Source organism: Adiantum capillus-veneris, chromosome 13 (genome assembly GCF_014529385.1).
Source record: "Adiantum capillus-veneris isolate H3 chromosome 13, ASM1452938v2, whole genome shotgun sequence".
In the NCBI taxonomy this organism is placed as follows: Eukaryota; Viridiplantae; Streptophyta; class Polypodiopsida; order Polypodiales; family Pteridaceae; genus Adiantum; species Adiantum capillus-veneris.
Window position 1 is genome coordinate 130,247,075 of NC_140943.1, and position 144,179 is coordinate 130,391,253.

At 41.6% G+C, this 144,179-nt stretch overlaps 1 protein-coding gene across 1 annotated transcript; it reads right to left on the reverse strand.

Annotated features, from left to right (window-relative positions):
* Nucleotides 1-34,334: 34,334 nt before the first annotated feature.
* Nucleotides 34,335-97,724, reverse strand: LOC147444874 (COBRA-like protein 1). The gene is made up of 7 exons (XM_086528154.1): nt 97,483-97,724; nt 46,291-46,321; nt 37,184-37,267; nt 36,386-36,869; nt 35,996-36,158; nt 35,408-35,682; nt 34,335-34,802 (listed from the first exon to the last, which is right to left on the reverse strand). Exons 1-7 carry the CDS (start codon nt 97,722-97,724, stop codon nt 34,513-34,515), a joined length of 1,569 nt encoding a protein of 522 aa, XP_086384280.1. The 3' UTR covers nt 34,335-34,512.
* Nucleotides 97,725-144,179: the final 46,455 nt, after the last annotated feature.

Below are 144,179 nucleotides of genomic sequence, written 5' to 3' on the forward strand. Positions count from 1 at the left end.
CAATAGGATTATCTCTACCTGCAATATGACAAAATTCCGGGTTAAGAGACTTAATATAAGTTATCCATCATAGCATAGCAATATCTGGAGTAGAGAAATTTGCAATCATCCCTCTGTATGGAAAGCAATCTATTTCTACCACGAGTGAAGCTCCAATAAATTATTTTTTATCAGACCTTAGAGCAGTAGCAACACCCCAAAGTTCTCGCTTAACTTGTGGGTAGACTCTTTGGCAAGCATTGAGCACTTTTGCTCCAAATCAAACCGAATACCTGTTCCCTTCTTGATCATCTTGACCTATAGCCCATCCAATACTTGTCGGACTAGTGGCAGCTCTTAAAACTACTGGCTTTCCGCATTTGTAGTCAACTTTCCTCAAGGTCGGAGCCTCGAGAAGCATCTTCTTTAATTTCCTAACTGCCTGTGTGTGAACTTCTTCCCAAAAAAATCTTTTACCTTTTCTCAACAGTTGTTAAAGCACTTCTGCAACATGAGCAAAATGTGGTAGCCAAATAAGATAGAATACACATGCACCAGAAATCGACGAACTTCAGTAACTGAAGAGCACGTTTCTTTCATCTTTCGAATAGCTTCAACTGACTTGGCCTTCTACCTTCTGGATTGCACATATGCCCCACAATTAGGACCTCTTTAGCACCAAAAGGTGATTTTTGCTCTGAAAGTGTTAACTTCTTCAAGCCTGGATAAAATAGCATCACATTCAGAAATATGTTGAGTAACAAACTTTCGGCACCCCCTCTGATCTTTTACCTCATCTTTTGAGCCTTCCTCACAGCCTTTAATTGGTAGATCATCAATAAAGGGCATAGTAACATGAGGGATAAAGTCCCTTAATACCTTATTCATGCCGTTCATCATATGAGCTACAAAATTAGTAGCACCCTCTGGTAGAGTGCACATCCTTACCAACCTGAGAGGTGTATGCATCACAATAATATCCATGATCTCCAAAGCTAACTGAAATTGATCATATCAAGAGTAAAGATTACCCATATAGTAAATTGATCTACCTGCAAAGGCTTCAACAAATTCATCCACAATTGGGCCAGTACCAACATTGCGGATTGTTACCTTGTTAACCGGCTCCATATCCTGTATGAATCTTAAAGTACCATTTTTCTTTGGAACAGTGAAGCATCAATTATTGTATGGCGCACATGATGTCCTCCCACATCATAGGGACGAGTCCCATGCCACGTCAGTAGCGGCCGCGCCATTGAAGGGAGGGACGAGCTATTAATAGAAGGGCTTTTATTGCATGCGAGGAGGGGATTGTGAGGAAGGAAGCTCTCTCTCTTGAGCTTGGGTAATGAAGGTGCTCTCTCTCTCTCTCTCTCTCTCTCTCTCTCTCTCTCTCTTGCACGAGAAGGTACTCTCTCTCTCTCTCTCTCTCTCTCTCTCTCTCTCTCTCTCTCTCTCTCTCTCTCTCTCTCTCTCTCTCTCTCTCTCTCTCTAACCCTAGCGCAGACTAGAGCAGACCAACATCGTCTACCTCAGCCCCCCCTGGGCGAAGGGCTGCCCTGGGGGAGGCGTTAAGCTTTAGCCTAGCCCCCCTTAACAGCCCACGCAGCTCTGTGCGAAGCTCTGCCCCAGCCCTGCGAGGACGGCCTCAGTCCGGGTTCCGGACTCAGCCCTGCGAAGTACAACAGGCCGCGGTGCCCTTCGGCAGGGAGAGATTCCAAGCATTGTGCACCCTTGCAGGGGCGAGCACACCCGCAACACGAGCTTCCACTCTACACTGTTTTTTTTCGACAGGGGAGGCGTCTGCAGGTCCCGATACACTCAAAAAAAAAAGAAACCTTTTCAAAGGTTGTTGTAGCCTTGGGCATTAGAGAGGTTTTTCCGGCATTGGTTTTTGGTTTTCGGCTTCAGCCCTGCGAAGTACAGCAGGTCGTGGTGCCCTCCATAAGATACTCGACACAGTTAAATCTGCAGGTCACGACACAGTTCAAGCCTTCTCACAGTTCTGAAGTTCATAACTTTTTCAAAGGTTGAAGCCTTGAGCATTCTCAAAGGGTTTTCCCTCTAGAATTTGCGAGTCAGTGGTTGGTTCGCTTTTATCCCCTCAAGCACAGGGATGGCTACTCCAAAGACCCCCGCCAAAACAAGACCGAGTTTTGCAACAGTGCTGGCAGCCCCTAGCAAACTTGATCGCATCACGCAGTTGCAAGCAACTCTTGATCGAGTCTTGGAGGAAAACTTTGAACTCAAATCTCGCCTGTGCAAATTAGAAGAACAATTCAAGTCTATGGCTGACCTCACCACCGACAAGGTAAAGGAGGTTGAGGCAAAGGTTAGCCAAGTTCACTCAACAACCATTGCCCAAGTAAAGACGTGTGTAACAAAGGAAATCTCCGAACAAAAATCTCAAGAAGATAATGCTCTCAAGGTACGCATCGGTGGGCTCCCCTTGCAGTGGTTCACTGTTGAGGACACCCTTGAAGAGGCAATCATCAAACTTAACAACATTATTGAGCCAATCAACATCAAGTCAGAGAATGTCGCTTGGATCAATGATACACATCGTCATGTGCGTCCCGAGCATTGTGTTCTTACCTTCAAGAACAAAGAGGAGCGGGTGAAGTTTCTACGTCAGTCCCGCCTTCTCAAAGAAACCAAGCTTTGGATTGCAGAAGAATTGACCATGAATCAACTCAAGAGTAAAGCGAGTGAGCTTAAGAAGGTGCATGAAGCGCGTAAGCAAGGAAAATGGGCAATCTATCGAGGTGGCAAAGCGATCATCCAGGAATTCCGAAATCCCAAACCATCTCTCCCCCCAGCCGACCCTTAGGTTTTTGTTTGTTTTCTCCTACCCTACCCTCTTGATGGACCCTCAGTCCTTAACTGATATGTATCAGCACACACTGAGAATGAATCGTTGTAATGTTGTGTTCTTGGTCCCATAGGTCATATATGACCTCCGTGGATGATAATCCAATCTCTCTCTCTCTCTCTCTCTCTCTCTCTCTCTCTCTCTCTCTCTCTCTCTCTCTCTCTCTCTCTCTCTCTCTCTCTCTCTCTCTCTCTCTCTCTCTCTCGCTTGGAGAACGAAGGTGCCATCTCTCTCTCTCTCTCGAGCTTGCACGCGAAGTGCTTTCTCTCTCTCATGCTCAATCGACCAAAACAAGACAAGAGTTCTAAGCAATCTCTCTTTCTCTCTCGGGATTAGAGAAACAAAGCAAAGCCTCGAAAAAGGGAAGAATTAAGCAAAGAGTTGAGGGCATAATCAAAAGGGTTAAAGTTCAGCAAGCGAGGTTCAGCAACACAAGGAAAGTTTTGCGTCCATTTACCATGTTTAGTCTTTTGTTCATCAACACCAATCATCGGTGGACATCTTGATTTATTGCAGGCTAAACTAATTTGGACTAATTTTTTTGTAAATGGGGGCTTAAACTCTTAATTTGTAGTTAATTAAGTTGACAGTGTTGTTAACAGCACCGCCTTGGCTAACATGCGTCAAATTTTGTTGGCATCATAAAAATCAATTAATTTAGCACTTTGATCCTATTTCAAAGAGGTTGCTCGATAATTTTGCGGTGTAGTGCATCTTTTCTTCCTCTCTTCTCCCATAGCTAGCAGCCCGGGTGCTGACTCGGCTCACATTGCGAACACATATCCCCCGAAACCGAGAAGCACAGAGGAAGCTAACCAAGCCTCTCTATGTACATGCACTTGTACCTGTAGTCAAAGAAGACATTGCCCTCAAACTCCCACTCTATGTGTCTGTATGAGGCCACTCCAAAAGAGGCTACACACTCTTGAATGAGCCATGGGCTCTCATAGATGGAAGAGATTGCAACAACGGTACTTGTAAAACTGGCTATGGAAGCTCTGCAACACAAACTACCAAAGGAGGGCTGAAAAATTCAGCTTCTGAACCATAGCTCGAATGAGGTTTTTGATGGTACGAATGGCTCCAAAAGAGGGGTAAAACCCTAGGACACGTGGTGGAAACGCTCTCGGAATGCTGAATTTGCCGATGCCAAAGTCGAAACTCTGTTTGCACTATTAAAAGTGCACGCGCACGTGGAACTGATTTTGGGAATGAAACCGCTCTGATACCAGATGAAGGAGAGGAGGCAGGAGCACAACGGAAGCGGAAGAGGAATATGCATGCACACTCACACACACTCCACCATAGCCACATAGTTGCAGGGGAAGAGCGGACACAGACTGAGTGCTCCCTTGCTTTCTTCTCTATCTTAAGCAATAAGACACAATACACATTGTACTTAGTGTTAGTGGTTCACAAAAGTGTATAGCTGTACACTTAGGGTTAGTAGGAGTTAGTGATGGGCAGTCGGCCACATGACCATTAAACCTAACACTTTATGTACATGGGATCAAGAAGAATCTTTTGTCTGTATTTGCACCTGCTAGACTTGGACTTGTAGTCAACTTTGTGGATGACAAATGTACAATACATGATCTCAGTTTTGGTGATGAAATTGTTGCATCTGGAACTTTATGCCATGGGATGTATAAGCTCACTTTGTATGACAAGTGTGGCAAAATTTTGCAAATGCACTTGTGGATTATAAGGCTATATCAGATGAAAAACTTGCGGCATGCACATTTTGGTCATCTGAATTTTTCCACATTGCCGCGTTTGCAGAAATCTGATATGGTTACTTCTTTGCCACCTCTTTGTAAGGTCTCTGACCCGACCAAAAAGGGCACCCTTGTACCATGAAAAGAACATAATGGACAAAAGTTACTATTTTTTAGCAGTTTTCCAAATTCTGTTAGTGCCATGATGTTTAGAATGTTTTAAAGCTTCGAAATGTGAATTAAAATGATTTTTGTAAAAAAATTCCAAAAATAGTAAGTTTTTGGTCACCCAACCCGTCTAGTTTTGACCGTCTCGAAAACTGCACCCGTACCCCGAATTTGAAAAAAAGGCAGGTACTCGGACCAGTACGCCTTAGTTAGAGCTTGGTATAGCAATTTTTGGCACCAAATTCTGACTCATATGACCCGTTTTAGCCTAAAATCAATTTTTCCAAAAATTGAGCGGGGAGGCACCAGAGCCCGAGGCTGTGTGGGAGCAGGCTCCAGGACACTCCGGGTCAACTTTAGCAGCTAGGGGGCGCCTTTTGTCCTTGTGGGAGTCTTGGGAGAGTTTCCAAGCTTGCAACTAAGTGTGAGAGCCAATTAACCAAGCCAACTGGACACTTGGTGGGTAGGCAACTAGACTTGCCAATGCATTAACTGAGTGCTCACTCAGATGCTTATAGCAACCTAGATCGATTTTCAGCCTTGAGGAGCCTATTTAAAGGTGTGATCACACATACACACACACACACATGCTTACACACACACACACACACACACACACACACACACACACACACACACACACACACACACACACACACACACACACACACACACACACACACACACACACACACACACACCTTGGGGAGGTGCTGCAGGTGCACACAGTTTTTGAAGGAGAAGCAAGGAGGGAAGTGCTGCCGAATTCTCGTCTTGAGAACTCATTTGGATCAGAAAATTGAGAGGATTTTCAGCCCCTAATCACGGTAATCATGATTTAATTTATGCTCATCTGTAAACATCTTCATCATTCTCTTAAAATTCTCGTCTACTATGCTTAATCCTAGCTATAATTCCCAATAGCTGCTCTCTAATTTTACATAGCTATACTCCATTACATAATCATCATCCAATTAGCTAATTTATGCAGCAATTCATCACTCTTAATCAATGATTAATACATGATGAGGAGAGATTTCTCTCTCTAGGCAGCATAATAATTAATTGTCAAGCAAGTAATGATGTAGATTTGATGAAATTCATTCTTTTCTCACAAAATATTGGTGTAACGAAGTTAGATTCAAATTTCTCATACATTAAAATGTGATTAAGGCAAAATTAATCCATCATTAAGCCACTAAGAAGAGAATTTTCTCTCACCTATGCATGCGGTAATTCTACATCTTTCTAATTGCACTAGAAAAGTGATTGAGCTTGCTTAATTCATCTCTCTTGAGTATAAAATGGCCCCGGTTAAGAGAACTCGCTTCGGTGGTGCCCACGACCGCGAGGCGGGAACGAGCAATGTGAATGGAAAATGAAAAGCTCCCATGGACGAACAAGTACTGGCCATCTCACGGGCCATTGACGAAGAAATGGAAGAGGTAGGTCACAATTTTATTCAAGTTGTTTAATTAAACATTGCACACGTTTAGCTAGGAAACAACATACCCCCAAACATGTTGGAGAAATCCGACGGAGACCTTGGCATTTGAATTCATTTGTACATTAAAGTCTAAAGTAGGAAAGAAATGATTGATGGATATACTGATTGCAATAGGAAAGAATGTCTGCTAGGGAAAATTTAGCTCGACATGTTCATTCTATTTCCAATGTTGAATTAGTCCTGAACCCCCTCTGATCACAGGGGGCAAAGTTCCTGGTTAAGGGCTCTTGAATCCACGTCTGCTGGTTAAGCGGTGGGAATGTCCATGTCGTGCTTTCTATGCGGTGGACATACCTAGTTGTATGGGCAGCTAGGAGACAACGGAAGGAGTAAACTCTCGCTGGAGGGGGGATGTTGTACCTCTAGAACATTGGAATTTTAATGAATAAGTTTGAGTAAAATTTTTACTATAGTTACTGTTTTGGTGCCGCTTTGCAATACTGATTGAAGGGCTGTCTTAACGAACATTGTGATTCGAAATCTAATCAAGGAATGTTTATGTTGAACAATCATTGTGGTAGTAATTAGGACACACAAGGAAGTGTTAGTGTGGGGGTGGCAAGTGGGGGCTTAGCTCAGGTTGCCAATGCCTATGAGAAGGGTGGTCCCAATTGTTCGGGAACTCTCTGTCCCCATAGTGTTTAAATAGATACTAGTAATACTCATTGCCTTTAGAGCGGCGAAGTCTCAAGTGTACGTGCCTTTGAAACATGGGGAAAAAGGAGCTCGAGATTCCTCTTCTCTTGGAAGGTGGGTCTTAGAATCGCTAGATAGGTTAAGTACGCTTCCCCTGCCAGGTGGAGCTAGATCTCATTGCTAGTAGGCTCAAACTTGCCTCACTTTGTGATGAGAGATCATCCGCTAGTTGAACCCTGAAGCACTTTTTTTGCTTCCGCTATAGATCTAGTGGCCACCAAGTTCACCATCAGATCCGCCACTTGATACGGCGGGGTGGGGACCTCACACTTGATATCAGAGCTATAGGTTTACGAACTGGAAAATGATTTTGTTTGAAAATTTTGAAAAAATAAGGGATAGTAGGATAGCTGGTACTCAAAGCTTGAGCATGATGTTTCCCAGAATAATGACATTGGATTTTTCTAGTGGATTGTCTCCTGAGTGATGTTAAAGAGTTTTACTCGTTGAGCCTGTTGGGATTCAGTGGGTTCCACATGATGTTTTTTGAGAAGTCGTTGGTGCGACTAGTGCTGCGGGCAGGTAGCCTGTTGATGCACATAAAGTTATAAGTATGGATCAAAGCTCTCGCGTAAAGTTTTTACCATTATTTATCGGACAATTTTGGATGTATTCAATGGAATTTAAACTAATGGTGGAATGGTTAAATCCTTTGTGATAGATGTACAGATTAAGTAGGCTGGTTAAGCCCAAAAGTTAAATTTCTTCTTGAGTATGGAAAAGCCTAGGTTCATTTGAGAAGAGTGCTATAGTAATGAGTTTTATACCATTGGATAGGCTCTGCCTGCTGCTCTTTAGTCGGCAACGCAAGAGAAGAAGCTCCTCCTTAAACAAGCCCAGCCTCCACTCTTTAAGGGCGAGGGGGGAAATGTGGAGAGAGATGCAGAAGTGTGGATGGAAGCAATGGACGATTACTTCGAAGCTGCGGGAACCCAACCCGTGAATCAGACCATGCTTGCGATGTTCCGCTTTTGTGGCGATGCCAAGATATGGTGGAAGCAACATTGCAGGGATTTGGATATTAAGGGATCTTCCCAATCCTAGGAAGACATCAAAGCTGCAATAATGGGACGTTATTTACCACCTGCCTATAAAACCTTGAAGATGAATGATTTCTTTTCACTTCGGCAGCTGACTTCATCTGTCGAAGAGTATTATGCAAAGTTTGTCACTCTTCGGAGATATGCTCCTAAGATGACATTGGAACAACAAGTAGCACGGTTCTGTCAAGGACTCATCGACCCCTTGAACAACTGACTAGAAGCTCTCAGGCCAGCAACTCTGCAAGATGCCTTGCTAAGGGCCAAATCATTAGCTAAAGAGATTCAGAGGACTACCCAAGATAGTCAATACTATTTGTCAAAGAGGGCCAGGACAGACAACTGGAGTAACAGACCAATCAACCCTGCATATGACCATCGTCTTGTAGTAGCTACTACGGCAACTACCGAGTTTCCCAATATAAAATGTTTTGAATGCCAGGAGTATGGACATTACAAAAGCCAATGTCCAAAAAGGATTTCCCAAACATCCGGTGCTAATAATGTACCTTTGAACGTCAACAGGCGAGGTCAACCAAACGGAAGAGGAGGCCGAGGAAGAGGAAACATAGGACAAGGAAACGGAGCTTTCGCTAATGCCGCAGTGAGACAACCAACTGTGGGTGACGAAGCTGATGAGAGAGCATCTCTGTATGCTCTGCTAGTGAGAAATAATTCAAGCAAGAGGATCTCATCAAAGTTCAGCAGAATAAGACGCATAAAGTTGAAGACTATTCTATTATCAAAGGATATCTTTACTTTAGACAAAGGATATATGTACCTAAGTAGTTAGCATAAAATTTACCCAGATGTATTCTAGAGATGAGGACATCTCAAATTCTTCATGTTGGGGAGGTTGTAAGGTCTCTGACCCGACCAAAAAGGGCACCCTTGTACCATGAAATGAACATAATGGAAAAAAGTTACTATTATTTAGCAGTTTTTCGAATTCTGTCAGTGCCATGATGTTTAGAATGTTTTAAAGCTTAGAAATGTGAATTAAAATAATTTTTGTAAAAAATTTCCAAAAATAGTAAGTTTTTGGTCACCCAACCTGTCTAGTTTTGACCTCGAAAAACTGCACCCGTACCCCGAATTTGAAAAAAATGCATTTTTCAGACCCGGAGGGCTGCTAAATATGGCAGGTACTCGGACCAGTACGCCTTAGTTAGAGCTTGGTATAGCAATTTCCGGCATCAAATTCCGACTCGTATGACCCGTTTTAGCCTAAAATCAAATTTTCCAAAAATTGAGCAAGGAGGCACCGGAGCCCGAGGCTGTGTGGAAGCTGGCTCCAGGACACTCCGGGTCAACTTTAGCAGCTAGGGGGCGCCTTTTGTCCTTGTGGGAGTCTTGGGAGAGTTTCCAAGCTTGCAACTAAGTGTGAGAGCCAGTTAACCAAGCCAACTGGACACTTGGTGGGTAGGCAACTAGACTTGCCAATGCATTAACTGAGTGCTCACTCAGATGCTTATAGCAACCTAGATCGATTTTCAGCCTTGAGGAGCCTATTTAAAGGTGTGCTCACACACACACACACACACACACACACACACACACATGCTTACACACACACACACACACACACACCTACACACACCTTGGGGAGGTACTGCAGGCACACACAGTTTTTGAAGGAGAAGCAAGGAGGGAAGTGTTGCCGAATTCTCGTCTTGAGAACTCATTTGGATCAGAAAATCGAGAGGATTTTCAGCCCCTAATCACGGTAATCATGATTTAATTTATGCTCATTTGTAAACCTCTTCATCATTCTCTTAAAATTCTCGTCTACTATGCCTAATCCTAGCTATAATTCCCAATAGCTGCTCTCTAATTTTACATAGCTATACTCCATTACATAATCATCATCCAATTAGCTAATTTATGCAGCCATTCATCACTCTTAATCAATGATTAATACATGATTAGGAGAGATTTCTCTCTCTAGGCAACATAGTAATTAATTGTCAAGCCAGTAATGATGTAGATTTGATGAAATTCATTCTTTTCTCACACAATATTGGTGTAACGAAGTTAGATTCAAATTTCTCATACATTAAAATGTGATTAAGGCAAAATCAATCCATCATTAAGCCACTAAGAAGAGAATTTTCTCTCACCTATGCACGCGGTAATTCTGCATCTTTCTAATTGCACTAGGAAAGTGATTGAGCTTGCTTAATTCATCTCTCTTGTAATTTAATTAGTAAAATTTTGAAATTCTTAATCATCTAAGCCAAGTGATTAACTTTAGAGCCGGTTCCCATAGGACAAGTAAAGTGTTACCCATAAAATTACTAGCTCTCGAAGGAAAAATCTAACCCTCTTGCATAAGGAGGATTGTTCAATGATTCTAATCTATCATTTGGATTTTTATGATGCTCTCGGACTTTAGCTCTTTTCTTCAAGTTTATCATTTAAAGTAGTGAGTATAAAATGGCCCCGGTTAAGAGTAGCTTATGCTATGGTGTCACAAACACAACACAAAAAATTGGATGATAAGTCTATTAAATGCATTTTTGTTGGTTACAGTCTTGAAAGAAAAGGTTATAGATTATACCATTTGCAAACAAAACGTAACTTGGTTTCATGAGATATTGTGTTTGTGGAAGATTCTATTCAGCCTTTGTTGTCTTGTACTAGAGATAGTTATGTAAGCTCACAGGACAATTATGACACTTTGTTGCCTCTTTTTAATGGGTGAAAAGTTGAATGTAAATTCCAATGAAGTAAATGTACAGTCTATGGGGGTTTCTAAAAATGCTGTCGCTCAGCCTATTATTGATGCAATTGTACATGATGTACTTGATGTGGAAAGGTCTAAGAATGAACGGGCTAGAGGTATACAAAAATGGCTAGTGCATACTTTGTGTGATAGTAAATTGGATGCACCTATGTCTAATCGTATCGTTCAAGCTCTAGAATGCATTTTATGTGTCAGATTGTTATGCTTTGGTTGTTTCTAGTTTATGTGATGTGGAAGAACCTCTATTTTTTAATGAAGCACACAATGTAATAAATTGGATGGCTGCCATGCAATCAAAATATGATGCACTTATAGAAAATGACACATGGACTTTATGTGATTTGCCTCCTGGAAAAAAGGTCATTGGTTCAAAGTTGAAATGTAATCTAGATGGTGAGATTGATTGCTCTAAGTATTGACTTGTTGCAAAACATTATGCACAATAGAAATGCATAGATTATGAAGAGACTTTTTCTAGCTCCCACTTATCGTATGACTACTGTGCAATTTTTATGTGCATTGGCAGTTCATTTTGGATGGGATGTACATCAATCAAATAGTGTTACTACTTTCTTGAATGGTGATATGTGACGCAACCTCGCGTTTTTGTCAAGAAAGGACAAGAAGATAAAGTGTGCAAATGCAAGAGAGATTTGTATGGTTGAAGTGATCTCCTCGTGCTTGGTATGCGAAAGATGAAACTCATTTGGTTACGCAAGGCTTTTGTAATGTTCCAATAGAAATCACTTTGTATGTCAAGCGTGAGGGTGATGTATTTCTCATCGTTGTTCTATATGTGGATGATTTTTTTTTATTGGCCTGAATGAGACACATGAAAACATCTTGGGATCCATTTAGATGAGACAACTCTAATTCCTCTTGATTCCCTTTATTGCAAAGATATGGTGTTCCCCAACTCATTAGCATCTATGTACATGCTCTTTTCCCTGTAGGTGAAGTAGATTCTCCTTTCACGAAAATTCATGTTGGAAGCCATGCAGTTAAACCATGGTGCCCCAACGATTAACATTCTCATGTTTGAGAGGGGTCAAGATAGCTTTGGACATGAAGCCTCAATTTTCCAATTAAGGGAGTAATTGAGAGGTATTGTCCCTTGATAGCTCCATCAAATTTCAATTTATCTCCCATCTTGTGGGCTTGTATGCCTAGCTTGGTGGTCAACTCTGTGGATATGAAGTTGTGAGTTGAAACAGGGTCAAACAGCATCATGCTCTTGCATTTTTCCCCAAGCATAGGAAAGGAGAAATCCTTGGCAATGAGCATCCTCTTTTGGAGCTTCAAACATAGAGGCTCTAGGAGTCTCATTGCGGGCAATTCTCTTGGGGCAAGGACGATAACCATGGCCTTCCTCCCCACACTTAAAACATTTGTGGTCCTTAAGAAAAGATTCTAGCTCTTTAGGAGAGAGTTTATATTTACCTTTGTAAACCCCCTTCTCCTTGGACCGATTGTTGTTATTGTTGGAATAGCCTTGATAAGAATTTTGGGCATTGGTTTTCCCCTTGGCATCACTTTTGTCTTTATTTTCCATGGTCTTGCCATTGTCTAGCCCCTTGTTGGAAATTGATGTGCGAAGAAACCATGGTGTGGTGGATTACTTTGGTGATAGAACCAGGCCGTTGAGAGTTGATATACTCGGCCATCTCTTTGGGTAATCCCAAACAGAATTGTTGTTTTTTCTTGGCAAAGTCTATCTTTTGAAAGATAGTAGCCTTGAGATGTAAATCCGAACACTTGTCCACATATTAGTGGATAGACTCATGAGAGAGAAGCTTTAAATTTCACCATTTGGTAAGCACTTTGTCCTTTGCATCACTTGCAAGAAATTTCTTCATGATAAAAACTCGTAGAGTTTTCCATGTCTTTGGGGCTTTTCCGTTTCCACGAAGGCTAGCCCACCATTGACGAGCCGATTTTTGGAAGTGCATAGCTACATGGCGTAGCTTCGAGGACTCCGTGAAGCCTTCGTCTCCAAAGGCCGCATCAAATTGTTGGATGAAGGCCAATACTTTGTCGGTAGCACCAAAGGTGCCATCATAGGTGAGAAAAGAGATACTCTTTCCTCCCTCTTTAAACTTCTTTAGCTCTTGTGACCTTTGCCATGCAAGGTAAGATTTGTGATGTCCTCCCCTCTAGTATTCTCTAGGAGAATAACTATTGCTTTTGTTAGAAGAGGAGGAAGGTGAAGAAGAAGGAGAAGAGGGTGACCTCTTTCTTGCCCTTTTCTTCCTTTACTTCCTCTCTTCATTTTTGAAGTGACGAGGAGAAGGACTATCTATGGATTAACCATTTCCTCTTGGGAGGAGTTGGTGATCGTTTAGTCCGCCTTCTTCATGGAGCCACATATTTGGAGGAATTTAGGGATTCAATACTTTCTTGATCTTTGGATTCCTTGTCTCGTATGGGAGAGAGTCTTATTTTGGGGGTCTCATCAAGAGGCCTCCTAAGCTCTCTCTCCTCTTGGAGAGGAAAGAAAATCCGATAAGCCCGAAGTTTTTGAGTAACTTCGACTTGCAAAGCGGGGTTGCCCATAGCTTGTTGCAACCTAGTGACAGATAATTAACAAACATGGGGGCATCATCATTAGCACCTTCATGTGCAAAATCAAAGTTATCAATGTTCATTCTACTTTCTTGGTTATTGTCAGCCATGTCAATTAAACTTATGTGTTTACTTAGTTTATGCTTTGGCAATTCAAAACCTTAGTTGCTACTCCTCTTAGACTTTGACAATAGGCACTTAAGTATCTACACCCACGGCTCGAATTGGTTAATTATAGAGAGTAGTGGAGTGAGTCTAACATTGCAAAGTTGCCGAGGGATAGCTCCTTTTGGACTTTTTATGGCTCAATAATGGTAAAGCCATAGGCAAGTCTAAAAAGACTGCATTATTAAGACCAAACCTCCCGAAGTGTGCACCATATCCCACATAGTGGGCTCAAAAAAACCGATAATAGATCCCATTCCCACTTACCATAATATAATTAACAAAAAAACCATTCATAGGCTACTTAAGGACCTCTCTTATTAATCAAGAAAAGAGAAACCAAATTCTTTGATACCAATGTAATGGAAATGGCCTATGAACTTTGAGAGTAGAGGAATTAGGAAATTAGATAAAGAACTTTTGTGAGATTACTTTTGTAAGCATAGCGGGTGAACTTAATTGATGGTAGCAACATAAACATGGTACTTAATTAACTTGGCATAAACAATACTTTTGCAAGAGAGAGATTTTAGAGAACATGAAAACAATTGAGGACTGGATTCATATGGAGCTATTCCCCCCTCCAATAGGCATTTGTATTATAGTTTCTCCCATCAAGATAGACTTGGTACAATATAATCTTTGTGTTCCTTGTGACCTTGGTGATGCAATGAATATGGAAAGCTTCATACATCACAAGCATAACATAAACTTTGTAGAAAGCATTAACTATCCCAAGCCTCAGTCCCAATGCCTCAAAAACCTTCGAAGGTGGAGAGAGCTAGCGGGGATTGAGGATAAGGAAGAGGAAGAAGAAACATTCCATAGGAGAAAGAAATAGTTCCTCACTTATCATCACTCTTCTTGCTAGCATACATAATAGCATAGTAATGAAGATGGAGAAGATGGCAAGCTTAAGCATTGAAGCACGTCTCTTGGTTGGATTTGCATTCCATAGCCAAGAGTGTTGGTGTAGGCTCTTACTTCTCATAATCTTGGAGAAGGAGGTGGAGTTCAAGTGAGAATGAATCCACAAAATGTGTGTGTGTGTGTGTGTGTGTCTGTGTGTGTGTGTATGTGTGTGTGTGTGTGTGTGTGTGGTGTATATCCCCTAGCACACCCCTTGCTTGCTTGGGGCGAGTTGTAACTTTTCCACAGGCTGCAAGTACATGGGTAGTCTTTTGACAAGTGTCCTCCTTACCCCTTAGAGAGAGAGAGAGAGAGCTTGAAAATATCTAGATATTTTTTGGATGAAACTAGAAGCTCATTGGACCCCTCTTTAGCCCAACCAATAACATTCAAGCACACCATGTGGTTAAGCATAGGGAGAGTCTGACATGTGTCCCATGTGCCCTTTGAAAAAGAGGTGTCCTTTGGGTGAGTGGAAAGTTAAGTCAAAGATTCCCCTAACTTTGGGACTTTCATGCATAGGATGCTTCTCAAGCACCTTCCTCATTAAGTTTGTAGGATCTCTTTTTGACTCAAGCACCTTACCCCCCATGTATGAGAAGCTTCTCAAGCACCTTCCTCATTAAGATTGTAGGGTCTCTTTTTTACTCAAGCACCTTACCCCCCATGTATGGGAAGCTTCTCAAGCACCTTCCTCATTACGTTTGTAGGGTCTCTTTTTGACTCAAGCACCTTACTCCCCATTAAGTATGACAAGCACCTCAAGTACCTTAGTCATCACGCATGACAAGCACGTCAAGCACCTTAGTCATCAAGCACGCACCTTAAGTCATCAAGCACGACAAGCACCTCAAGCTTAGGCCAGGTTCCGACCCCAAGCTCAACCCTAGCTTGCCTAAGGTCAAAGGACTTTTAACACTAACCATTGAAAGTCTTTAATGAAGTTAACCCTAAGGTCTTTTAAGCTCCATTAGATGTACATTGCTCTTTGATAGACTACCTCCTTTTGGACCCTTATTGAGATGTAACCATCTCTCCTTTTGGTCCCCTGCTGAAGTAAGTTTAGAAGCACTTATTGCACATTGCTCTTTGATAGACCATATCCTTTTGGACCCCTATTGAGATGCAACCATCTCTCTTTTTTAGTCCCATGTTGAGATAGGTCTAGAAGCACATGTCTTTATTCTAACTCTTGTTCCCGTTTATTCTCCCACATTAAATGATCAATTTGATATGAGAAAATCATTTGGTAAAGTTAGATATTATATTTTATGACATGTTGAGTCTTGACATGAAGACGATAGTCTTTGTCAAGACCCCTATTAAAACCCCATATCTTTTGAAATTCATCTAGACCTTCTAGTTTTAATCTGATTTCCCGATATTCGATCAAAAGGTACTGTGTGAGAGAGAGGCTAGACATGTGACATGCATCCCATGCTAACCAATTCTTATCTTCTTCATTGGAGTCCAAAAATTCTTTGGAGAAAGAAGCTTGAAATACAGCCCAAGATGGAGGACGAGTATCTATTGGAAATAATCCACCACTTATAGGCCTTGCCTTTAAGAGATAGACTTGTTTCCACATCCGTCTTTATATCCGGGGTGTGTCTCAATCTCTATGAATATCACTCCATTTGTGTAAGAACGTATTGACCGCATCCTTGTTGCGATCACGCTCTTCCCTAATGAAACTCAGGAATGGTGATATTTTTAAGTAATGCATTGCTACCTTCTATATCTTCTGAAGCACTTGTCTCTTGGACTCCTTATGTCGTGCGAGCTTGGTTTCCTTGAACTGTGTCACTTATGGCTCCTTGAGCCGTCTGTGAATTCATAAGTTTCACAAGTAACTCTGTAAGATTTGTAACAGTTGCATTGAGTGTAGAGAGGTTGCATTCAAGTACGCTTTGTTGATTTTCCAAAGTCTTGAAAGCAGCCATAGCTACAAGGCTATGATCTCCTATATCATCATCGTCATGCATATTAGTGTCAGCAGCACCCATGGTGTCCTGATTTTGATCTACGTGCTCAAAATCAAAAGTGTGTGTAGGTGGGATATCCTCATTGGCCATGGTAAAGACACACTAATGTAAAGAGAGAGAAAAAAAACGTCAACTTATACCTTGTAAAGCTTAAAGTCTTTGTGTGTTTTATGCTCCACAATTTGCATTGCATGCAAACCTCTCCTTGCGGAAATTGTAGTGCTTCACGTGTCGTTCATCATAAGAACACCTTTGTTGATTCTTCAAAAAAACTCATTGTTTTTGTGAAGGTTTTTGTTTACTTTGAAGCTACCTCCTTGAGGAAAAAGTAATTTTTGGTGGAAAACTTGCCTTCCTCCAAGAACGGAAAAGGAAGGGTGAAACTACTTCATTGAAGTTTGAAGCTTTCCCTTTTCTTCTAGCTTTCTTTTCAACACAAGTATGCTATTTTTCCTTATTATACACAACAAGGCTCAATAGCTTGATGGTAAAGTGTTGGCCTCTTACCCTCATAGGGTGGGTTCAACCCGCCATCATGCAAGGGTTAAGCAAGTCTTTCTACGCACGTAGCCAACAGCGCCAACGGAAGCCTCGGTGCCGTAGAGTTGTCGGTCGAGTTTGCCTTGGTCGCCCACCTTAGTCGCCCGCTATGGAGGGCGTAGGTGGAGAGGCCGCGGCTGTCACTGTCTGTCTGTCTTCGTGCGCTGTGCACAGAAAACTATGCTTGTCTTCTTTTTGCTGCACAACAGAGACGTCACTGCCTACAGATCGTGGAAGAGAAGTAGCACATCGCAAGCAGAGAGAAGCAGCACGTCGCATGCATATGCAATCCACTTTTTGTCTTTCCCAAAAATATCGCGGATACCAGTGAAAGTGCAGTTGTAATGCTGTGCTAGTCTCCACCCAATCGTGCTATCTTATAGCCTCCCCCTAGCATACACATTGTCCGACCGTGCCGATGGCCTTGCTCGTAGGACCCATGTTCTTACAACGAGGTCTTGTTGATCTTCAGCCGGTTCTTATGGCTGATTCCTCTACACTGCTGCTACAGGTGCGGCTAGGTATGGTCAGACCCTACCCGCTAGTCTCCACCCAGCTGTGCTATCTTATAGCCTCCCCCTAGCGTACACATTGTCCGGCCGTGTCGGTGGCCTTGCCCATAGGATCCATGTCCTTACAGAGCAGGTCTTGTTGATCTTTAGCTGATTCATGTGGCTGATTCCTCTAGATTGCTGCTACATGTGCGGCTAGGTGTGGTCAGGCCCTACCCAATTCCTCTTCCTTGGTAGTTCTGGCTTGTATATGCAGTTTCTTATCTTTAAGGCAGGCTACTTCAACTACTACCTCATATGTAGCAGGAAACCTTCCCTTCACCTTCTCTTTAAGAATTGGCCATAAACCAGCCACAAACCGGTCTTTCTTTAGGAAATTGGGTGTCCCTTTGCCCTCCCTCAGCGATACAACCCATCATCCCTATAGTTCCACAAACTTCGATACGTATGCTGCATATTCAGCCATACTTCCTTGCTTCAACCTCATCAACAATTACCACAATTTTTTTGATGTGGTTCCTTCTTCAAAGCGCTTTAGAAATGCTTCTCTTAGGAGGTCCGACCTTTCCTTGGTGGCTTGCACCAAGGCGTTGTGCCATGATCTTGCTTCCACTTTCATTAATAGTGGAAAAGACGTGAAGCATCGTCATCCCTTCCAGAGACGACACATGTTGTTTCAAGATTATCTGAGAAATCTGAAGCATCTTTCCCCACCTTACCCATGAAGGTTGGGAAGGAAATGTTTGCCATTGCAAAACAAGATTTTTTCAAACTTTTTTTCTTAAAGTCAAGTAGCTTAGCGGCTTTTTACAAGGTTGGGTGGATAGATCAAAACAAGATGAAAATTGAAACATTAAAGGAGTGATGGTAATCTAACACGGGGAGGATGATGGGATTTGGGGAGCTAAGGATCTCTCCTAGCACCGGAGCAACAAACACGAACACGATCTTCTGCTGATAGAAGATTTTCCTATCTACATATATATGTATGTGCATGTGTTGCAAAAACATAAACGAAAAAGTGGTTGGTGTGTTATCTATGATGCAAAGAGTGTAGAGTACTCAATTATACCCTTATCATACCCGTGTTGACAAGTTGGCACATCCACACGAGGTCATCGTCCTTCATAGGCTCCACCTTCCCTTCATTGCTCAGCATGTATGGAGTGATGGTGACGTGTTTGACCACTCCTAGCCTTTTAGCTAGCAGCAATTGCAAGTAGTTACCATAATTGGCTTGTTACATGAATTCCACACCATTTTATTGTAGCTTATCTTTGGCCCACTGGGTTTCACCCGTGGTAGACAGTTTCTTGAGGATGAGTTGTATGGGAAGAGAAGGAAGGTTCTCTACCCGCCTTTCAAAACAGTGAGGACAATAGCCAAACCACTCCTCTCGAGGGCATGGGAACCTCCTTATCACCTCTGCTTCAGGGTTGTAGAAGTGAACTGGCACCACTCACATGCACGCTGCAAATCGATAGGCGATCTTCCACCACTTTACTTTGGATGACCTTCTTCTGGCAGCCTAGGCATGATTCTGCTTTCGAGAGAGCCAAACTCGAAGCCCTCGCATGGCCACGTGTTTCTTCTTCCTTGGGGGTCATGTGATTTAGGATTGGCCTAGCCCTCCTTTTCCCTTGGCACGATCAACCACAGAGGCTACACTTCTATTTTCAGATTCCTTAGGGAAGAGAGGCTTTACTAGCCTCTTTCCTTCTTTAATATGGATGGTTTCTTGGTGGTGGACGTCAATGTAAACGATTTCCGCTTCTCCTTTACTTCTGTTGATGGCACTCATTGATAGAGTGCGCTGGGTGACAGCAATGAGAGCAGCCTGCTGCGCTCCCTCGGGTGGCTATTGATTCACGGCTATATTGAGAGATGCAAGATGGAGAACTTACTTCCTAGATTTTGACGATGGTGTATTCCAGCAGCAGCACTTTAATGAAGGCTCTTAGTGCTTCTTCAATTTCTTCCTCTTCCATTCTCCAATTGGAGAATTCGTGCAGCCACTCGTCCATGGTCAATGACGTGCATCGCTTTCAGCATTGTAAATTGAAGGATTTCAATAAGCACTCCTCAGTGGGGGCACCAAATGACAAGCACAAGTGCAAAACAGACCCCTTACGGCCTCTACGCCAGGCTCGTGCATGCACAACTTATCACGAGAGTGAACATGGGGGCACCACCTAGCTTTGAGCGGCTAGGATATGGGCAACAGTGATTCAATTAATACTAACACAACACATCGTAGAGAGAGAGAGAGAGAGAGAGAGAGAGATGGAGACGTGGACGGAGGAGATAAAAACCATTCAGAATGTAAGGGAAAACTTGATTCAAGCTGGTATTTATAAAATCCCTCGTTTCGACAAGATGGAGACCGTGGTGAGAGAGAGAGAGAGAGAGAGAGAGAGAGAGAGAGAGAGAGAGAGAGAGAGAGAGAGAGAGAGAGAGAGAGAGAGAGAGAGAGAGAGAGAGAGAGAGATGGATACGTGGACGGAGGAGATAAAAACCATTCAGAATGTAAGGGAAAACTTGATTCAAGCTGGTATTTACAAAATCCCTCGCTTCGACAAGATGGAGACCGTGGAGAGAGAGAGAGAGAGAGAGAGAGAGAGAGAGAGAGAGAGAGAGAGAGAGAGAGAGAGAGAGAGAGAGAGAGAGAGAGAGAGAGAGAGAGAGAGAGAGAGAGAGAGAGCCTATAGTGCGTTCTCTAGGGAAATTTCATGTGTGCGGAGATCCTACTCTTGTGCATAGTGACCCCTGAGTCAATGTATGTGCATGACTTCTCCTTCAAGTGCTGGCCCCCTCGATAGTGACCTCTTAGTGCTCTTTTATAGGTGCATGCTGCTTAGTTTAGTACAAACTAATTAGGTTTAGGGACGTAAGGCGGAGAGACAAAGCAAGTAGCCGCATCCTAGTGCTTTGTTTTGGGAGAAAAAAGAAAATGATATTCTCATAGGTGGGCCTTGGTGACCATCACCTAGAGAGAGGTGGAATATACAAATGGTTTTTTACAAAGTTGGGCTTTGGAAGATAAAAAATGAATTACCCCAGGGATGTTTACTGAGGAAATGCATCGGTGATGAGATGCCGGCAAATCACAGGCTTTACTGGTGCGTTGGTGTAGCGCGCTCGTCAATTTCGGTGCGGTTGGGGCATGCCTTCGGTGTCTTTCTTTGAATTGTTGTCACCATCGTGTGTTTTCGGTGTCTTTCTTCTTCATATGTAGATGCGTCGATGCAATCCTGTTTGTTTTTTTCTGCTTCCTTCCTTCTTGTGCATGTCGTGTGTGCGCGTTGTTGGTGCATATGTGATTGTGTGCTTGTGCTTATGCGTGCAGTGTATGTATGTGTGTGTACATGTACGTGTTTTTGAGTGTGTGTGTGTGTGTATGGAAAGAGAGAGAGAGAGAGAGAGAGAGAGAGAGAGAGAGAGAGAGAGAGAGAGAGAGAGAGAGAGAGAGAGAGAGAGAGAGAGAGAGAGAGAGCTGAGTTTATTTTTAACAAGAGAGAGAGATGGAGAGAGAAGTGTATATGTGTGTGTGCGTGTAAGTGTTTGTGAGTGTGTGTGTGTGTGTGTGTATGGGAAGAGAGAGAGAGAGAGAGAGAGAGAGAGAGAGAGAGAGAGAGAGAGAGAGAGAGAGAGAGAGAGAGAGAGAGAGAGAGAGAGAGGGATGAAGATGAACAAGAGGGAGAGATGGAGAGAGAGCTAGAGATGGTGAGAGGTGTGTGTGTGTGTGTGTGTGTGGAAGAGAGAGAGAGAGAGAGAGAGAGAGAGAGAGAGAGAGAGAGAGAGAGTTGGTTGCTTTTGATAATGGAGGAGAGAGAAAGGGAGATGGTGCCAAGCAAGATGGAGAGAGAGAGGAGGGTTGTGCCAAGTGTGGCGGTCCCCTCTATGAGCGCAAGGACAAGGGGGGGGTGTGGCAGCAACTTGCAGCAATAAAAAAACGTTTTTTTATTCATATTAAAGCTCCCCCTCTTGGGGCTAGTTCCCACGGCTGAGGCTTTTGAAAGCCGGCTATCACTACCATCCCGCTTACATTTCAGATTATAACCCCAATTTATACCAATGGCCTTCTTTTCAGGAGGCCTGAGGTAAAGACCAAGTATTGTTCTTCACAACTGCATCATATTCATCTTGCATAGCAACAATCCAATTCTCCAAATTATATCCTTCATGAAATGTAAGAGGTTCAACCTTGTCACACATACTTGGCACAACCAAAGCATAACAATATGATACACAAGAAACTTTGATGAGAACCCCAATGAGGAAGACTAGGCAAAGGTGCATCCAATTTATGTCACACAAAGTAGGCACAAAAGATTTTGGCATAGCTCTAGCTTCCTCATTTCCATCCCATCCTCCATCAAGTGCATCATTTTTATCTTCATCAAAAATAGGTTGAACTATTACATCACTTGAAACTTGCACATGCTGAATTTCGCTTCATTTGGACTTGTGTATTCCCACCATTGAAAAGAGGCAGCAAGGTATCAAAAATGTAAGGTGAGCTTACACCTATCTCTTTAGTACATGAAAACAAGGGCTAAATTTCATCTTCCACAAAAACATCTTCTTAAGAAGTTAAGAAACGTTTTGATTGCGGATGATATAACATGTAACCTTTTCTTTCAGCATTGTAACCAACAAAGATGCATTTGAAAGCCTTATGATTCAATTTTCTACGTTGTTGTTGGGGCTCTATAGAATAATCCAAGCAACTAGATACATGCAATTACCAATAGATTGTTTTTTATCATGCCATGTCTCATATGGAGTCATAGACTGCAAATCTTTGATGGGAGGCTTTCTAAGTATGAAGGCATCACACATGATAGCCTCTAGCCAAAAAGCATGTGGCAAAGCTTGTATTTTGACCATAGTATTGTGCCATCTCTATAAGGGACCCATTTTTCCTCTTAGCAGCACCAATTTGATGTGGTGTATAAGGCATTGCACATTGGTGTTTTATCCCATGACCAGCTAGAAATGCATCAAATTATTTTGATATATGCTCCCCTCCTTGATCAAAGAAAAGGGTGCCCACAATACAACCAAATACATTTTTAGTCAACAAGAAAAACGGTTTGAAGCACATAAACACTTTAGACTTTGTATTAAGCGGATATACCCATGTATGCCATGAGTAATCATCAATGAAAGTCACACAACAAACATCATTGTGAACAAGTTGCAGCTTGCAAGTAGCCCGCACTAAACCATCTTTCAAAACTTAGGATGATGTATTTTTTTCCAAAATACAACCTTCACAAACATGCTTAGATGGTGTCACCAAAGGGGGCAATGAGAAGACCATATTGATTTTTTGCAAATGCATCAAACCAAAAAATTCAAACATCCAAAAAATGCATGCTATAGTTTAGCATCTGAAACAAATTTACAATTTGTAATTGCATTTACAAGGTTTTCCACACTTCTTGTAAGATTAAGCTTATAGTACACAAGACAAGGTTCTTGATGCCACAATAGTATCACCTGAAGTAAGATTGTGAGCATTTCAGCTATCATCCACAAATTTTATAATAAGACCAAGTCTTGCTAATGCAAAAACAATTAATCAATTCTTCTTGATTCTAGACACAAAATGCATATCAGAGAGTATGTACTACGTACAATCTTTTTGACTCCCTGAATTGGATGATAAGAGCCATTGTTGTCAAAATATATATCCTCGTCAAAATCCACATCTACAAGGCCTCTGAACTCGCTTGGATTATTTTCCAATTTAACATAGTAGCGGTCTATTCCGATCCATCCTTATAGATTTTTGCCTTAAGCACATTTTCAAATTGAAACTTCAAGTACAACAATTTTACGTCAGATGCAGGTTGAGAAGGACCCGCCCCCATGGAAGCTCTTTCCTTAGGGTTCAACTTGTTGGCGTCCTCAATCATTAGACTGTGCTGTACGATCTTTCTGACGAGGTGTGAAAAAAGCTTTCCTCTATAATGGGTTCTAAAGGATGCGGTGGTCTTTGATTCACGCTACCTTCAGTTGAGTGATTGCTCGCTTGGTCTATGATGCTAGGATTCCTATTGTGGTATAATCTTTCTGATCGCAAATTCATGAAGAGTTAATATTGCAAAATCCAAATCGGGCTACCTCATCAGCTATCCTAAATTCCCCGTTTTGATCTTCCTTGTTGGGTACTATTCTCTAGTACCTACAATCTGTCAAAAATGCTTGATAGCTGTGAGTTTATAGCCGTTCCTGTTAGTTCTAGCTTTCAATCGACAAAATTTAACAACATTTTTCAATAGCACACAATTTTTCTCACAACATCAACAATTTAGGTCCAATTTTAATTTTGAAAATACCACCAGGTTCCTGTGGACAATGCAACAAAACTTTAGGAGGAGGGCTAAGACACCTAGGGGCACTATCCTACCAAGTATGGTTGCAATCCGACAAGGTATCAAAATCACAATTCATCGTGAAAAAGGTCCTAAAAACTGCAGCAAATTAGTCCAAAAAGGTCTCCCTATGGTCTAAGAACACTCTCCTATGATCAAAACGACTAAAAATAGTGATTTAAGCATTCAAATCTGCAATTAAGGCTCACAAACGTGTTGTCATGCACCACAACAAAATTAGCAATTCCTACACTTGAATGAAAGAGCATGGAAAGAGGAACAAAATGTAAGTTTCAAAACTGAAATTGGATTACCCAATCATTAGTTGCGATGACTACAATTTGGAGCTTCGTAGTTGCTTGAGCATATGTACAACAAAGCTCTTTCTTCTTCTCAAGATAAGCCTCCTTTCACATTAAAGTCATTGACCTTTATACCTAAGGCTTTCTAATTGGCTAGTGCCTGGCTCACATGGGCTTTTACACTTATCATTACAGAATTACATCTCAAAAAAATGACCTGCTACTCTGGAATTAGGATCTACACAGAGTATCACTACACTAGCTCGGACAAATAATAGAGTACAAATGTGGTGTCCGGCTATGTGTCCGGCCAGGTGGACACCTATTCGGTCCATCCACTAACATTCCCCTCTTCCTAGCTCATGTCATCCCTTGATACGACCATGTGCAACCTTGTTGTTAGGTTTGTTGGCAACTTTGTCTTCAAAGTTGGTCTTTATCTTACGAAGACCTTTGTCGTTGATGATGCTCCCCCCTTCCTTGAGTGAGTCATATCTGTTGTGTTCTTGTTGATGCGTGTGTGTTTTTTTCAATTGTCGAGGAAACTTTACATTATTTTGTTCATTCTTCTTTTTGTTGCCACTTTTGGCTGTGAAGATTTCTTTTGATTTGCCTATCTTTGTTGAAACTGAGCTTCGTGGGCTATTTACTTTACGATGGAATTTCTTTCAAGCTTCACTAAAATGTGAGTTGTTTGCAATAGGTCACCAATATTGAAGCACTATGTGAGCTGCTTCTGATTGTTGTTGATGACTCTCTTGCGAAATTTGTCATTGTTTTTCATTGTAGGCCATTCTTTGACTTGCCATTGTTTGTGATGAGGCTTTGTTGTTGTCCTTGAATGTAAGCTTTTCTCTTGATAAGTATGTTGGGATCTACAGTTGTAGCTCCAAGTTGTTGATGATTGATTTGAGTAGCCATTTCCTTATTGTTGATGTAGAAGGAATATATATAAGAAGATAATGAGGAGGGTTTCTAGATTAGGGTCTTAAAACCTGGATAAACAAAGGGAAAAAACCCGGTGAAAAAAAAGTGCCTTTGATATACGCTCTTATTGGAGTTGAGCACTTGGACTTGAAGTGCCTCTCATGCAAGGTGAGTGCTTGGGTGAAACAAAGGAAGAGTGCCTTATGCAAGTGCCAATTATGGGACACTCTATATGCTTATGATGATAAATTTTCAAACAAAAGCATGCAGTGTAAAAGAGGGAGTTGATGGGTGCTTCAAGGAATAAATGTAGCACATGTGATATCAAAGGACTTCTCAATAGCTTTTATGTTTCCAAAAAGGGTTTTTGATGTTGAAGTTTCTCCACTCATACCTCACTATGTTCAATGTGTGAGTGTATTTTGGATTTCCTCCTTCACTTCCCAGACTTGAAATACATAGACTTCGACTCTTACGGTCACCTATACCAGCATGAGAGACACAACATAAATATGCTCAACTCTTCTAGCTTGAGTAGTATCTAGAATAACTAAGACTTTTGGACCACAGAGAATATTAGTTGAAGCTTTGGGACTAACGCCTCGCTCATTTGGTGGCTTAGGTACCAGACTCTGACTTTTATGCCATATATTTTTAATGGAGACTTAGATTTACTTGCTCAAGCCCAAAAACCCAATTCCATACGTTCTTGGAAATTTAGGCCTCTTTAATTGTGTTGGTTTATGGTTGCCACCATTTTGTCGAGTACGTTGGCATACTTCGACTCCTCTTGAGTTTCTCATCGTATGTAGACACTGCTTTGTGAAACAAGTTTGTTGGTTGTTGTAGGGATTGATGGAGCCTTTGCTTTATCTTCCATGTGAAGCGGTTGTCAATTTGTGTGGGTTTTTTGTGTTTGAGTTTCCACTAGCGATTTTGGAATCCACCTTATCTTTGGTCTGTGTGTGACCATCTTCTGCACTTACTCCTTTTGCTTCATGACTTGATGGACACTAGGCTTTGGTATGCAGATTGGGTAATTTATGTTGTAGAAACTTGCTTTTGTAGTTGAAGACGAGGTATCCATTTGAAGGTTGTAGCAGCCTTGGTTGCAATTGTCATAATAGCTAATGTCTAATTCTTCTAAATGATTTTCTCATGTTAAAGTGATCATTTAACATGGGAAAGTGCCAGGGGAGAAAAAGCTAGATTATTGGTTAAGCTGGCAAACCAGCCACAGTAAGGATCCAAAGGAGGGAAAATCGGGATCCAAAGGGGGGGCCATCTGCAAAAGATCAAGGTGCAACAATGGGCTTTAAAGACCCTACGGTTCAGCCCATTAAGACTTCCAAAATGCTAAGGTTCCAAAATTCAAAGGTTGTGTCAGAGGTCCAAAGCTTAGGAAAATTGGATGCTTGTGTGTGTACCAAAAAAGTCTGCACAACTTCTACAAAGGAAGGGGTGAGCCTAGAAAGTAGGGGATGAGAGAGAAACACACACACACACACTCATAAGCTTCCTTTACACAAAGGGAAAGAAGGGACACATGTCAGCTCCCTAGCCCAGATGCCCACAAGCTGTACTCAAATCCTATTGGATGGCCTTGGAGGTGGACCAATGAGAATTAGGCTAGAGTAAATCTAGTTTAATTAATTTAAAAATACTTAATAAACGAACCAATAAGATTTAAGCTCTCTAGAAGACTATTGGAGAGTCTCCCAAGGGGTCCAATGAGCATTCAACATCCCAATGGCTTGCTTGATTCCTATTGGCCAAGAGACAAAGGGGTCCAATGAGAGTATAGTAGCATTAATTAATTACCTAAAGCTCTCACGAAAGGGGAAAGGGGGACACATGTTAGAAGGCTATCACTTATACTCTTGAAATTCCATTGGCTAAGCCTGGAGAGGTCCAATAGGGTGTGAGCATGAGCAAATAGCAAGAGAGGGTCGAGAGAGAGAGAGAGAGAGAGAGAGAGAGAGAGAGAGAGAGAGAGAGAGAGAGAGAGAGAGAGAGAGAGAGAGAGAGAGAGAGAGGGGGGGGGTGGGGGGGTGGGGGGGTGATTTTCTCAAGGCATTATTGCATACACACTCACACTAGTCCATGTGTGAAGCAAGAAGACTCTCTCTCTGTCTCTCCTTCTCAAGCTTTAATGGAAAACTTATCACCTACTCCAAGCTTGTGAGAAGGTAGGCCTACACCAACAACTCTTGGCTTTGTGATACAAATCCAACCAAGAGCCAAGCTTCAATGCATGATCATCTCCTCTATCAAGCTAATTACTAAGCTATGCTATGCTAATATGAGTGAGTATGTGAGGAGATGTACATGTTTCTCCCAAGACTACTCCTTCTTCCTCTCAATCTACTCTCATACCCCACTAGCTCTCACCATCTTTGAAGGTGTGTGAGATATTGGGTCTAAGATTGTGAGGGAATTGATGTTGTGTTTAATAAGTGTTTTGCTTAGTGCTTTAAGTTTCCATCTTCATTGCACTAGCTAGTATTGAAGGTACACAAAGAATTGTATTCTAAAATTTCTCTCTTGATGGGAGAAACCATAATACAAAGCCTTTTGGAGGGGGGACCAGCTCCATGTAAATCTGGTCCTCAACTGTTGTCAATAGCTTAATTACTCTCTTTGGAAGTATTGTTCATGCTATCTAACTAGGTGTTATGCTTTTTGTTGCTCTCTCCACCCAAGCACTCTTGTTATTCTCATTAGGAATCTATTCTAATGACATGATGACTATGTTTATGCTATTTTCCACTACACACAAGTTACTAGTCCATTAACGTTACAACAATTGGCTTCTATTGGATGTTGGATGTTGGTTGTCTTTGCTTTCTTTTGGGTGGAAGCTTGTGCATTCTTATCAATCTTCGTTGGTCCAGATTGAGCTACAACTTTGGGTAACCATATATGAATGTTACCTTCATAAAATCATTGTGCTTTGAGTAGCTTCACTAGAATAATCCATTGCTACACCTATTTGCATTGTGTATCTTGGTTGAGGTCTGATTTTGGCACCCATACCTGTCGCATTTCTTGTTGCTTTGAATGTCTCTTTTGATGTCTTTTGCGGTCATTCGTCCTCCTACTCAAGTTGTTTGTCTTTCGTTGATAGCTTGGCTTGTTCTTTATAGGTGAGTATGTCCATGCTATTACCTTAGGCTTTTTGGCCCAAGCACTTGTTTCCTTGGAAGTAGCCCTTAGCAGTGATTGACTCATTTGATGCGGCCCACACGATGACCTTTGGTTGTTGAAGTTGGGACTGTGCTTGATGTATCCAGACTAGGTCTTTGACTTTGATGTGCTCTTTGGATACTAACACTTGGTTATTTCTCTTCGGCTTCTTTCTGATGCTTTTTAGTGATGGAAACTTTGGTTGATAAACTTTTTGATTCAATTTCCATTGCATTATCAATGGTGTGGCTTTTGATGTAGAGGCTATGCGGGAAGTTTGATGGAGGCTCGTTGAAGGTAAAGTCGTCTTGCGAGGTTGATCTTATTCAATATTTACCTTAGCTTTACCTTTTTCCACGATGGTCCGCATGGATTTGAGAAGTTTGGTGAACTCTTTCTGTTGTTGTTGTTGTCAAAGCTTTTAATTGTTGTCAAAAGAAGATATTTCTCTAGCTTTCTTTCAGGCCTAGAGTCTCTTTGATGTGATGGAAGTTGATTCTTTGGATAGTATCTTTGTACTCCCCAGTATTCAACTGTTTCCTTCCTTGTCTTTGTAGTAATCACCCATCTTGATTACTAGTACTGGTTTTGCTTGTGGTTTCTTAGGCAAAGTTGCATTCATGTTTTCATCTGCAAGTTCTAGCAAGTTTGTGGTCTCTTGGAAAGACGTCTCTCGCTCTCTCCTCTTGTCTTGGAAAAAATGACAGTTGAATCCTCTCCGATATGTGCTCTGGCATAGTTTTTGGTTGAAAGTAAGTCGAGATTGGAGTATCCTTGTATTTGTATCATTTTGAGTCAATTGGATCAACAAGTTTGTACTTATGTCCATACTTATCTACCATCAAAACTTGCACTCCGTGGATATATGTATACGTGAATGCAGAAAGAGTCTTATCGGTGGTCAATTCTCTAGCATTGGGTTCTACATACTTGTAGAAGATATTTGAATCTCCATTTGTGAATCTAGATATAAGCCCTCATGAGCATAATCCGTAAGCCCCTTCATGGATCCATTGGCTTTGTTGAATCTCATGTTCGGTTTGTTGATCAAAGGCTAGGATTCATCTCCTCTATGTATTCTCCTAATCTCATTGTTAAAGGCATTGCAGTGTTTCTTATGTTTTTCATGTCTCTGAGTGGAGTAGAAAACCCTAGTGGTGGATGATTAATAATGGTTAGGCTCAGTAAAAACTCTCAAGATATTTATAGGCAAGCTCACTTTGGCTTAGTGCAACTTATCCCATCCTGCCCTTGATCAGGTCTCTCAAAAGTCGAATCTTTGTGATCCTTGGTCTCTGGAATTTGGTCTTGGGGTACCCTGAAATTTTAGAATTAGGAAATCTGAATTAGAAAACTTGTGGATATGTTTCCTTGTGTATGCACTATTGATCTGGAAAGTTTTAGGTCAAGGTGTCACTATGGGGTCATGGATTGCGATCCATGTTTGGAGCCCAAATTGACTTTTCTTGGTACCATCAGAATCAACATGCTAGTAGGTCCTATGACATCCAAAATTTTTGAAAATGGACCTCTGGATTGAAAATTAGGTCAATTCTTGTACTTTGTCAGAATGCTTGACAATGCAGGGCTTTTTACTTGGTTTTTAATATCCAAATTCAATTTTGAAAAGACCACTAGACTCCTTGTGATGTGCTCTAGCTAGGGTACATGTTTGGTCTCAGTTTGTGAGACATGGGAACATGGATTATGATCCATGTATCCTTGTGTCAGATGGTGATGAAACTTGACACACAACTTAGCATTGGTCTCCTGATCCTTGCTATATGGTTTTTGTGTAATTTGAACTTGTTTAGGTCAGGCAAAGTCAATCCACGAAAACGTTTTAGGATTTTCACCTTGAGCTATTTTTTACCCTTTTTACCCACTTTTTGAACCTTTTTTGTTATGGAATTGATATTTTACTATTTATTGCATCTGACAGGTGGAAAAGGTTTGATCGAGCTAGGCTATTGCAAAAGGATATTATATCTCATGAATATTTGATTATTCAAGTCCTCTTTATGAGCTTTGGCCATTTATGCCTGACCGGCCAGTTTGTACTCACTTTGACCGTTCAAGAAATCTATAAATCAACGTGCAAGAGGGAAATGATCACTCTTGCATGGGGGCAGATTGTACCCAATGCTTGTGTGTTTATTCTCTCCTCCCCTCCCTCCTCGCTCGACGTGTCGGCATAGCACTCTGCTCTAAGAGGTGCGTCTGCACGTGCTCGCTTACTCTGTCTTGCCCTCTACCTCTCTCAGGTCAGATTTGCTATGGCATTTACACATACACGATTGTGCAGGTATGGAGATCTATTGATTTATTGTCTGTAGCGTGTTATTTTATGTATTTTTCAGGGACGCCACGACTTTCATTTGTAGCAGTGGCATAAGAGCTAAGGCTATATTCTTGGATTTTCCACAATCATGACTATGGATATTGTCATGAGACCAAAGATAAGTCATGCATACCTGCCACTTAATTCTTCTTGTTTAAAAATTACATGTATGTGATTAATTATTATTAGTCTGTCAAGTTCACATGTGTGTTTGGATTATTTAGGAATCATAGTATTGTCATGGTGCTGTGACTTGGAGTGTAATGATAGATTATAATAACAATTTACTTAGAGAGAAAGAGTTAGGCTATTGTATTGCCTGCAATTGTTAGATCTAGCAATTGTTAGATCTAGCAATTGTTAGATCTAGGACACTGGAAAGAATAAGAATAACAAGACCAAACTAACCTTAGGAAGTGACCCCCAAGAGCACTAGAAGAAGAGTTACGTCATAGGAAAATTTTCGAGAGATCTCAAAGATCTAGCCGAAGCGGCTTTGATCTTGTAAGAGGCTAGACTCCAAATCTACTACACTAGGATGATGTATGAGAAGAAGAGCAAAGAGAAAAATAAAATTATGAGGAGCCCTGCCATGTATGTTCAACGAGTCCCCAACCCAAGACCTCCCCCTCGAGGATGCTCCATCGCAACTCACAACTGCAGAAACCACCCTAGGACATATACATTGTAAAAGAAAAAAATTAAAAAATCCTTTGCTAATATAGGCAGCGATGCGCAAAATGGCAGTCAAGCAGGGATGAACGAATAGCAGTGGTGATTAGAGCTTGCCAACTGCAATCTTCTGCTTCAAAAACTTGTTGAGGACGTCATGGCCTCACACCAACGACCTCAGAACAATGACCCTGCAAAACGCGGCCACCAACCATCTCACTCTCATCCACCACTCTTCGACGAGTTCACTGGGTCTGCATGCTCTCACAGCTCTTAAGGAGTCGAGTGTGCAACGTTGGCCATTCATCTTGGCATGCAGAGGGCGGCTCTGACTAATAACAAAGGACCGCACATCATTGACCTCAGAATGGCGCCTCCATGCAATAACGCGGCTGCCAACCAAATTTTTATCTCTCCCTCTCTCTCACTTTCGCGGCCAATAGCGCCCATATTTCTGTCTTCTGCCAACCCACACACCCACACAAGCGGCGGTCGATTTTTTTTCCTCATCAGTCCACCTAAATCTCTCTCACTTTCTCTGTCTAATTAGCCTTTCAGTGCCGCTTTCTACCATCCACGCCCTCCACCAGTGGCTAGTACATGCAACGGCTCTATCTTTCGCTATCCCTTCCTATAGCCAATCGACACACAGCTTTAGCTATGGAAAATTCTACCACATGCTACAGTGCAGCGATGTCATGGCTAGATAGTTCTGTGCCTCCCTCTAGCTGTGGTGCATAGTGCATGCGTAGACCGCTAACTGCCGTCTACTTCTCTGCTTCCAAAAACTTCCTTGAGGTTCCCAGTGTCAACCATATCAGGATGATCACTATCCTCACATTTTATCTCTTCTGAAAGTTCAAGAGCCTCCACTACAGCTATGGGAAGCTTTGGATCGGAAACCTCCTGGTTTGCAGCCAAATCTTCATGAGCCTCAGACATCTCAATATTTGTAGACTCTTCTTGCACACCTGAGTCGGATTGCGCTGGAATGCATTGCGTTTCTTCATGCACCGGCACTTCTAGCTCCTCAAGAGCTTCAACCATGGGCACTTCTGGTGCTGCGCATATTGCCTCGAAAGATTCACCTTCGTCTTGCATGGATGCTTCTGATAGAGCACCTATTCTCTCAAGAGATTCCCCTCCCAGCTAGCCTTGCAATCCACCTTTCTTTGTATCCTCTTCCACAAGCTCTTCCTTTGCCTTTTCAGATATTCCAATATGAAGAGCGCCATCGTCTGGTTCCTTCACAGATTCCTGTACACACGGAACAACATTCACACTAGTCAAGTCATTCCTCTTTAAACCCTCAACATCCTTCATAGGGCTATCACTTGTATTTACTATAATGTCCACTATTGGCATGAGCTGCATTCAAAATATCATCTGAAACTAATGCGCTAGGAGCATCTTTATCACCTTCGGGCGGGATAACCACATCAGTACCGCTAGCAACCTCTGCACCACTGGATTCTTGTGTAGAGATAGCACTCTCATCAGCTACATTCTCATTCCCATCTGGTTTAGACAGTGCACCACCAACAGCAGGTCGTCTGTGCTTCCAATTTCTTGGGCAGGCAGTTGAAGAGGTTTTATTTTCACTTTTCTTCATTTTATTTTTGTACCCAGACATTGGATTAGATACACAAGGATTAAGGACTGTATGGATTTGTTCCCATACACATTTTACAGACGGTTATTATCACCTTTCGTTTCATTTCGCTATCTCTCTTCCCCCTCCCACTACGACTCCTTCCGCGGCGGACATTGCGGACGCTCTTTGGTCGACCACTACAATACTTTCTCAGAAACACACCCGATGACGGACATTCACGAGAATAGACAATGATGATGACAATTTTAGTGTGACACTTGTAGGGTTTAATTTGAGTCTCACACTTTACTTCATTTTATTTTAGTATCCAAACATTGGATTAGATTCACACTGATTGTATCAGTTTTGACTCAAAATGTAATTTTGGCCTTCGAAGGCGTTTAATGTAACATTTTATTTCATTTCATTTCTCGCCTTTCTACTGCATCTGAAACCTCCACAATAGTGTCCCCCCCCCCCCCCCCCCCCCCCCCCCCCGACACTACTTACAGAAGCGGACATCCACATAACTCTTCCATGACTAATGCAATACTTTTTGCGACGACGCCCAATGCCGGGCATCCACGGGACTTGACGATGACGATGATGATGATTTTAGTTTGGACATTCTTAGACTTTTTGTTTTAGTCTTTGACCTTACGTCATTTTCTTTAATACCTAGGCATTGGATTAGATAACTGCACTAGGACGATCTAAATCGTCTTTGTAAATCAAATCCCACTCGGGATTATCATGTTGTAGCATCCAGTGTGCATAGCTCACACAAGTAGAAGCCCGAGGCATTCGATATGACACCCACCTATAACCAATAAACATGATTATTTTTATGTAGTAACACACAACACGACGTATTGAACACCCTTATCGACGGTTGTGTAGGTAAATCCTCATATTTAGAAATGGCCCTCACTGTTCTCTACATACACCACCATAATGAGGCTATCTGTCTAATATCCACTACTCGTCCTAAGTTTCCATTATTCTATCTAATCTTTGTTTTCACATTATCAACTAATATCATAGGTAAATCTTTGCTTTTATCATGTAGAAATTTATCTCAAATGATAAGAAATACACTGCAAGAAAATCTAACTCAAACAATGTAAGAACCGAAGAGCTTTACGGTATGGATTTTGTAATGATCATTCTCTTTCTCCTTGCATGTCTCTAGTTTTTACTTCTTTTGGTGGGTACAAGAGAAATATTCACCATCATTTTTACACTATCTTTTGAAGCTATTAGGAGATATTGAATGCATTTATGGATAAGACACTTTCACCAACCTATCTACAAACGAGGTCTTATTTTTTTCCTTTCTAAAACCCTCTTTTCTCTTCTCTCTCTCTCTCTCTCTCTCTCTCTCTCTCTCTCTCTCTCTCTCTCTCTCTCTTTTGTTGCTTGAGGTGCTTTGTTGTTATTGTGGTTGTCATAGTATATCAAAATATTTCACCTCCATGTTGCTTGTCGATGGAATATTGCTAGCATAACTTTTAGGCAACCAGAGAAGGTGAAGGCTTCATGCTACCAATCTTTCACAAGAGGACTAGTTTCCCATACACTGTGAATGTCCTGATTGTACAAAACCACCTTGACTGATTTCCAACGTATGCGTGACCAACGTACCTTGGCGTGTTATTACCTGTAATGTTGCTCTACATGTTAGTTTTTAGACAGGTTTGAGTAATTATCTGCCCTTTAACATGAAGATAGCAGCAATGAGGAGTCCGAAAACAAGACGTGTCGATGTCCCAACCGTCGATGATGCACTTGGAAGAGCTGGGTAAGAGTTTGGTAATGGCAATACACACTCATGACCATTGAAGTATATCTTATGAGGAAATGGCCAGCCATTGCTGAAAGTGAACATCTCTGGGTCCTTGTGAAATAGCATTTCCGTCTGCACATTCCCACCCTCCCCTGCATTCATTAGTACGTCATTGTACCATGGTATGCCCCATAACAGTACCACATCACCTGCATATGGCATTCTCACTTATGTAACATGAACAAGGTAACTCAAGCTTCAACAAGCTTATAAAAATGAAGGCTATTCCTAGAGAGAGAGAGAGAGAGAGAGAGAGAGAGAGAGAGATGAGGCAACAGCGTCATTAGGTATTGGAGCGCCGGAGCTGGATATTGGAAATTCTTTGGTGGAGTTTTCCGCCTCCTTGTTGAGGTCTGGGTACCCTGTTTCTGCTTCAGCTCTTTGCTACCTTTTTCCATTACTCCTCTGCTCCTAGCTTTTGATGTATCACCCATCTTTTGTAACTCTGCATAGATGGCAGTGTTTCTCCAATGGTTTGTAGTCATTGGATATTTCAAAGGTTTTTTCACTGCCGTATTGTTCTGCCTTCGGGCCTGTAATTTGATGACGTAATACAAAGGGTTCCAAGCCCTCCTTTTCTTGCACACGCGCGCCGCGCGCGCGCACACACACACACACACACACAGGGAGAAGAAGAAGAAGAAGAGAATTTTAACGTCGTAGGAAACTATCTCAAGAGACCTTACAGATCTATCCGACCAGAGAGAGAGAGAGAGAGAGAGAGAGAGAGAGAGAGAGAGAGAGAGGCACTTACTTGGGGTATCATAAGGAGTAAGTAATTTGTGATTAAAACTGAAAACTTGTGACAAGTTGCGGACATTGGGATGCTGTGCTACAACATTCCAATTGGAGTAGTTTTGAGCATAATTTCTGTTCAAAACAGTAAGCTTCACTCGCCAGTATGAAACATAATTTTGCTTGACATGCCAGTGAATGCGAATTGGGCACATGTCATCGGTACATTCTAGCACTGGTACGACGGGCTCCATGAGGTTTTGGGTCTCCATGATTACTTGTTTGATAGAACTCCTGCCATGTTCACAATATACATAGCTTATCGATCAATAGTGGTATAGATTGATAAAGATAGTGAGTGATGACAATAAGATTTATTCATTTATTCAACTATTATTCTAAAATCATTTTTCAATAGAATGAATGCAACCCAATTCAGCAAATGCACATATTATAGTGGGTTGGGTCAAATGCAACCAAATGCCTTTTTCGCCTGTTCTGTGTGCAACCAAAAGGTTTGGAAACATATGCTCACATTCTTGAAATTTGACAACAAAAGCCAATTTGAAAAGCTCTTCAATCATGAAACGATCAAGAATCTGCATACCCATTGACGCATCCATCGTTGCTCCTGGGGCTTTCACTACAAGCACATGCGCATGTTCCACAAGGTGTAATTACTTCGCTGTAGAATGATGAGAGAGAGACACAGCAGCTTGGCTCATCCGTTGCAATAAATTTTGAGTATGTGCAGGTAATCTTCCATGTCACTGTAGGTAAGGTTACAAATTCAGCCTTGCACAAGGACTTTCACAACAAAAGAATGGATGCATGTTCCGCTCATACAAACGTACACATCCCAGGCATACTTTGATGAGCATACTGTTGCAAGAGTGCATACAACCGTAAGCACAGAATGCACCATGGTGAGCACATGCATGACAAAAATAATGTGCACAGGGTAAAATTTGCCTTGTAGGGCCAAAGTTGCACTCACACATAGCTTGGGTATGCCTTCGGCCATCCGTGTCTGGGATCAGAGTGGGACGCGCCGTTGCAGGCAGTCCACACGAGTAGCCTGGCCCAGGCGCCTCTAAACTGAAGTTAACAGGAAAATTGATGGAGGATTTGCTATTCCCTGTCAAGCCAACTTTCATCTGAAAAGAGGCCAGTGCATGCGATGGGTCTTGTTCTAATGGGGCAATAACTCCACCCTTACAACAATTGGCAACCATGCCAACAGGGTTATTGGGATCGAAGGTTGCTGATGTCTGGCCCGGGAAGAGGTCCACCACCTTGGGAGCACGCTCACAATTATGCGGTTTGTCTTGAAGTACAATAAGGGAACAATCACCTTGCATCTCTGCCTCTGCCCCACCCATGGTCCATATTATTTCTTCCCCTCTCCAATGCCATCCCAATCTCCATCCTGGTGGCTCGATATGCCGGTATTTCTGATAGTTATGGATTGTCACACTTGCCTACAACATTAAAGAGCAGTCCTGCCAAATTAGCACATTTTAAAAAGCATTCTTATCGAAATGAGCACAAAACAAACATTGTTCTCATGCTAAGGACAGTAATTTTGCACACGCACACCAACATAGCAATAATATGTGTCCACTACCTGGGGGTTGTCACTGACAAATACGAAACTAGAAAAGTGTGTGTTATATTCATGAAAAATCTACAGATATCCGGTTTTCTAATTTGGCCTTGAACACATGTGACATGGAGTGTCTAAATATAGCATACATTAGCTCAAGCAAGGTATGTCCTTAGCAAAGGTGATTACCATGTACCCATCATCCGTCCAAGTCATTATGTCCCATACGATGGTGATGTTGCCATTCGGGTCCAGAGGATCATAAGCATCTGGCTAGAAAAGGAAATAGAAGTTAAGAAAACCAAAAAAGTTTCTGACTCTGACACAGACTCTCTCCAAGTAATAAAGACCGTCACATTGCCATAACCATGTGACTATACAAGGCTCTGCTCTAAACAAGGGTTTTGATTACAACTACACATGTTTCCTCTTCTCATGGGTTCACAAGTTCTAATATCAAAAGAAAATTTGCACACTAAACCCATCACTTTTAGGGATGTTGATGGGCACATTCAGGAGTTAATTCAAGCAGAAAATGATATGTCATTTTCACCCCTTCAAGAACCTCTCTCTCTCTCTCTCTCTCTCTCTCTCTCTCTACCTGAGGAAGGAAAGAAGCAGAAAAGGAGGAAACCCAAAGCTGCGTAGAAGCCGCTGACAACGTGGGCCATGGTAAAATGGAAGCTTCTGATTAGCAGGCGAGGAGGGCACCTGAAGAGATTTGCTGCGATTTGCAGAAACGACTGGCTTAGTAACAAGAGCTCCTGCGCAGGCGAATGGACAAGTGTAAAAGAGGACAAGCAGCATTTGAATTTTGTGCTAGAAATCTCCGTCAAATTCAAGGGGGGAACCCCAAAAAGGAAAACAAAGTTTTTATGTTCCTAAACAATATTTTTTTTTAAAGGGGGGATCCTACCTACTACTGGGAGCTTCGTAATCTTATCAGCCCGAATCTAGGGCATCATCCGATAGACCCTCAAGCAAAACTGCCATGTTCGTGCAAAAGTGCAACTTGAACGCTGGTGCCCACAAGCTGAAGCATACGTCTTGACCACCTAAGCATCTCGCAGTTGCTGCCCTCATCGCCAACTTTAATTTACAGAAAAAATTATGTCCTCGGCTCTGCATGCAACAGGCTGCGTCGGCGCTCACCCCCCCCCCCCCCCGCCCCCCCGCCCCCCACACAAAAAACAAAAAAAACCAACCCAAACACACCTTGCTGACTCGCCACCATGCGCTCCCTCTCCCTTTCCTTTTTCCTTCCAAAGTAAACCCTTCGCTTTTCCACTTCAAATAAATCCACGATTTTTGGAATTTCTAGGATTGGGTACCCCATAATGGTTCCTTAGTGAATAATATTGCGTTCGCATGACAATCCACGGTTGCAATATTGCAGAGAATGAACACCCATGGACCATTTCCGACCGTCAAAGTTGGGGGCCCATGACAATGAAGGTTGCAGAACTCAACATGTCAGCGCCCATAATAATAGGGTTATGAGACTCTTCCGTGCCACGTAATGGTTGGCAGATGGTGGAGGTGATTACGGTTGCTAAGGTGGCATAGATTGAATAGGTGCAGTGGGCACATTACGGCAGCAACCAAATGAACGGCATAGAATAATTAACCCCGACCATGGACCTTGACAATTTTCATAAAATTTTGAGTTATTTACTAGACTCTCGTACGATGATACGTTTCGTGCACAAGAAGAGCAACGTTTGGTGTTGAGCTGAGCAAGGTTCTCGAGGAGTATAGAAAGTGAAAAAGAAGAAGTTATTTACTAGACTCTCGACGACGATGATACGTTTTGTGCACAAGAAGAGCAATGTTTGGTGTTGAATTGAGTAGGGTTCTTGGGGAGTATAGAAAGTGAAAGGGAAGAAGTTATTACTAGACTCTTGAACGATGATACGCTTCGCGCACAAGAAGAGCAACGTTTGGTGTTGAGCTGAACAGGGTTCTCGTGGAGTAGCTATACTATCTATTAAGCAGATAGACATTCAGGGGCCACGTGGCACAGTTTACCTCATCCGATAGTGTGGCTCTGTAGCTGATCCGGTAACACTGAGAACAGTGCGAGCGCAGTTAGAGAGAGAGAGAGAGAGAGAGAGAGAGAGAGAGAGAGAGAGAGAAACGTGCAGGTATAGCTGCTCTCTCTCTAGGTACTACAATCACCCGCAGCCTCCGCTCAAACATGCGTATCCAGGGTCCTAGCCAGCGTTGGTGACAGAGAGAGAGAGAGAGGGAGGGCTGGCTAGGCGACTGAGAGAGAGAGAGAGAGAGAGAGAGAGAGAGAGAGAGAGAGAGAGAGAGAGAGAGAGAGAGAGAGAGAGAGGGTCCTAGCCAACGTTGGCGACATAGAGAGAGAGAGAGAGCAGCTCTTAACCTGGCTCTCGACGTCCTCACCAACCCTGGCATTGAGGCCTTCTCAGCACTGCACCCGCTTTGGGGTCTTCTGGGATTGGTTCGCAATTCACTGATCTTGATAAAGGTTTGAGATCAAGCTGGCTTTTGCTTCTTACACTCATCGCCCAAAATTATTGCCGCGGCCGTATCTTGGAGGAGCTTCACATTTGTGACAATGCAAGCGAGGACTATCACGTAGCGGACGGTGCAAAGACTACATTGAATATGGAGGCATCCTTATTTCCAACAACCCTTTGTTATCTCCACATTAGGGGCTACTACTTCCTGCGGACGCGACCTCTTGCTCTTGCCAAGTGGGGGGAAAGCCCTTTGCTGACCATGCTTGACCACCTTGAGGTAGGCGGCCCACTGTATCACATGGTGATCACAGAGAGAGAGAGAGAGAGAGAGAGAGAGAGAGAGAGAGAGAGAGAGAGAGAGAGAGAGAGAGAGACTGCCATCGTCGAGCCGCCAATTCCCCTCCCCCCTTCATGGCGAAAACACTGCAACCTTGCTTTGGTCAACGTTGTGATTGTGATCAAGCTTAACCTTAGACAAGACCCCACATTAATGTAACACTCTCTCTCTCTCTCTCTCTCTCACTCTCTCTCTCTATAACCAACTAAATAACTAACGAAGGGTTGACATTGACAATTTCTTTTGACAGGCAATTTTCCAAGCCCCCTTTTGTATCCTTTATGTAATTCAATCAGCTTACATAATTTGCCATATATAGTGTAAGTTTAATTTGTCATATATTGCAATTTCGAGATTCTAGCATGTTAAATCACATTTGAAGCACCTACTCTGAGAGACAAAATAGCCTTTGCGGGAAAAAATAGGTGTTAATTTTAGGCCCTGGACCCCGTTTTCTCAAGGTTCTTGGACATCATCTTCGAAAAAATGCACACGAAGTCTTGACATGGTTGCATCTAAAAAAGCTAAAGAACAACCTAATAGGCTTTGTGAGTAGAGTAGGTTTCAAAGGGTGCTTTTGAATTGGACAAGAGCAGACCGAGGAAGAGGTCGAAGGAAGGCCTCTCAAGAAATCTCAATTGCACAAGTGGAAAAGGCCTAGAGTGTGGGATGCATTGATTGCAAGATATGCCCAACATGGGCAGAGAGTCGGACAGACAAGGAGCTATGTACCCCCTCAACCCTTCTAAAATTTGGCGCTCAAAACCACGTTGAATTCTGCCATGCAACAACCTTCACAACGAGTAAGGGTATGGTCACACGAGGCTTAGTTATTAGTTATTAATAACTATGCCAACTATGCAAAGACAAAGCATTAAATGAATAACTAAGCCTCTTCCATGGTCACGCGAAGCTTAGTTATTTATTCATCCTCCCAACTATGCCTTGAACTTGACAACTATGCCAAAATTGGCATAGTTACAAAGTGTAGGCTTAGTAACTCATTTAATGCTCCCTTCTGCGTGTGACCAAGAATGAGGCTTAGTTATTTGTTCAAATAACTGATAACTAAGCCTCGCGTGACCATTGCCTAAGATGGTGCCCAACTGCAGAGATTAACATAAAGAACTTGCCATCTATTCCGTCGACCCAGCTTTAAAAGATCTACATAACAAACCCTTTTGTGCCCAAGCAGAGCGTAGACATCACTCGTGATGAGAAAATTCAACCTACACGAACAGATCCCTTCAGCATGGAAACTCCACGGCCAATGAGCTCTCGAGTCCCTGCTGCTACATTTCAGCTTTTTTCACTTTCCCTTTCGAATGTGGTGGTTGCATTCTAGGATCTCTACTTCTCATGCCTCATTGCGGGATATGCCCACCAACTTGGGCAGGGCCAAGGAGCGCCTCTCCACCATTTTCAGCAGATGCGACGTCGTGCTTGGCACTACCTTGGTCGAGATGTACGCCAAATGTGGTTCACTTCATAAAGCACCAAAAGTGCTTGAGGAGCTTATTGTTCGGGATGTCGTCTCTTGGAATGCACTGATTGCAAGATATGTCCAACTTGGGCAGGACCAAGGAGCTTTGGGCATTTTTAGCGGATGCGAAGTGAGCGTATCTATCCAAATGCAATCGCATACGTTGTAGGCTGTTTTTAGGTCATGCAGAGAGAGGGCATCTCTCATGATGCAATGTTGTCTCAAGGAGTGCACTGATTGCAGGATATGTCCAACTTGGGCAGGGCTAAGGAGCTCTGGGCGTTTTTTAGCGGATGCGAAGCGAGGGTGTTTATCCAAATGCAATCACATACGTCGTAGGCTGTTTTTAGCTGATGCAAAGAGAGGGCATCTCTCAGGACGCAATCTTGTCTCAAGGAATGCATTTATTGCAAGATATGCCCCAACTTGGGCAAGGCCGGGCATTTTTCAGCGGCTGTTAAGTGAGGGTGTCTATCGAAATGCATACGCTCTAGGTTGTTTTGAGCTAATGCAGAGAGAGGGCATCTCTCATGATGCAATGTTATCTCAAGGAGTGCATCGATGCAACAAGGTTAGGTAAGGAAGAGAAAGATCTTTTTTTAACGTTTGTAGAGAGAGGGCATCTCTCCAAATGCGATCAGGTACACTTGCACCTTGAAGGCATGTGGCATTACACAAGATGGTAATATGGACAAAGAATTCGGGATGATATTGTTACTCAGTAGTTTTTGAAACAAAATATCGTGCTTGGCACTACCTTGGTCATCATGCTTTGCACTACCTTGGTTGACATGTATGCCTAATGTGGTGCACTTCATAAAGCACAGAACATACTTTAGGAGCTTCCTGTCCAAGATGTCGTCTATTGACATGCACTAATTGTGGGATATGCCTCAAGGAGTGCATTGATTATAGGATATGCCCAACTTGGGTAGGGCCAAGGAGCTCTGGGGATTTTTCACTTCTCTCTCTCTCTCTCATTGAAGGTAGAGAGAGAAAAGAAAATCCGTATGAAATGTTTGCAAGCATAAATGAAAATGCACAATAACTTGCACGATATCTTCTCCCTCCCCATCTCTCTCTCTTGCACCCAACATGGAGTGAAGCAATTGACATCATGTAATCAAGTATCATTAAATTAGTTTAATTCGTGTCATAGTAAGAACGAGCGAGACCTGCCGGTAGGCGGGTCGCGCAAGCTAGTAGAAAGTGAAAGACAACAAGAGAGCGGGTAGTATTTTGTCAACGTCAATTATCTTGGCATTTTCACACAACTTTTGACTCACACAATTTTCGACCACATTGGAGGGGCATGTTTGTGCTTGTTGAAATTATATGTTATTTTCTAGATTAACTCTAGTTTTCTTTTCTTTTCTTTTTTTTTGTGTAAAAATTATATTGAAAAATATGTGCACATTGCACAGTGTGTGACATCTCAAAAATTTGCATGAAGTTGTAAGATTAAAGAAAAAGAGAGATGTCAATAAAGCTTTTGTACGAGCACTTATAGTGCATGAAGCCTTCTATGTGCATGTCATAAATACACGTTGATTGTTGATTTCCACATTGTGTTGATTTTTGGTTGTGTGTGAGTGTGAGTGTGAGTGTGTGAGTTGGTGGCATATTTTGCATTATTAGGTGTGTGCTTATACATTGGGTCCCTTGATTGTCATTGATTGGTGCCTATGTGCACTCATTTTCAAGTTTCAATGGGACCAGTTTTGACTATATTTGGAACCTTTGTTCATAGTCACGCTTCAAGTGCTTAATCACTCATCGATTGGCTACTTGTCTTGCCGGGCTTGATCTTTGGATATGCCCGTTCTGTTTGAGATTTTTTTGCATGTTTTGAAAATCTCAGCTAGTCTTTTATCTTTTTATATCTTTCCATTCCCTATTATTCTTAGACTTTGGTTTTCTAATTTAACAAACTCACATATCCAATATCATTTTTTTTTTTCACATCGACACACAACGTCTCTCTCTCTCTCTCTCTCTCTCTCTCTCTCTCTCCATCCATCCATCCATCCATTTTCTCTATAGCATACCTTTTGCGTGTGTGTGTGCGTGTGTAAAGTTTGTTATACCGTTTTCTTCCTTTTTTCGATTTTTGTCTCGACAATCAAAGGAAAAAAAGAAGAGAGACATAGAAAACAACAAAAAATTCCTAAACAAAGCAGAGTTAAGAGAGGATCCCTAAGGTTTAGTTCTCCCCTCTCTTCCTCTATTTCTTGTTTTCTCTTCCTTTTCCTCCCTCTCATGCTCCCATTTGTCTATGCAAGGTATTAAAATTGAATTGAAAAGGCAAGAAAGTATTTGTGTAACCATTGTAGCGTTCCTAGCACACACAATTTGAAGAGAATAATGTCTCAATGTGGTGACCTCTACTTGAACAGGGCCTTCAAGCGACCATCCAAAGTGTATGGGAATCAACACTTATGCATGGTACTCACAACACAACCAAACACAAGCTAATCTTCAAGACATAGAAGGCTATGGGAGAAACCTACCAAACACAATCTCATCTTCAAGACACAGAAGGCTATCGGAGAAACCTACCATAGCACACACTCAATCTTAAACTACAATCAACACAATCCCTCTACCAATGCAAGTGCACACACTCACGAATCAAGCATCGAATGCACACATATGTGCAGGTGCATGCGTGCACACACACACACACACACACACACACACACACACACACACACACACACACACACACACACACACACACACACACACACACACAAGTTAGTGTGTACATGCATACAAGGAGTGTTAGATTATCTAGTACTTTCATGTAATCGTGCAACAAAAATAGTAAATGAAAGGAAGGTTTTCCATTAAGAGGATACTTTAGAGGAGAGCCATAGGTAGTCTAGGGCTTATTTCATTGCATCATTTACGCATTAAAACATCAAATCATGAAACATAACTTGAAGAGAAAAACACATTAGTTGCCCCCCCTCCAAAAGGACTTTGTATTATAATTATGTTAATGAGAGCTCTGATTACAATACAAGTTTGTGCTCTTCTGGAGATTCCTCGAACCCATGAAAATTGTGAGCTTCATGATTCAAACATGGTGTAACCCTCCTTCCTAAGTACTAAAGACCCAAGTGGAGAAAAGAATTGTGGTGATGGAGGTAGATGAAGGTAGATAGAAGTATTTTTTAAGCAAAGAGATAATCTTTTATAGTGTGCTTACCCTATGAGCTATGCTAAAAACTTACCCTACGAGCAAACTTTTAGCATATCTAGAATAATAGAGAAGAAGGCAAAGATGAGCTATCATCATGATCCATGTACCAACACTGTCAAAATCTTGCAAAAATTGACCAACAGCTAAATCTCAGTTAGCGGATATTACCATGCAAGTTTGGGGAGAAATGGACTCAAATAAACCCTAAAACCCTAGAGAATTAGAAAGTCACGCTACAAATGGTCATTTTGATTGAGACAATAAAAATTTGAACTAAACTCCAAAATAATGTGACCAATAGCTTAGGGGTCTAATCAAGAACCTTCCCCCCAAGTTTGGTATGATTTGGCTCTAGAACATGGATCTTGATCCATCTACCTGAGGGGAAATTTTGGCAGATTCAAAGTCCATGTTATCTGCAAACACTAATGTCTTCGATGTATCAAGGAATTACTGTAAGATTGTTTCAATTTCAGTATTTGTGCAATTTCAAAGCATTCAGGAAAGTTACAAATGAATATGAAGTTATGCTATGCTTAGTGGTGCAAAAAGGAGCCCTACAATACTTACCAACTAGGCAAATTTTGCAAGCTCACTTAGGGGGTCAAATGGGCTCCATGTGCAATGAAATTGGATAGGTAGCTAGCCTTGGGCATAAACCTCAACCTCAAAGCATCAGATCAACAAAAGTCAACACATTCTAGTTATAGGGATCAATCCAACTTGGGCCTAGAAAACAATATGGCAAAATTATCTCCAAAGTTTCATCCACATATGTGACCAAATTTGGATCGCGGCTCAAGGCACACAATAGAGAGTGTGTTGCTTAGTGTGCAATGGAAAGATAGATAGCCCTAGAGTGATGGGTGTATATACTATGCACGGGGGGAAAAACCTCATAAAGAGGGAAAAATGCCCCGGTGGTCCTATTGTGTTCACACACATCACTACCACATGTATATGGTAGCAAAGCCCCCCTAGAGTGATGCGGTGAACAAGAGCTGGCACATGAGTAAAGGGAAGTGACATGCCCTGAGGACATGATCCGTTCACAAAGGGGAGTAAGCCCAAAGCTTTGCGGAAAGCTTCAAGCTTCTCACGAGACAATGCCTTTGTGAAAAGATCTGCAAGGTTGTCCTGTGTTGGCACATAAGCCAAGCAGATCTCTCCTGCTGAGAGCCTCTCCCTGACATAGTGGTAATGCACCTCAATGTGCTTTGTGCGAGACTAAAAAACTGGGTTCCTTGCAACTGCCAATGCGCTCTGATTTTCAGTGTAGATAGTGTTGGCAGTCTCCTGTCCAACACCCAAATCAGCCATAAGGCGTCTGAGCCATACACACTCAACCGTAGCTCTGAAGACTGCCCGGTACTCATCCTCACAACTCGAAGTGGCCACAGTACGTTGCTTCTTGCTCAACCATGATATACATGAACTGCCAAGCATGAAACAAAAACCACTTGTGGACACTCGCGTGTCAAAACAACTAGCCCAATCTGAGTCCGAAAAAGCATGTAAGTCTCGCAGCAATGATCCCCCCTTGGGATAAAACAAGCCAAGATGTAAAGTGCCACTAACGTAGCGGAAAATCCTCTTGACAGCCTGTCAATGCTTAGACCCTGGGCTATGCATAAATCTGTTGACTTGTGAGACTACAAACTGAACATCTGCCAGCATCATGTAGACTCAACTTCAAACCCGTTTCCATGGGAGTGGCAATAGGTTTGCAATCCTCAAGTCCGAACTTACATAGCAATGACTCTATGTAACTTTTTTGACACAAGGCAATACCACCATCACACTGCTTAAACTGTATACCCAAGTAATGATGCAACAGCCCCAAATCTTTCATCTTGAAAGTAGCATTCAAATTAGCCTTAAATTCAGCAATATGTCTCTCATTTGGTCCATTGCTTAGAAAATCATCGACATAAAGAACCACAATGAGAAGTACATCACCCTCATGATTTACATACAGTGTGCTTTCTGTTGGACTGTTTTACAAAAGCCTCGTTTGATCAAATGAGTGTCAGCTTTCTCATACCAAGCACGAGGAGATTGCTTCAACCCATACAAAGCCTTCTTACATTTGCACACTTTGTCCCCTTGTCCTTTTATGACAAAACCGCGAGGCTGCATTACATAAACTTCCTCAAATATGTCACCATTCAAAAAAGCAGTAAGAATGTCTGATTGATGTACATCCCAACCAAAATGAGTTGCCAATGCACATAGAAAACGCGCAGTAGTCATACAACAAGTGGGAGCAAAGGTCTCTTCATAATCTATGCCTTTTTGCTATGCATAACCCTTTGCAACAAGTCGAGCCTTATGGCAATCGATCTCACCATCCGGCTTGCGCTTCAACTTGTAAACCCACTTCGTACCAATGGCCTTTTTGCCAGGAGGCAAATCACATAAAGTCCATGTGTCATTTTCTATAAGTGCATCATATTCTGATTACATGGCAGCCATGCAATTTTCTGAATTATGTGCTTCATCAAAAGACAAAGGCTCCTCAACATCATGTAAGCTAGACACAGCCAAAGCATAACAATCTGATGCATAAGATGCATGGCAAGAGCCTGAACGAGTACGACTAGACAAAGGTGCTTCCAATTTAATGTCACGCAAAGTGTGCACCAGCCATTTTGGCAAACCTCTAGCCTGCTCATTTTTAGCCCTTTCCTCATCAAGTACATCATGTACATCTACATCAGTAATAGGCTGATTTGTAACATTTTCAGAAACCCCCATAGGCTGTACATTTTCCTCATTGGAACTTACATTCGTATTTCCACCACTGAAAAGAGGCAACAAAGTGTCATAAATGTCTTGTGAGCTTACATTACTGTCTCTATTACATGACAGCAAGGGCTGAACAAAATCTTCCACAAACACTACATCCTGTGAAACTAGAATACGTTTTGTTTGCGGATGATACAACTTGTAACCTTTGCTTTCAGCACTATAACCAACAAAAATACAGTTGACAGCCTTATCATCCAATTTTCTGCGCTGTGTTTGTGGCACCAAAGCATATACCAAACATCCAAAAACACGCATGTGCTCAATAGAAGGCTTTCTATCATGACATGCTTAATATGGATTAATAGACTGCAAAGCTTTCGTAGGACACCTGTTTAGTACATAAGTGGCACACATGATGGCCTCAAGCCAAAAAGAATGTGGCAAAGCTTGACTTTTGACCATACATCGTGCCATTTCCATAAGTGACATGTTTTTCCTCTTAGCAACACCATTTTGCTGAGGTGTGTAAGGCACTCTACATTGGTGTTTTATCCCACGACTAGCCAGAAATGCATTGAATTCATGAGACATATACTCCCCCCCTCGATCGGAACGGAGGGTGCCCATAGTACATTTCGACATTTTCAGCCATAGCCAAAAATTGTTTGAAGCACATAAAAACTTGGGACTTTGCTTTAAGCGGAAATACCCATGCATGCCTGGAGTAATCATCAATGAAACGAAGTAAAGCTAATTGCCCAAGGACGGAGTTTGCATGGGCCCACAAACATCACTATGCACAAACTGCAACCTGCATGTGGCCCGAACTGAACCATCCTTTGGAAACTTAAAACGCTGCATCTTACCCAAAATACAGCCTTCACAAACATGTTTTACAAGTGCTTCAAGAGGCGGCAAAGAAGCAACCATATCAGATTTCTGCAAACGTAGCAAACTGGAAAAATTCAGATGGCCGAAACGTGCATGCCAAAGTTTTGCATCTGAAATAGCCCTTGAATCTGCAACAGCATTTGCAAGAAAATTTCCACACTTGTCATGCAAAGTGAGCTTATACAGCCCACAGCACAAAAGGCCAGATGCAACAATTTCATCACCAAAACTGAGATCATGAACTATATATCTGTCATCCAGAAATTTGACTACAAGTCCAAGTCTAGCAAGTGTGGATACAGATAAGAGATTCTTCTTGATCCCAGGTACATAAAGTGCATCAACAAGTGTGAAAGAACTGCCATTTGCAGCAATAAGCACAATCTTTCCAACTCCGTGAACCGGATAAGAGGCATTGTTGGCGCAAGTGACTGAATTCCCATGAGGGACAGACTCGAGAGAGGTGAACAATTCACGATGTGAGGTAATGTGCTTTGTAGCACCACTGTCGAAATACCACACATGTGAATCTGGAGCAACTCACAAGTATGCATCATGGACAGCAGGATTCTAAGTGTACTCTACACTAAAAGCCAATTATGCATCAACATCAGCATCACAGTCTCCTTTCACAGAAGACTCAACAATGGCTGCATTTGTAGTGGAACCAACATTTGCAGTGGAACCACCCTCTTTCTTCTTAGCCTCTTTGGCCTTCAACTTAGGACACTGCTTGATCAAGTGATCATTTGCTTTACAATAATGGCAACACATCTTTATCTTGCCCTTATCACCAGAGTTTCGAGACAAATTGTTGCTAGCAGAAGCATTAGGAACAGAATTTTTGCCACTTGCAGCAGAACCATACAATGTGGCTGCATTGCTATTACCACCCTTTCTTTGAGAAGCAATAAAAGCCTACAACTGCACGCTACCTAGTCCTCTTTTTCCTAGGAAGTGACTCTTGCAACAACAATGTGCATAATGCATAAAACTTGACAACTTCAGGATTTCCTTGGGTCATAAGTCTTCAAGTACTAGCAAAAGTTTGGTGAGAATCTGGTAAGGCATCAAGAACAGTATGCACAAGGGAACTGTCTGAAATGACTTCACCTGTAGAAATAAGTTGCTCATTGATATCTTTGGCACCAACAAGGAAAGTGTCCATATCATCTTACTCATGCATAATCTTCGACTCCAGCTCTTTACGCAGCAAAGCAATTTTAGCCTCATTGAGACTTGCATAAAGACCAGCCAAAATATCCCAAGCCTGTTTTGCAAATTTTGCTGAACGGATGTGAGAAACAATGGTGCACTTCACAGAGAACGCAATCAATGCATGAGACTGTGCATCCTTTACATCCCAACGAGCTTGTTCTACCGTAGGAAAAACAACTCTAATAGCAACAATCCTTGCAGCAAGACTTGCAACATCCTCAACATCGCCTACATCCTCGGAACCAGGACGTACATCAATATCCTGCACAATATTTCAGACGCCCTTTGACACAAGAACGTGTTGCATCATATAAGCCCACATAGGGTAATTGTCCCCATCCAACCTATCCTCAATAGCAAACATCTTGAACACATATGTGGGTTGATGTCAGCCATGGTAAATGTTGCACCTGATGTGAAAACTGCCCGAAAATAGGAGAAACGGAGAGGGAACAACACGTGCTATATAGCACAAACCGTAGAAGACTGTAAGGCACCTGTTATGCAGAAATCGGCACTGACAGAAATTCTGCAAAAAATGATGAAATTGCATGTGCAGACCTACTTGTAGTGGAAACGGAGGCCGAAATGAGCCCGAATCAGAAATCTGAGCAGAATGAACTCTCCAAGTCTCCCAAAATATTTGTCGACCTGCGAATGCTCGCCAAACCTCACTGTAAACGGAGAAAGTGAGCAGGCGTGTGCTGGAGTAGCTGGCGACTAAGCCCAAGAGGACGTAACCTGCTCTGATACCAATTGTTGGAATTAGGTTTGCAGAGAAACGCACATAGCTTGGAGAAGATGAAGGAAGCTCAAGGCACACAATAGAGAGTGTGTTACTTAGTGTGCAATGGAAAGATAGATAGCCCTAGAGTGATAGGCGTATATACTATGCACGGGGAGAAAAACCTCCTAAAGAGGGAAAAAATGCCCCGAGGGTCCTAGTGTGCTCACACACATCACTACCACATGTATATGGTAACAGTAAACATATCCAAATCTCCACATAGTAGTAGTGATGGCAATGAGATTGGCAGAAAGGAGAATAATGTGACGTGACTTGGGGAATTACATTCTTGAAAACATGGTCGAGGCAAATTTGAAGGGAAGTGACAGAAAAAAAACATTTATGAATGTTGATCTAGTGCTAGCCAGAATAGCTTATCAAGCACTGGGCATGATAGATGAGTTGTCAGGGGCAGAATCCCAGCTAAATTTACTAACAAGGAAAAGCACTCAATGAAGTCAGTGGGCAGCTCATCCACAACACCCACCAAGTGAAGAACAAGAGGACAGAGCTCCAGGGACAAAACATCGGGCGGATAGTGAGGCCACAAAATCAGACTTTGAACTAAGCGAAGAAATCAGCGATATAAAGCACGAGATTCCTTTTGAATACCAATCTACTAAAGAGGAGAAATATGTTATTATCCCTTTGGTCCAAAAGAAACACAAACTGCTCAACGGATTCCAAATACTCAGGCTCAAAGGTCAATGGAGGAAGCGCAAGGACTCCGGGAGGAATGGCTGGCCAAGCTAGCTGTGGAGAAGAAGAAAGTTAAAGAAACTCCCCCTAAAGATGAAAAAGATGATGATATATAGCTTGACAAAATGCTCAAGAAAATCAAAGAGGAGAGTCTTGAAAAGCTCAAACAACAAAAACACCAAAAAGCTTTCGAAGAAGCTCAACTGGCAGGGGCTTATAGGAAAAAGATCTATGAGCTTTTAAAGCGCAAGGCCGACCAAAGAGAAAAGGAAGACTCAAAGAGACAAAAGAAGACGGATTTAGAATCTCCATTGGACTCACCACAAAGTCAACAATTGATGCACAGAGATTCTCCTAAAGACACATATACCACAACCCAACAAGAGGAGAAAAGATCTGAGACTAAACAGCAACAAGTCTCGCTCAAACCTACAATTCCTCCTCCTACTGACAAAGACCAGGATGAAGAAGAAGTGAAAGATCAAGAATACAAGAGGGGATTTAAAGTAAAGAGAGATGAAGCTCATGCTTAGCCTAAAGATTCTGACATACACAATCAGATCAAAGAAAGCCAGAAGCAGAACAAAAGCAACCTGAAAAACAACCCAAGAAAGGTCAGGAAAAAAGAGAATAGATGCCTGAGAGCTCACTGCAACCAACAACTCAAGTGCGTAGGGAGGTACCACCTCTCTTAAGAGTTGAAGCTGAGGCCGCAAACAAACTCATCAAAGAGTTTGATTTAAAAGATCATATGGAAATGATCAGATTACAATTTAGATGCCAAAGAGTGGTTTCAAACCTGTGGGAACTGGATGCAAGAGACACCAAGGTGGAGGCCAATGCGGCCATCAGAGAGATTCAACGGTTCCGCCAACAAATTAAGTGCTTACAAGAAGACAAGGAGCATCTCAAACCCGGGGGATTCACTCTATATACAAAATGGGACGCCACCTACGAGTAGACAACTTTGATAAAACCCCTATATACGACTTATATTAGGGAATATGATCCCCCTTTCTACGCTTATACGACAATCAATGAAGAAAACTATCATACCCTTATCTTGCATATAAAATTTAAGTCTCACATTATCTAATTGAGTAAAACTAGTCAAAGAGTGTGTAGCATAGTGATTGGCAATGTACTAAGAAATCACTTCTGTTGATAACTAGATACACCCGCAATGTGTCTTAGTTTGAGTTTCAAATTATGTGCCTAATCAGCCTCCGCTCTGGCTACTCATCCAATTCTGACCCATCCAAATTTTGTGTAAATCAACCCTTGACCTGCTCCAAATCAGTCCTTATCTATGACCGGCTTGATGCAAAATTTGATGTGTGACCTGATAAAAAACCCCCTAAATTCATCCGAGTTTCAGTGCACATTGGTGACCAATCGTTACAAGTAATCAACCCGGGTCAGTCCCCCCCCCCCCCCCCCCCCCCCCCCCCAATATGATACCCCTCTCCCTTATTTTTAAGCTTGAAAGATAAATTATTGGGGGCCTACCCCTAACTTATATTCTTATGTAACTTGTAAGAAAAAACCCCTTCCTTGCACTTACGTGGTGCGGTAAGTTTTCCATGGGGAATCCCCCGAGATCTCAAAGCTTCCCTAGAATGAGAAAAATAAGATGTGACCAGGATTTTTCAAGACCTAGAAAAGCATATCGAGGCCAACAATGTGCTCAATTGGAGCATCAAGCTCTTAAGGAGACCTTAGCGGGAGAGCAAAAAAAATATTCCAAGTCATGTGAATCCTAGGATGTGATCAAGCATACCCTGTCAACTCTCTTGACACTCCAAAAGTTACCCACCCCCGCTTCAACATCTCAAGCTCCAACGACCACTATAGAGGAAATAAAAGCATTGAAGGCGGAGTTGTCCTAGGAAAAGCTACACAGAAATATGTTGATGGCTAGATCAATAGCAACAAACACACAAAGGGAGCAGGAAATCAAAGAGCTCCAAGAACAATTAGCAAAAGCCAAAGCAGAATTGACCAGCCAGGTAGAGAGGAATGCTAAGGAATAACAAGCTAAAGATATGGCAATCAGTGCCCTACAATCAAAGGCTATTGTACTTGCCCAATCAACACGACAGATAGTTGAACTTGAGAGCATAGATGTACCCCCCCGTGGATTTACCAAGCACATCAGCTAGAGGAGGTCTACATGAATTTGAAGAGAGCAGAGAGAATCCCGTGATGGGCTAAAGAAGTGGATAAAGGACATGCTAGCTGAGTCCGACAAAGAATATATGCTTTATGAGATCAAAGTACTAGAATCAATGGCCCTTCTGATGATCAAGCCAGATGAATTAGTGAAGAAAAATGAATACGAGAAGATACCGCTTCCATTGATGAAACAAGAGGCCATATTGTGGAAAAAGAAGCTCTTACCAACATTGTAACCAAATGCAAAGGGAGACTACAAGGATGTGCCAATTATCATAGACCTAGTGCTTCTTATCCTAGAGAGTCATCCCTTGTGGAGAAAGAAGTGGTTCAAGAAAAGACCACAAGATGGGACCATCTACAAAAATGCACCACAACACCTTAGGATCGACCCAACCCATTGTCCATCCTTAGACAACGATCCTGCGAGAGATATTACACATGAAGGAACAAGAGGCCCTAATTACCTAGTACTTTCAAAGACAATCAATAACTACAAGCCAATGGAATTATACATGGTCCAAACCATGAAAGCAGTGATTGATCAAATGAGGGATGTGACTGACCTCACATGCCAAATGCTAATGAAGTAGGAAAATTAGTCCCAGTGGCCTTTACACCAAGATGATGCCAGTAATCTCATCAATAGGGATGGAAATCTTGGGGGACACCACCTAGCTTGGAATGCGACTAGGAGGCACGGTAAGGGGTCTCCACGTGACACACACACACACACACACACACACACACACACACACACACACACACACACACACACACACACACACACAAAGGTGCTAGAATGCTTGTGATTGTGCTCATCAAACAAAGCCAGGAAAGTGGCACATGCCATCCACATAATAATGGTGATCGGGAACACATACACAAGGGAAATGTGAGAGAAGGAGAGAGAGGGAGAGAAAGAGATCCTTGACAATCACACTACGACTCATGAGCCATAAAACATTGGATGCATGTGTATAAGTTAGAAAGAGAGTAGCTACTATTTTTACAAGAGAGAGGGCTCTGTTGTCAAGTCTTCATTCTCATTGATGTGCACATGGGAATGCTCCATCACCGAAAGATTCGAATGAGTTGGCTGCATGGTGCACGACACCATGTAGAACCCACGAACCGGCGTACTCCACATCTCTTCGTAAATGGTAGTGGCAAGCTATGTGGCGCGTCATGCGGCTAGTGCTATTAAAGTAGATTTATGAGGCATCGTGATAGGAAGTGCAGTGGTGTGCACTAATTGCGATTCATACTAAGCATTCAAGGTGCAACATAGAGAGAGAGAGAGAGAGAGAGAGAGAGAGAGAGAGAGAGAGAGAGAGAGAGAGAGAGAGAGAGAGAGAGAGAGAGAGAGAGAGAGAGCCATTCCGCAAGTGTGGCATAGTGGATGCGTAATGCTAATGATAATTGGTGTGATGGTAGCTACCATATCCTCCTCTGTGTCTCCTTTCATGATGGTGACACCTCCTTATATAGGGAAGGAGGGTAGGATTTTTTAGTTTTCTTATTACGAGTGGCCTACACCATGTGACTATGGGTCGGCCATGTCTGCTACATAATGCAGGTGATAGGAGAAGTCTACAGAGAGAGAATTGGAGAGAGGTAGAGAGTGGGAGAGGAATAGGGTAGAGGATAGGGAATTACACACTGGGTAGTCGCAACCATCTTATTTGGGAGAGAGAGAGAGAGAGAGAGAGAGAGAGAGAGAGAGAGAGAGAGAGAGAGAGAGAGAGAGAGAGAGAGAGAGAGAGAGAGAGAGAGAGAGAGAGAGAGAGAGAGAGAGAGAGAATTGGGAATTACAAGGGGTTGATCGAAGGTGGCCGTCGTAGGAGAAGGTGAAACTGCTAGACTTGCTAGTAGAAACTGCTAAACTAGCAAAGACTGCATTAAATGTAGTCTTAGCTCTTGCAAGCATGCACCAGATTCCTACTCTAGGGGGTTATACAAAGATTTTGTTTTGTTTCAAAATACATAAGAGAGTTTACGATGGGTGGAATAAAATTTAATCACAAGATCTGGCATGTCGCGAGAAAGCTTGATGCAAAATGGTCACATTCGCTACCTGATTGTCATTCTCCAAGTTTGATGCCCGCTTAGACATGCTTGGCTCCGTTGTGTCCTTTGGGACTCCTTGGACACAATTTTTATGTCGCCTTTTGTGTTGCTGCTAAATTCATGGGTTTTGGTTGCTGCCGTCCTTCTCGACGACGCTCTTGTATGCATGAAATTCCGTGCGAGTACACGAGACATGGTGGCTGATTTTTTTTTTCAGCTCATGGGCTGCTCCAAGAAGTGTCCAGAGGTAAATAAAAGGGTGAAAACGTGCATGTGTGTGTACAATGTGTGCATAAAAGTGTCTGCGAGTATGTGGGTGCTGAAAAATCGCGTTTGCAACTTGTATTCTATCTTCCAGGAGTTGTTGATTAATTGTCGCAAGTTGGATGTGCTTTTGTCGGCGGTACACCACTCTTTAGTTTTTCTAAAATCTGATGTGCGTATTGAGTGTACTTGTCGAAGTCTTCCAAGTCTTTTGTGCCTGACGTGGAGGCTTCTTCCTGTTGTTCATTTTTATCTTTAGCTACTTCCTCTAGTGTTTCCTCTATAGTGGGTTGGATAGTTGGTCCAGTGTCTGTTTCAACTGCCTTTGGTGGTTGCTCTAGCACCTTTTGAACTTCTTCTATTTGGTGAGATTCCACTGCTACTTCTACTTTCGCTGTTGACTGGCTCACATGATGTATCTCTTGTGCTATCTTTTGTTCGAGTGTTTGTTCTTGAGCTGGATGCTCAGACTCTTAATTCTTTTTAGTTGGGTTTTCTTCATGTGGTAGCATCTCATTGATTGGCGAGGGGGACCTTGTGGTTTCTTGATAATCCAAAGGAATTGAAGGAGCAATGGCGGCTCCTACTAGCCCTTACTCCCGTCCTTTTGCTTCCTTGTCATAGAGTTGTTCAAGGTATGAGTAGGGATCTTGGCTAGAATGGTACGTAGGATTCTTTCGCTTTGTTCATAGTTCAGATGGTTTTGGTTTCTAGAATTCCTCAAATTCCCCTACCAAGTCCCTTTCCCTTTCAAAGGCTTTCTTTTCTCTTTCGAGGCGGGCAATTGGCTCTTTGATGATTATCAGTTTCCACACTTTTCTTCTTTTGATAGTACTAGGTTCTTCTAGCCTTTTTTTTCCCTTGGCCTTCCTCTTCTTTTCTTCTTTAGTCGCTGAGGGTTTGGGTGAACCTTTTGAAGCTTTATCCCCGTTAGATTCACTTCTTTACTCCTCATCACTTGCTTCACTTTCTTCTTCTGAAGGTAAGACATCTATCCTTGTCAATCATCTTAGTTTGGGTGCTGCTTTCTGTTCTTCTGAATTTTCCTCCTCATTCTTGACTCCAGTAATGAGCCATGTGTTCCGGTCAGGAGTAGGTGGTAAGTTATCTGTCATCCCCACCATCGCATGACAGGCTATCCTTGTGAGGACTTCTGGTGCTCCCAAATACTTGATGCATGCACTCTTTTTTGTGCCCTTGAGTGCATTAAGGACATATTGGGTGTGGTCAAGCAATGTGGGTAACTTGGCGTTGGGGGTCTCCATCGTTGCATAGCTCCAATGGCCAATAAAATTATCAATCCTGAGGGATGAGCTACCCGGCTAGGGCATGGAAACACTCACACAATTAGTGAGCTAATCATGGAAACACGAATGGTGACTCTATGAGGTGAGCTTCTCCACCTATGAAGGAGCTAAGCCACAATGATGGGCAATCTCCACATCCACTTCCCTTCACCTCCAATCAACCCAATCACACACACTAACGATTGCAAGATGCACACAACACCAATCCTATCATGCAACACACTAATCGCAAGCACACAAACATAGATCTATCGAGCACCACACTCCAATCAAACCTAGATACACACACAAGCAAAAGAGGGAAATCACACAAGATAAAGAGGGATTAACCACTAATTAGTTACGATCTAGATAATCAAAGCATCATTAGTAATCACAAGAAGCATGAGAGAGGCGTAGTGAAAGAGAATTAAGCAGTGATTAGTGTTAACCAAGTCACATCAGCAAGGAGAAGCTCAAGGACTCCACAGCCACACACCTCAAGAGATCTCACCAAAGAGTGCTCTCAACAAATGAGCTTGTGAGCCACACTTCCTTATATACTGATAGCCGTTTTTCGGCTCTCATAAAATAATTTTAAGAAGCCACTTCACCCCACAAAAACACCCTAGCATAATGACTAGGCTTGCTTTTTCATTATAAATAGTGTGCGTGCATTTAGATTTTTATCATATTTTTTTATATATCAAATCATTGAGCGAGTCATTGGGCTAGGAGACCAAAAAATAAATTTAGAATATTACGGTCCTCTTTACATGTAAATATTTTTTATCAAATAAAGGACCTAAGTATAAAGGGTTTTTTTTCAAAAAATTTATATTTATATAAATACATATTCCTAGGTGTGCGTTATCAGACCTAAGTGTGCATTTTTCTAAATCTCTTTGCATCCTTTCATGGCATGAAATATTTCTATGTTAGTGTGTACATACCCCATAATATTTATTTTTACAAAATAAACCCATACATTTCATCCCGCACCCTCGTGGAAGTCGAAATTTGTTTCTACATTGTCACTCACTTTCACTAGATATTTTCTCACTTGCATATTTTACTCTTTCACGCAGAAGCAAAATAAAATACTCCTATCATGATATTCCTTCATGGGTCCTGCACATATTTTTTCCATACACCATGTGCTCATAAAGACAAGGGCTAGGAAAAATCCAAGCACTAGGTCTATCATGTGCAATTGTTTTTTATTCTTCAAAATTCATCATCCATGCATGTGGCAAGGGCCACTTGGATTCCTTAGGTCATGGCATGGCTCATGGGGGGCTCACCTTTGGATGTATAAGGAGAATTCAACCAAAAAGGGTCCCACATAAGCACCTTTGCAGTCTCACAATACACAGCTTTTTGGGTGAATTTTGGCACCCTTCTATCATCCGAATCAGCAAAAGTTGTCAACATACAAAATGAAGCTCGGGACCTGAATTATTTTACATAAAAATTTCAGCATTTTTGAAGATAAGCACGAATTTTGGTGAATTGTTTTGTGCGACCCAGTCTGCCCACTCTATGCACACAAGGATCCTCTTACTCTTCTCTCACATTTTCACACTCCCACCCACATACACACTCATCCATTTCCTTCCCACTCCCAAACCTGCAACTCCCATGTCCTAATTCACCCTCTTGACCATTGCCACTTCTCTCACACCTCCATAGCCTTCATCCTCCATTTCTACACCCCTAGGTGCTCCCCTTTCTCTCTACATATATGTCCATATTACCATACTCTCTTCAGCTTTGTAAAGAACTTCAAAAAATCAGCAAAAATCCAAGGTTAACTCTGCAAATGAAGGCTTTTATCATGAATTTTTCAAAGTTTGAAGATAACATAGCTTCATCGACACGCGCTACTTCGCCATGCTGACCTTCTTCTATCGATGCTGTAAAGAGGTGAATGTCAACTTCTCCAAAGCTTCAACCTTGCTTTACAAGCTTATCCCTTTTCTAACTTTTCTCATCATATATCTCACCATTTGGTGAATGATTTCGTAAATATTTTGTAGTGATAATTACTAACTACTAACCACTAACCTTATTGTAAAATGCACCCTCTACTAGAGTAGGCACTCCCAAATTATTCACTCAATCCTATCTCCTTTCATCCTCGATAATTCTCTTCCCTTGAGCCCACATCCATGTGACTCAAAGGATAAGAGAGGCCCACCCTCATTTGAAAAAATAAAAATTTGCATAATCTTTGATTTCTTCAAATAAACTTGATTAGGTCTAATCCTAGTCGGGGCTTCTAAAACCTATAAATAGAGCCCTTCTCTCCCTTGTAAATCATCACATGATCACACTACACCACACCATTCTCAACACATAACACATCACTCTTCAAGCCTAGTTGTGTAGAGTGAGTGCATTGTGAGTGCTCTATTCCATCAGTACACATAGGTGCATGGAGAAGCTTGAAGTTAGTTATGCCATCTAGAGGAGTGGAGTGATGCGATACTCTTCATCACACTTGTAGCCTACTTGTCAGGACACGGGTCCTACGGGTAGGGCCCTACCCTAAGGGGGGTTCACGGACCCTGGCCACGGGCCAGCTAGTAGTGTGGACAGGGGATCCTAGGGCTAAGAGCCTATAAGTATGGGCGGTTGGGAGGTGGATCCAGGTCTCTAGCTCCTAGGGTTTTTACACTGGTATCAGAGCTGGAGGAGGGGAGAGCTATGGAGGAGGGAGGAAGGCGTTGCATGGAGGCATGGTGCTCTTTAGCAGTCTCTCTCTCTCTCTCTCTCTCTCTCTATGTGGAGGTCCATGGGCAAACTCCATGAGGAGACCCTGCTACAAGGCGGGCATGGCCCCTTGAGTAGCGGAACCAAGAGTCGGCTAACTGCGCGGGAGTAAGCCCTTGCATGAGGGCGTGTGAAGATGACCATCACAAAAATGGTATCCCTTTCTCTCGTTGTGTGCGCAGCAAGGTGTGGAGTACTTCTCGTCACAGGTGCGCTGCAAGATGAGCTATGCCACGGGTAGCAGGGGCGCATCCTTCTCTGTGCAGACGGACGATGCCGTCTTTACCCCTGAGCCATGATTTCTTTTCCGATTGGGTCGCCCATGGTGACCTTTGGACAGTCAATATTTTTTTTTTTAATGAAGGGGTGCCCATGGTCGGCCCCCCCATCATCTTCTTGGGTGGTTGGACGAGGCTAGCAAAGTACACGGTTGCAGAATTTTTTCAGCACAGCCAGTTCCAAAACTTTCAGCCGTTAAGAAGCTGACCAACAACAATTTTACCGCATGCACGGAAGGCACCATATGCAACACAATTTTGACAAGGCTATGCACCAACATGCATGCAAGGTATGGATGGCGAGGTGCGTCAAGAGGAACAAACGGTCTTGTAAAGGCTATAATTGCCAAGGGCCGTTTCCTCACGAATGCAGCAAGGGAAATGACTTTGTCGGCGCGAGGGTAGCATACAAGCATAAGGCAACGACATCTGACATTGAGGTTTCCTCGGTGTTTCCTTTGATTAGTATAACGGTAAAACTAGGTGGCAGGAGCACTTACTGAGGTAAGCAGTAGCTTTCAATTTTCCCTTTACTTTCGAATTGGTTATGTCAGCATCTGCATTTTGTTAGGTATGTGAATACCAATTTATGCCATGATGGCCGCCCAAGGGGTAGGTTGGACTTTATCAAGCAAGGCTTGATTGTCAGTCCAACATGGCTAATATTAACTTTAGTCATTACATTTCTTGGCATGGAAGATTAGCTAATAGGCCTGATCATTCATGTACAAAATTGCATGCATACGCCTTCAGCATATGGGACGTATTTATCATTGGAAAAAATTGTTTTATGCATGCCATGTTGCATCCATTATTGGCATAAGACCCATGCTCCCCTTGCCAACTTGAATCAAGCATGGCTTGAGTATGACATGGTAATGATGTTTCTAATAGCAAGGCTGTCTATTGCTTATGAAGCCTATTCTTCAGATAGAGGAAGTATCACCTCTATTGCATATCTCTACATGCATCACAGAATATCACCTCTATTGCATATCTCTACATGCATCACAGAAAGTGCATCTTTTGCACTCCAAGCACAAGCATGGCTACATTAAATTTTGTTGCCTACATTTGTTGGTAAAATCCCAACGATAAGCTTGAAAACTCGAATCCATCACGACTTGACTCCCAACCACCTGGCTCTGAAGCACGGCTTCTCAACGGTTTCCTTTGATGCAAAAGCATAGCACATTTGCGATGCTTTAGAATCTCAAGGAGATGATTGGCACAACCTATTGCTCGACTTGATGAAGGATGCAAAGTACTTGGCATGGCTGACTGATGGTCACTGCTTCTAGAAGTCGACAAAGGATGCTTGCCACACAACACTAACCAATTCAAAGGATGCTTGCCACACAATGGGGAAGGAATAGGCAAGGTGTTTGTAGATGGATTCAATTTTGCAGGTTATGGTCTTATGTACTAGACGCGTCTATAGGACATACGAGGGCGTCTATGCAGATATGGCTATGGGCCGTTTTGGAATGATTTTTTCTCCCAACTTTCATGACAACTGGTTGCAGCAACAACGACCAGGTTAGCCAAGTTTAAGTTTTTCCTGTTTACACTTTACTTGGCAATTACTATCATTGTGCAAAGCAAAGTGCTTTGGCAATTTTATAGGAAGCACGGCTTCAGCGAACTGGAAAAATAGGGGATATCAGCTCATAGAATCCCTATCAGTTCAAATTGTGCAAGATACTTACAGTTTTGGTCCTCACGGTTGAGGCCATCACTCTGCGCAAGGGCTTACCATTCTTTATGCAAGGCATGCTAGTGACGTGAATTCAATTCTGCCGCTTCATGCATTACGTTTCCGCTAACACACTCGCAACTCTGTCAAGGACAGAGTCCGTTGGGTAAGACCCGGCGGGTGATTCTTACATCACCACATAGGCATTAAGGATCACAGTTTGATCTGCATTGAGGATCACAATTGATCTCTCCCAGTTATACTTTCAAGGAAATAACTCTGCAATCTACCACACGCGGTAGTGGACGGACACACTTTTCAAGTTGTTTCCAATCATTCTACACACGATTGACTATGTTGGTTACCGTTATCTGCTAGTTGAGCAGTTTCTACAAAGAGTCTTCCCAAGGGGTTTGACTACGTAGATTCTAATCCATCAGCTTGGATTGCAAAGGCAACACCCAGAGTTCCCAATCCAATGTTGTTTGTTTTTTCAGGTAGGGGACGTGCTCCTCTCCATTTGAATACGGGTAAGTGAACATTACGTTCAAATCTCCAGGTATGCATCTATTGATTTGGTGTTATTCCATTTTTAGTATGCTTTCCTTGGTTTTTCAAGACGTATAAGTACGCTTGAATGTTACAGAGCCATGCCAAGGGCATGTTGGCACAAAGTATTTTGGGCCAAGTGTCCAATCTATTTTTCTGCCTTATGCTGTTACGAACCTACTTGTAGGGTTCAATTTGGCACATGTTGTCACATGGGATACAACATGGTCTAGGAACTCTAGGAGTTCGGTTTATCCAGTGTGGATCATGATAAAGAGGGTCCCTCTCACTCGCGTCGCAGAGTGTTTGTAGTTACCTCCACACACAAGTACATCTTGTACTTGACGAATGTTCTTTTTTAGACATTCTTACATGAGACATATTCCATATGTGGAGGATATGAGTCTCTGGGACTGACACTGGCGCCCAATTCTTAATGATGTGTCGCGACAAAGTCCCTAGGTGCTGGTTGCATCCGTTCATTAAACCAATCGAAGCACACAGTATCAGGTACAATTTCAGTGGCCAGAAATTGTCGGGTACTAAGTACAGACTTGTTGTGATTACAAGTGCTGTGAAACCACCTTAATGGAGGGTTGTTTCTACATATAGCAAAGTCTGCTACGTTCATGAGAATGTCTCATGGTTGGTACCTAGGTGTGACCGGGTTGTCACATTCTATTATGGTCCAACTTTTGCTGCAAATTATGCTACGTTCATGAGAAGGTCTCATGGTTGGTTCCTAGGTGTGACCGGGTTGTCACATTCTATTATGGTCCAACTTTTGTTGCAAGATTTTCACGTAAGTATAGTGGAAAGTCTCGTCATGGAATTGCGGTTCGGATATCTTTGTGTTAAATGCATGCACACTAGGTGTTATGGGCCCTAGTGTTTAACACAAATTTATTCGGAGCGGCATGCAAATTCATGGACTTTATTGTTTCTGCAATTTTTTGCAATGTCAGTGCAATTTCTCTTGCAGATTTTGTATGAGTTTACACCCTTCCATACAAGGTGATGGCTACGTATGGGCGTTTGTGATTGGATGCTTGAAACTCCAATCTGCTTTCAACCTAGTTGGTTGTCTCCATTCCATATCCAGTATATGGCTGGATACTCAATGATTGAGTTATAGTTTGTCGTCAGTCATGGGCGACTGTCTGTAAGTGGTTGGGGGAAAGCACCTCACTCTTACTGCTGCTACTCATCCGTGTAGGATGGGCAGCTTACAAGCATTCTATTTAGTACTAAAGGATATGCAAAGTGCATACGTTAGTAAAGCACGCTAAAGGATATGCTAAGTGCATACGTTAGCAAGAAGTGAAACAACTAGATTGGTTACCTTTTTGGTTTGGAGTTTGCTTCATATGATGAAAGGCATATTACGGCTAGTTCTAGTCTCTGCCTGTTATTCTCAAGTTATCAACCTTAATCATCAGTTTGGATGAGGTTGACTATTGGCAAGAAACCACCGCAAGTCAAGGACTTGGTTGCTGCTGATGAGTATGTCAGCATAGTACTTTCATGGAAAGATGAGCCGAGGTTATATTGCACATTCCAGTACCTTCAGAAAGTCTGAAACCTGGGTATGCATTTAAACACCTCGACGTTGTGATAACTCATTTAGAATTCTCAAGTGAGTTCTAAATGGAGCCTTCACGCTCTTTTGATTATGGGTCGGTTAACCAAGATGGTTGTACAAGGACAACAATGTAGAACATCAAGATGTTATTCTTGATTTCATTGAACCTCCCAATGAACCGGGTTCCGATTCAACAAACCGTTGGATCCATGAGGGATGCCACGGTGGAAAACATTAGTGTTCTTAGGCAGACACCACCACTTGTGTTTTCGAGGACGAAAACTCTTCCAAAGGGGGCAGTAATGTCAGGACACGGGTCCTACGGGCAGGGCCCTACCCTAAGGGGGGGTCACGGACCCCAGCCACGGTCCAGCTAGCAGTGTGGACAGGGGATCCTAGGGCTAAGAGCCTATAAGTATGGGCGGTTGGGAGGTGGATCAAGGTCTCTAGCTCCTAGGTTTTTTACACTATGTGTGGATAGGGGATCCTAGGGCTAAGAGCCTATAAGTATGGGCGGTTGGGAGGTGGATCCAGGTCTCTAGCTCCTAGGGTTTTTACACTGCTAGCTGGCCCGTGGCCGGGGTCCGTGACCCCCCCTTAGGGTAGAGCCCTGCCCGTAGGACCCGTGTCCTGACACTACTCTTGTGCATAAATAAGATTTATAGTTTTGGGTGCAATTGTATGCTGCAACTACGACTCTTCTCTCCAAAATTGACTTGATAAGTTGGCTCATTAGGTGGTTGAAGGTATATTGTCCTTGAAGTCTGTTGTGCCATTTCATGCTTGTTGGTTTGAGGGCTTGCTGAATTGTTTGCCTAAAAACTCAATTGTAACAGGGTGCTCGGTGAGAGGGCTCCCGTGACCCTAAGACAATTTGTGTATTGGCAACAAGGTCAAGTTTTGTGTTGTCTCTCTATTTCTCATCAAGCTTTGTGTGCATCTAGTCTTTAAGGCTAAGACTGAGTTGCTCAAGTTGATTCGTGCTCTTTACCTCTCTTTGGCGTGGTGAATGTTTGTGTTTGGTGTGTGTGGCTATCTTGCATTCCCCTCTCTTTGTGCGTTTGAGTACAAGGAGATATCACGTGCGTCCTAGTTCGCATCTACAACTAGGTGGTGCCCCTTTTCTTGTTTGGTTTCTGGCTGTGGGTTGTTGTTGTCTCTCATTGTGCTTGCCCCAGTCCCAATTGAGCAGCACGGGAGCCTCGAGGCCACTCTTCTTGTTGCCCGCCCCGGACCGCCTCAATTTTGGTGCCCCCACTGAGGAGGGCTTGTGTATTTTTGTGTAGGATCAACCTTTAGCATAGTCAAATAGGTTGCATGAATCACGAGAATTTGTATGATCCTTTTATTCCCATTACAAGGCAAAAGGTGCACATAATTGTTAGTACTAAGTTGCAATTTCAACGAGTAATTCGCAGGATTTTAGGTTCTCTTATGTTGGCCGAGATAAACGCTTCAGTGAATCCTTTTATTTTGCCAATCATTAGATACGACCTTAGTTTGGACGTGTATATTTTTGTTTTGTTTTAAGAATTAGGGCATGCAAAGACCATGGACAATGGCCCAGGAATATAGGTTTTCCCCTTCCATTTCACTCCGCACATTAGAGTAAACATCGCAATTAGTAGAAAAATCCATTTTCAACAACGTATGGTGTTCATGTTTGGTGCCCAAAGAGTAGGAGAAATTCTCGTGTCACGAAACCCTATCATCCTACCTCTTATTGATTATCATAGGTCATTTGATGTGAATATTTTTATTTTGTTGTAGAATAGATTGCAATTTAGAAAATATTATTGTGTAAATCTTTTAAAGAAAGAAAAAAAAATGTGCGTCACTTTAAAATCAATTCAATGGAGAGCCAACGCCAAATGTTTGGATATCCTCTTTTCTTTGGAGAGCCTGGAGAGGATGTATAATTATTTTTAGCGAATTTCAAGATGTCTTTCCGTATCAAGAGGATAGTAAACAAATTAAGAACGTGTAGAAATGTTTGAGGTGGTCCTTAGGAAAGATGCTAGCACTTGGTTTGACTCTTTGCCTGAGGAAGTTAAGGAGAATTACACAGAAGTTTTGAATCGTTTCAAGAAATACTTCTTTGATCCCCAAAACACTCAAAAACTATGGCAAGACATTGTTTCTCATAAGCAAAAAGACTTAGATGACTACTACTTGTACAAGCAAGAGTTTCTACGTCTTTGGGCTCTATGGATACAAAATGTTCCTAACCTTGGTGATGGTGCAGAATTTATAAAGAAGGAGAGGTTCATATCCGGACTCTTTCCTGACCTTAAGGTAAAAGTTGAGGCCGGTGCACCTGCTACCTTTGATGCAGCTGAAACTAGGGTTGCTGAAAGGTCTTAGACCCAAAGGTAAGGCCCAAGCATCAACATCTAGGGAGCTTCCTAAGGTAACGGTAGAAGTGATTGAGAAGTTAAATGAATCTTTAAGCAGCCTGTCAATTCACCTTGCACAAGCTGTAGGTCCAAAGGGACAAGCAAAGAAGTCTGAAGAGCAAGATCCACGACCTAGGAGAGTCTTGCAATGTTGGAATTGCGGAGAGTATGGACATGGGATGTATAATTGTCCTTGGCCCTGTGGGGAGCCAGGGATACCTAACTTGAATTACCCAGTGATGAATGCAGGTGAAGGAACTGGTCAACAACCAAGGCTTCTACAAAGACCAAATGGACCAAGACTACCTCCACAAGGGGTAGAAGGAGTTCCACCTTTGCGAGATCCAAATGTGCATGTGGTAGAGGTGACAAACTCAAATGAGGTTGACATGGAAGCAAATGGCATTAAGTGTGGCCGAGGAAAAGGTAAAGAGAAAGAAGGTGTGACATCACAGAGTGACCATGGATGAGGCATGAAGGCAAAGGAGACCAAGGAAGTTAAGAGGACTCAACGTCGTATCAATCTCCAAGACTTCCCTCTTGGCATGGTATGGCTCCATACAACCTGTTCGAAGACATGTGAGGTAAGGGTCCTGATATCTCATGGCCTCAGTTTCTTGCATTATGCTCACAAGTTAGGAGGGATTTAACAAAGGCAGTTAGCACTAGGAGAAAGGTAAAAGAGAGTGTTCCTGTTGTAAAAATTGCACATGTTGAAATGAAAGAGGATATTACACTTGTGCTAGATTGTTACATCAAAGGAAGATTGGTTAGGAAAGGTCTAGTGGATGGGGGTGCACAAATTTGCATCATGACAGAGGGACTCATGCAAAGACTAGGCATACACATCCATGAGACACCTGAAATCAAAGTGAAGATGGCAAACAATAGCAAAGCTAGGTGTGTAGGCATTTGTAAAAATGTTTTTGTAGAGGCCTTTGGCATTAAGAAGGCAGTGGATTTCTATGTCATGTCTACCAAAGGAAATGGTTACCCATTTATCCTAGGAAGACCATGGCTAATGAAAATGAGAGCTTTGCAGGATTGGGAGAGTGGAAAGCTAATTTGCAGGAATGACAATCATAAGAAGGTTGTCTTTGACATGAAGGAGCAATGCCAAGAGGAGCTCCATGAAGAATCATCTCAAAGTGAGACGGAAGAAGATTGGACCGATAACACTTCAGAAGAAGAAAGTAGTGGCAGCATTACTGAAGAGGACTCTTCCATTGAGGTCATGGGGGTAAGGTTTAAGCCAAACAACCAGGAGACCTCTTGTCGAGGTTTGGAAGAGGTAGGTACTCAAGAGAACCAAAATGTGCAAGATGAAGGAATGTTAGAAGGTATGTTTTCTACAACACTTACAAAGGACGAAAGAGAGGAGTTCAAATGTGTGGTAAGGAAATTTCTTAGGCTTTTTGCTAAAGACTACACCGATGTGCATGGAGTAGATGTTCTTCGTCACAAGATTGAGTTGAAGCCAGAGGCCACACCTAAGGCTCAAAAGCTACGAAGGCTAGGAGTCATCAAGGAGCAGGCTCTACTCAAGGAGGTAAGAAAGCTTCTAGCAGCACGTTTCATTTATCCAGTGGAGAATTCAGAGTGGGTCTCTCCTGTTTTTGTCACTCCTAAGAAAAACGGCAAGTGGAGGGTGTGTGTGGATTACCGTCCACTTAATGAGGCAACAAAAAGAGATCACTTTCCCCTCCCATTTCAGGATGAGATACTGAATGAGGTAGTTGGTCATGAGAAGTACACTGTGTGTGGTGGCTACTCAGGCTACTTTCAAATAGGGATTGCTTTGGAGGACCAATTAAAAACAACCTTCATCACTCCTTGGGGTCGTTATGCTTTTAGAGTTATGCCATTTGGCCTGACAAATGCTCCTGCAACTTTCCAACGTTTCATGAACATGGTGTTTCAAGAATTCTTTGGAAAGTCAATCAGGGTGTTCATTGATAATTTCTGCATTTATAGCTCAAAATCATTGCATCTACAAAAGGTAGACGAACGTTTAAAAAAACTTTACGACATGGGAGGTCAACTCAACCCCGACAAGTGCCACATAGGTGAGGATGAAGTGATCTTGCTTGGTCACAAGGTTTCCTATAAAGGTATTGAGGTGGATCCAGCAAAGGCAAAAGCTCTCATTGAGCTACCATCACCAAAGAGTCTTAAGGAGGTCATCTCATTCATTCAAAAGGTGAAGTATATGTCACACTTCATTCACTTAGCCTCGGAGTTACTTCACCCTTTGCAAAAGTTGACACCACAAGTAGAATTTTCATGGTCTGATGATCTTGAAGAGTATTTTTGTAATATTAAAGTCATTCTGCCAGAGCTACCAACACTCATGCCTCCTTGTTGGGAGTACACATTCTTTGTTAGCTCTAGTGTTGGGAAGGAAACGATTGGTGCAGTTTTATTACAACAAGATCCCCACAGTACCAAGATGCGACCCATCTACTTTGCTAGTAGGGTCATGAATGCTTTGGAGAGAGGCTACACAGAAGCAGAACTCATGATGCTTTCTCTCATGTTTGCGGTGAGAAAGTTTAGATCCTACCTGCTACCAAAACCTTTTGTAATTCTCACTGCAGAAAATTTGTTCCCTTGGGTGTCATCTCAAATGAATCTTAGTACTAGGATCTCAAAGTGGATTATGGAGTTGCAAGAGTTCCAATACTCTTTCAAGGTAGAAGATAGTGTGCGTGCACAATTGGCAGGGATTCTCACTTATAAGGTACATGAGAAGGAAATAAAGGTGCCTGAAGTAAAGACCCTACCATTGCCACCACCTAAAAGTATTCCTAATGCTTTTACCTTGTTCTTTGATGGAGCTTTTCGAAGAGCCACAGGAAAAGCAGGGGGAGGTCTAGTATTGCTCAACCCAAGTGGAGAGGTGGTCATGAAAGAGAAGGTCAATCTACTAGGTTCAACTAGCAACAATGAAGCAGAATACGACACACTACTTCATGGTTTGAAGATGTGCATTGGCCATGGTATACAATGTCTCATGGTAAAAGGGGATGCACTTCTCATTGTGAAGCAAATTCTAGGTATTTGGTCTTGTAAGAATGAAAGGCTAAGGCAAAAGGTTCATGCCATCCGTAAACTCTTCAATCAATTTGAAGAAGTACAATTGTATCATATTCCTAGGAAACAAAATGAAGATGCTGATTTGCTTGACCAAAAAGAAGTTGCATGTGTTGAGAGTGAAGTGCAGGTCAGAATGGCAGCAACAGTGATAAAGCAACCAAGGTACCAGGGGATGGAGTCATTGGCTCCCATTGTGAGCTACATTTTAGAGGGCGATTTTCCAAAGGGCTTCACAAAGGCTCAAAAGCGGAGGCTCATTAAGAAGGCGAGTTCATATTTGTTTTTGGAAGGTGCCCTCTACCAACGGGGAAAAGATCAAGTTTGTAGGAGAATACCGACAACCAAGGAGATTCCAGCCATTCTTGAAAGTTTGCATGAGGAAGCGTGTGGTGGTCATTTTGCACAGGAACTCACTGCAAAAAAGATTTTTCTTGCTGGATATGTTTGGCCAAGCTTGCACATTGATGTTCAACATTGGTGTAAAAGCTGCCACAATTGTCATATTAATGGAAACAAGCGTATGTTACATGGTCCACGTCAGTTAGTCCTTGCAAATGGTCCATTTGAAAAATGGGGCATTGATGCTATGGGTCCATTGCCCAGGACTAAAAATGGAAAATTGTATATCTTGGTGGCTATAGACTACATGACTAGGTGGGTAGAAGCTCAAAGTATGGCAAGAGTGAATGAGAGGACAATTAGCAAGTTTGTGTACACTCACATTTGTTGTAGATTTGTCACACCTTTGGAGATCGTTTCTGATAATGGTCCAGGATTTAGGAAGGGCTTGCTCACAGAACTTTGTAATGAGCTTCACATTCTACATCGGCATAGCACACCCTACTATCCTCAGTCAAATGGTTTGGTAGAGAAGGCTAATGGCATCATTGTAGGAATCATCCGAAAGATGGTAACGAACAAGACAAAGCTATAGGATGACTTCTTGGATGGAGCGTTGTGGGCCTATCGGACTACCTACAAGGAAGCGACAGAGTTCACACCCTTCCACCTAGTCTATGGTCAAGAAGCTTTGCAACCCATCGAGCTCAAATTTCCAACAATGCGACTTTATGGAAAGGTGGCACAAGGAGAAGAAGCAGCATGGGAAGATCGTCTTCTCACCCTAGCAGAACTAGAATGGAAATAGGAGGCGGCTTATGAGTGCTATAAAAGAAAGGCTATGCAAATAAAGGACAAGCTCGACAAAATGGTGAAAGACAAAGGGATCAAGGAAGGAGATTTGGTGCTAAGGTAGGATAATCGCCTTGACAATCTCTTTGATGTGAAGTTCAATACTAGATGGCAGGGTCCCTACATTGTAAAGAAGGCCTACTGTTCATGCTACTAACAACTCATGGATTTGGATGGCAAGGAGCACCCCAAGAAGGTGAATGGGTATCGATTAAATCCTTACTTGAGTCGAATTCTACCAGAGGATCTACAAGAGCATGGAACAGCTACAATACCATGTAAGTCTTTCATCTTAGTACTACAAGATGAAGATTCAACTAAGCCACCAAATATCACGAAGGATCGAAAAACACTCTCATTGGAAGATATGCTTTTGATGGTACATGAATGTACCATCATCTAGGGGAGGCCTAAATGATAGCCGTTTTTCGGCTCTCATAAAATAATTTTAAGAAGCCACTTCACCCCACAAAAACACCCTAGCACAGTGACTAGGCTCGCTTTTTCATTATAAATAGTGTGCGTGCGTTTAGATTTTTATCATATTTTTTTATATGTCAAATCATTGAGCGAGTCATTGGGCTAGGAGACCAAAAAATAAATTTATAATATTACGGTCCTCTTTACATGTAAATATTTTTTATCAGATAAAGGACCTAAGTATAAAGGGTTTTTTCAAAAAAATTGTATTTATATAAATACATATTCCTAGGTGTGCGTTATCAGACCTAAGTGTGCATTTTTCTAAATCTCTTTCGATCCTTTCATGGCATGAAATATTTCTATGTTAGTGTGTACATACCCCATAATATTTATTTTTACAAAATAAACCCATACATTTCATCCCACACCCTCGTGGAAGTTGAAATTTGTTTCTACACTTTCACTAGATATTTTCTCACTTGCATATTTTACTCTTTCAGCCAAAATCAAAATAAAATACTCCTATCATGATATTCCTTCATGGGTCCTGCACATATTTTTTCCATACACCATGTGCTCATAAAGACAAGGGCTAGGAAAAATCCAAGCACTAGGTCTATCATGTGCAATTGTTTTTTATTCTTCAAAATTCATCATCCATGCATGTGGCAAGGGCCACTTGGATTCCTTAGGTCATGGCATGGCTCATGGGGGGCTCACCTTTGGATGTATAAGGAGAATTAAAAAAAAAAGGGTCCCACATAAGCACCTTTGCAGTCCCACAATACATAGCTTATGGGGCAAATTTTGGCACCCTTCTATCATCCGAATCAGCAAAAGTTGTCAACATACAAAATGAAGCACATGAGCTGATTTATTTTACATAAATATTTCAGTATTTTTGGAGATAAACACGAATTTTGGTGAATTGTTTTGTGTGACCCAGTCTGCCCACTCTATGCACACAAGGAGCCTCTTACTCTTCTCTCACATTTTCACACTCCCACCCACATACACACTCATCCATTTCCTTCCCACTCCCAAACCTGCAAATCCCATGTCCTAATTCACCCTCTTCACCATTGCCACTTCTCTCACACCTCCATAGCCTTCATCCTCCATTTCTACACCCCTAGGTGCTCCCCTTTCTCTCTACATATATGTCCATATTACCATACTCTCTTCAGCTTTGTAAAGAACTTAAAAAAATCAGCAAAAATCCAAGGTTAACCTCTGCAAATGAAGCCTTTTATCATGAATTTTCCAAGGTTTGAAGATAACATAGCTTCATCGACACGCGCTACTTCGCCATGCTGACCGCTTCTTCTACCGGTGCTGTAAAGAGGTGAATGTCAACTTCTCCAAAGCTTCAACCTTGCTTTACAAGCTTATCCCTTCTCTAAATTTTCTCATCATACATCTCACCATTTGGTGAATGATTTTGTAAATATTTGTAGTGATAATTACTAACTACTAATCACTAACCTTATTGTAAAATGCACCCTCTACTAGAGTAGGCACCCCCAAATTATTCACTCAATCCTCCCTCCTTTCATCCTCAATAATTCTCTTCCCTTGATCCCACATCCATGTGACTCAAAGGATAAGAGAGGCCCACCCTCATTTGAAAAAATAAAAATTTGCATAATCTTTGATTTCTTCAAATAAACTTGATTAGGTCTAATCCTAATCGGGGCTTCTAAAACCTATAAATAGAGCCCTTCTCTCCTTTGTAAATCATCACATGATCACACTACACCACACCATTCTCAACACATAACACACCACTCGTCAAGCCTAGTTGTGTAGAGTGAGTGCATTGTGAGTGCTCTATTCCATCAGTACACATAGGTGCATGAAGAAGCTTTAAGTTAGTTATGCCATCTAGAGGAGTGGAGTGATGCGATACTCTTCATCACACTTGTAGCCTACTATTGTGGATAAATAAGATTCATAGTTTTGGGTGCAATTGTATGCTGCAACTACGACTCTTCTCTCCAAAATTGACTTGATAAGTTGGCTCATTAGGTGGTTGAAGGTATATTGTCCTTGAAGTTTGTTGTGCCATTTCATGCTTGTTGGTTTGAGGGCTTGTTGAATTGTTTGCCTAAAAAGTCAATTGTAACAGGGTGCTCGGTGAGAGGGCTCCCGTGACCCTAAGACAATTTGTGTATTGGCAACAAGGTCAAGTTTTGTGTTGTCTCTCTATTTCTCATCAAGCTTTGTGTGCATCTAGTCTTTAAGGCTAAGACTGAGTTGCTCAAGTTGATTCGTGCTCTTTATCTCTCTCTGGCGTGGTGAATGTTTGTGGTTGGTGTGTGTGGCTATCTTGCATTCCCCTCTCTTTGTGCGTTTGAGTACAAGGAGATATCACATGCGTCCTAGTTCACATCTACAACTAGGTGGTGCCCCTTTTCTTGTTTGGTTTCTGGCTATGGGTTGTTGTTGTCTCTGATTGTGCTTGCACTAGCCCCAATTGAGCAGCACGGGAGCCTCGAAGGGTGTTTAGAGACCGCTGTTCTTGTTGCCCGCCCCGGACCGCCTCAATACCTAGGGTAAAAATATGCAATGTCCGGGCATCCAAGGCCTTTAGGGCTCCACCACTTACTGAATCTGCAACATAGGCACACTAACTTTATAGCTTGGAATTCCCATTGATCCCGTAACAGATTAAAATATTACAATGGCTTGAAATAAATTGGGGATTTACAATACGTGACCATTTTGGGAAAATGTGAACTCCAATCTTTACTACTTCTTTCTGTTGATGTTCGATGTGCATCCATACGTCTTCGGTCTTTAGCAGCTTCTGTTAACTGACATTGACTCAGTTAACCTTCCCCCCTTCCAATTTTAGTGCCCGTTCTTGGGCACTATTAAAAAGTTTCCGTAGTGGAGGCAAGGGAAGCTTTTGATTGGTGGTTGATGGGATGATTGTCTTCATTTGTCATTGAATTTGTTGATGAGGTTAAATTTGTTGCAGCATCTTCACTCGTCCAAATATGTCTGATGTGAGAGATGATGTTGCATTTGTCTATTGTAATAGCACAATAAGGAGGCTACCTTTTATTTATGAAAAGTATGTACAAGGGAAGTAGAATGATGAGGCTCTAAATTATGGTCTAATACCTGGATGAACAATCGAAAAAAACCCAGTGGGAAAAAAGTGCCTTTGGGATACGTGCATTATTGGAGTACTTATTAGCATGGGAAATATTAATAAAGTACTCAAGGGATTAGTTGCTGATAGATATAGAATTAAAAAGGTAGCAAATATGAAAGGTTAGCATGATGGAGCATTGGTTTGCCTGTTGTAGTCCACTGAAGGTGCATAGGTGGAAGCAAAAAAGAGTGTCTAATGCATATGTCCAATCATGGGACATCCTATTTTTGCATACATAGAAATGCATGGAAAACAATATGCTGTGCAAGAAGGATTTTGAGGGGTTCTTCAGAAAGATGGTGTAGCTATAAAAGCATATGACATGGCTTTGGAAGCTAGCACCCCTTTAAGAATGGTTTTCGTCGTCGAGGATATGTGCTCTCATCTTACTGTGCACTGTGCACGAGTGTTGGACTCTACGACACTCCACCAATTGGAAGTTAATAGACTTTGACTCTTATGCTCATCTCATCCAGCATGAGTGACATGGAATAGATATGCTCAACTCTTTCAGATTGAGAATAAGCCTAATAACTATGACTCTTAGCACAGAGTTTGATATGACTTGAAGCTTTGGGACTAATACTTTGCTCATTTTATGGCTTAGCATCCCAACTCTGACTATACCAAAGAGTATGTTTTGCACCCTGGTGACTTGACTATTTACATTCTTGTGCTTACTACAAACATTTCTTTAGGTAAAAGTAAGCTTGAATCCTCAAAAAGGGGATTAGTGAAGGACCAAGTTGGCATTGAAGGTTTCATTTGCCATACCTGTTTTATATTCTCCAAATCTGCATTCTCGTTGGTTGGGTCGTCCTTATTTGACTGTGAAGATTCCATTATCCATTTGATTCTCCAATTGGGCATGTTGATAGGAGTCTTTGATGTTGTTGTAGGCCTTTGTTCACTATCGGCATTTGGCTTTTGACTCAGTTCACTGGAAGACTTAGGAATCCAAACCTCTTGATGACCTTTGTATCTCCTTTGTTGACTTTGTTGAGCTCTAGGTCTAGTTGAGCTCTTGAGATCTTCATGCAGGTCTTGTGTAGTTACAGTTGGCTTGTGGTTGACTATTAGCCAAATCTTTGTATAACCTGTGTAAAATCCTTGTCCAAGAGGAACATTCTTTGAGATCCATCTTTGTTATGTATCCTCTTGAGAGTCGTGGTAGAATTTAGAATCTTTCAATGTTGGTCTATTTTATACTTGTTGCTTAGGTATCCTAGGATATTGTCGAGGTTGATACCTTGTGGGCCTTCTTTCTTGGGAGGTACTTGACATTATTTCATATGCTCTAACCTATGGTTTTTGTACCCATATCTGTCAGTTACCTCTATAGTACTCCTGTTCTTTCAAGCTCCTTTGTGATGCTATCCATCCAATGTGTTTGTCTTTCTGTGTTCATTTTCCATCCTTAATCCAAACTCGATCATTGACTTTGACTAAACTGCTCGAAACAAACACTTGCTTGACTATCTTTTGCTTTCTTGAGTACTTTGACTGAAATATTTTTGATTTTCTGGGTGTCTCCTTAGAGGTTCTAGTTGGGTCAGCACTTGGCTTGAAAGTTTGACTTGCTAGAAGTATCTGATCCACGGGGGTTCTTTGATGTAGAGGCATATGCTGTCACACCTTTTGTGCTAATCGGTGGAAGGTCTACTTTAGCTTTACCTTTGTCTGCAAGATTTGTCTTTGATTCTTGTGACTTCTGCAACTTTGGATCTAGCATTAACGGTACCTATAAATGCTGTTGGCTACCTCTTGGAAAAGAGAGTATTATCATTGTATCTTTTTTGTAGGCCTTGTGTTGTTCTAACCACTGGTGTCCAAGGATTACATCTGCAAGCATTTCTTTTGAAGGCTTCACCTGAATCTTTACTTGCTCTTCATGTTGTTGGATGCTAAGGGTAGCAACCATCTCTTTTTGACTTGTATGCAAACCCTACATTGTTTTGCTATCATGTTTTCATGAATTAATCTCTAGAATGCTCTGACTGTTGTCTGTAGCCATATTACACTTTGCTTCTTTATCTAGTAGAGCATTGCATCTGACACTTGCTCTTTTTGTATTTCTATGAACTATAGCTATTCTCTGTTACCATATACATGTGGTAGTGATGTGTGTGAACACACTAGGACCGCCGGGGCATTTTTTCCCTCTTTAGGAGGTTTTTTCCCCCGAGCATTGTATATACGCCCATCACTCTAGGGCTATCCATCTTTCCATTGCACACTAAGTAATACACTCTCTATTGTGTGCCTTGAGCTTTCTTCGTCTTCTCCAAGTTGTGTGTGTCTCTCTGCAACCCTAATTCCAACAATTGGTATCAGAGCAGGTTGCATCTTCCCGGGTTTAGTCGTCAGCTGCTCCAGTACACGCCTGCTCACTTTCTCCGATTTCAGTGAGCTTTGGCGAGCATTCGCAGGTCAACAAATATGTTGGGAGGAATCGTAGAGCTCGGTCTGCTCAGATTTCTGATTCGGGCTCATTTCGGCCTCCTTTTCCACTATAGGAAGTACTGCACAAGCTATTTTTTCATTTTGTGCAAAATTTCTGTCAATGCCATTTTTTGCATAACAGGTGCCTTATAGTCTTCTAGGTTTGTGCTATATAGCACGTGTTGTTCCCGCTCCGTTTCTCCTATTTGCGGGCAGTTTTCACATCAGGTGCAGCATTTACCATGGCTGACAACAACAACACAAATGTGTTCAAGATGTTTGCTGCTGAGGACAGGTTGGATGGGGACAATTACCCTATGTGGGATTATATGATGCAACACGTTCTTGTGTCAAACGGCGTCTGGAATATTGTGCAGGGTATTGATGTACGTCTTGGTTCTGAGGATGTAGGCGATGTTGAGGATGTTGCACGTCTTGCTGCAAGGATTTCTCTTGCTAGAGTTGTTTTGCCTACGGCAGAACAAGCTGGTTGGGATGTTAAGGATGCGTAGGCTCATGCATTGATTGCATTGTCTGTAAAGTGCACCATTGTTCCTCACATCCGTTCAGCAAAATCTGCAAAACAGGCTTGGGATATTTTGGCTGGCCTTGTTGCAAGTCGCAATGAGGCTAAAATTGCTTTGTTGCGTAAAGAGTTGGAGTCAAATATTATGCATGAGGAAGATGATATGGACACTTTCCTTGCTAGTGTCAAGAATATTTATGAGCAACTCATTTCTGCAGGTGGTCATTCCAGACAGTTTCCTAGTGTAGACTGTTCTTGATGCCTTACCAGATTCTTACCAGACTTTTGCTAGTACTTGGAGACTTATGACCCAAGGAAATCCAAAAGTTTTCAAGTTTGATGCATTATGCACATTGCTGTTGCAAGGGTCACTTCCCAGAAAAAACAGGACTAGGCAGTGTGCAGTTGAACAGGCTTTTATTGCTTCTCAAAGAAAGGGTGGTAATAGCAATGCATCCACTTCTTATGGTTCTGCTTCCGCGAGTGGAAAAATTATGTTCCTAATGCTTCTGCTGGCAGCAATTCGTCTGGAAATTTTGGTAATAAGGGCAAAAAGAAGATGTGTTGCCATTATTGTAAAGCTAATGATCACTTGATCAAGTCGTGTCCTAAGTTGAAGGCCAAAGAGGCTAAGAAGAAAGAGGGTGGTTCCACTGCAAATGCTGGTTCCACTACAAACGTAGCCATTGTTGTGCCCTCGGTGAAAGGAGACTGTGTTGTTGATGTTGATGCAGAATGGGCTTTTAGCACAGAGTGCACTTACAATCCTGATGTCCATGATGCATGCTTGTGAGTTGCTGCAGATTCACATGTGTGGTATTTCGATAGTGGTGCTAAAAAGTACATTACCTCACATCGTGAATTGTTTCCCTTTCTCGAGTCTGTCCCTCATGGGAATTCAGTCACTTGTGTCAACAATGCCTCTTATCCGGTTCAGGGAGTTGGAAAGATTGTGCTTATTGCTGCAAATGGCAGTTCCTTTACACTTGTTGATGCACTTTATGTACTGGGATCAAGAAGAATCTCTTGTCTGTATATGCACTTGCTAGACTTGGACTTCTAGTCAAATTTGTGGATGAGAGATGTACAGTTCATGATCTCAGTTTTGGTGATGAAATTGTTGCATCTGGCCTTTTGTGTCATGGGCTGAAAAGCTCACTTTCTATGACAAGTGTGGAAAAAATTTTGCAAATGCTGTTGGAGATTCAAGGGCTATTTCAGATGCAAAACTTTGGCATGCACGTTTTGGTCATCTAAATTTTGCCAGTTTGCTGCGTTTGGAAAAATCTGATATGGTCGCTTCTTTGCCGCCTCTTGAAGCACCTGTCAAACATGTTTGTGAAGGCTATATTCGAGGTAAAATGCAGCGTTCTAAGTTTCCAAAGGATGGTTTAGTTAGGGCCACATGTAGGTTGCAGCTTGTGCATAGTGATGTTTGTGGGCCCATGCAAACTCCGTCCTTGGGCAATTACCTGTACTTCGTGACTTTCATTGATGATTACTCCAAGCATGCATGGGTATTTCCGCTTAAAGCGAAGTCCGAAGTTTTTATGTGCTTCAAAAAATTTCTGGCTATGGCTGAAAATGTCTCGAAATGTACTATGGGCAACCTCCGTTTCCATTGAGGGGGGGAGTATATGTCTCATGAATTTAATGCATTTCTGGCTAGTTGTGGGATAAAACACCAATGTACAGTGCCTTATACGCCTCAGCAAAATGGTGTTGCTGAGAAGAAAAACAGGTCACTGACGGAAATGGCACGATGTAAAGTCAAGCTTTGCCGCATTCTTTTTGGCTTGAGGCCATCATGTGTGCCACTTATGTACTTAACAGGTGTCCTACAAAAGCTTTGCAATCTATTACTCCATATGAAGCATGGCATGATAGAAAGCCTTCTATTGAGCACATGCCTGGTTTTTGTTGTTTGACATATGCTGCGGTGCCACAAAAATAGCGCAAAAAATTAAATGTTAAGGCTGTCAAATGTATTTTTGTTGGTTATAGTGCTGAAAGCAAAGGTTACAGGTTGTATCATCCACAAGCAAAACGTATTCTGGTTTCACGGGATGTAGTGTTTGTGGAAGATTCTGTTCAGCCCTTGTTGTCATGTACTAGAGACAGTAATGTCAGCTCACAGGACATTTATGACACTTTGTTGCCTCTTTTTCAGTGGTGGAAATACGAATGTAAGTTCCATTGAGGCAAATGTACAGCCTATGGATATTTTTGAAAATGTTATAGATCAGCCTATTACTGATGCAGATGTACATGATGTACTTGATGAGGAAAGGGCTGAAAATGAGCAGGCTAGAGGTATGCCAAAATGGCTGGTGCACACTTTGCGTGATAGTAAATTGGATGCACCTTTGTCTAGCCTTACTCGTTCAGGCTCTCTCCATGCATCTTATGCATCAGATTGTTATGCTTTGGCTGTGCCTAGCTTACATGATGTTGAGGAGCCTCTGTCTTTTGATGAAGCAAAAAATTCAGAAAATTGGATGGCTGTCATATAATCAGAATACGATGCACTTATAGAAAAGGACACATGGACTTTATGTGATTTGCCTCCTGGCAAAAAGGCCATTGGTACGTAGTGGGTTTACAAGTTGAAACGCAAGCCGGATGGTGAGATCGATCGCCATAAGGCTCGACTTGTTCCAAAGGGTTATGCACAACAAAAAGGCATAGATTATGAAGAGACTTTTGCTCCCACTTTTCGTATGACTACTGTGCGTTTTCTATGTGCATTGGCAGCTCATTTTGGTTGGGATGTACATCAATTAGACATTGTTACTGCTTTCTTGAATGGTGACATATTTGAGGAAGTTTATGTAATGCAGCCTCGCGGTTTTGTCATAAAACGACAAGAGGACAAAGTGTGGAAATGTAAGAAGGCTTTGTATGGGTTGAAGCAATCTCCTTGTGCTTGGTATGAGAAAGCTGACACTCATTTGGTCAAATGAGGCTTTCATAACAGTCCAACAAAAAGCACATTGTATGTAAAGCGTGAGGGTGAAGTACTTCTCACTGTCATTCTTTATGTAGATGATTTGCTGATCACTGGACCAAATGAGAGACATATTGCTGAATTTAAGGCTGATTTGAATGCTACTTTCAAGATGGAAGATTTGGGGCTGTTGCATCATTATTTGGGTATACAGTTTAAGCAGTGTGATGGTGGTATTGCCTTGTGTCAGAAAAGTTACATAGAGACATTGCTATGTAAGTTTGGACTTGAGGATTGCAAACCTATTGCCACTCCCATGGAAAAAGGTTTGAAGTTGAGTCTACATGATGCTGGCGATCCTGTTGATGTCACTCTTTACCAAACTGTTGCTGGCTGCCTCATTTATGTATGCAACACGAGGCCAGATATTCAGTTTGCAGTCTCACAGGTCAGCATATTTATGCAGAGCCCAGGGTCTAAGCATTGGCAGGCTGTCAAGAGGATTTTCTGCTACCTTAGTGGCACTTTACATCTTGGCTTGTTTTATCCCAAGGGGGGATCATTTCCGCCAGACTTACATGCTTTTTCGGACTCAGATTGGGCTGGTTGTTTTGACAAGCGAGTGTCCACAAGTGGTTTTTGTTTCATGCTTGGCAATTCATGTATATCATGGTTGAGCAAGAAGCAACCTACTGTGGCCACTTTGAGTTGTGAGGCTGAGTACAGAGCAGTCTTCACAGCTACGATTGAGTGTGTATGGCTCAGACGCCTTATGGTTGATTTGGGTGTTGGACGGGACACTGCCAACACTATCTATGTCATAATAATCAATATCTAATTCTCCTAAATGATTTTCTCATATTAAACTGATCATTTAATGTGGGGAAGTGCCAAGGGAGAAAAAGCTAGAATATTGGTTAAGTTAGCAGACCGGCCACAGTAGGGATCCAAAGGAGGGAAAATAGGGATCCAAAGGGGGGGCCATCTGCAAAAGAGCCATGTGAAACAATGGGCTAAAAAGACCCTAAGGTTCAGCCCATTAAGACTTCCAAAATGCTAAGGTTCCAAAATTCAAAGGTTGTGTCCAAAGGTCAACCTTAGGGAAAATTGGATGCTTAGTGTGTGCCCAAAAAGTCTTTCTGCATCCCTACATGGGAGGGGGCGAGCCCCAAAGCTAGGGGATGAGAGAGAAAACCACACACACACACACAGGCTCCCTTTACACAAAGGGAATGAGGGACACATGTCAGCTCCCTAGGCCAGATGCCCACAAGGTGTGCCCAATTCCTATTGGAAGACCCTTGAAGTGGACCAATGAGAATTAAGCTAGAGTAAATCTAGTTTAATTAATTTAAAAACATTTAATAAAAGAAACCAATAAGAATTAAGTGTCCTAGAAGACTATTGGGCAGTCTCCCAAGGGGTCCAATGAGCATTCAGAAGCCCCATGGCTTGCCTGATTCCTATTGGCCAGGAGGCAAAGGGGTCCAATGAGAGTTTAGTTTAATTATTTAATTATCTAAAGCTCTCACAAAAGGGGAAAGGGGGACACATGTCAGAAGGCTATCACTTATGCTGCTTAATTCCTATTGGCTTGACCTGGGGAGGTCCAATGAGGAAAAAGCCAGCCTAACTTAGCAGCTAGGGCTCGCCCAAGAGAGAGGGGGGGCTGATTTTTGCTTGGCATTCACTCTCACACTCTCACACTTGACCATGTGTGAAGGGAAAAATACTCTATCTCCTCCCAAGCTTTAATGGAGAGCTCATCACCTACTCCAAGCTTGTGAGATAGAAGCCTACATCAACACTCTCTTGGCATGTGGATGCAAATCCAACCAAGAGCCAAGCTTCAATGCATGCTCATCTTCTCTACCAAGCTAATTACTAAGCTAAGCTATGCTAATATGAGTGATTATGTGAGGAGATGTACTTCTTTCTCGTAAGATACTTCTTTTTCCTCTCAATCTACTCTCATACCTTGCTAGCTCTCACCATCTTCGAAGGTGTGTGAGGTCTTGGGTCTGAGAACGGGGATAATTCAAGTTGTGTTTGATTAAGTGTTTTGCTTGGTGTATGAAGCTTCCATCTTCATTGCACTAGCTAGTCTTGAAGGAACACAAAGAATTGTATTGTACAATGTCTCTCTTGATGGGAGAAACCATAATACAAAGCCTTTTGGAGGGGGGACCGGCTCCATGCAAATCCGGTCCTCAACTGTTGTCAATAGCTTAATTGCTCTCTCTTTTGAAAGTATTGTCGATGCTATCTAACTAGGTGTTATGCTTTTTGTTGCTCTCTCCACCCAAGCACTCTTGTAATTCTCATTAGGAATCTATTCTAATGAAATGCCCACTATGTTCATGCTAAATTCCGCTACACATAAGATTTTAGGCCATTAAATGTTACATTGGTATCAGAGCTCAAGGTTTCTCTTTTCTTGCTCAAGAAGGGAGGTCCTTAAGCTAGCTACAAATGGTTGGTATTATTAATTGCCTGTGAGTAAGTAGAATAGGGATTTTTCAGCCTTTCAGTGCGCCTGCCTTTGTGCAGTTAACGGGGCATCACCGTCGAGAGCTATGGTCTTAATAGTGGAGTCCTACGGGGCTTGCCTACGGCTTAACCACTATTGAGCTATTAGAAGCTTGACAGGAGCCGGTGCTGTTTTGGTGTCGAAAGACCTTCTCTTCTATTCCTTGCAATTAATGGTATTCGAGCTGCGGGTACAGTAGCTTGAGTGCTTTTTCTAAAGGGGTAAAGAGGAGTAGCAACTAGGGCTTGAAGTGCCAAAGTACACCTAAAAAGTTTACACCTAAAAGTTGTTAGAATGGCTGACAATATTAAAGAGAGTGAAATTAATGTTGATAACTTTGATTTTGCTCATGAGCAAGCTACTAATGATGCTTCAATGCTTGTTAATTATCTTGTTTCTAGGCTTCAACAAGCCATGGGCAATCCATCTCTCCAAAGTGAAGTGCAACGGCAGCTCCGTGCTCACGGGATTCTCCAAGCTCATCACCATGACGAGAGAACACCTAGGAAGCCTCCTTGTGAGACTACCAAAAGAGGTCTCTCTCCGATTCGGGAAGAAGAAGAGAATCCATATGAAGGGCTCAAGAACTTACTTCTTGATGATGCATCTCCTTCCCAAAGGAGAACTCAAGAGCCTCCACCAAAGGAACGAGAAAGAAGCGAGTCTCCCGCCACCTCGGCGGAGATGGCTCCACGAAGACGGCGGGCTAAACGCTCTCCATCACCACCAAAGCGGAGAAGACCATCACACTCTTCTCCACGCCATAATTCAAAGAGGGATGATAAAAAGCAAGAGAAGAAAAAGGCGAGAAAGAGGACACCCTCTTCTCCATCTTCTTTATCCTCTTCCTCTTATGAAAGCTATGGTGAAGACGACAAAGATCAAGACAAGAAAAAGGCGAGAAAGAGGTCACCCTCTTCTCCACCTTCTTCAAATTCTTCATCTTCTGAAGAAAGTGATGGTGCAACTTTTGAACCATCAAAAAGAAGAGGCCATAGAAAATCCTATGCCGCATGGAAGAGGTCGTCCAAGCTGAAGAAATTCAAAGAGGGAGGGAAGAGCATCTCTTTCCTTACCTATGATGGCACCTTCGGTGCTACAGACAAAGTTTTGGCCTTTATCCAGCAATTCGATGCGGCGTTTGGAGATGAGGGCTTCACGGAGTCCTCTAAGCTACGCCATGTAGCTATGCACTTTCAAAAGTCCGCCAGACAATGGTGGTCTAGCCTACGAGCCAACGGTGAAGCTCCACGAACATGGAAGGCTTTAAGAGCTTCCATTATGAAGCAGTTTTTGGCCACCGATGCCAAAGACAAAGTACTCACCGAATGGCGAAGCTTAAAGCTCTCTCCCAATGAATCCATCCACAAATATGTAGACAAGTTTTGGGACCTACAACTCAAAGCCACTGTCTTCAAAAAGTTGGATTTTGGAGAGCAAAAGCAACAATTTTGTGCGGGCTTAACCGAAGAAATGGCGGAGTATGTCAACTCCCAAAGGCCACGTACCATATCGGCGGTAATACACCATACTATGGTGGCCTCGCGAATCAATTTCCAAACGGGGGGTAAAAGAAATAATAAGCCCCCGGAAAACAAAGGTACCAATGAGCCTAAGGGGAAGGACAATGTCCAAAAGTCTCCTAAGGGCAATTCTAACAAAGCTAAAGAGAAGGGAGTTTACAAAGGAAAGAATAAACTCTCTCCTGAAGAGCTTGAGCGTTATCGTAAAGATAACCGGTGTTTCAAGTGCGGCGAACAAGGGCATGCGTACCGCGCTTGTCCCCAAAAGAACAACCGCCAAGATCCTCCTAGAGCTTCTTTGGTTGAAATCCAAGAGGAGGAGATTCACCAAACTCACCACAAAGGATCTCCTCTATGCCATGCTTGGGGAAAGGTAAGAGAACATGATGCTTTTATTCTCTTTGACCCTGGTTCTACTCACAATTTCATATCTATGGAGTTAGCCACCAAGCTAGGCATACAATCCTACGAGATGGGAGATATCCTACCCGCAGACAGTGCCTTCAAGGGGCAAGAAGCTTCAGTCACTCCCTTAATCGGGAAATTGAGGCTTCATGTCCAAGGCTATGTGGACAAAGAGGATTTCTTTATCTCTCCTCTCAAGCATGAGGATGTAATCCTAGGGGCACCATGGTTTGACCGTTTGGCTGCCCATGTTAAATTTCCTGAAAGGAGAATCTCCTTTAAGTTCAGGGAAAAGGACATGTATATAGATGCTAGGGAGATGGGTAACACCATCCCCATTGTACATACACCAGCTTTCAACAAGTCAATAAAGAGCTCTATTTCCGTGTACATGATTTTTGTTAAAGATTCTCAAAATGAACCTAATGCTTTAGCAAAAGAAAATAAAAGCAACCAAAAGGAATTAGAGTTATCCAATTTTCTCAAGGGGTTTCAAGATGTCTTTATTGACGACATCCCTTGTGAGCTACCTCCTAAACGAGGTAATGACGACCATGCAATTGAACTTCTTCCAGGAAGTTCACCGCCTAACAAACCTCCTTATAGAGTTTCTCAAGCTCAACAAGAGGAGATTATGCGGCAAGTGCATGAGTTAATTGAGAAGGGCATGGTTAGGCCTAGCTCATCTCCATTTTGCTCACCTGTGCTATTAGTGCAAAAGAAAGACGGCACATATCGTATGTGTGTCGACTATAGAGCACTAAATAGGATCACTATCAAGAATAGGTTTCCCGTTCCACGGGTAGAAGACCTATTTGATAAGCTACAAGGATCGACCTACTTCAGTAGGATTGACCTAAAAAGTGGCTATCACCAAATAAGGATAGTTGATCAAGACATTGTAAAGACCGCATTTCGTACTACATTTGGTCTTTACGAATACATTGTCATGCCTTTTGGCTTGACTAATGCACCAGCCACATTTAATCGCTTGATGGAGAAGCTGTTCAGACCTCATCGAACCTTCACTGGAGTGTTCTTTGATGATATTATCATCTACTCTAATTCATTAGAGGAACACAAGCAACATCTCCAGGTAATATTTCAAGTTTTAAGAGAGAATAAACTTTATGTTAATCGAAAGAAAAGTGAATTTTTCTTGCAAGAGATTCAATATTTAGGTCACATTATCTCTCAAGATGGAATCCAAATGGATCCATCCAAGTTAGAGGTAATAAAAGGATGGCCTAAACCAAGGAATCTTCATGAACTAAGAAGCTTTATAGGTATGTGTGCATACTATAGACGCTTCATAGAAAAGTTCTCACAAATTGCGGGACCATTACATGACCTAACAAAGAAAAATGTTAGGTATACGTGGTCTGCTAAGGAGAACAATGCTTTCGAAAAGCTTAAAGAAAAGCTTATCTCTCAACCTGTGCTTACACTACCGGATCTCTCAAAACCATTTGAGGTCCAATGTGATGCTTGTGGTGATTGCCTTGGGGCTGTTTTGCTCCAAGAAGGGCACGCCATAGGCTATGAGAGTCGAAGGCTCGACCTTGTTGAGCAAGCTCTAGGCATATACGAAAAAGAACTCCTTGCAGTTCTACATGCCTTAGACTCATGGAAGCACTATTTATTGGGGACTCCTTTTATTCTGCGAACGGATCACCAAAGTCTTAAGTACTTCATGACGCAGACCAAGCTCTCCGACAAACAAATGAGGTGGGCAAATTTCCTTTCGCAATTTCATTTTCATATTGCTCACATTGCTGGCAAGCATAATCAAGTGGCCGATGCACTCTCAAGACGACCGAGAGTGAATGCGGTTTCCATAGCAACTCACAATGATCTATCTTTAATGATAGATGAGTATGCTATTGATCCCGATTTTAGAGATGTGATTTCAGCCCTTACCTTAGGGAAGAAAGAAGAACCATTTACTTTACAAGATGGCTATCTTCTCTATGGCAATAGACTATGCGTTACTAACTCACTACGTGAGAAAGTAATGTATGAATCTCATGCTCCCCCATATGCGGGGCATAGAGGGATTCAGTCTACCCTAAAGGGAATTGAAACATATTTCTATTGGCCTACCATGAAAGTGAACATACATGAGTATGTTTCCAAATGTGTGGTATGTCAAAAGACAAAATTTGATAGAGGGAAGCAACTTGGATTGCTTCAACCCTTGCCAATCCCTAATTCACCGTGGGAGAGCATATCCATGGATTTTATCTTTGGATTGCCTAAGTCTATCCATGGGAATACGGGAATATGGACGATAGTAGACAGGTTCAGTAAACAAGCTCATTTTATACCTGTCAAAAAGACTATCAAAGCCCATCAAATGGCAACCCTCTTCATTTCACAAATTTTCAAGTACCATGGCTTGCCAATGTCCATAGTGTCGGATAGAGATCCTAGAATGACCAATAATTTCTGGAAGGGTCTCTTTGAGAATTTAGGAACAAGGCTAAACTTCTCTTCGGCCTATCATCCACAAACTGATGGCCAAAGTGAAATAGCTAACCTAACTATTCTCGATCTACTAAAAGCCTATGTAACGGAAGTAGATCAAAGATCCCAATGGGAGAAGTACTTACCCTTAGTAGAGTATGCTTACAATAACACTGTACATACTTCTACAGGAAAAGCACCTTTCGAGGTAATTGAGGGAAGATCAAAAAGTCCCTTGCTACTTAAGGTACATGGGAAGATCTTCGCTGCAGATGAGTATAGCCGAGACCTACAAGAATCTTTCCAAAAGATTAAGGAGGCTATCTCTATCTCACAGCAAAGGCAAAAGGCTGCTGCTGACAAGCACAGAAGAGCCCAAGCCTTTAAAGAAAACGATTGGGTCTTGTTAAAGTTTCCTAAGGCTCGATTAAGGCACACGACGGGCAAGAATCCTACGGGCCACCAAAAGTACTATGCTAAACTAGCAAAAAGGTACTATGGTCCCTTCCAAATTCTTAGGCCAATCAATGAGATGGCCTATCAACTTAAGTTGCCCAATCATTGGCTCATACACAATGCTTTTCATGTGAGCCTCTTAAAGCCTTACAAAGGAGAGCCACCTCAAGAACCAACTATTGAAGACCCACCGGAGATCGAGGACCACGAGGAGGTGCTGCAGCCCGAGTCCATTCTCCGACATGAAGACAAGGTATTAAGAGGCGGTAAGACTATCCGACGATATCTTATTAAGTTTAAGAATTATCCTTTTGAAGATGCTAGATGGATGCAAGGCATACAATTAAAGGATAACCTAAACCTTGTCAATGCTTACAATGCTTCCCAAGAGTAAGCAAATGTACAAAATGTTAAAAATGAACAAAAATTTTTGTCTTATAAGACTTTCTTTTTCTTTATTTGTGCACAAAAATGAAGTAGTATGCATGCTTAGATCAAGTTTGCGGAGACGACGTCTCCCGAACACCAAGTAGAGCTTGTCACTCTACTATGGAAGACTGATAGGACTAATGTGCAGACATGCTTGCGGCAGCCTCAGGCTCTCAAGCGCCAAATGGACTAGTCATCCATTATGGAATGATGTCGTAGGGTAACATAGGGATCCTCTACCCGCTAAGAAAAGGACTCATGCATATGCTTTATCTTCTCTACACCATAGTCGAGGACGACTATGATTTCAAGAGAGAGGTAATGTCATAATAATCAATATCTAATTCTCCTAAATGATTTTCTCATATTAAACTGATCATTTAATGTGGGGAAGTGCCAAGGGAGAAAAAGCTAGAATATTGGTTAAGTTAGCAGACCGGCCACAGTAGGGATCCAAAGGAGGGAAAATAGGGATCCAAAGGGGGGGCCATCTGCAAAAGAGCCATGTGAAACAATGGGATAAAAAGACCCTAAGGTTCAGCCCATTAAGACTTCCAAAATGCTAAGGTTCCAAAATTCAAAGGTTGTGTCCAAAGGTCAACCTTAGGGAAAATTGGATGCTTAGTGTGTGCCCAAAAAGTCTTTCTGTATCCCTACATGGGAGGGGGCGAGCCCCAAAGCTAGGGGATGAGAGAGAAAACCACACACACACACACAGGCTCCCTTTACACAAAGGGAATGAGGGACACATGTCAGCTCCCTAGGCCAGATGCCCACAAGGTGTGCCCAATTCCTATTGGAAGACCCTTGAAGTGGACCAATGAGAATTAAGCTAGAGTAAATCTAGTTTAATTAATTTAAAAACATTTAATAAAAGAAACCAATAAGAATTAAGTGTCCTAGAAGACTATTGGGCAGTCTCCCAAGGGGTCCAATGAGCATTCAGAAGCCCCATGACTTGCCTGATTCCTATTGGCCAGGAGGCAAAGGGGTCCAATGAGAGTTTAGTTTAATTATTTAATTATCTAAAGCTCTCACAAAAGGGGAAAGGGGGACACATGTCAGAAGGCTATCACTTATGCTGCTTAATTCCTATTGGCTTGACCTGGGGAGGTCCAATGAGGAAAAAGCCAGCCTAACTTAGCAGCTAGGGCTCGCCCAAGAGAGAGGGGGGGCTGATTTTTGCTTGGCATTCACTCTCACACTCTCACACTTGACCATGTGTGAAGGGAAAAATACTCTATCTCCTCCCAAGCTTTAATGGAGAGCTCATCACCTACTCCAAGCTTGTGAGATAGAAGCCTACATCAACACTCTCTTGGCATGTGGATGCAAATCCAACCAAGAGCCAAGCTTCAATGCATGCTCATCTTCTCTACCAAGCTAATTACTAAGCTAAGCTATGCTAATATGAGTGATTATGTGAGGAGATGTACTTCTTTCTCGTAAGATACTTCTTTTTCCTCTCAATCTACTCTCATACCCTGCTAGCTCTCACCATCTTCGAAGGTGTGTGAGGTCTTGGGTCTGAGAACGGGGATAATTCAAGTTGTGTTTGATTAAGTGTTTTGCTTGGTGTATGAAGCTTCCATCTTCATTGCACTAGCTAGTCTTGAAGGAACACAAAGAATTGTATTGTACAATGTCTCTCTTGATGGGAGAAACCATAATACAAAGCCTTTTGGAGGGGGGACCGGCTCCATGCAAATCCGGTCCTCAACTGTTGTCAATAGCTTAATTGCTCTCTCTTTTGAAAGTATTGTCGATGCTATCTAACTAGGTGTTATGCTTTTTGTTGCTCTCTCCACCCAAGCACTCTTGTAATTCTCATTAGGAATCTATTCTAATGAAATGCCCACTATGTTCATGCTAAATTCCGCTACACATAAGATTTTAGGCCATTAAATGTTACAATCTACACTGGCAGTCATAGCGCATTGGGAGTTGCGAGGAACCCAGTTTTTCATGCTCGCACAAAGCACATTGAGGTGCATTACCACTATGTCAGGGCGAGGCTCTCAGCAAGAGAGATAAGCTTGGCTTATGTGCCAACACAGGACAACCTTGCAGATATTTTCACAACGGCATTCTCTCGTGAGAATCTTGAAGCTTTCCGCAAAGCTTTGGGCTTACTCCCCTTTGTGGATTGATCATATCCTCAGGGCATGTCACTTCCCTTTACTCATGTTCCAGTTCTCGTTCACCGCATCACTCCAGGGGGGATTTGTTACCATATACATGTGGTAGTGATGTGTGTGAACACACTAGGACCGCCAGGGCATTTTTTCCCTCTTTAGGAGGTTTTCTCCCCCCGAGCATTGTATATACACCCATCACTCTAGGGCTATCCATCTTTCCATTGCACACTAAGTAATACACTCTCTATTGTGTGCCTTGAGCTTCCTTCGTCTTCTCCAAGCTGTGTGTGTCTCTCTGCAACCCTAATTCCAACATTCTCATTGTTGCTGGTTCTTTTGAAGATCTCTGTCTTGCTTTTTCCATGGTCTCATCTTGATCTAATTGTGTCTTTATGGAGGATGGTTTGAGTCCCTATTTTCCAATCTGAATTAAATCAACTGATTTACATGGCAATGTCTGTTTGATCTTTGGAATTCCTATTGCTTCTTGGTTGTCTGCAACCTTGTTCTTCTTTACTTTTGGACTTGGTGGCATTCCCTACTCAATAGCTTTTGTGGTTGCTTTTTGTTCTATTTGATCTGCACTTTTTATTGCCTGATTTGCTTTAAGCTCTTCTAAAGTTTTGATTGATGGAGATGAATCATCTTCAATAAGGTCTGCTTTGATATAACTCTCCAATTTAACTGTGCTTGAGGACCTTGTGTTGTCGTCCGCGTGTGACCATTGTTGGTCTTCATTCTTGGTTGTATGTGATGACACCATCATGTTTGAATTCTGTATCTCTAGGACGTCTTGGGCCATTGGCATTCCCCTTATGATGTCGTCTGGAATATCCTTCGTTGTGAACACATGGAGTTGGGTGATGATGATCTATAAACTTACTTAAATGGTGGTGGAGATGATTCCCTAGCATTCTGCTCGTTTGTCTTTAGATATCCTCACAAATTCAAGAGCATCTTCCAGCTGTGGTTGGCAACATCTTTTCCAAGTGCAAAAAGACATGAGGTTATTGTCTAACTGAAAATCTAGCTTTACGTCTCTTGACAACTTTTCTTTGTTTTCACCCACAATGTTGCACTTGATCATCTCAGGATTTGTGTCTGAATTGACTTCTTTTGCTGTGGCAACATCCTTTGGTTGAACTTTATCTAGATTTTGTTTGCTTTGACCACTTGCTTCAATTGATGTTGACTCCATTGGCTGTAATATTGCACTTTTTGTTTGCAATTGTTGAGCATTGTCCACCTACATCTGAGTAACCTTTGATCTTCAAAGATCCATTGTACTGTTTGGCAGAATCGGTTTCTTCGGAGGAGATTTCAGTGGTGACATTTGTGTATCCTTCTGGACTTTAGCTTTCATTGATTTTGACTTTTAGTCACCTTTTCTGGCAACTTGAGGCTTTGCATCATCTTCAGATAGTCCTTGACTTCAATCGGGCCATCCGTATGGGTTTGTACAAGGTCATGAACCTGTTGGTATTCGTTACCATGTGCATCTTGATATGCATATGTGAGCTTGGTCACATGTAACTATTTGAACACTATTGGATTTGTCGACTTTTGACTTTGACTTAAGGAGATCAACTGAAACTTTTGTCCCTGGTGATCTTCATAGGAGCATTTGTCTGCAGATTCTGAGGGAACCTGGGTCAACTGGAAACTTCCAACAACCATATGATCTTTCAATGGTTTTTGCCTTGAAAGAGTCTGTTGAGTAGAGGCTCTAGGGCTTCTAACTGCTATTGCGGTCCCTGGTACATAAGCTGAGCTTGATCAATTTACAACTCCCCCCTTCCTAGGGTGATCACTATAGCGTGCTTCATTGTAAGAGTTCAAAACTGTTTGGCTTTGATTTAATCTCACCTTTTGGGAATGTGAAGGTACACTTTGGGTAGCACTGTTGATGTTTGGCATTCGTAAACCTTCTGCATAGTTTCCTATTTATCTCCATGAAACATGACAAATTATTCCCCAATTCAAGCTATAGATAGCATTATCTTTGCCCTGATAGTGTCTATCAAATGGGTCTCCTATGTCAGGACCCAAGGTATCATAGATGCTAGAACCTTGTTTATATCTACAACTATTTTGGTCAAAGTATATGCTCGTTTGGTTACAACATCGAAGCTTGATTTTTGATGGAGGAGAGTTTGGCTCTGAACATATTTCTGGGTTCACTAGGGTAATATCCTTTAACTCTAGAGAGGATGGGCTATAATAGATTCTTTCCTCCGAAATGAACTATCCTTTCTAATCTATCAATGGACACACTTCTATGAGCTGGTAGGTGGGCCGTTCAAACACTGGTTGATCCTTTTTGTACAGGTCCCCTTTTTGGTCGACATAGTGTGCATATGAATTATATGTACCATATAAAGCTGACAACATTCTGTTTGATGTGTCTCTTAGATTGATGAATGATTGCACACTTGTGGCAGTGGATGCAAATCATTTTCAAACCTAACAGTCTTTCCAACATTTGGTGATATCTGGACACCTTGACCAAATTCATGCAAGAATTTGTTGTTCAAAGAATCAATTTTAAGCTTTTTGAGTGCCTGTGCATCTTTATGCAGATTTTGAACTTGTAGTGCTTCTAATGGTAATGTAGAATCATCCGATTGCATTAAAAGTGACAAGTTAGATACACTTACATCGAGATTCGCATTTCCAATTTTTTATGTACCTTGCTTGGCAGTTGATGTGTCCTTGTTGTCTAGATTTCTTGGATAATCTTCAGAAAAATGTCCACCTTTTCGTCCACAATCTGAGCAATACACCATGACTGGTGGTATTTCATTTGGTTCTGTCATGTCAAGCTCTAGTTGATAAGCTTCTGTTTCTATGCTTGCAAAGTTGTCGGCATTTTCTTTTAAAACACTAAGCATCAAGTTGTAGATTGCTCCATCTTGACCTTTGTATTGTCTTTGATATGGTTCTCCAATTAGATTGGCTTCTATTGACTGATTTGTTGGATCTTGCAATTCTGGCTCTCTATTATAGATCTGACCACTGTAATCCATGTACAATGACCCTGATTGCATATGCACCAACTGTATGTTTTGTTGGCTTGTGCAGATTTCTAGATAACCACTTGGGTTGACTTTCTGAACTTCTATCTGCACTTCATCTTTAGCTTGCAATACTTGGCTCCACTGAAGTCTGTGAACATCTGGGAGTTCTCCGAATCTGGATTTACTATGATCACTAAGATCATGGCTCCTGTGTTGCTTTTGGTGCTCATCAAATATCTATGGCCTTCTGAATCTGCATATAAGATTTGATCTCCATTGTAGCCATATAGCTGTAAAATCTAGTCTGTTGCACTTATACCTGTGTTCCCACTGCTACTCGTTTGCTCTGCTGTACTTGAACTCTCAGCTCCATTTGAGTCCATGTTGGCTTGTTCAGTAAAAATTGCCTCCTAGCAGATTTTGGTATTGATTAGTAGAATTCCTGCTGCTCGTACTAGCCTACTTTGCAATCGCATTTGAGTTGTGTCCCTGTTCGTCCGATTAGAAGCTCAATTTGCAATGCAATTGCTTTCACTTGCCAATTTCTAGCATGCAAAATTTTGAAATTTGCTTGCCCCTGAAACGGCTTTGAGTTGGTCGGTTTCAATTGTTCTTGTACTGATATGGTTCGCTTTTGCACGGTTTGTGATTCTCCCGACTTTGCTTTTTTCTTTTCGGCCTCTTTCGCCGACCCTTTTTATTTTATTATTTTTTTGTGAAATTTCGAATTTTCTAATCTTTTGGGTATTTTTATGATTCTTAATTAGTTTTTTGAGAAAGTTTTATTTTTTTGTGAACTTTTTAATTTTTTTGTGAATTTTATAATTTTTATGAAAAATTTTAAAGGTTTTATGATTTTTTTGATTTATTGGGTTTTTCCAATAGATTTATGATTTTTAAAGGATTTTTTATGAGCTTTTAAGAAATTTTTTATTTTTTGTGATTTATCTGTGAATTTTTTGATTTTTTATGGGTTTTCTATGAGGTTTTTATTTTTTATAAATTTTTTGGTGAGTTTTTTATAAATTTGAATTTTTAGACCTTTTTATATATTTTTTAATGGATTTTATGCTTTTTAAAGATTTTTTGTGATTTTTTTAATTATTAATTTTTAAATTTAATTTTTTTAAATACTTTATTTATTTAAATTGACTAAGAAACAAAAAAAACAATTACTTGACTTACTTCGCGGCTTCCCGTTGACCAGTGATGACGGTGGTGTGAAGGCGGGGAGGTCGTGGGTGTCAGCACTGAACGCGGGCCTGGCGCGTCCTGCAGGTCGCAAACGAGAGAGAGAGTTTGTGGGAGTGTGTGGGTCGTGGCACGCATAATAGAGAGAGACAAGGCGCGTAGACGAGTTGACGTGGCGGGGTTGACTGCGCTGACAACGAGAGAGAGAGAGAGAGAGAGAGAGAGAGAGAGAGAGAGAGAGAGAGAGAGAGAGAGAGAGAGAGAGAGAGAGAGAGAGAGAGAGAGAAGCGTGACTTGCGGGGCAGCTGGGTGCTGACAGCGAGGGAGGGATACGGCCTGATGGCACGCACTACACGACAAAGGGAGAGAGGGAAAACGCCAAGTAGGCGGGCATGAGCATAAGAGAGAAAACGAGGCTGGCGGAAGGGAGGGCGGGAGTGTGTGTGTGTGTGTGTGTGTTGAAAAGGACAAAGAGGGAGAGAGAGGGTGGGTAAGGGGGTACGGGACCAGAGAGAGAAAGTTAGAGAGAGAGGGTGGGGAAGAAAGAGAGTGTAAATAATCGCTTGGGAGAGGGTGGGGGAGGAGAGAGAACATAAATAGTCGTTTGAAGAGGGGGGAAGAGAGAGAGTTAGGGAGGAAACATAATGTTAATTATGTTGGTGAGGGGGAGGAGAGAGAGAGAGGGAGTGTGTGTGGGTGGTGTTAACGCGCCACGAAGCGCGAGAGAGTGCGGTGGCAAAGAAGAAGAACGAAAATAATATTTTGACGTCTTAGGAAACTATCCCAAGAGATCGTAAAGATCTATCCAACGAGAAGAGTTCATGCGCCGAAAGGCAGGCTTGGGTATCGAAAAAAAAAAAAATTTAGTCTGAAAATTAGTCGAAACGCTAAAAATCACCCAAAAATCCAAAAAATTCTTGAAAAATTCAAGAAATCCTAAAAAATCATCGACAATCACAATAAAAAACTTTCAATATGCATAAGCACACCAAAAATAGCAGTTTTTATCGAAAACACCAAATTCGACAAAATCATCGACCCGACCCTCCAAAATAGCGAAAAGCTCAAAACTCGACCAAGGAGGGCACAAATGCGCTCAAAATGAATCTATAAACACACTCACAAAACAACTCATAAAGATCACACGATATCAATTTTTTACGGAATTAAGTAAAAATTCATGCAAAAATTTGCCAAAATTTTTAAAAAATTATCCAAAAATATCATTTTTTAAAAAAAAATTCTCCACATAGGGGATTAGTACAACCAAATAAAATCACAAAAAGCACATCAATTCAATTGCCAAATAATTTGATCAAAAAAATCCAAACTAGGTAATTAAATCGATAAAATTAGCGACAGAATTAGGTCAAAATTTGACGCATTTGGAGTGTGTAAATCCTTGTTTTGAACTCAAAAATGCAACAATTAACCATTACACACACCAAACATGCAATCAAAAATGGAATTAATCATGCACATTAAACACTTTTGAGGCGCACACACACACACACACACACACACACACTAATAATCGGCAGTTTTTACCAATCTTTAGGTGCGCCCACAAAAGGATTAATCTTGTCGAAATTGCAATGTGATTTCACAAATCTCTAGTTGGACATGACCACAACGCAAATCAATCATCACAATTGAAAAATCATTAAGCACACATTGATTTTTAGGTGCACAAACAAGGGCAAAATAGTGTACACCTAAAATTAGACATACACACACTCAATTAAAATGCACACACACTTGCAATTGACCATTCAAGCATGCAATTAGATCAATTAGGCACACAATTAGCAATGTACAATCACCAATTAGCAATTGAACTTGTCAATTTCATACGTCGCCAAATCTGGAAAATTTCAGCATTACGACGGCATGAAAACGAACAATCCAAAATTTACATAGCATCATAGCATCAACATTGCATTGCAACAACATGGCATTGACATTACATTGCATCATTGTGGAGTCAGTACACAATTCTACACATGTTCAGATTCTAGGGAGATTGAGAATACCACCTTGATTACCTTTCCAATGAAGATCGATTGAATAGTTGAAAGCTCTAATACTTGGTAGAAATTTATGTGTAAGTTAACAAAAATTAGTGAAATTAGCAAGGGGTTAGTGTGAAATTAGAGTGTGTAAACACACAATTGGCAAGATACGATGACAAATTAGGGAATAATGAACACATTTCTTCATGCACACACATCCAAAATCCACAAAAACATAAACACACAAGTGAAATTAGTGAGGAAACACATCCGATTATGCCACAACTATAGTAGCGTAGGCCATTGTCCGGTGGCGGCGCCAAATGTTGGGAGTCTCCATCGTTTCATAGCTCCAATGACCAACAAAATTATCAATCCTGAGGGATGAACTACCCGCCTAGGGCATGGAAACACTCACACGATTAGTGAGCTAATCATGGAAACACGAATGGTGACTCTATGAGGTGAGCTTCTCGGCCTATGGAGGAGATAAGCCACAATGATGGGCAATCTCCACATCCACTTCCCTTCACCTCCAATCAACCCAATCACACACACTAACGATTGCAAGATGCACACAACACTAATCCTATCATGCAGCACACTAATCGCAAGCACACACACATAGATCTATCGAGCACCACACTCCAATCAAACCTACATGCACACACAAGCAAATGAGGGCAATCACACAAGATTAGAGAGGGATTAACCACTAATTAGTTATGATCGAGCTAATCAAAGCATCATTAACAATCACAAGAAGAATGAGAGAGGCATAGTGAAAGAGAATTAAGCATTGATTAGTGTTAACCAAGTCACATGAGCAAGGAGAAGCTCAAGGACTCCAGAGCCACACACCTCAAGAGCTCTCACCAAAGAGTGCTCTCAACAAATGAGCTTGTGAGCCCTAATTTCTTTTACACACTTCCTTATATACCTAGGGTAAAAATCTGCAATGTTCGGGCACCCAAGGCCTTTAGGGCTCCACCACTTACCGAATCTGCAACCTAGGCACAATAACTTTACAGCTTGGAACTCCCATTGAGCCCGTAACATATTGAAGTATTACAATGGTTTGAAATAAATCGGGAATGTACAATACGTGACCATTTTGGGAAAATGTGGAAATGTGTAACTCCAATCTTTACTGCTTCTTTCTGTTGATCTTCGATGTGCATCCGTACGTCTTCGGTCTTTAGCAGCTTCTGTTAACTGACATTGACTTAGTTAACAGTCTTCAAAACTGTTTAGGCCACTGTATAGTTTGGAATTGTGTATCTACTTGGATTCTTTGCAGTGAAATAGAAATGTTGAGACAAAAGACGCGCCGAGTCTTATGCTGGTTTATGGACCATATCAACAAATGTTGTTGCTGGTGTATTTTTGGAGAAAACACCTATCCTTTTCTTTTACCTTGACCTTAAGTGTTCACATGTTGTGGGTAGCTTGAGAGATTTTGCAATAATCTCCTTGGTACTCTGTACTTCTACTGCTTGTCCTACCTGATCCGTCAATCTGGTTTTTCCATCCTCTTGAATGGAGATTTTGAGTTCATAAGCTCTTTGAAAATCCACTTCACATGGCAAGAATTTGTACTAATCTAGTAATCCAAGATGCCTATGTGCTTTAGCTAATTCAAGCTCCTTTGCTACATCATATATTTCTCTTGGCATGACCTGCATTTCCACTGCCTTCCCTTCTGGTGTCTTGAAGGTTCCATGGAAGATTGCCACATGATGTTTCTCAATCATCTCTTCTCCTGCATAGGTCTTCTTTGTGACCCCTGTGGACTCTTCTTGCAGCTGGTAGGGGGGAAGCTCTTGTAATCTCTGCTTCATGGACTTCTTCTCTTGTTGCGGTTGGTGAGCTTTGCACTAATCCTAGGTGAAAGAATACAAGAATTTGCGATTAGGTACAATTCAAAATTGAAATACGAAATTTTGTCCCACTTGAATTGAGAGCGACCATTCTAAAGTTGAAAGCCAAAATATTATCACCAAAAGCTACAGGAACAAATGTGTGAACTTTTCAAAACACTTGGTCAAAAATTTTCTTATTGGGCTACAGTCGCGATTAATAGGCTACTTCACCAATTAGGCCCCATTTTTGGGGTTTGCCTATGCACTTGGGTGGAAGACATTGAATAATGATAGGCTTTCACTTTTAGAAACATTTGGATGCAAAAAGACCAGATTTTGATTAGTTTTTGGCTTAAATGTCTCTAAAAATGAAAAATGGATGATGCACGATTTTGGAATGTCCATTTGGCTTGAAAAAAGACTAGATTTTGATCAGTTTTTGGCTTGAAGGTCTCTCAAAATGAAAAAGGGATGATACACAATATTGGAATATTCATTTGGCTTGAAAGTTGATTTGTCAGCTAGTGAGAAAACGTAGGAGTAGGTGATGACTAAAATTTGCCAAGTTCTATCATTTTTGACTCAGGAGCTATTAATCACGATTAATAACTTTTGTTGACTTTTTTGGCACTTTGAAGCTATGTTGTGTTTGGTCATGAATAAGTGGTTTTTGAGCACTAAGTGGGTTTTTGGCTTGAACTCAACATGTGAAAGAGGGGTAAATTGAAAAAGTGCAAACAAATATCAAATATAGCCTTGAACCTATTAATTGTGATTAATAGCATGTAATGAAAAAGTTAGCCAAATGCAATTTTGATGATCCACAAGTTGTCCTATAGTCTGAGCAAGCAATATGTGGCTCTTATTTGGGATTCTTTTGATCTGCTAGCACCTCTTGGCACTTACCCCTCATGTCTCATGTGAGATGGTGTACTATGGTGGTTGTTAGAAGTCACATAGTGCATGCACCAGAAAGTCTCTCGGAGCTCTCTCTAAAGTGGGCAAGTGGAAATGAGACTATTTTTAGCCTACCTTGACTATACATACCCAGGCTTCCCGACTTTTTTCCTCCCAAAATTTCCAATTAGTCTTACTATATCACAAAGTATACTTTCCTTACGAAATTTTTTGAATTTGGAATCCGACTGCTCCTGTTCCGAAGGTTTTGCAGAATCAGGTGTTGTGGACCCAAATTAGGCTTTCCATCACAATCCTCAGAATCATACAAGATTTGGCACGGTTATTTGTGTCTACTTCTCGATCAGCATGGTCACTTCAATTTCTCCATCTAGGTTTGTTTAACATTTATTTATTATTTTTTACCTTCTTATTAAGGAAATTAAAGAAAATTTAAAATCTCACTCTAAAAAATAGAATTTTAAACCCAAAAATACTAAAACACGCCTAATTTTAGTACTCGGCCATAGTTTTGTGGATTATTCCATTTTGATCATATTTTTGGCCAAAAACACATAAAAAGAGTAAAAAATGCAAAAACTTCTTGGCTTTTCGGACATGTATTTACAATATATATACACCTAGGGGTTATCATATCATGTTGTCCCCATTCACTTAGTTATTAGGGAATTTTCATTTGATTTTTCTAGAAAAAATCACACATTAACACTCAATTACTTCAAACATTGCCCTTTTCTCCATCAAATTCATATGCTTGGGTCCTCATTCAAAATGACTCCCCCCCCCCCCCCCCCCCCCCTTCTTCCCGAGTCCTTTAGGATGATAGAGTATAGCTCTAGGTGTGCAATGCATGGGTGATAAAATATATACGCATGGCCGAGATTGGCCCTATCATGCTATTGATGTCAATGCATGTAAAAATACTATACGGTGCAAGAGGTGGGTCTTGAGTAGTGTACACAAGGGTTGTCGATAGCAAAAAAGTATGTTTTTTAATTTTTGTGAAGAGTAAATCCTATAGCAGTTGAGCTCGTTCTTTGATAGTGCTATACGTACTGGTCGTAGCCATTATGTTGGAAGTGGTTGACTTTGCTGGTAGTGGTGGTGAAGTCTTGGGTACCCATTGATGGATCACTTCCCTTGGATGTGCCTTGAAATGTCTTTTATGGAGAGTTGTTGGTTTAGTCTTAGCTTTAGATTCCTACTTAGGTTTTGATACCCATTTGGTTGTCTGTAAGTGCGACTTTTGTGTTGCTGATGTGGATAGGATGGTGCCATGGTAGGTTTCTTCTTAGTGTGCAACAACTTTTTAGGCACCAAGATTTTTGTAGGATTGGTAGCGATTGGGTCTTGGGTACCCAAATTTTCCAAGTTCCTTGCATGTCGGTGTTGTGTGGATGAATTTGATGTTGCAGACATAAGACTTGGGTTGGTGGGCTACAAAGTGTGGAGGGCAACTTTCCATTGTTCACTGCTATGAGAAAACAACACTCGTAATTTGTGCCCTTGAGGGTTAATTCAAGAAGTCTGTCATCCCAGTCTGGGACTTTTTTGTAAGTGTGCATCCATGGAACTCCCCGTACATATCATCATTCATATGCTCATCTTCTGGAATGTGAATGAAGGTATGCGGGCACATAAAATAATGCACAAATATGTTGATATTGATAAGTCCCAAATGTTGGTGTTAACTCTTTATGGTAGCCTTTGACTTGTGCTCTGCAATGTTCAAGTGGTTGGATTCTTTTTTTTTTGTATGCTGTGTAGTTGATTGCACTAAGTTGTGCACCTGTATCAGGTAGTGCATTGATTTGAAATCCATCCTTCAGGATTACAGTTATACGCATGTCCAATCCATTTGGCCATTCATCATCGATCTCTATCTCATCACCTGCTAGGGGTTGAATTTGGAGGGTATTGAGGGGTAGAACTTGAGGAATTTGTTTCCTTGTTGCTTTCTCTTTCAAGACCCAATGTGCTTTTCCTCTTAGGATTCCTCAATCACCTAATGACATTTAAGCTTACGCTCCTTAGTTGCATGCATTCTTTGCAAAAGGTCATTAGTGAAAGGTATATGGTATTTACGAAGTCGACATCCACTAATCCAATTTTCCATTATTTCCCCATCTTATGTGACGGTACTACTCGGAGAAATATCTTCAATGACAATAGGATCGTGTCCCTTTTTCTTGAACTTGGATATATGTTGTTTTAAGGAGTAAACTAGAACCAAGTCCCCTTGTTTGAAATTTTTTGTCAGCAAATGTGAGTCAAAAAACTGGTTCTTTTTTTGTCTTTATGCATATATATGGGCAATGGCCACTAATCTGTATTCATCGAGCCATTCCAAGTCCTCGAGTCGTTCTGACAACTCGTGCCCTTTTCATTCCACTTTGTGTGTAACTCTGAGAGTGGGTAATAAAATTTCCATGGATAGGATTGCATCTAATCCATAGACCAAATTAAAAGAAGTTGTGTTCAAGGTTGTCTTGATCTTGTTATGTGGTCAGGTTGTCCATTTGCTTGAGGATGATAGGGTGTTGATTTATTATGTATCACCATGAACTCGCTTAGAAAATGTTTGATCACTTCATTGAGGAAATGCAAACCTCTATCACTTATAATCTCAATAGGAAGTCCATACCTAGTGAATATGCATTCCTATAGAAATACAGCACTGGTTCTAGCATCGTTCTTCCTGGTGGCTTGTGCCTAAGCCCATTTTGTTAAGTAATCCATGGACACAATGATATATTGCGTCTGAGTTTTGTATGCCGATGGTTGTATTGGACCCACAAAGTCTATACCCCACTTAGCAAATGCACATGCTCCCATCATAGGTCACAATGGCATACTATCAATTTGTGTCGGCAGCTTTGCTCGCTGACATGAATCACATCATCGAACAAAGTTTTTGGCATTGACAAACAATGTTGGCCACCAGACGCCTGCTATCAATATAGCCTTGGCCATGGTTTCATGAGAGAAATGGCCTTCTACAAGACCCACATGCACTTGTTCCAAGATAGGAAGGTATTCATCCTCATTGGCACACAGTCTAAGTTGTTGGTCCTTTCCTTGTCGATAGAGCTGATTTTCAATCATTGTATTGGTGGCTGCTTCAGTCTCTATTTCTCTTTGTCGTCGTTTACTCATATCTTTTGGGAATGTTCTTTTAGTCATGTATTCCACCAGATATCTACTCCACTCTGGTGTCATCGAAATATGCAATAATGTGGCATGAGGTATGGTGGATTTTTCTTTACATTGAGAGCAATTATTCACGTAATCATGAATATCTTTCTTCATGGTAGGCCAATAAACCCCTAGCCAAGTCAATTGTTGTAGGGTTTGGTCTTTTGCAAAATGGAGTCCTACCACCATAATATGATATTGATTCAAATAAGTTTCTTGTTCCTCCGGGTTGATGCACAAAAGAAAAAATCCATCCTTGTTCTTCCGATATAGTCTTCCAGCCAAAAATTGATATAGGGCGGATTTCTCTATCAATCATGGTGTAATAGGAAGCGGTATTTGGAAATCTACTTCTGTTATGGTCATTAGGGATACAAGATCTTCCAGCCATTTAGGAATCATTTCCATAGATTACAAGGTAAGCATCTGGTAAATCATCATCTACCCCCTTTGGTGCTTCCTCTAAGGTGATCCTTGATAGTTTTGGTGCATGTGCCCTTTTTGACTACCACTGTGAAGTCAAATTTGAGTAGGATGATGAACCACCTCACAATTCTTCCTGTATTTTGTGGCTTGTTCACAAAATAGAGTGGGCTGCAAGCAGATATTGGTGGTACAAAATGTGGTATCTTTGACACAACAAACCTTTGGTGAACTTGTTATTGAAAAAAAATGAAGTATTACATAATCAAGTTCCTTTTATTTTATATATTTTATATGTACACTCACAAAGTGGTGGTCTTTAACTTTATGGCAACAAGAAAACTGTCCGGTGGGGTCATTGGAGACGTGGGGTGCTTTTTTGGAGGGGGAGGGTGGGGAAGTGCAGGGAGCAGGCAAAAATCATCCCTCTCTCTCTCTCTCTCTCTCTCTCTCTCTCTCTCTCTCTCTCTCTCTCTCTCTCTCTCTCTCTCTCTCTCTCTCTCTCTCTCTCTCTCTCTCTCTCTCTCTCTCTCTCTCTCTCTCTCTCTACGTGGATCTCACTCCCACGGATTGTATGCCAATGGAAATCTACAATAGAAACAATGTGCTCCTTGTCCTGGCTGTGCTAGCCATGGTTTGAGCAGCCAAAACCATAGCCATAGTATCCTCTCTCTCTCTCTCTCTCTCTCTCTCTCTCTCTCTCTCTCTCTGAATGCGAGCTGCGCACAGTTTTGCAACACCAATGGAGATACCAATTTCAGAGAACTTCCAGTATTTTGATGCCTACGAGCCAACAACTAAACACAAAATGGATACTACTCCAAGCATGAGCATTTGAGTCACTTCATCTGTCACAAACCTTGCTTACATGAGAGATTATTGGGCTACAAAGAAGCGTCAACAAAGAAGCAAGGAAAGGGTTCCCAACATCATTGGGAGGGCTTCAACATGCAAGTCAAGGAAGAATATCTTCTCAGCAATGGCCTGATGTTGGCGCAACCAAACACAAGGTCTTTTGGATAGCGAGAAAAAGGAGCTCTTCCAGGAACTACCTACTCCAACATAATACATTTTCAAAGCTCCAAGTCATCGATGTTGAATTTGGTCTTCCGTATGGCATGTGCAATACACTTACACAGCTCAAGGTCCCTCGTTCTGTAAACAAACTTTTCGTCAAGAACACCTCTTTGAGCATGGTTTTAAATACTACATGTGGCTCAATAGTGAATCGGTCCAATATTGCAACACTATTAGTTGTTCATCGTAGGAACATTGCAGTGGCAACTTCTTGACTACACATGAAAGATGAGGATGAAGTGTTACCATTGTTTGTCTAAAGATCTCTTCATCGCAGGACCCATGTAAATTCTATAACAAGGGATATAGTCTATGCCTTCTAGTCTTCGGAGATCAGGGTCTTTTCTAGTAAAAAGGACACTTTTAAATTTAGAGTTGAAGAGAAGAGTGTTGTGAAACATCCGGTTCATGTTCTAGATGACTCTCAGGTACATCATATCATTTTTTATTAATCTTGCCTCTGAATTTGGTATTATGCAGCCACGTACATAGTTTCAAGGGGAGCAATTCTACCTCTTATGGGAATATGCTTTGAGGCCAAGGAAGGTAGTAATCATTCCAAAGCTTTAGAGAGGTCTAGGTATTGTTTGTTACATACCATACCCAATTGATATTTTAAAAAGAACTCACAATTCCAAAAGTTTCTCACCTGGGTACTTGTCAAAAGCTAGAGCCAAATGATGAGGAACTTTGGTACTTCATCAAATGATTCTTCAAAACTTAGAGCTGTATAGTACCCATAGCATCAATTTTGGTATTTTAGGATGGCTTGGTTACTATCGGCATAGTACCAAGTCCATGGGACTGGTATGATGATGTCTCTTTGTAGTAATATTTGTTTGGTTATCTTAACTTTAGAGTGCCAAAAGTTCTCAACTTGGCACTTTACAATGTTGTTGCTATTATTTTCACAATACCAAGTCATTGGGACTTTGGGACTTTGGTACTTCATCAAATGGTTCTTCAAAACATAGAGTTGAACAACACTCAAAGCACCGGTCTTGGTAGTGTAGGATGGCTTGGGTACTATCTCTAAGTACCAAGTCCATGGGACTGGTATTATCATGTCTCTTTGTAGTATTCTTAGTTTGATTATCTTAACTTTAGAGTGCCAAGAGTTCCCAACTTAGCATTTTACAATGTTGTTGCTAGTATTTGCATAATACCAAGTCATTGAGACTTTGGAACTTTGGTACTTCATCGAATGATTCTTTGAAACTTAGAGCTAAACATCACCCAAAGTACCAGTCTTGGTAGTGTAGGATGGCTTGGGTACTATCTCTCAGTACCAAGTCAATGGGACCGGTGTTATCATGTCTCTTTGTAGTATTTTTTGTTTGGTTATCTTAGCTTTGGAGTGGCGAGAGTTCCCAACTTGGCACTTTATAATGATGCTAGTATTTGCACAGTACCAAGTCATTGATACTTTGGAACTTTGGTACATCAAATGATTCTTCAAAACTTAGAGCTGACCAGCACACAAAGCACCACTCTTAGTACTTTCGGATGGCTTGGGTACTATCTCTCAGTAAAAAGTCCATGGGACGGCTATTATCATGTCTCTTTGTAGTGTTTTTTATTTACTAATCTTAACTTTAGAGTACCCAGAGTTTCCTGGTACTTCACAATGTTGGTGTAGTATTTGCACAGTACCAAGTCATTGAGACTTTAGAGTACCCAGAGTTTCCAACATGGTACTTCACAATGTTGGTGTAGTATTTGCACAGTACCAAGTCATTGAGACTTTGGGACTTTGGTAGTTCATCAAATGATTCTTCAGAGTTGACCAACACCTAAAGCACCAATCTTGTTACTTTATGATGGCTTGGGTACTATCTCTCAGTACCAAGTCCATGGGACTGCTATTATCATGTCTCTTTGTAGTGTTTTTTGTTTGGTAATCTTAACTTTAGAGTACCCAGAGTTCCCAACCTGGTACTTCACAATGTTGTGTGTAGTATTTTCACAGTACCAAGTCATTGAGACTTTGGAACTTTGGTAGTTCATCAAATGATTCTTCAGAGCTAATCAGCACACCCAAACCACCAATCTTGGTACTTTAGGATGGCTTGGGTACTATCTCTTAGTACTAAGTCCATGTGACTGCTATTATCATGTATCTTTGTAGTATTATCTATTTGGTAATCTTAACTTTAGAGTACCCAAAGTACCCAACCTGGTACTTCACAATATTGTGTGTAGTATTTGCACAATACAAAGTCACTGAGACTTTGGGACTTTGGTAGTTCATCAAATGATTCTTCACAACTGACCAGCACCCAAAGCACCAATCTTGGTACTTTAGGATGGCTTGGGTACTATCTCTCAGTACCAAGTCCATGGGAATTCTATTATAATCTCTCTTTGTAGTGGTTTTTGTTTGGTAATCTCAACTTTAGAGTACCCAGAGTTCCCAACCTGATATCTCACAGCTGTGTGTAGTATTTGCACAGTACCAAGTCATTGAGACTTTGGAAATTTGGTAGTTCATCAAATAATTTTTTAGAGCTGACTAGCACCCAAAGCACCAATCCTTGGTACTTTAGGATGGCTTGGGTACTATCTCTTAGTAAGAAGTCCATGGGGACTACTATTATCATGTATCTTTGTAGTCTTCTTTGTTTGGTAATCTTAACTTTAGAGTACCCAGAGTTCCCAACGTGATACTTCACAATGCTGTGTGTAGTATTTGCATAGTACTAAGTCAATGAGGCTTTGGAATTTCGATAATTCATCAAAAGATTCTTTGACACTTAGAGATGTACAATACCCAAACCACCAATCCTGGTACTCTACAATCTGCGTAGTACCAAGTCCCTGGGACTAGTACCCAGAATTCCAAACCTGACACTTTACAATGTTGTGGGTAGTATTTGCACATTACCAGGTCATTAATACTTTGGTACTTCATCCAATGACAAACTTCAGGCTAATTAGTACCCAAAGCACTCATTTTGGAACTTTACAATGGCTTGGGTATTATATGCACGTTACCAAGTCTCTAAGGCTGGTACTATGCTGAATTCTCGGTTTCAAAGTTGGTACTTTACTATCAACTTCTGGGTCTGGTTATTGTAACTTTTGAAGCTTGCATATCTGTGTCATCTTCAAGGATTCTAGCCTACATTGTTTTCGTATCTCAGGTGAAAATATACAAGAGATTCAAATGAACGCACCCCACGATCGAGCTATCTCTTAAGTATTTTGAGGCCTTGAAGCCATTCTTTGTTCGAAAGCTAAAAGAACGGTATACTTTTTGCTGTGTGTATCATGTACAAATGTTATTCCTCAAGGAGGCTTTCAATCACATGTGGAAAAATAAGTTTGGGCATCATGGAAAAGCTCATACCTACAGATGTTCTCAGTATTGTAGCAATAATGATGCAAATTTGTGCTCTGCAAATGAGGTAGTTTGGCAGCACACAAGTAGTTTGTGGGAATCCATCTTGTGTCCAAAACCAATTGACAACAAGTTCCATGTAAATAAATGCTTGGTCGGGGAATGTTCTCAATGTGGCATAACCATGTTTCCCTTCCGCCTAGATGAGATTTCCAAGAATTGCAAGGAGGTGTCTGTAAAGCTGTTCATGGACGTCAGTAGTGGACATGTGGCTGAAGATGGCAGTGAAAAGAAAAGAAAGGACTTGGTTCTACAAAGAATGTCGGGTGCTTCTTTCCATGGCCTTTTTGCAAAGCATCTAAAATATTTCATCAAGCACAACTTCATCTTTCGGTGGTAGGCACACCAGTTTAAAGAAAGCATGCTTAGATCTCCTAATAATGTCACTGTATTTGTAATTGACTTTGCAGAGAATTATTTCAAATTACATAATGAAATACAATTGATGCATTGGTGGTCAACACAAGTAACAATCCTTGTGCATATTACATATGTTAGAAATTTGGGAGGTGTCGTACAGAAAACACTACATTTCTACATATCTAATGATAAGCAGCATGATACTTTGTTTGTGCAGCATTGCTTTATGCTTCATGATAGGTGGTTGAAAGATCAAGGTCACCATTTGCGATATCATTGGGTGTGGTCAGATGGTGCAGCATTGCAATTCAAGGCATGATGACCTTTTTACTTTGTTGCCATCTACCATCAATTGACAAGCTTGCACATGATGTGGACCTTCTCCACATCGAGGCATGGAAAAGGGGAGCACAATGGAGTTGGTTATGTCATCAAGAGAACACTAACGCATGAGGAGCTGAAACTAGACAGGGCACGGATGAAGGGTGCGACTGATGTTGTTGTTAATTTTCTAAAGGAAAAATTTGGAGACACAACTGGGTCACACAGATCTAACACACAGAGAGTGTTTTGGCTGGTTTCAAAGGAGGAATTGCAACGAGATAACTAGTGGAATTTTAACAAATCCAAGGCTCACGTGCGACCCATTCTGTAGATGGTTATTCACCTGAGGACCCATGCGCTCTACGTCTTCGTACACTCTCATGCTTTTGTGATGCATGTTTAAGTGGTCAATGGAGGAGATACAAGAGCAAGCAATACATTGAAGGATGGAAATACATACCCATTGTATTGGTGCAAGAGGTGGACAATGAGGATAGTGAGGAAGAGGAGGGAGCCAGGGAGGATGATAGCAACATGACAATTGTAGCAATGAGATTGGGCATCAACTTGCCAATGTACAAGGGCAACCCACAGACAATGTGTGAAATGTTGTTTTTTGGGGAAAACTTTGCAATGAAGGCAGCTAAACGTGGCGAGGACTTTTATCTTTTGAAATGCACCATAGCCATGTACCAGGCACACAAATCACAAAGGGATAAGTGGCACAACAAGATTTTTAGAGGTGGACTTGTGGTTGAAGGCTTGTACTATGGCGAAAAGGACGGGAAATGTGATAGATACAGCCTTCTTGATCATACACCACCAGTCATGATCTATTCCCACCTTGTAAGAGCCATACGAAACTCATTCTCCCTCCATTATAGCTATGGCTTTGTCTTCTTCCCGCCCAAGAAGTTCTAAAGGTTTCTGTACAAAGTCCCCAACTAACCTCACCATTAGTGCGCTAAGAAGACCATGTAGTAGCATAAGCACTATCTTAATCTCAAACTCTCTCACTACAGATAATAGGTGGCAAGAGCAGAGGATAAGCAAAGGTTCTTGGGTTCTTATGCAGCCAAGAAGGAGAAAAAGCTCAAAAGCAACAAATATGTTTCATTCTGCATGGAAAGCAAGAGTTCTGGATTTCAAAGTCGAGGTTGGTAAGAAGACTGTGAAAGAGGTCTTTGTTCAACATGTTTTCACTCACTTAGATGTGATTGCTAATGGCAGTGATGTCTCCATGGTGCATAATCCATGGTGCAACTGTGAGTTAATTATTTAGCACTCCTCTATACATGTTATCTTACATTTCAAATGTGAATCTGTTTTTTTCTTCTCTTATTACAGATATTTAAATAGTTTATAGAGATGTTTGTATTAATTTCTATTCTTTTACATTCACAGATGTCTATCCTTCCTCATATGAGGAATGGGAGCCACTGGAGTGCATTATAGGTCTCATCGTTGTGACCCATGCTCATATTGGGGTCTTGCAATATGCGGGCAAAACTAGCAAAAGCCTTGCAGACGAGGGTATTTTCTTCTATGACCATTTCTACCAACTCAATCAAAGGAATCAGAGAGGAGTGTTGGTGAAGGTTTCACTACCAACCAAGTGGAACTCCATGGATTGGCCCATTCTTGACACAACAATGAGTGAGGCATTGAGGAGTAGGCTCTATAGGGATGTTCAGAGGTCTCGCCGAAACTCTATACCCACTAAATTGGTGAAACTTGCAAATTTATGTCATGTTGGTCTCTTTGTTGAGTTATTTCATACCTGCAATGTACATGTTGCTAAAACTATGCTGCTCTGCAAATCTTTTGATTCCCTCTTGTGTGATAAGCTTCTTGATCGAGGGTGGTATGTGAAAGAAACAGATGGCATATGTTGCGAGATTTCTCTTGACGCTTTCATTGTCAAGTATATGCTTGCGACACAGACATTGATAATCTTCTTTGGGTACAAGAGTTCTCACATTTTTGAAGGTTGTTATGTGCCTATGGATCAAGAAGCAGAAAATTTGGCAAACAATGTTGTCATAGACGTGGAAGTGGTGGACAAAGACCTAAATCTTATGAAAATAATTACAATAAGGCAGTAATGCAATCTTTTGCAACTTTGACATGACATAGTGGAGGAGACTACCGACATTGACTCCGTAAACTTTTATTTCTTGCTGGGCGGACAAAGAGTAATGCAACGAAGGGAGAAGCATTTTCTGTGTGGAGATCTTTTTGGACGTATTCAAATTGTACCCATGTAATCTAGCCTGAATGGCTTCTACAAAATGTTACTTTTTTTACTAGTTTAATCTTAATATCAAGTGTTTGCTCAAGGGTCTCTCTCTCTCTCTCTCTCTCTCTCTCTCTCTCTCTCTCTCTCTCTCTCTCTCTCTCTCTCTCTCTCTCTCTCTCTCTCTCTCTCTCTCTCTCTCTCTCTCTCTCTCTCTCTCTCTCTGAGTATTTGAAACACATAGACAGGTAGACAATATCAATTTATTGTATAAAAAATGAATTACTAATTACATTTGTTAGTATAAATTCTGATGTGCTCAATGGACTTAAGTACATTCCTTGCAAGTATGGGACCAAAATGTCCTCTAGGTAAAAATCGTGAAGATGCCCTTCAAATGAAGGTGGGGAAATAGTAGTGCTAGCTGGATTAAGTAAACCCTTATGTGGTGTGTCATCAATCAACAAAGCATTGAGAGCATCAAAGGCACATTGATCTATTCAAAGGGCTTGTAGAAAAGTGGTACATTAGCTTTAGTTGGGTGGAAATGTCCCGCAATGGTATTGCAATTTCTTTGACTATACACAAAATAAAAATCCGATCTTTGAATTTTAGCCAAACTGCAAACAATGGAAACAAGCGGATTCAAGTTTTGGGCCTGCATTGAAGACCAGATAGCAACCCTAAACCGTGGAATCAAAAAATTTAAAAATTCCTTTGTGCCTAGTTAAATTACTACTCGAAGATTTTCCAAGCGAAAACTACGTAAATCGAAGATCTCTGTATGTACACTGTACGACTGTCGTAACAGCAACAATCCATTGAGATCCAAAATAACTAGTCTTTGCAATCATTGTGTGCATACATATAAGTAGTTAGAAACAAAAAAGAGTATATTATTTAAGTACAATGGATATTATCAGAACAACCATATCTACTTGAAGCAAGAGTCCATACTGGTCATTTCTAATGTTGACATTCTGTTGTTGAGTGTCGATGTTCCCTTTTGTATTGCCAAGGGTATCCACCTCTTGTGGTTGTGCAGTACAGGACTCTTGTGTTTCCATGGCCGAATGGTTAACTTATTATGTTGTCTGTTCCTGGCTTTGGTTTGCAATGTTGGCGTTCCTGGCTTTGGTTTGCAATGTTGGCCTCCTCCTCTACATGGTCTACACACTCTGTATCTTCTCTTGTCTCTGAAGAACTCTTCACATCAGAAATTTTTCAATGTATAATTTTCCACAACATTATACAAAATTAGGTTAACTTGTGGTCAATACTTCAATTAATAATAGCACCAAGTTGGTCCGAACAAAGCACAGAATTACCTTGGACATAAATGGATTCAAAGCAAAAAAAACTCTGTAGTATGTACTCTGTATGGAGAAGACATCTCCAACCACAGGAATTTAGATCTGTTTGATTAGGCACTTTGACAAATTTAAAGGTTTCCCTATAGAGTTCATGATTTCCATAAAGCCTTCCATAGACATGAAGTAATTTTTTTACACATCTATGAACAGTGAGAGTTATTTGTTATTAACAATATTGAGGTCATCATCCATAGCCCAAATAAAAACACAAGGTTATACCAACACGCACACTCTTATCTCTGAATGTGCTCCTCGTATGATTCAAGATCCTCCTTTTCCTTTGAAGGCGAACATACTTAGGCCACTTGAAAAATTTGTGCAGGTCCTTCTTTGGAGACAATGCTCCTCCTATGCAAACTGTTTTGGCATGTTCTCAAACAAAGGATTATGCACCTTCTCTGGGGTCTTTTTCTTTTTCGCTGTTGCAGGTACCAAAAACTTTGTCCCCATCTTCAGGTCCATGGCGAACACTTATAGGGAGACTCCAGCCGATGGATGAGCACTTAACCCCTCTTGGTCTTACATATGCTTGTACCATCACGACTAAGAGTCTCTCTCTCTCTCTCTCTCTCTCTCTCTCTCTCTCTCTCTCTCTCTCTCTCTCTCTCTCTCTCTCTCTCTCTCTCTCTCTCTCTCTCTCTCTCTCTCTCTCTCTCTCTCTCTCTCTCTCTCTCTCTTAGAGTAAAAAAGAGACTCTCTGAAAGAGCACGCGCCGGCGCGCGCTCTTTCAGAGAGTCTCTTTTTGACTGAGAGAGAGAGAGAGAGAGAGAGAGAGAGAGAGAGAGAGAGAGAGAGAGAGAGAGGGAGAGAGGGAGAGAGGGAGAGAGAGAGAGAGAGGAGAAGTGAGGGTTTTTCTACTGATGCTATCAGAATGTTGGCGATGGAGATGAGTGGGGGCAGAACGAGTAAACGTCAAAGTGGAGCAGAAAAGTTTATGATGATTATAATTCTCAAGTAACAAAGCCAGCGGCTTCAGTGCAACTAGCTGGTTGCACTTTTAGCAGAGTGTGTGACACTAGTGCAAGTCATGGTCTGATGAACCTTTGATAACTTATTTGAAAATTTCACGAGGCAAGCATTTCAAAAAAATCTGCAGACAAACAAAAACATCTCTCATGACCAATTCATCGCAGAATATGGTGTCCGCAAGAGTCGGGTAATGTGACGTAGCTCCAAGGAGATGTAGCAGCATTGCAGCGGAAGTGAAGTAATAAATCATGCACGTGCAATTAGGAAGCGAGAGCTAATTGACCATCCGATATTGGGAAGAAGCAAGAGGCATGAGCAGCACTATGATATGATTCCTGCAGACACCAATATTTCAGTTGAGTACAAGCAGTAATACTAGCACCAACGTACAACATTCAAAGAGAATAATAATTTATTGCTTATTAGATATGATGTTGATGAGTGCACTACAAAATTGCAAAAATCTCTCTTCTAAAAGATCTTCTTGCAAACAATCGGCCACAGAGCGTATGATAAGGCCTATGATAGAATTGAATGGGACAAGCCCTAATGTGCCTCCAAAAGTTTGTTGATCATACCAATTCAATTGTGAGGAATGATGTACATGCAATGGAGAATTATAGGGCTTGTCTCAATGTCTTGCAAGTGGCTCAATTATTAACCATGCTAAAAGTCTGGTTTGATGGGGCTTTCTGCTTTGTCTAAGCTAGTTTTCACTAGAAGACTTAAACTGCTGCATTGGGGGAAAAATATGCCCATGCTACCTGTTGATTGGGGTTTTAGGTCGAGCCATTATTTGATATTTTAGAGTTTAGCTTCTTTTTGATATGGCATATCCGTACGACAAGCTAGTCATCAGCATTGATGGAGTCATGCTATAAATATCGACTTTCTAGCAAGACAATTTGAATGATTGGAAGATCCAGACCAATTAAAATTGTGAGTGGTGCTACTAATAGTGAGGCCAAAAAAACCTAAAGGAAAAGGGAACATGGCCGGTCAAGGAAATAAAACCATGTAATTGTGAGCTAAACAAGCCTATAAAATAGGAAAAATTTCTCACATCCAGACTTTTGTGCGTGTGTGTGTGTGTGTGCGCGCGCACCCACCCATACCCAGGCACATAACTAATAAGGTCGTAGACCCATTAGGTATGGGCCTATTTCCTTATTAGATATTGCAAAGTGAAACAGGATCTACTCTGGCACTTGGCCAGTTATTTAAGAAAATTTCTTTTGTTATACTAGTAACCAGTTCATTCCGCAGGTCTGGATACTAAAATAGTTAATAGGAGTTTTGGTTATGACTTGAAAAGTACTAGTGTTCCAAGGATCCTCTATCCTATTGATGTGTCATATCTGTGAGACAGGCTAGTCATCAGCATTGATGGAGTCATGCTGTAAACATCCACTTTCTAGCAAGACAATTTGAATGATTGTAAGATCCAAACCAATTAAAATTGTGAATGGAGGTCTGAATACTAAAATAGTTAATAGGAGTTTTAGATATGATTGAAAAGTAATGGTGCTCCAAGGATCCTCTATCCTCTTGACTAAAAAAGAGAGAGTGTGAGAGGATCTTGCAAGGAAGTGTTCACCAAAACCTTGTGTAGGAACCAACAGAAAAAAGAACATTGAATATCTTAACTTTTTTTTTTTTAATCGAGTTTTACACTAAAATCCTCCAAATTTAGCCAGTTTCCTTCAATGCCACCCTCAAAACTAGCCTGGGATTTTTTCTTTTGGCCCTTAAAAATACGCTTAAGGCATGGTTTTTAGTGAAGTTTTTGCCAATGATAGTGATATTGTTTTTCATTTTAGAGAGAGAGAGAGAGAGAGATCTAAGTATCTTCTCTCACTAAGCATTGTTCTTTCTGATGGATACCACCTTATCTTGAGCAGACACAAGCTCAAAATAGACTAATTTGTTGCAAACAAATTAGTATGCAAAGTCACTACAGTGATCTTCCCTCTTGTTGAAACTATCTTTTCAGATTTGAAGAAGGCTCTAGTACCACCTTTTAGGGTATGGCATGCCTTTGATCTTCATAGATTGGAACCGAATTCGCCTCTTATAATTGGTGGCAGCATGAATATTCCACATGACCAAAGATGTAAAGCATATTCGGCGATGATGTGCCCATTGTGTGGTGGATGTTATGGCCTTCCTGACATCTGCCATATTTTTTCAAACAATAATTCAAAATGGAAAGGAGCAGCATCTTCAATCTTTGTGAAAGAATTTTTTCGGTTGAAGCTTTGAAGTTGTCACATTGTATGGTAAAATTTGTCTTTGAACGTTTACCATGTGTCACATTGTCCAGAGAGCACTTGATGATAAAATTTACTATATTGCGTACAAACACTTGCTCGGGTTTGTCTTTGCTCGGAAAAACTCGCTCAATGTGTGGTAAGACTCCTTGTCACTCTTCGTGTTCTCATGGAGGAAAGTCGGTTGAAAGGCAAGCAATTGTACTGTTGTTTTATGGACTTTAAGAAAGCCTTTGATATGATTCCACGTAACAATTTGTGGAGAAGGATGGAAGAACTCCAAGTGCCAAGTGAGTTTATGCTTGCAATTTCTCGAATCTATGAGAAGGTGATTTGTCAATTGCGCATGGGAAGAGAAATTTCAGAAATTATTTTAAGCAGTATTGGGGTTAAACAAGGATTTCCGTTGTCACCAACTCTCTTTGGTCTATGCATCGATCAATTGTAACAAATGGTACTTGACTTTATGCAAGAAGAAGGCATTGAAGAGGTCACTATTTGCAATGATGTAATCATGCTTTTGTTGTATGCGGATGATGTAGTGCTTCTAGCACACACTTTAGAAGATGCAAAAAAGCTTATGGTTGTCCTTGAGAACTTTTGCGTGCATAGTGGGCTGTTTGTGAACGAATCCAAGACAAAGGTTATGCTTGTGAAAACCAACCATAAGGAGAAGTCATGCATTGTGTACAACAATGAGACACTTGGAGTTTTTGAGAGCTTTAAGTACCTTGGCCTTGAGGTTCCATCCAATCACAAGTGGCATGAATGTGTTGTGCGTCGTTTGGAAGCGGAAAAGAGAACATATTATGCATTTGAGAACATGTGTAATGCAGGAAACATCAAGTGTTGGGTTCTCAAGAAGTATCTTTTTGATCCATTGGTGACACCAATTCTTCTTTATGGAGTTGAAGTGTGGGGCGGGAGCATCTCAAAGTCTACTTGGAAAGAGTTTGAGAATGTCCAAAAGCGTTTTCTCACAAACTTTCTCCAAGTGAAGACACAAACACCATATATGCTCCTACTTCTTGAGTCGGGATGTCTTCCAATTGAGGTTATGGGAATGGAAAGGGTTGTGGAGTACATGATAACGATGTGTCAAAACCCCTCACATCGACTTCCTACAATTGCATGGGAAGCAAGCAAAAAAGTTCAAAAGATGCATAAAAGCAAGATCTTGAGCACGGGATGGATGCAAGACATAAAGAAGTGGTTTGGGAGATGGGATGCATTACACTTGGTACATGATGCTTCAATTGACTCCCAAGTGAATGAAGCTTTTCTACAATGCCAATGTATTACGGCTTGGGAGAAATCCAGTGGGTCACGCTTCATATATTACACCACCCATATTGCCCCCAACTACAAAACCATGTTCTTCGTTAAAAGAGGAAACCGTACTCACAGCTACATGCTTGAGCCTATCCCCTTGTCGACGATATGCACTATCGCAACCATTCGGCTTATCTCTCATTTCCTTTAATGCGAGATAGGGCGTTGGGACAATGGAGAAGAGTCAAATTGACTGTGTACATTATGCTCACTGCAAGTTCGAGAGTCTGAGTAGCACACACTACTAGAGTACTCAGCTTTTGTTCACATCCGAACTTGTTCTCTCACATTTTCAACCATAACTTAGACCTACACACCTTCCTCTCCCAACCAAAGTGTGGACTCTCCATTGCGACTCTCATCACCATAATTTTGGAGCATCGAGAGTCACTCATCAGCCATACACATACTACATCACATGTAACTTTGGTCCCATAGGTCATATTTGACCTCCGAGGATGATAATAAAATCTCTCTCTCTCTCTCTCTCTCTCTCTCTCTCTCTCTCTCTCTCTCTCTCTCTCTCTCTCATCATGAATCCAAGTGTGCATTTGTTACCATAAATAGTACACGTATTTTTCGGTTGTAAAAAACTACTTATTGTGATTGTACCATCCATTTATTGCATGTCGGCGTGCTTAAAAGCGCTAACGATAAAGTCTATTATTGTATGAAAAGGGGAGAGAGAGAGAGAGAAAGAGAGAGAGAGAGAGAGAGAGAGTAACTTAGTAAAGGGGAGAAGAGAAATCATATTGGAGAAGCAAATACAGATATCGAGAGGAAGATACATGCTAGAGAGAGAGAGAGAGAGAGAGAAAGAGAGTTAAAAAGGCCTCTGCCTCCTAGAAGGTGCATTAATCAAAAGCGTGAATGTAAGGTCTCTGACCCCGATCAAAAGAGCACCATTGTACCATGAAATGAACATAATGGAATAAGTTACTATTTTTAGCAGTTTTCCAAATTCTTTCAGTGCCATGATGTTCAGAATTTTTTAAAGCTTTGAAATGTGAATTAAAATAATTTTTGTAAAAAAATTCCAAAAATAGAAAGTTTTTGGTCGCCCGACCCGTCTAGTTTTGACCGTCTCGAAAAACTGCACCCGTACCCCGAATTTGAAAAAAATGCATTTCGAACCCCGGGGCTTCTAAATATGGTAGGTACTCGGTCCAGTACGTCTTAGTTCGAGCTCCGTATAGCAATTTACGGCGTCAAAATCCGACTCGTATGACCCGTTTTAGCTTAAAATCAATTTTTCCAAAAATTGAGCGGGGAGGCACCGGGGGCTCGGGACTATGTGGGAACAGGTTTCAAGCCACTCCAGACCAGCTTTAGCAACTAAGGGGCGCCCTCTTGCCTTGTGGGAGTCTTTGGGAAGTTTCCAAGCTTGCAACTAAGTGTGAGAACCAGTTAACTAAACCAATTGGACACTTGGTGGCACTACAAGAGGTTGTGTGCTCTTGTGACGCTGTTAGCGACGAAAATACACTGGGTTTTTATAACCCCGGCATCGCTAAAACCGTCGCTAATAGCGTCGCTACGAGAGCGTTGCTATATGAGACGCTATAGGCGTCGCTATAAGCGTCGCTATATAGAGACGCTCATAGCGACGCTCATAGCGACGTTTACACAGAAGTCTATAGCGACGCTCCATAGCCATAAATAGCGACGGTTATAGCGACGCCCGAGAGAAATGTTTTTTGGTGACAGGGCATTGAATGCCCTGCCACCCATCAACCATATTGTACTTGATTCACTTTTTTAAAAAAGTGCAAGGGTAGATAATAGACCCAAAATAGTCACCCACAAGACGCATTGTTTGCAAAATTGACAAGCGTAAAATTGACAATTGTACACATCATAGGCAAAATGAATTGATTGGCAAATGTAATAATGACAATTGTACAACATCATAGGCATAAAGAATTGATTGGCAAAATGAACTGCGGTGACAAATGTAATAATATACATGGTTCAAAAAGACGTATAAAATCCGTCTCATGATACATAAGCTATGAGAAACCCTAAACTAATGCTATCTAGCTACGGCTAAACTGATGTCGTCTAGTCAGACGTCTCATCGCGTCCAAGCGGCGTATCTGTCGGATTCTGCAAAAAAAGACAATAAGACAGCTTTCAGTAAGTATAAACATATAACGACATTTATAAAACAATACAAAAAATAGAAAAGAGTAAACCCTAATACTAACCATGCCGCCGCGAGAACTGAGAATGTCCATCAGGGCGTTTAAGCCCTTCCTGCCTGCGTACTCGCGCTCGTACGGTGTGGGATTACGTCCTATCATCGACCACTGTCAAAACATACAAAGATTTCATTATGTTAGAATTAAAAAACTCATAAACCCTAAACTATCGAACATAAAGAGCAATGCGAAAACACTTACAAAATCGGCCTCAAATGATGCCCATCCACCGCTCCCCAAGTGGTGCGAGCTCCCTGCCTCTACTCGCGCTCTGGCTGCATCCTTTTGTTGCTTCCACTTGTCGGGATTCTCGCGCGCTGCTTTCTTCGCATTCTTCCAATCTTCTTTGGCCAGCCAATCTGGCCTGTTCCACCCATGCTTGATTGCTTTTTGCACTTCGGAACGCTTGTGTTTGCAGTGTTCGCGCATTCGAATCTTCATCAGGTCTTCATTGAAGCGCTGATCCCGTGTTGGAACGGGAAACTCATCATGAAGTATGCTGATGACTCTGGCTTTTAAATCACTTGGTACTTCACTCCATTTGTTTAGTATGTAGTGTCTAAACAGCTGAGAGCAAAGACCACGCATGCGTGAGATCACCTTCTTGCCGTCATCATCCATGATGATGCCGCCGCTGAAGTCGACGGAGTAAGGCAAGCCCTTTGGCCGGTGACGCGTGAACCTGGGTGTCCCGGCAGGGGTCTCTAGCGGCGTGTCGATGGGGGTACGGACGTCAGGTGTCTCCACCGGCGTCTGGGCCCCGAAGCGAGGAGTGTCGAGTGGGGTGGCTCCTGGCGGAGTAGGTAGAGGTGTGTAGCCTCTTGTAGTGTGGGTAGGAAACTAGACTTGCCATGCAAGGACTAAGTGCTCACTCACATGCTTATAGCAGCACAAATCGATTTTCAGCCTGTAGGAGCCTATTAAAAGGCCTACACACACACACACACATACATGCTCACAGACACACCCAGTACACACACACCTCGGGGAGGTGCTGCCGGTACACACACCTTTTGAAGAAGAAGCAAGGAGGGAGGTGCTGTCAAATTCTCACCTCAAGAAGCTCGTTTAGATCAGAGAATTGAGAAGATTATCAGCACTTAATCACGGTAACCACGGTTTAATTAATGCCTTCTGTAAATTCTTTTCATTACCATCTAAATTCCTCGTCTATTATGCTTATTCCTAGTCATAATTCTCTATAATTACTCTCTAATTTCTCCTTAACCATATTCTATTATGCAATCATCATCCCATAGCTGAATTATCAGCCATTCATCACTCTTAATTAATGATTAAGTGCATGATTATTAGAATTTTCTCTCTCTAGGTAGCATAGTAATTAATCGGTAAGCCGGCAATTGTGTAGATTGATGAGAATCACTCTTTCTGTCACTCATCAATATTGTAGCTAGATTAAATTCATTTCTCTTATGCATTAAGATGTAATTAAGGGAAAATTAATCTGTCATCAAGTCTCTAAGAGTTGACTTTTCTTACACCTATGCATAAGGTGAATCTGCACCATCTATTTGCTAGGAAAGAGATTAATCATACTTAATTCATCTCTCTGGTAATTCCGTTAGTGAAATCCTATTATTCTTAATCATGTAAGCCGAGTAATTATCTTTAGAGCCGGTTCCCATAGGATTATGTGTCATCCATAATGATTGCTATATGAAAAATCTAGACCTCTCCTATAGGAGGGATTAATTGATGTTGCTAATCTATCTATTGGTTTGTTATGACACTTGCGAACCTTAGCTTTTTCTCCAAGCTAATTATTTAAAGTAATGAGTAAAATGGCTCCGGTTAAGAGAACTCGCTTCGGTGGTGCCCACGACCGCGAGGTAGGAACAAGCAATGTCAATGGAAAGGGAAAAGTTCCCATGGAGGAACAAATACCGGCCATCTCACGGGCCATCGACGAAGAAATGGAAGAGGTAGGTCATAATTTCATTCAAGCTGTTTAATTTAACATTGCACACGTTTAGTTAGGAATGAACATATCCCCAAACATGTTGGAGAAATCCGACGAAAACCTCGGCATTGAATTCTTTGTACATTTAAGTTCTAAAGTAGGAAGGAAATTATTGATGGGTATGCTGGTTGCAATAGGAAAGAATGTCTTCTAGGGAAAATTTAGCTCGACCTGTTCATTTTATTTCCAATGTTGAATCAGTCATGACCCCCCTACTGATCACAGGGGGCAGAGTTCCTCGTTAAGGGCTCTTGAATCCACGACTTGCTTTTTATGCGGTGGATACCCACGACTTGCTTTCTATGCGGTGGGAACCCACGTCTTGCTTTCTATGTGGTGGGAGTGTCCATGGCGTGCTTTCTATGCGGTGGACATACCTAGTTGTATGGGCAGTTAGGCGACAACGGGAGGAGTGAACTCTCGCTGGAGGGGGGATGTTGTACCTCCAGAGCATTGGAATTTTAATGAATAAGTTTGAGTAGATTTTTTACTAGAATACTGTCTTGGTGTTGTTTGCAATACTGGTTGAAGGGCTCTCTTAACGAACAATGTGCTTCGGAATTAAAACAAGGAATGTTTATGTTGAACAACCTTTGTGGTAGTAATTAGGTCACACAAGGAAGTGTGAGTGTGGGGGTGGAAAGTGGGGGCTTGGCTCAGGTTGCCAATGCCTACGAGATGGGTGGTCCCGATTGGTCGGGAACTCTCTGTCCCCATAGTGCTTACTTCGATATTAGTAATACTCATTTTCCCTAGAGCGGTGAAATCTCGAGGGTACGTGTCTCTGAAACATGGGGAAAAAGGCGCTCGGGGTTTCTCTCCTCTTGGAAGGTGGGTCTTAGGATCGCTAGATAGTTTAAGTACGCTTCCCTTACGAGGTGGAGCTAGATCTCCCTGCTAGTAGGCTCGAACTCAACTCACCTTGTGATGAGAGATCGTCCGCTAGTCGAACCCTGAACTATTTTGTTTGCTTCCGCAATAGATCTAGTGGCCACCAGGTTCACCATCCAATCCGTTGGTTGATATGGCGGGGTGGGGACCTCACACCTGGCATCAGAGCCTAGGTTAGGCTCAGAAATAAAGTCGTACTGTTTGAATATTTAAATAAGGAACTAAAAGTATATAGGTAGTTGATCCGAATTCCTTGCATTGGTGTTGCAGGAAGACCCGATGCTCGAATATCGGAAGTTCCAAGTGTTTGAGCTTATTTATGAGCAAGCTCAAAGATCCCCAGTTTACCAGTTCACGCGAGATGTCATGGAGATACTGATGAAGGATCATATGCCACACTCCACTCGCATTGATAAAGGATGGGAACTTGATTGGACATTTCCAAGAGGGGTTTACTACATCAACGCTCGGAAGCTAGGATGCCTGGCTACCGATTTGAAGAAGATGCGTTGGGGAGAAGAGTTGAGGGTGGTGGAGATATTCTACTTGGTGCCTACACGATTGGACCAGACTGTCTCAGACGACACCAATCAAACCCTCAACGACTGGCTCTTGGAGAAGGTCACCAATGTGATCCCAGCAAACAGAGTCAAAACCTTTGGAGTACCAAAAGAGGAGTTCCGGCTTGATATCTTAGTTTATTATCCACTCAAGAATGAGTACAGGAACTATTTCACGAATGAAGTAGTGCATCATGTGAATACCATCTCCTAGGCGTATGTCATACGCAATCCATAAATCCATGTAATAAGCTGATCATCAGTTATCCTAAACCTTGAGGGGTTTCAATTGTAATAAATTTTCATCAATAAAGTACTCTTTGTCTCTGAATCTTCGTCTCTTGATAAAGTGGAATTTTGAAATTTTATTAAAGTCTCGTGTCTATTTTGAAATCCAAGTAATGGTATCAAGAATTTCGTATAACACATGTAGGCACCGCCTGTTGCTCTGTACTCGACAGCGCAAGAGAAGAAGCTTCTCCTTAAGCAAGCCCAACCTCCGATCTTTAAGGGCGAGGGGGCAAATGTGGAAAGAGATGCGGAAGTGTGGATGGAAGCCATGGACGACTACTTTGAAGCTGTAGGAACCCAACCCGTAAATCAGACCATGCTTGCGATGTTCCGCTTGACTGGCGATGCCAAGATATGGTGGAAGCAACATTGCAGGGATATGGATATTAAGGGATCTTCCCAGTCCTGGGAAGACATCAAAGCTGCAATAATGGGACGTTATTTACCACCTGCCTATTGAACCTTGAGGATGAATGAATTCTTTTCACTTCGGCGGCTGAGTTCATCTGTCGAAGAATATTATGCAAAGTTTGTCACTCTTCGGAGATATGCTCCTAAGATGACCTTGGAACAACAGGTGGCGAGATTCTTCCAAGGACTAATCGATCCCTTGAATACTCGGTTGGAAGCTCTCAGACCGACAACACTACAGGATGCCTTGTTGAGGACCAAACCTCTAGCTCTTGAAGTACAAAAGGTTCATCAGAACAGGAGGAATCATTGGGCAAAGAGGGCAAGGACAACTGCTTGGAATAACAGACCAGCCAACCAAGCATATGACCAGCGCCCTATTGTGGCTACCACCGCAGCCATGGAGTTCCCTAATGTTCGATGCTATGGTTGCGGCGAGCATGGACATTACAGATCCAATTGGCCCAAGAACTTTCACGCGACCAACGCCAATGCCATACCCTTGAATACACGTGGGCGTGTCCAAGCTAATGGAAGAGGAGGACGAGGAAGCATGCACAGAGGGCGAGGGCGTGGAGCTACCGCCAGAGTAAATGCCGCAGTGGTACAACCAACTGTGGGTGACAATGCAGTGGAGAGAGCAACCCTACATGCTGCAATTGACAATCCCAATGGTTGCGAGCAATACGCAGTCATTCATACGCCAGGATCTCTGAGAGGTGAACAAGTTAACTTCCTTATAGATTGTGGTAGTACTCTTTCATTTCTTTCTCCCAGATGCATGAGGAAGCTTAAGCTAGATAAGTACCCAACAAGCAAGCTAGTTTTAGAGTTAGGAAACGGCAAGGAAGTAGTATCTCAACATTCTGCAGGAAAAATCGATTTTGATTTAGGGGGACACCCAACTTCTGCCCAATTTCGAACCCTACCCTTAGGATTCTTTGATGGGATACTAGGGATGGACTGGCTAAAGCAAAATAGGGCCCACATACATTGTGCACAAGGGAATTTTACCTTTACAGATAGCTTGGGTAATGAAGCCTTGGAAAATGGGAGACCTAGGGCTACTCTAGTTAAGGCCACTAGACTTTTGAAGGGACTAAGGAAGGGTCAGAAAATTTATGCAATAAAACTTAACAAGGTGGACCAATCAAATACCTCACTTTGACCAAATTGGTTGAGAGAGTATGATGATGTATTCCTTGAAGACCTTACAAATCTTCCGCCACATAGAGAGGTAGATCATGAGATTGAAACTATTCCTGGATGTGAACCTATCTCAAAAAGACCTTATAAGATGTCACTTCCAGGGGCCATCGAACTCAAGGAACAACTTAGACAACTCATTGAGCAAGGATTCATTCGACCCAGTACTTCTCCTTGGAGTGCTCCAATTCTTTTTTAGAAGAAGAAGGATGGAACCTTAAGGCTATGCATAGATTACCGTGGACTGAACCAGGTAACTGTCAAGAACAAGTATCCAATTCCAAGGATTGACGAACTCTTGGACAGGCTCCACGGTGCCAAAATGTTTACTAAGATTGATCTAAGGTCAGGATATTATCAAATGATCAGGATCAAGGAATCAGATATTCCAAAAAAAGCTTTCAATACTAGGTATGGGCACTACGAGTTCACAGTAATGTCTTTTGGTCTAACAAATGCTCCTGCAAGCTTCAATCGACTTATGCAGGATATTTTTAGACCTTACCTGGATGATTTTGTCTTGGTTTTCTTTGATGACATTCTGATCTATTCTAAGAATGAGGCAGATCACGAAGGACATGTTTGCAAAGTACTTGATCTTCTTCGGGAGCACCAACTTTACGCTAAAGAGAGCAAGTGCACTTTTTTCTCACCAAAGGTCAACTATCTTGGATTTGTCATATCGGCTGAAGGAATTTCAGTGGACCCAAATAAAGTCAAGGACATCGTTGATTGGCCTCAACCATCTACCGTCAATGAAGTCAGAGGATTTCTTGGGATAATGGGATGGTACATGATTTTTATCAAGGACTATGCACGTATTTCTGCACCTTTAACGGAACTCTTGAAGAAAGGAATGAGGATCGAATGGAAGACCGAGCACGAGTCTAGCTTTGCTAAACTAAAAGAGTTCTTGGTCTCAGCTCCTATTTTAAAGCTTCCAGATTTCAGCAAGGAATTTGAAGTAGCAACCGATGCTAGCACATTTTCTCTAGGTGGAGTTCTTACTCAAGAAGGAAGACCAATGGCTTATACTTCGCGAAAGATGAGGGATCACGAGAAGAATTATCCTACTCATGATTTGGAGCTTTTAGCGGTTATTCACGCGTTGAAGTTATGGAGACATTATCTTCTCGGACGCAAGTTTCAGCTGGTTACAGACCACAAGAGCTTAAAATGGATTTTTACTCAACCTATTCTCAATATGCGAGAACGACGATGGATAGAGCTATTACAGGAATATGACCTTGACATAAAGTATAGACCAGGGAAGGAAAATGCAGTTGCAGATGGTCTTAGCTGAAAATCCTTTCTCGGAGCTATCTCTATTCCAAAAAACCCTATCTGGGATAGAATCAAAGAAGCATCTTTAGTAGATCCAGAATACCAGCGTATAGTATCTCTAGTCCAGCAGAATAAGATGCTTGAAGCTAAAGATTACTCTCTTATGGGAGGATGTCTTTACTACAGACATAGACTCTATGTACCCAGAGATCCAGTCTTAAAGAAGACCATTTTGTATGAAGCACACGATAGCCCTACATCCGGACATCCAGGCTATGCTAAGACTCTTCATGCTGTCAGGAGGAGTTATTTTTGGACTGGAATGAAAGGAGACATACTTTGCTATGTGAGGCAGTGTCTTTCTTGTCAGCGGATAAAGGCCGAAAGGATCAATTTACCAGGGCAACTTCAACCTCTTGACATACCCCAGATGAAATGGGAATGCATTAGTATGGATTTTGTTACAGGATTACCTTCTACAGGAGGGTATGATTCTGTTTTCGTGGTTGTTGATATGTTCACAAAAGTGGCTCATCTAATACCCGTAAAGACAACCTTTACTGCTTCAGATATTAGTCGGGTATTCATCAAGGAGATTTTTAGGTTACATGGTCTGCCCAAGCGTATCGTCAGTGATAGAGATACCAAGTTCACATCAAAATTTTGGACTTCTCTTTTCCAATCTATTTGGTCACAATTAGCTTTCAGTACAGCGTATCATCCCCAGACAGATGGGCAAACTGAAAGAGTTAATCAAGTCATCGAGGACATTCTCAGAGCCTATTGTTCGCAAGAACCAAAGAAGTGGTTACAATATCTACCTTTGGTGGAGTATGCTTACAACTCTTCCGAACACAGAAGCATTGGAATGTCACCTTTCAAAGCTCTTTATGGACAGAACTGTTTAGCACCACTGAACTTCTCAGATCCAACCGTCAGGGTAGAAGCCTCTAGAAACATTTTGGAAGATATGGAAGCACAGACTAGAGCTATTCGCCAGGACATTCAGGCCGCTCAGGATAGACAGGAGCACTATGCAGATAAGAACCGATCAGAAAGAACCTTCAAAGAAGGGTATAAGGTTTTTCTGAGAGTCCGACCAAAGAAAAGCAACTTATCACTAGGCAGATACAAGAATCTTAGCCCAAGTTATTGTGGACCATTCAAGATCGTTAAGGTTGTGAGTGACCAAGCCTACAAGCTAAAGTTACCTGCAAACCTGAAGGTTCATGATGTGTTCCACGTCAGCTTACTCAAACCCTATATTCCTAACCCTGATCAATTCTTGGACTCAGATCAGATAGTCATCCCAGCACAAGGAGTTCTCGAGATCCAACCTGACTACGTACTTGAAACAAGGAAAAGGAAGTTACGCAACAAAACTATCACGGAACATCTAGTAAAGTGGAAGGATTACCCTGAAGAAGATGCAACTTGGGAGGACGAACCAATACTCATAAAAGATTACCCAAACACCTTCTTGAGATGAGGACATCTCAAATTTTTCACGTTGGGGAGGTTGTAAGGTCTCTGACCCCGACCAAAAGAGCACCATTGTACCATGAAATGAACATAATGGAATAAGTTACTATTTTTAGCAGTTTTCTAAATTCTGTCAGTGCCATGATGTTCAGAATTTTTTAAAGCTTCGAAATGTGAATTAAAATAATTTTTGTAAAAAAAATCCAAAAATAGAAAGTTTTTGGCCGCCCGACCCGTCTAGTTTTGACCGTCTCGAAAAACTGCACCCATACCCCGAATTTGAAAAAAATGCATTTTCAGACCCCAAGGCTGCTAAATATGGCAAGTACTCGGTCCAGTACGTCTTAGTTCGAGCTCCGTATAGCAATTTACGGCGTCAAAATCCGATTCGTATAACCCGTTTTAGCCTAAAATCAATTTTTCCAAAAATTGAGCGAGAGGCACCGGGGGCCCGGGACTGTGTGGGAACAGGTTTCAGGCCACTCCAGACTAGCTTTAGCAGCTAGGGGGTGCCCTCTTGCCTTGTGGGAGTCTTTGGGAAGTTTCCAAGCTTGCAACTAAGTGTGAGAACCAGTTAACTAAACCAACTGGCCACTTGGTGGGGAGGCAACTTAGACTTGCCATGCAAGGACTAAGTGCTCACTCACATGCTTATAGCAGCACAAATCGATTTTCAGCCTGTAGGAGCCTATTTAAAGGCCTACACACACACACACACACACACACATACATGCTCACATACACACCCAGTACACACACACCTACACACACCTCGGGGAGGTGCTGCCGGTACACACACCTTTTGAAGAAGAAGCAAGGAGGGAGGTGCTGTCGAATTCTCACCTCAAGAAGCTCGTTTAGATCAGAGAATTGAGAAGATTATCAGCTCTTAATCACGATAACCACGGTTTAATTAATGCCTTCTGTAAATTCTTTTCATTACCATCTAAATTCCTCGTCTATTATGCTTATTCCTAGTCATAATTCTCTATAATTACTCTCTAATTTCTCCTTAACCATATTCTATTATGCAATCATCATTCCATAGCTGAATTATCAGCCATTCATCACTCTTAATTAATGATTAAGTGCATGATTATTAAAATTTTCTCTCTCTAGATAGCATAGTAATTAATCGGTAAGCCGGTAATTGTGTAGATTGATGAGAATCACTCTTTCTGTCACTCATCAATATTGTAGCTAGATTAAATTCATTTCTCTTATGCATTAAGATGTAATTAAGGAAAAATTAATCCGTCATTAAGTCTCTAAGAGTTGACTTTTCTTACACCTATGCATAAGGTGAATCTGCACCATCTATTTGCTAGGAAAGAGATTAATCATACTTAATTCATCTCTCTGGTAATTCCGTTAGTGAAATCCTATTATTCTTAATCATGTAAGCCGAGTAATTATCTTTAGAGCCGGTTCCCATAGGATTATGTGTCATCCATAATGATTGCTATATGAAAAATCTAGACCTCTCCTATAGGAGGGATTAATTGATGTTGCTAATCTATCTATTGGTTTGTTATGACACTTGCGAACCTTAGCTTTTTCTCCAAGCTAATTATTTAAAGTAATGAGTAAAATGGCTCCGGTTAAGAGAACTCGCTTCGGTGGTGCCCACGACCGCGAGGTAGGAACAAGCAATGTCAATGGAAAGGGAAAAGTTCCCATGGAGGAACAAATACCGGCCATCTCACGGGCCATCGACGAAGAAATGGAAGAGGTAGGTCATAATTTCATTCAAGCTGTTTAATTTAACATTGCACACGTTTAGTTAGGAATGAACATATCCCCAAACATGTTGGAGAAATCCGACGAAAACCTCGGCATTGAATTCTTTGTACATTTAAGTTCTAAAGTAGGAAGGAAATTATTGATGGGTATGCTGGTTGCAATAGGAAAGAATGTCTTCTAGGGAAAATTTAGCTCGACCTGTTCATTTTATTTCCAATGTTGAATCAGTCATGACCCCCCTACTGATCACAGGGGGCAGAGTTCCTCGTTAAGGGCTCTTGAATCCACGACTTGCTTTTTATGCGGTGGATACCCACGACTTGCTTTCTATGCGGTGGGAACCCACGTCTTGCTTTCTATGTGGTGGGAGTGTCCATGACGTGCTTTCTATGCGGTGGACATACCTAGTTGTATGGGCAGCTAGGCGACAACGGGAGGAGTGAACTCTCGCTGGAGGGGGGATGTTGTACCTCCAGTACATTGGAATTTTAATGAATAAGTTTGAGTAGATTTTTTACTAGAATATTGTCTTGGTGTTGTTTGCAATACTGGTTGAAGGGCTCTCTTAACGAACAATGTGCTTCGGAATTAAAACAAGGAATGTTTATGTTGAACAACCTTTGTGGTAGTAATTAAGTCACACAAGGAAGTGTGAGTGTGGGGGTGGAAAGTGGGGGCTTGGCTCAGGTTGCCAGTGCCTACGAGATGGGTGGTCCCGATTGGTCGGGACTCTCTGTCCCCAGAGTGCTTACTTCGATATTAGTAATACTCATTGCCCCTAAAGTGGTGAAATCTCGAGGGTACGTGCCTCTGAAACATGGGGAAAAAGGCGCTCGGGGTCTCTCTCCTCTTGGAAGGTGGGTCTTAGGATCGCTAGATAGTTTAAGTAAGCTTCCCCTACGAGGTGGAGCTAGATCTCCCTGCTAGTAGGCTCGAACTTGACTCACCTTGTGATGAGAGATCGTCCACTAGTTGAACCCTGAACCATTTTGTTTGCTTCCGCAATAGATCTAGTGGCCACCAGGTTCACCATCCAATCCGCTGGTTGATACGGCGGGGTGGGGACTTCACAGTGAAGACCACCAACAACATTCCCGGTCCTTGAATCTCTACTCCAAGAGCAATGTCTAGTCCTGGCAAAGGTAAAGGCAATCTCTTCACTTTCATTTGGTCCATAGTTTAGTTGTGTCTAGGAATTGTGCTTCAAAATGTAAAAGACCATTTAACATTTCACCAACCAAAATTGGATCACGGCGCGCCAGTAGTGTTTTGAAGGTTCGTTTATGTACCTCACGCGCCGTGATCCACTCTTGAAATTGTACAAAGGTTTTTTTTTTGGAGTATAAATTTTTTTAATGTTTTGGTAGCTATTACTTTATATAAAATCCAATCAAGTGGATCACGGTGCGCCAGTAGTATTGTGGAGATTTGTTTATGTGTTTCGTGCGTCGTGATCCACTTGATTGGCTTTTGCTTTTCACAACTATAAAGCTATTTTGCATTCTATCAAAAAAATGCACACATGCTAATCATCTTGTGTTATTGTGTATATGATTAGTTCGAAATAATTGTGAGATACCTACCTATTGTTTGTACAAAACTTATATGATCATGTGGTGTTCTTCTTGTTATTTATGTTTGAAGAAACTTATATTTCTCAGTATGAAATAAATGGCACGATTACGATCTCATAGGAGGAAGAGGTAGAAAATCGATCCCGAGCGCATCGTTGGCCAAGAAAACATTCTGAGAAGACTATCAGAACTGTTAAAAACTTCAATGAAGAGGAATGTAGACTTCACAGAACCCATTGATATATCTGGTGCAGAGCCTGCCATGAGTTTTGAGGAGCCTGCCATGAGTTTGGAGGGGCCTGATACTGATCCATCTGTCGAGATGGAGTCCCGTTCTACTCCAAAATTTACTTTACTGAACTCACTTAAGAGAGATGTGGATTTTTCAGCACCTGCTGTGCAAAGTGCCCAATGTGTTGCAACAATCCCAAAGAAAAAGGAGGAAATTATTTATGAAGACCCTATAGTGATTGGTGAAAGGCTTTTAGATTTTGCAGTTTCGTCTAGGTCTAGTGATAAGTTTGACTTGGTCTCCTGCATTTTTAATGCTCCATTTAATCTTGATGTGTTTATAGCTGAACAGAGTGAACATTGGAAGCTGGAACAGAGAAGTTTGAGCTTCACACTCAAGAGGGCAGGGTTAATGTTGGTGAAATGGTGGTAGTCCATTTAAAATACTGTGATCCTAAAAGACAGTCTTTCAAGAAGTATAATTAGCTGCCTCTTATGTACAGACTTCATTAGTGCAGCTTACATGAACGGGAGTGCAAGCTAGTTCAAGAATCCTTTGGATTTCTAATATTTTAAATGGATTATTTACAAGTCTTATGAAAGATCCTAAGGAGGTCATGGAGGAACAAGATTTACTAGCAGATGAAAAAGAGGAAAAGGATGAGGAATATATTGAAGTGACGGAGATAGAGGAGTCCATTGATCTTGAAGAAGAAGTAAAATAGGTGGAACGAAGCAATCTTCTCTCAGTGAAAACCTAAGATATCAAGCTACCTCTAGATGTGTCAGGTTTCAATGAGCGAAAAGCCACCTTAATGCTACCAGGAGTGCCAGAGTTTAAATTTGGAGATAGGTCATACATTTTCCTTCATGATATACAAAGTATTTTTTGTTTGCGGTAGGACTTTGCACTGGCCACTATGTCCAAGTATCAGGAGGAGATGAATGGATTTGTTTCAGATGACAGTAGTAATGACGAGGCAATGGAGATCTCCAGTAACCCACTGAACTGCCTTAAACTCTGCTTTGAAAAGGCAAAAAAGTATAAATAAATCCTTCCTAATGAAGCCACATTTCAAACTATTCGAAATAATCTCAAGCCATCAACTAGTAAACATGATATGGAGGATTGGTTTAAGTAACCATCCCAGGAGTCAACCGGATCAGTCAACCTATGGAAGGATGAGCTTTTTTGCAAGATGAGAGTTTCATGGTATAAAATCATGCCCCCCCCCCATCTCTGTCTCTCTCTCTCTCATACACATACACAAACACTTCTTTTGTTTACAGTCATGGATTGCTGAAAAGGACGACTTTCTTCATCGTCGAAGAATACAATTCCATGGTAGGGATGCAGCTCTAGGAAAATATCTTCCTAGTTTATATGAGGCACCCATCCTAATCTTCCACAACGGAATGTCACAAGAGGGGAATACTGCAACCTATGCTTTCAAGACATTATCTCGCTTCTTAGGTGGTCCAATCTGCCACAAAATGCTGACAAAGTTATCCTCGTCGTTACAGGTTTTTGGGAGAGAATGTTCTGGTTACTTGCCAGGATATATTGGGGGATGTGCAACATATCACTACACATACACAGCAATGGAATTATCTTTAGGGAAAGAAAACCCTACTGAACTCTTAGAGTATGGAAAACATTTAATGATCAGATACAAGGGCGAGGTTCCAAATGATATTTGCAAATCATCAAAAGGTTGAAATAGTTGAGGTACATATTGAATTTAATTCTACAGGCATTTGTGGTACATCTAATCATCTAAACTCTAATTCTCTTGTTCCACCGATGATTGGCATATTGCATTGTCTCCCTCCACCTCATTTGACTTTCAAGAGCACTTGAGTTGTTGAATGCATTTGCTCGCTTTCTTTTTTGAAGTTGCAAATGTCTGATTGCCTATACGGTTGCTGATGAGGCCACTTGGATTTGTTGCATGCGATGAATGATTCTGCGATAAACCACTAAAATAACTCCTTCAGATTGTTTGCCTTATTTGGAGATCCTCCATGTTGTGTGTGTCTGAAGTATGCATTTCTAGCCATGTAATGAGACTTCTCTAGGCCCTGGGTGTTCCATATACCTGGATTCCCATACTTTTGGATGAAGTATGGAAAATGATTAAAAATAATGTGCTGGAAAACAAGAAATTTATTTAGAAATTTAAACACAAACTTAGTACTAAGACTATCTGAGGTGCTTTGAATTTACCATGTAATGAGTGATTTGAGTGTCAGCCATGCTGTCTTGAAGGATTTTTTTAGTAGTTAGCTGAAGGTTCTGTATAAACTTCTTGAGATTATCCTGCGACCAATCATCATTGTCACACATTTGAAATAACGTGTCAATGAAACGCCACACATCACCCTTTGCATTGCGAGTTGTTGGCTCTTGGTATTTCACTGCTAAATGAAGTTTTTTCCAGTGCATATACTCAATTTTGCTAATGTAGGTAGAGTGATATACTCTCCCTCGCTTTGTTAGCTTCACATCTTTTGTACCTTGAGGTTTAGATAGAAAACACCGTGCCTTGACCCCACTTATGGATGGTTTGCAGGGAACATCTTTCTCATTGGTTGACCGCTAGATTTTCAAATTGCCCCCATGTAGACCAATATCTGACAAAACTAGTTCCAAACCCTATAGAGCGACTTGCTGCTCAGCTAACTTTTTAATTTTCCAAGAAAACCCAATGTATAGATATACCCACTTCTCTACAATTCGGCAGAGACCATGCATTGTACAAATATGGACATTAACAAGTGGTATGTCCCGAACTAGTCGGAAATTAGAGTCTTGATTGTGACGAGTAGGAGCTTTTCACCATCACTGTTTTGAGGTCACCTGCAAGATGCCATTGAACTTGAAATTCTCCTCTCCCATCTATAGCCAGTACCTCTCCTCGATTCATTGCCTATCAATGATATCTGGAATAGGGGTTTGATGGAACACCCAAAATAAAATGTCATGGTCTTCTTTCTTTACCTACAAGATTAATCCTTTTGAGAGATGAAAAATAAATCTAAAATTTAGGTACAATAGAGAGCTTTCTAGAGCTGCAAAATTGGAAAAAATTGGATTACCTGAAATGCACCAAGCCACCATATGTTTGTTTCTAATTGAACACTGAATTATGAAGGGTCATCAGTGGGACATTTGGAAAGATCCCTATTCATTAATGTGATTGTAACTCGCTCTAGCTTCTTCTCTTTAAAAATCTCACACTCATCTAGCTTCAAAACAAAATGTAGAATGTCACCTGTCTCTTCGAATCTGATATTGTAGAACTCTACCATTCTAGTTTGCAACAAAGTCAGGTCCATGAAGATATTGTTGTACTCATCATAAGTGACAGTAGTTCCTTGTGAGTTATAAATATCTTGAATATGAAATGGACATCCAATGAAGTTGGTCTGTTCATTATTGAGCTGGAGTATTTCCTTCCAAACACTTGCAGCTATTGGTAAAAGCTTAGACTTTATTCCCTTCTTCACAAACATGGAAGAGATAGACTGTTGAATAGATGAGTAACCTCTTTTACTAACACCAAGGGAGTCCAATGTACCCTGTATTTTCTTGGCGGGCACTGCATTCTTTGAAATGAATCTGTCAACGACGTCCATTGCAAAACCTTAAATTTTTTGTCATGCATTATATCCTTTGCAAGACCACTAGTTATCAACGGCTTTAACTACTTTCCTACATTGGCCTTCGGGTCTATGTTTTCTTTGTCTGGATAGATAGAATCTCTACAAAGAAAGCATAACTAACATAAGCAAAACTTAGATTAGTTTAAATTAATTAGATAGTTTACAATGCTCACCTCAATGCTTGGATTCTTTTCTTAAGGCTTCCAGAATCTACCTTCAACGTTTCAAGATTTTGTAGTTTCTTCTTTCGCACACGAGTGCCTAACATTGTGTCTTTATTTTGAAATGGCCGTACCTTTGTTCGCAAGACCTGTGATTCTTGTGTGCGTTGCATTACAGTCTTTTGGTCCTCATAATGCAAGTTTGAAAGTCTCTAAATCTCATTTTCTTGGTGCTTCACCATGTCTTTATAAGTTTCTGATTTTTTGTTTAGAGCTTTACAGTAGCCAAGCAATCCATTCTCTCCATTACCTGCAAAGGTCAATAAGTTAGTGGGATTTGAAAATGCAGGGAAAGCATTGGTCATGGGATTCAATGGATAGAGTGAGCCTTTTGTCCAAATATCTAGGTGTTTTTCTCCCTCTTCTCTGAGTCTCTCTGTCATGATCTGTGTCACTTTGATGTTAGTTTTTCCTCGCTTACACAGTGGCATATATTGGGGATCCAGGTCAATGTGTAGATGATAGAAGGGTCTTTTAAGGAGGACATTTGTGGGGGTGGAAGAAGAAGCCATGTATGCAATAGTGCAAGAAAGGGAGGATTTCTTTGAGATCAACACACAAACAGTGAGAGAGTAAGGAGAGAGCAGGTTTGGAGGGATACGTCCTATTTCCTTCAGTCATACATTCCACATACAGGAAACTCCCTCCAATTCTAGGACGTTCATTAAATGCAACTGAAAATGATTTACTCTTCAATCATCACGGCCGTTATGACTTTGTGGCAAGAATCTAGTTGTAAGTGCACTTTTCAAATGGTTATTCCAAGTTTACAATTGCTTTTACCACACCTATTTTCTAAAGAGAGAAATTCAAAATTCTATTTTTCTTAGAAGGCCCTCCAAATGACCTCCGAAATTTCCTAATATGTTATTAAAACTTTCCCAGTCCATAATATTTTTCTTTCCAAAATAAGCTTTCTTCTACAATCAGTAGTGAGATGTTCAACACCAAATTTGGCATTTTTCACTACCAGATTTGGTAGATGCCAATGCCAATATCAAAAGCACTAGATTTTGTACTGGTATACATAACTTCCCCAACCCATAATATATTTTTTTCCCAAAATAAGCTTTTCCAAAATAATCTTTCTTCTACAATCACCCCTGTAGTGAGATGACCAACACCATATTTGGTACTTTACAAACCAAATTTGGTAGATGCCAGCCAGTCTCAAAAGCACCAAATTTTGTACTGGTATATCTAACTTCCCCAGCCCATAATATTGTTTTTTTTCAAGATGAGCTATCTTTAACAATCAACACGTAGTGAGATGAAAAACACCCAATTTGGTACTTTACAGTACCAAATTTGGTAGTTTCCAATGCTAGTATCACAAGCACCAAATTTTGCACTGGTATATCTAACTTCCCCAGCCCTGTTTTTTTCCAAAACAACAATCACCTTGTAGTGAGATGAACATCACCCAATTTGGTACTTTACAATGTCAAATTTGGTAGTTGCCAATGCCAGTATCACCATCAAATCATTGTACTGGTATACCTAACTTCCCCAGCCCATTATAGTATTATAGTTTTTCATCGTAGTGAGATGAACAACACCAAATTTGGTACTTTACAGCACCAAATTTGGTAGCTGCCAATGAATGCCAGTATCACAAGCACAAATTTTGTATTGGTGTACCTGTCATAAAATATAATATCTAACTTTACCAAATGATTTTATCATAATAAATTGATCATTTAATATGGAAAGATAAAAGGGGAACAAGAGTTAGAGTAGAGACATGTGCTTCTAGACCTATCTCAGCAGGGGACCAAAAGGAGAGATGGTTACATCTCAGTAAGGGTCCAAAAGGAGATGGTATACCAGAGTGAAATGTGTAATAAGTGCTTCTAGACTTATCTCTGTTGGGAAATAAGACGTAGCTAAATAGATATTTGAGTAGATTACTTAATGGAGAGAGACAGATTTACATACACGAGATTATAGAGTAGAGAGAGAGAGAGAGTACACACAATATACGTGGTTCACCCAATGTGGGCTACGTCCACGAGAAAGCAGCCACTCAATGGCTTTAGCACTTCAAAAGAAGAAGTAGTTTACAAAGGGATTATACCCTTAATGGAGCTCCCGCCTTGCTTCACTCTCACCACCTCACACTCACCTTGTTGCATCAACTTCACACTATGAAATGTGTGTAGAAATGGCCTTTTTTAATAGGCCAAAAGGGCTGCCCTCTCTTATGAGAGGCAGCCATGTGTAGCCGCCCTTATGTGAATAAGTCCAAATCGGACCCTCCAATCCACCTATGTGTGTCCGCCCTTGTGTAGACAAATCCGCTTTTGAATTCAGCCACCGGCCATTGAATTCGGCCACCGGCCCACCGGCCATTGACTTTCGACCACCAGCCACCGGCCAACCGACGGTTATTTTTCGACCACTTTTCGGCCGCCTTCCGGCCATAACATCCCGACGAAAAAGAATATTCCGGCGACGAAAAAAAAAGTCTCGGGGACTTCCGCCCCTGAGGCCCCTACAGTTGCCTCTGGTTTTTTACTGTGAAAATTTTGGTTTCCGGTGAGTGATTTACCTTCACGCACGATGGCTTCTCCTCATAATGGGGGCCTTACAAATGTGCGCTTTTACCACAGAAAATTACAAGGGTAAATCAGGCTCCATACTTACCAATCTGCCACTTGGAGACTGATCTCCAAACCAAACCTGTCACTGCTTTCCATTCTAGCTTCTTATCCTTGAATGCCAATTGAAGATGAGCAAAAGCTCAACTTCTCCTTGTTGACCACCTTTGTAAACATGTCTGCAGGATTTTCACTTGTATGCACCTTTCCTAGCTTTAGTTGTCCCTCTTCCAAAAGAGTGCGTATGAAGTGATATCTCACCTCAATGTGCTTTGTCCTTGAATGAAAGACTGAGTTCTTCGCAAGATGGATAGCGCTTTGGCTATCACTATACAAGACACAATTGTCTTGTTTCAATCCAAGCTCTTCTAAGAATCTATGAAGCCACATAATTTCTTTGCTTGCCTCCGTCATTGCTACATACTCTGCTTCCGTGGTAGAAAGTGAAACCACTTTCTGCAGCTTTGAAGCCCAGCTTACTGCTATGCCTCCAACCGTGAACACATAGCCAGTAGTGCTCCTTCGAGTATCTTTGTCACCTGCCATATCTGCATCAGCATACCCTTCTAGATAAATATCAGTTCCTCCAAAATACAAAACATTTGATGTTGTCCCTTTTAGATACCTAAGTATCCACTTCACAGCTTGCCAATGTTCTTTACCTGGGTTTTCCATGAACCTACTCACAACTCCCACTGCATGTGCAATGTCTGGCCTTGTCCAAACCATACCATACATTAGAGAACCTACCGCTGTAGCATATGGAACTTTAGACATATAGGCTATCTCCTCTTGTGTCTTTGGGCACATATTCTTCGTTAGTTTAAAGTGACCAGCCAAAGGTGTAGAAACTGGTTTTGCATTTTGCATTGCAAACCTTTCTAGTATCTTCTTGATGTAATCTTCTTGAGATAGCTTTATTGTCTTTTTTGTCTTGTCCCTTGATATTTTCATACCAAGTATCCTCTTTGCAACACCTAAATCTTTCATTGAAAAATATTTAGACAGATCCTCTTTTAGGTCTTTGATGTCCTGCATGTTAGCACTTGCAATCAACATGTCATCAACATACAACATTAGGATGATGAATTTCCCATCTCCCAAATTCTTCGTGTAGACGCAGTGATCCGAGTTGCATCTCGTGAATCCATGATCCAACATCCATCGATCAAACTTCAAGTACCATTGTCTTGATTCTTGTTTTAAACCATACAAGCTCTTCTTTAATCTGCAAACCATTTTCTCCTTACCTTTTACTTCATACCCCTTTGGTTGAAGCATGTAGATTTCCTCCTCTAAGTCACCATGAGGGAATGCCGTATTTACATCCATTTGCTCGAGATTTAGATCATGAGAAGCTACAAGGCTTAAGACAAGCCTAATTGAGTTCATTTTTACAACAGGAGAAAATATTTCATTGAAGTCAATACCTTTCTTTTGAGAAAACCCTTTTACCACAAGCCTAGACTTGTACCTTTTCTTCCCACCTTCTTCTTCCTTCACCTTGTACACCCATTTGTTTTGAAGTGCCCGCTTACCTTTAGGCAACTCAACCAATTCCCATGTTTGGTTGCGATATAGTGAGTCCATCTCCACTTGCATGCTCTTCGTCCATTCTTCTTTGGATTCATGTTGCATAGCCTCTTCGTATGATTCCGGCTCTCCAAAATCTGAGATCAAGAGATGGTTGAAGGAAGGAAAAAACCTTTCTAGAGGTCTACTTGCTCTTGTAGATCTTCGGGGAATAGGTTAAGGCTCCTCATTTGGTTGAAGTTGTTGCACATTGTCACCGTTTGCAGTCCTTGAGTCTTCACCGTCCTCAAGCTCCATGTACTCATCACCTATTTCTTTTTTTTTATTTCTTTCCAAGTAATCTTTGTACATATTTTGTTCGTTAAAAATTACATCCCTACTCCTTAAGATTTTACCATCTTCAGGATTCTATAGGCGATACCCAAAGTCACCTTCTCCATAGCCAATGAAGAAACACTTTTTGGACTTTGCATCTAGCTTTGATCTTAGGCTTCTATCTATGTGCATGAAAGCCTCACACCCAAACACTTTGAGAAATGCATAATTCACCAGTTTACCTGTCCATGCCTCTTCTGGAACTCCCCCATCCAATGCCGTTGAGGGTGACCGATTGATTAAGTACACAGACGTACTTACAGCTTCCGCCCAAAGTTCAAGCGGTAGGCCAGCATGTAGCCGCATGCTTCGTGCTCGCTCCATGATTGTCCTGTTCATCCTTTCCAAAATCCCATTTTGTTGAGGTGTCCTTGGGGTTGTTCTTTGCCTCCAAATGCCATTGCTAGCACAAAAGCTTTCAAAAAGCTTGGCTGCAATATTCACCTCCATTGTCGGATCTGAGGCATTCAACATTGGTACCTGTTTCATTCTCCACAAAGGCTTTCCACCTTTGAAATATGGAAAATACATCGGACTTATTCTTCATGACATAAACCCATGTTTTTCTAGTCGCATCGTCTATGAATGTTACATAGTAGAATGAGCCACCAAGTGATGGTGTACTTGCAAGACCCCAAACATCAGAATGAACCAACTCAAATTTTTTATTTTTTCTTTCATTTCCTGATTTTTGAAATTTTACCCTCTTTTGTTTACCATAAACACAATCTTCACAGAACTCTAAGTCCACTTCTTTCAAACCTGGTAGAAGCTTCTTTGTTTGAAGGATTTGCATTCCTTTGGTACTCATATGCCCAAGCCGGTAGTGCCACACCGCACTGTCAACTTCTGTAGTTGCTGCACAAGCTGAAGGTTGCGTGCTAACAGTACACAAGTAAAGTGTACCGACCTTTTCTCCCTTAGCAACCACCAAAGATCCCTTTGAGATCTTCCACCATTTGTTTCCAAATGCAATGTTGTGACCTTCATCGTCCAATTGTCCTGTAGAGATCAAATTTTTGCGAAGAGAAGGAACATGCCTAACATCTTTAAGCTTCCATTCATTTCCGTTAGCAGTTTTGACAGAAACTGTACCTTTGCCGACAATCTCACAAGCTTCATCATCTCCCAAGTATACATACCCAAAATTACCTTTGGTGTAGTCTTGGAAATGTTGCTTGTGTGGTGTCGCATGGAATAAAGCCCCGGAATCTACTATCCAGGAATTAGACACATTGTCTAATGAGAGAATTAGAGCATCTTGCTCTACTTTACCTGCCACATTGGCCTCCGATGTTGGCTTGTTGTCTTGAGACTCAGTATCCTTCTTCTTCTTGGACCAGCAATCCTTCTTGACGTGGCCCTTCTTGCCGCAGTTCCAACATTCAAGAACTGACTTTGTGCGTGACTTGCTCCGTCTTGAGCGATCACGACCCTTTTGGCTTTTGAACCTCTCCTTAGGCCTTCCTCTTGTTTCCACTGACAATGCAGCACTTGATGACTCTCCTGTGCTTCTCCTTCGTATTTCCTCTCTTAGGAGAACACCCACAACATCATCAAACTTAAGAGTATTTGTACCAGAAATAGAATTACTTACAGCCATCACAAGGCTGTCCCAACTATCCGGTAGAGATGATAGTATAAGGAGAGCTCGCACTTCGTCATCGAAATTGATTTTCACTGATCGAAGTTGACTTATGTTTGTGTTAAAGTCATTTAGGTGTTTTGCAACTGAACCATTCTCTGCCATCTTTAGATTGAACAAGCGCTTCATAAGAAATACCTTATTGGATGCTGATGGTTTCTCGTAGAAATCGTCAAGTGACTTCATCAAGTCCTCCGTGGTCTTCATCTCCGAAACATTGAAGGCCACCGTTGATGCCAAGCTTAACCGGATTGTTCCCAGTGCCTTTCGATCAAGGACAATCCATGCTTCATCAGCCATTGTTGCTGGCTTCTTCGCAAGACCGCCTAGTGGCAAATAGAGGTCCTTCTGGTAGAGATAGTCTTCAATCTGCATCTTCCAATTTTGGTAGTTTTTGCCGTTGAACTTCTCAATCTTAAATTTCCCTTCCTCCGCCATAACTCCCACTCAATTCAAGGAATCCTTTCCTTGAGATAATTTAGCTACGAGCAAACCTTGCTCTGATACCAGTTGTTGGGAAATAAGACGTAGCTAAATAGATATTTGAGTAGATTACTTAATGGAGAGTGACAGATTCACATACACGAGATTATAGAGTAGAGAGAGAGAGAGAGTACACACGATATACGTGGTTCACCCAATGTGGGCTACGTCCACAGGAAAGCAGCCACTCAATGGCTTTAGCACTTCAAAAGAAGAAGTAGTTTACATAGGGATTATACCCTTAATGGAGCTCCCGCCTTGCTTCACTCTCACCACCTCACACTCACCTTGTTGCATCAACTTCACACTATGAAATGTGTGTAGAAATGGCCTCCTTTTATAGGCCAAAAGGGCTACCCTCTCTTATGAGAGGCAGCCATGTGTAGCCGCCCTTGTGTGAATAAGTCCAAATCGGACCCTCCTATCCGCCCATGTGTGGCCGCCCTCGTGTAGAAAAATCCGCTTTTGAATTCAGCCACCGGCCATTGAATTCGGCCACCGGCCCACCGACCATTGACTTCCGACCATCGGCCACCGGCCATTGACTACTGGCCACCGGCCAACCGACGGTTGTTTTTCGACCACTTTCCGGCCGCCGGCCGGCCATAATATTCCGGCGAAAAAGAATATTCTGGCGACGGAAAAAAAAAGTCTCAGGGGCTTCCGCCCCCGAGGCCCCTAAAGTTGCCCATGGTTTTATACTGTGAAAATTTTGGTTTCCGGTGAGTGATTTACCTTCACGCACGATGGCTTCTCCTCATAATGGGGGCTTTACAAATGTGCGCTTTTACCACTGAAAATTACAAGGGTAAATTAGGCTCCATACTTAACAATCTCAGCAGGGGACCAAGAGGAGAGATGGTTACATCTCAATAGGGGTCCAAAAGGAGATAGTCTATCAAAGAGCAATGTGCATCTAATGGAGCTAAAAGACCTTAGGGTTAGCTTCATTAAATACCTCCAATGGTTAGTGCTAAAAGTCCTTTGACCTTAGGAAATTGACCTTAGGTAAGCTAGGGCTGATCTTGAGGTGGGAACCCGACCTAAGCTTGAGGTGCTTGTCATGCTTGTTGACTAAGGTGCTTGTCGTCTTGATGACTAAGGTGCTTGAGGTGCTTGTCATGCTTGATGAGGAAGGTGCTTGAGAAGCTTCCCATGCATGGGGGGTAAGGTGCTTGATTCAAAAAGAGACCCTACAAAGAAGGGGGAAAGCCCCAAAGTTAGGGGAATCTTTGACTTAACCTCCCACTCACCAAAAGGGCACCCCCTTTTCTCAAGGGGCACATGGACACATGTCAAACTCCCCCTATGCTTAGCCACATGGTGTTCTTGAATGCTATTGACTGGGGGGAGAGGGGTCCAGTGAGCTTCTAGTTCAATTCAACAAATATCTATATATTTCAAGCTCTCTCTCTCTCTCTCTCTCTCTCTCTCTCTCTCTCTCTCTCAAAGGGGTAAGGAGGACACTTGTACAAAGACTCTTCAATGCTTAAGCTTGCCATATTTTCCATCTTCATTACTATGCTATTATGTATGCTACCAAGAAGAGTGATGACAAGTGAGGAACTATTTCTTTCTCCTATGGAATGTTTCTTCTTCCTCTTCCCTACCCTCATTCCCCACTAGCTCTCTCCACCTTCGAAGGTGTTTGAGGCCTTGGGACTGATGCTTGGGATAGTTAATGATTTCTACAAAGTCTATGTTATGTTTGTGATGCATGAAGCTTTCCATCTTCATTCCATCACCTAGGTCACAAGGAACACAAAGATTGTATTGTACCAACTCTCTCTTGATGGGAGAAACTATAATACAAATGCCTATTGGAGGGGGGAACTGCTCCGTATGAATCTGGTCCTCAATTGTTGTCATGTTCTCTAAACTCTCTCTCTCTTGCAAAAGTATTGCTCATGCCAAGTTAACTAAGTACCGCATAAGCATACTGTAAGAAAAATGACTAAATGGACATTAGTGGATTTTCATTTTCACATAGAGTGGAATACATAGTAGACTGCACCAAAAAAAAAATCTTTCTTTGTTCCACAAATCATGGGTTGACAAGGGGGTCAAAGCCATAAGCGCATCCCTCTCACTGAATGAAATAATCAGGCAACAAGAGGGCTAACGTCGTCTTCTACATCAAAGACGAGGTGTTGATGGCTATATGTTGTTGGGTAGGGAGAAAAAATACAGTCCTCTAGCAAGGGCTTGACCAATTCCGTGAAATACAAGGGATAGTAGGGATCAAGGTAAGAAGGCTCACATGGCCGAATGGCCAGGTAGTTCTCATAGTCATTTCTAAGAGACTTATATGGGTGATAGCATGTTTAGGTGGTACCAAAAAGGAGTGTCTTGGAAACTCCTTTGGGAGGAGATGAAATGGGTGGTGGGTTATTCATTTTCATTTCATATAAAGGAAAATAAAATAGTTGTAATGGAATTGGCCTATTTAATTTGAGAGTAGCGGAAATTAATGAGAGTACTTTTGAGAAATGACTTTGTGAGCATAGCGGGTGAACATAATTGAAGATAGCAACATAATCATAGCAATTAGTTAACTTGGCATGAACAATAATTTTGCAAGAGAGAGAATTTAGAGAACATGACAACAGTTGAGGATCGGATTTATGTGGAGCCGGTCCCCCCTCCAATAGGCATTTGTATTATGATTTCTCCCATTAAGAGAGACTTGTTACAATACAATTTTTGTGTTCCTTGTGACCTAGGTGATGCAATGAAGATGGAAAGCTTCATGCATCACAAACATAACATAAACTTGAAGAAAGCTTTAACTATCCCAAGCCTCAGTCCCAAGACCTCAAACACCTTCAAAGGTGGAGAGAGCTAGCAGGGAATGAGGGTAGGGAAGAGGAAGAAGAAAACATTTCGTAGGAGAAAGAATTAGTTCCTCACTTATCATAACTCTTGTTGCTAGCATACATAATAGCATAGTAATGAAGAAGAAGGAGATGGAAAGCTTAAGCATTGAATCATGGCTCTCGGTTGGATTTGCACTCCATATCCAAGAGTGTTGGTGTAGGCTCTCAACCTCTACTTGCTTGGAGAAGGAGAGGGAGCTCTTGCACTTTGCATAGCACACCATGAGAGTGTTTGTGAGTGTGTGTGGGTGAGTATACCCCCTAAGCAACCCCCTAGATTTCTTGGGTCGACCCCCCCTTGTAGCTCATGCTTGAAGCTCATTGGACCCCTCCAGGCCTAGCCAATCACAAGCAGGAGGCATTACAAGCAACAAGGGTAGCCTTGCGACAAGTGTCCCCCTTTCCCCTTTGAGAGAGAGGGCTAGATAAATGCTAAATAATTTAATTAAATCTCCTAAATTATTATTGGACCCCTTGGGTGGCCAACCAATAGGCTTCAGGCATACCATGAGGGCAACATGAGGAGGAACTTGACAAGTGTCCCTTTTGCTTTATTTGTACCATGCATGCCTTGTGTGAGTGTGTGGGTGTTCTCTCTCATCCCCCCTCATGTAGGGCTCGCCCCCTCCTTGTAGGGATTGAATCTTTGACTTTTTGACACCTCAAGCCCCTCATGCATAGGCCCAATTCCCACCACAAGCTTGGCTCATAAGCACTTTAAGCTTGGGCTGGGTTCTCACCTCAAGTGCAACCCTAGCATCTCAAGCATGTCAAGCACCTCAATCATCAAGCACCTTAGTCATCAAGCATGACAAGCAGGACAAGCACCTCGAGCTGGGTCGGGTTCCCGTGCCTCAAGCTCAGCCCTAGCTTACCTAAGGTCAAAGGCCTTTTACACACATTATTGGAGGTCTTCAATGAAGCTAACCCTAAGGTTTTATGCTCCATTGGTTATCCTTGCTGTTTGATAGACCATCTCTCATTTGGGCCCCTTTACCATTGGCCCCGTGTTGAGATAGATCTATAAGCACATGTCTATATCTTAACACTTGTTCCCGTTTATTCTCCCACATTAAGTGATCAATTTAATATGAGAAAATCATTTGGGTTGGTTAGATATTAGATATTAGATTTTATGACATTACCTCTCTCTCTTGAAATCATAGTCGTCCTCGACTATGAGGTAGAAGAGATAAAGCCTTAGTCATTAGTCAATTTTGCTTAGCGGGTAGAGGATCCCTTTTTACCCTATGACATCTTTCCAAGATGGATGACTAATCCATTCGGTGCTTGGGAGACATAG

Excerpts from the sequence above, each read along its gene's own strand:
- LOC147444874 (XM_086528154.1), bottom strand. The coding sequence starts at position 97,724 with ATGAAGCAGAGATTACAAGAGCTTCCCCCCTACCAGCTGCAAGAAGAG. Across the intron at positions 37,268-46,290 it reads TGATGGTGGTATTGCCTTGT|CCAGATGCTTATGATCCTCT; the intron begins GTCAAAAAAGTT and ends TTCCTTTTCTAG. Across the intron at positions 35,683-35,995 it reads AACGATGGATGCGTCAATGG|GAGTTCTATCAAACAAGTAA; the intron begins GTATGCAGATTC and ends TGAACATGGCAG.